The sequence below is a fragment of the Peromyscus californicus genome, unplaced genomic scaffold, assembly GCF_007827085.1.
Source record: "Peromyscus californicus insignis strain IS unplaced genomic scaffold, ASM782708v3 Scaffold_13__1_contigs__length_99412109, whole genome shotgun sequence".
Taxonomy (NCBI): domain Eukaryota; kingdom Metazoa; phylum Chordata; class Mammalia; order Rodentia; family Cricetidae; genus Peromyscus; species Peromyscus californicus.
The window spans coordinates 61,312,886-61,435,077 of record NW_026294424.1 but is presented as its reverse complement, the minus strand read 5'-3'; the positions used below and the strand labels follow the sequence as shown (position 1 = coordinate 61,435,077).

General features: G+C 41.3%; 2 protein-coding genes across 4 annotated transcripts; both read right to left on the bottom strand.

Annotated features, from left to right (window-relative positions):
- Positions 1-26,444: 26,444 nt before the first annotated feature.
- Slc30a9 (solute carrier family 30 member 9) lies at positions 26,445-81,665 on the bottom strand. 2 transcript variants are annotated; one of them, XM_052735059.1, is made up of 18 exons: positions 81,415-81,664; positions 72,405-72,569; positions 61,704-61,763; positions 59,492-59,591; positions 58,878-58,970; positions 58,463-58,545; positions 57,040-57,098; positions 49,523-49,590; positions 47,793-47,895; positions 45,599-45,654; positions 42,833-42,968; positions 40,261-40,300; positions 39,191-39,262; positions 38,654-38,761; positions 36,164-36,329; positions 32,054-32,183; positions 29,440-29,553; positions 26,445-27,748 (listed from the first exon to the last, which is right to left on the bottom strand). In XM_052735059.1, the coding sequence occupies exons 1-18, from the start codon at positions 81,518-81,520 to the stop codon at positions 27,704-27,706; spliced, it is 1,704 nt and encodes a 567-aa protein (XP_052591019.1). In that variant the 5' UTR covers positions 81,521-81,664; the 3' UTR covers positions 26,445-27,703. The 2 variants fall into 2 exon arrangements, with proteins under 2 accessions (XP_052591019.1, XP_052591020.1); XM_052735060.1 differs by lacking the exon at positions 72,405-72,569 and having other exon boundaries at positions 81,415-81,665.
- Positions 81,666-95,303: 13,638 nt separating this feature from the next.
- Positions 95,304-119,248, bottom strand: Tmem33 (transmembrane protein 33). Of its 2 annotated transcripts, XM_052735058.1 has the most exons (9): positions 119,114-119,248; positions 118,875-118,945; positions 115,817-115,911; positions 115,029-115,216; positions 111,643-111,710; positions 110,546-110,679; positions 102,793-102,876; positions 100,921-101,041; positions 95,304-100,107 (listed from the first exon to the last, which is right to left on the bottom strand). In XM_052735058.1, the coding sequence occupies exons 2-9, from the start codon at positions 118,917-118,919 to the stop codon at positions 100,102-100,104; spliced, it is 741 nt and encodes a 246-aa protein (XP_052591018.1). In that variant the 5' UTR covers positions 118,920-118,945; positions 119,114-119,248; the 3' UTR covers positions 95,304-100,101. The 2 variants fall into 2 exon arrangements, with proteins under 2 accessions (XP_052591018.1, XP_052591017.1); XM_052735057.1 differs by having other exon boundaries at positions 95,304-101,041.
- Positions 119,249-122,192: the final 2,944 nt, after the last annotated feature.

Below are 122,192 nucleotides of genomic sequence, written 5' to 3'. Positions count from 1 at the left end.
GGGGAAAACTCGGATCTGATTGAGATGGGGAGCCCAGCGGTACGGATGCCTGCTGTGTTTTCTAGTCTGTCTGTGAGTCTATGGATGAGAATGTGTGAGTGTATGCGTTTGTGTGTCTGTGTGTGGCTGCTTATCTGTCTGTGTTTGAGAATGTGTGTCTGCATGTGTGTTCGTGTATCTATGTGGGTATGCATCTGTGTATATGATAGTGTGTGTCTATGTTACATATGAGTGTTTATGTGTGTGAATGTGTGTGTCTTATGTGAGTGTGTGCCTATGTGTGAGTGTGTCTGTGTGTTTATATATGTGAACATGTGTTTATGTATGTGTCTGTCTTGTGTGGGTATGTGTCTGTATGTATCAGTGTGACTGTTTATGTGTTTGAATGTGTGTCTGTATCTATGTGTGTCTTGGTGTGTATGAATATGTCGATGTTTGTGGGTCTGTGTGAATATGTGTAAGTGTATCCCTGTGTGGGTGTGTCTATATTTGTGTGTCTGCACTCTGTGTGGTGGTATGTCTGACTGCACTGTGGTTGTGTGGTTGTGTGTCTGATTGCACTGTGTTTTGTGTGGCTGTGTGTCTGGCTGAACTCTGTGTGTGTGTGTGTGTGTGTGTGTGTGTGAGAGAGAGAGAGAGAGAGAGAGAGAGAGAGAGAGAGAGAGAGAGAGAGAGAGAGAGACTGCAGTCTGTATATCTCTTATCTCTGTGTGGTGATGTGTCTGACTGCACTCCGTGTGTGTGTGTGTGTGTGTGTGTGTGTGTGTGTGTGTGTGTGTGTGTGTGGCTGCACTGTGTGTGTCTGACTGCTTGTGTATATTTGTGTGTCTATGTCTGTGTCCAGCTGGCAGTGCAGAGGCACATTCAACTCAATCACAAACCTGAAGAATTGTGTTGATTGTGGGATTTAATGTTTTGTGCTCATTGCCTTTTGGTTTCTGATACATTTTGGGTAGATCTTTTTTCCTGCAACTACAGAAGAATGTTGCTGTGGGATGTTCTGTATGCTGTGAATGTGTTGCTCTGATTGATAAATAAATAAATCCGATTGGTTGATAAATAAAAAGCAGGTTGACCAGTAGCTGGGCAGGAAGTATAGGTGGGATAAACAGACAAGGAGAATTCTGGGAAGTGGAAGGCTGAGTCAGGAGATGCCAGCCCGCCCTCCAAGGAGCAGCATGTAATGACACACAGGTAAAGCCACGGAAAACATATAGATTAACAGAAATGGGCTGAATTTAAGTGTAGGAGCTGGTCAGTGGTAGGCCTGAGCTAATGGCCGAGCAGTTTTAGTTAATATAAGCCTCTGTGTGTTTACTTGGGTCTGAACAGCTGGGGACCGGGCAGGACACAGGAAAACTTCAATTACGGAATGTCAAAGCCCAAACTAGACACTTACTATGTGGAATATGATAGTTAAAAATTGGTAAGGATTGGGGCCTTTCCAAACCCACCTTTCTCCTTAAGGAGACATAAATGGAGGGTGGTCTCATGAGTCCCCTGAATCTATGATACTATAACTTTTCTGATAAGGACACTGGTAAAATGTAGGAAGGAAGCCATTTCTTCCAAGCATCATTAGCCTGACCAGGAAATTACACTGGAAGAAGTAGAAGTAGCAACCTTCTAATTAAAAAAAAAAAAATTACTATGATGTGGGAAAGCAAGACTCACAAAATTCCAGAACCTGCCCAAGTTCATGCGATACACTAAGCTGAACAAACGCAGAACGATTCGGCCCATCCCTGGGAGCCGGCTGACTAAATTCTTCTGAGTGTCTCCCCCCTTTTTCCTTGGGTTCCAGGAAGCCTACTGCTGCATCCCAACCACAGTTACCTTCCCTCACTTGTCTAGAGCGCTGGAACTCTCTGTCTGCCTCTCACATCTGTTCTTTGGAGTCATCTTTGCAGGTTTATTTTAATTGTGCTTTCTTAGAAGTGCATTCAAATGCTTTCTATAACCTAAGTTGTTGTAGTAGTCTGATGCCTAAACTAACCTCAGAAGTGAGATCTCTCTCCACCCCTCCCAGCTACCCACTCCCAACTCTTAAGCCACTAACACAGACATCCCCAGCTATTTCTGCAGCTTCTTCCTGTGGGTCTGTCTTGTCAATCACGATGTCGCTTTCCCACCAGGCTTCTGTACCTGTCTGTGGTGGTGAGGAGAGTCTGAGCTATTGATAAAGTAGAGTCTAGGAACCCACCTGGGAGGTGGTGGGTCTGCACCCCTGCCACTCGTGCGTACACACACACACACACACACACACACACACACACACACACACACACACACACACACCCGAGCCCTGGTTCAGGGCCTTGAGATGGAACAAGGCTTGGGCCAAATCCACGTCATCTGAGGAGCTAGAGAGGAAGCAAGTTGAGGAGGGAGAGATAGCTGTGGTTCCAGCTGTTGAGGGTCTCCAGGCTGGTTTGCTGTGGAAGTGGAAGTTAGTCTCACTTGACAAATGTTGGGAAGCTAATTCTAACTTTAGCCTTTCCCTATCTGAAAAAAAGACGCTGGGTTCTTAAAGGCTTACTCCTGTCCCCATGTTAAGAATTCTACCAGAACCTTCTCTGCACAGTGCCATTTTTTTTCACACTGGGCTTGCACCCACGGCCTCACACATACTAGGCAAATGCTCAGCCACAGTTGCTTTCCTTGGGATGTTATTCTATGGTGTTTAATTTCTTCCAGCCTTTGTCTGTAGTATAGGGAGGCATTACAGCCAAAGACGCTGGCTGCTCTAGAACATTACGATGGCATGCCCACAGTGCTGTCCAGAACGAGGGCATCAGAAAAACATGGCTAAGACGCGCCATAAGCAGAAATCCAACTAGTACACAGCAGTGTACTGTAATCATCAAGAGGAAGCAGTTTGGCTGGGCAGTGGTGGCACACGCCTTTACTCCCAGCACTCGGGAGGCAGAGGCAGGTAGATCTCTGTGAGTTTGAGGCCAGCCTGGGCTACAGAGTGAGTTCCAGGACAGCCAGAACTGTTTCACAGAGAAACCCTGTCTCCAAAAAACCGAGGGGGAAAAAAAAAAAGAGGAAGCAGTTTGCCCACCCCCCATAATCCGAAACTCTAATACAGAGACTGTTTCAAAAGTATGCCACGTCTCATTCTCAGAGAACTGCTAGTATTAAAAGGTGGTACCCCTCCACAAAAAAATACTTGCAAGGGAATGTTTTAAAGGACAATTATTGCATGCTAGGAGCATCCTTCTCATTTTGTTAGCCAGACAGGCTTGCCCATTTATATTGCAAGCAGGTACCCACTGCAGACTGCCACCACGGCTCCCTGCGTGCTCTGCGTGGCCTCTGCTCTCTCCCCTTCCTCCCTCCCCTCCCATCAGAAAAGCAGATGGATCTGTTTGAGCTTTCACTCTGGGCAGTAGTATCTGTTCTGTGAGCAGATGTCTCCACTGCCTAAGCAGTCAGAACCTAACCGGGAAAATGCTTGGGGAGACTATTTAAAATTTTAAATCAGGCCACCAAATTGTGCATGTGTGTGTGTGTGTGTGTGTGTGCGTGTGTGTGTGTGTGTGTGTGTGTGTGTGTATAAATATATATTACATCTATATAAATAGATATTACAAACAACCATACAATAATTTAATTGTTATATTATTGTTATCTTTTTCTTCTAAACGCCTGTGCAAGTGGTTACTTCCTGGCCCCGGCCCTGTGGATCCAGATGCTTATGGCCAGGAGTATGATGGACAGGATACAGGGGGAATCCTGTAACCATTCCAGAATGCACAGGAGACCTTTTAACCATCTATACTGGTCGCTGGGTTCAACCCTGAGGCCTCTGCTTGGAGAAAATCAAATGGCTCGGCAAAGGTCAGGGCTCATTGAACCAAGGACATGAGTCTTGGTGCCAGGCCTGCCTCAGTTTCTTCTCTGAATAGCCTATAGCTAATGCAAGAGTGCCTTAGTGCACACCATAGGCTGCAGTTATACTGCTTACAGCTTACTTCACAGCCTAGAAAAGGCTGGGAGAGAGGGCAGAGGGTTAATATGAATGGGGATCTGGGAAGTAGGGGGTTAATGTGGTCAAAATATATTGTATGAAATTCTCAAAGGCTTAAATAAAAATGGCATATTTAAAAAGTGACACATACTCATAGTAAAACACACAAATAAACAAACAAAACCCCTGCAGGGCTAGAGAGATGGCTCTGTGTTGAGAGCACTCGGCTGCTCTTTCGAAGGACCAGAATTCCCAGCACCAACGTCAGGCAGATCACAAAGGCCTGTAGCTCCAGATCCAGGGGATCTGATGCTCCTTTGATCTCCTCTGAGTACCTACATACGTGCTCACATACATACATACATAAATTTTTAAAAACTGTTACTTTAAAAAACAAATAGTCCCCCACCCATATTTTAGATAGAGCACCTGGAGTGTGGGTTTGTTTACTTCTCCCATGGAATCTATGGATAAAGACTGTCATGGACTGTTCCCAGCACCCACGTGGCTGCTCACAACCATCCCAAACTCCAGTTCCAGGGGATACAATGCCCTCTTCTAGCCTCTTCGAGCACCAGATATGCACATGGTAAACATAAACACATACAGGCAAAACACTTACACATAAAATATAATAAATCCATTTTATTAAGCAATTTTTTCATACATTATATTTTGGTCATATTTCCCTTCCACAGCTCTTCCCAGGTCCTCCCCGACTCCCTGCCCACCCAACTTTATGTTCTCTCTCTTTAAAAAAATCCAAAAAATCCAAAAGTAAACAAAAACTAGTAAGACCCTCCCAAAAAAATGCTCAAACATAACAAAATGAAATAAACCTGCCCCCCCAAAAAAAACCATGGAATTTGTTTTGTGTTGGCATGGGACTTACCCTGGGGTGTGGTTGATGTACCTAGTGACTCCATTGGAGACTGCTAATTTCCCCTTGCCCATCAGGTATCAATTGCGAATAATCTCTCGGTTGGGATGGAAGCCTGTATCCGCTTCACCCTCTCAGCGCTGTGACCCATCTGGACCTTTGCTGGTCTTGTGCATGTTGCCGTAGTCTCTACATTCATGAGTGCATCAGGTCTGTTGGGTCTGGAAGACACTGTGTCCTTGGCCTCTGGCTCTGACCATCTTTCTGACTCCTTCACAAGATCTTGGAGCCTTGAGGAGAGGGGTTTGATGAAGACATCCCATTTAGGACAGCGTGCTCCAAAGTCTCGCACTCTCTGCATAATGACCGTTGTGGGTCTCTGTGTTATTTCCCCTCCACGGCAAAAAAAGAGAAGCTTCTCTGATGAGGGTTGAATGATGCACTGATCCACGGGTATAACAATGTCATTAGGAGTCATTTTATTGCGGTGATCTTCTAGTACAATGGTTCTCAACCAGTGGGTCACGACCCCTTTGGGGTTGAACCACCCTTTCACAGGGATCACCTAAGACCACCAAGGACACAAATACACTGCAATTCAAAACAGTAGAACAATTACAGTTAGGAAGTAGCAACAAAAATCATTTTATAGTTGGGGGTCACCACACCATGAGGAACTGTATTAAAGAGTTGTAGCATTGGGAAGATTGAAGACCACTACTGTAGCCAGATAATAGTAGTAGGGTTTCCACTAGACCCATGATCGATCTGGTTTCAGGTTCTTCTTTACAGTGCCAGGTATGAGTTCCATCTCATGAAGAGGGCCTTAAAAGTAATCAAAAAGTGGTTGGTTGCTCTCATCAGACTTGTGCCACGATTGTCCCAGCATGTCTTGCAGGCAAGACATTGTTGTACATCACAGTGTTTGTATCTGGGTGATAGTGATGGTTACTATTCTCCTCAAGTGTCACAGTAGCTCCCAGCATCGTGAAGAATAGTCAGTAGGGAAGCTTCTAGTTTGGTACCAGCTCCACTTCTCCACAAGCGTTGTCTTCAGCAATAGAGTCTTACTATCAAGTTGTGGGGCGTAACCAATAGCCTTGGCAATAGCCTGTGATGTTTCAGGGGAAGGGCGGTCCATGGGATCTCTTTGGTCAATGACTCAACATGATGTAACTCATTCCAGGCCCTGGAGGTTTTACTTGGTGGTATGATATGTCTAACTGTGGCGTTGGGGATTGACACAACCTCATTTAAAGATGCATTATAAAGCTATAGTAATCAAAACAGTGTGGTACCAACCCTCAAAAGACAGAAAGATGAATAAATCCAGTGGGGAAAAAATCTTTTTCCAATAAAGAGTACTGCAACAATTAGACATCCAACTTGCAAAACTAAAAAAATTGTGTAAGCAGAGACCTTACAGTCTTTTGTGAAGTTAACTTAGCTGCATGGGAAACACAAAACTATAAAACTTCTAGAAGATAACAAAAATCTATGTGCTCCTGCACCTGGCAATGACTTCTTAGATACGACAACAAAGATGATTTGTAAAAGAAAGAATTGATAGCTGACTGTTAAAATGGTAAAAAGATGACTATATCACAGTCTGCAGAAAACATTTACCAATGGCAATTCAGAATATACATGGAAAGAAGATGACTCGGTTTCCAAAATGGGCCAAATACCTTTTCTGACAACTCACCCAACCTGCCACACGGCTGCAGGGATGGAGGCACAGCTTGGATGGAGGAGTGCATGCCTACCATGCACACAGCCCTGGTTCAACACAAACTGGGAGTGGTGGTGCGCACTTGTAATCCCAACACTGAGGAGATCAAGGCAGGGGGATCAGAAGTCTCAGATCAGCCTTAGCTACATCAAAAATTTAAGGCCAGCCTGGGCTACATGAGACCTTGTCACAGAACAAAGGAACCCTCTCCCCAAAGAACAGCTGAGATCCAGCACTCGGAATGTTGTTGAGGACGCAGCAATAGGAACACTCACTCACTACTGATGAGAAAGGGAGACGGTGCTGCCATTTGGTAAATCAGTGTGACATTTTCTCAGAAAACTCGACGCATCATGCAATCAGCTATCACCTTCCTTGCTAATTACCCCACTGGAGTTTTACAATTCCAGAACAACTCACACAAACGTTTCTGGCAGTTTCCATCTTTATTGCCTAAACTTGGGGCGATCCAGAATCCCTTCAGTGAACGAATGGATAAAAGCTGTGGTACATCCAAATGGAATAGGGATGAGCAAGCAAGAGTAAGCCGTGGGGTCACAAAAAGACATGGCAGGAGCTAAAATACACATGACTGGGTCAAAGAAGACCATCTTACAAGGTTCTTTAACCCCAACCATATGAGATTCTGGACAAAACAAAACTAGAGAGACAGGAAAAGCGTCAGTGGTTGTCAGGATCTGGGGGAAGGGGAGGGATGAGTAGATGGCTCACAGAGGACATTTGGGGCACTAAGATTACTACACATGGAGCTGGGATGGAGGCTGGGCCTGGGGGTGCCTGTGACCTCAGCAACTTGGGGGTCTGAGGCAGGAGGACTGCAAGGCCGAGGTCAGGTTGGGGGATATATCTTGGTGGTAAGCTGCTTGACTAGCATGGGCAGGGCCCAAGGTTCAAGCCACAGCACAAGAAAGGAAGGAAGGAAGGAAGGAAGGAAGGAAGGAAGGAAGGAAGGAAGGAAGGAAGGAAGGAAGGAAGGAAGGAAGGAATAAAGGAAGGGTGAGCTCTGCTGGATACCTGTCATTATAAATCTGTCATCATGCACAAGAGCAGACGTGAGCCCGAAAGTAAACTCGCGTTGATGTGTATTATGTCCATGTAGGTTTGTTAGTTGTGACAAGTGTTCCATTCCAGCGTGAGCCGTTGATAACGGGTTAAAGCCTTGTAAGCCGGGAGGAAAGCTAAATTGTTCTTTTCATTTAATGAACCCACAAATGCTCTAAAATAGCATTCGCACATAAACAAATAACTTTGCTCCAAGCACGCTGAAGTCTAAAGGACTGCTGCATGGCTCACCCGCACTACCATTGCCAGCTTCGGACGCGGTGGTTGCGTGCCAGCTCCGAGCCTTCCGTATGTGACAGTGCGTAGGGTCCGTAGCCGACAGGGAATTGCCCACAAGACCGTTCTCTAAACGTGGACAGAGAACAGGCAAGGGAACTTGCAGCACTTCTCTAGTGTACTTGGGGGGCAGTGTGCATGTGCGTGTGCGTGTGCGTGTGCGTGTGTGTGCGTGTGCGTGTGCGTGTGCGTGTGCGTGTGTGTGTGTGTGTGTGTGTGTGTGCGTGTGTGTGTGTAAATGGTTGTTCTGTGGCCGGCAACGCACACCTTTAACCCCTTGAAGTTTGCCCTACAATGAAGTCTGCTGCCTCACGAAGTGTGACCGTCTCACGCTGCTCTTCCACTTCCCGTCTCTGTCCTTTGTGCTGCTGTGTATTTTAATTTTCCATGTTTTTTTTTTTTTTTTTATAGGATTTTAACTCAATTTCCTTGTGGTTAAAGACCATACTTGGTGGAATTTAAACCGTGCTAATTTTATTAGAACTTGTTTTCGGTTAAGCAGATGGTCTTTATTGGCAAATATTCCGATCACCCTTCAGAAGACTGCCAATTTGGGATGGGAGTTACTGCAAACGTCAGATGAGGGTATTTGATGTTGTTATTAACGCCCTCTATACGCTCTCTGATTTTTCTGACTACTTATTTTGCTGATTGTTGCATATGGGTGTCTTGGGGGGGTTTCTCTGTTTAGACATAAATATTTAAGATTATTTTGACCTCTTGAAAAATTAACCCTTCAATCATGATGGTAATTTTTATCCCTGATAATTTTTATAAATATGTCCTTCCTTCTGATGCTACTATATGTATTCTGGCTTTTTCTTTTCCCCACTGACCCCCTACCTCAGAGGGGTCTTTTGAGACTTATGTGGCCCTGGCTGGCCTCGAACTCACTATGTAGCGGAGCTGGTGTTGAACTCTTCCTCTTTTTGTCTCCACCTTGCCAGTGCTAGATTTACACGTGTGTGCCACCGTGCCCAGACTTTCATTGTGAGTGGTGCTAGGATTGGGTGAGTTACAGCGGTTTTTATAGACTTCTGATCCACTCCGATGATCTCTGTTTCTAAGTGTTTAGACCATTTACATTTAGTGTGAATATCAATGCAGTTCCATTTAGATCTCTCACATTACCATCGGTTTTCTATCAATCCAATACCCTTCCTCCTTTTTTTCCTTCTTTCCTTCTTTCTTCCTTCCTTCCTTCCTTCCTTCCTTCCTTCCTTCCTTTCTTCCTTTTTTGTTTTGTTTTTCGAGACAGGGTTTCTCTGTGTAACAGCCCTGGCTGTCCTGGATCTCACTCTGTAGACCAAGCTGGCTTTGAACTCACAGAGATCCACCTGGCTCTGCCTCCTGAGTGCTGAGATTAAAGTCGTGCGCTGCCACCACCCCCAGATCCAATTCCCTTTTTATTTAAGGTTTCTTCCTATGTGCTTTGTTTTGGATTGTATTTTTCCTTATTTGATGCCCTTTGTAGGCTTATTAGATAAACCTCTTCTTTTCTTTTCTTCTCCCTCTTCCTCTTCCCCTCCCCCTTCTCCTTCTTCTTCTTTCTTCTTCTTTTTTTAGTAATGTCTTCATAAAGTTTATGGGTTTCCACTGGTGTGTCGTCAACTTATCCCAGTGTGCCTTCAAGCAACATTCTACATCCAAGGGCACACGTTTTCTTCAAGTAGCAGGGTGGAATCTGTCACCTGACGTGCCTCCAAGGTATGATATGAGTTGAAGTAACATTTTATTTTTGAGACAGAGTCTCATGTAGTCCAGGCTGGCCTTGAACTCGCTATATAGTTGAGGATGACCTTGAATTTATGGTCCTCCTGCCTCTACCTCCCAAGTGCTGGCTTTACAAGCATGAACCACATGCTTGCTTCATGTACAGAGCTAAAACCCAGGACTTCGTGCATGTTGGGCAAGCACTCTACCAACTGAGTTCCAGGCTCAGCCCACTGTTCATCTTTATTGACTATGAATACTCAAAATGAATCAAGATAATAAAATATTGAGATTGATTCTTTAACCAACACATTGGAACTTCTGTCGGCAGGTGTAATCTTAATTAGTCTTAATTACCTTGAAGGAATATGAACTTACTTGATTTCTTCTTTACATTGATTTATTTTTTTGGGGGGTGGGGCATCGCCGTGCCACTGCACACAGAGTGGGATCTGGGGATCAAATTCAGGTTGTCAGATCTGGTGGCAGGTGCCTTTACCCACTAAGCCATCAGTCCATGAATTCATTTTTTTTTTTTTTTCGAGACAGGGTTTCTCTGTGTAGCTTTGCGCCTTTCCTGGAACTCGCTTTGGAGACCAGGCTGGCCTCGAACTCACAGAGATCCGCCTGGCTCTGCCTCCCGAGTGCTGGGATTAAAGGCGTGCGCCACCACCGCCCGGCCATGAATTCATTTTAATAACCTTCATGGACTGAGTGGGGATGCAGCTATGAAAAGAACTAGTGAGCCACACACATAGCACACATTTTATCACAGTGTTCCTCCTTTTTAACCCAAAATAATAACCTGCTTACTCATCCACCATATTCATCAGCCTTGGATTCACTAGTTTTGGCTGCTTCCAAAAAAATCAAGTTTATCTTCAGAAGATGAAGCTACCCATCATTTCATCAAGCCTCTTTTTAAGAAGTAATGATCCCAGACACTCCCATCAAGTGTCAAGCAGGTGCTCCAAACATACTGTGAAAAGGCAGCATTGTTAGGATAAGTTTTAAACCAGCCATCGTGATACACTATTGCTACCCTCCTGCTTGGGTGGATTGGGCAAGGAGTCACAACTATGAGGCCAACATGAGCTATATATCGAATTCTAAAACAACATGGGATATGTAGCAAGGCCTTGTCTCAAAGAGACAATCATTTGATATTTAATAAAAAATACTGTCAACATTTTTTATGCTCAAACCTTGGGAACTACCTGACTTATCTCCCAAATAAAGAAGGTGAGAGTGCCTTCCCATTATGATTTGGATCTTAACTGCCCCTTTTAGGCAAAAGAAACTCTCCCGTGTTGAAGGCTTGGTCCCTGTTACATCAGTGTTCAGAGGTGGGCCCTCAGGAATGTGAATGGGTCATGTGTGTTTGACGGGTTAGGCCACTTATGGCTCACAGCTTAATGGATTTGGGGAAAGGAGGCCTTGTCCTAACAGTAACAAGAGAAGCGAGCAGTTTTGCTCACCTTGGTCTCTCCACCACCATGATATGCCTCACCCCAGGCCCCAAAGCAATGGAACCAGCTGACCATGGACTTATTACCTCTTAAATTGTGAATCAAAACCAATGTTCATTTCAGGTTGTCAGGCAGGGATACATGCCTAACACAAATTCTTCCTCAACAAGAGAAGTCACAGTGGCTTTTCTTTAGGACAATGTTTCAGTCTTACAGCCACAATCACGATCTATGTAGGACTCTTTGGATCTCTTGTAGGAGGAGGAGAGCTACTCCTGCACCTGAAGGCTGGATTGATTATCTAGACATGGGAAATCTAGGCCTCGGTACTGGAAGCACAGTGCAGGAGCCCAGAGCTCGGTGGGAACATAGACTCTCTCCGCACCTGCTAAACTTGAACATGTCCCTTTAACAGGATCGCCAAGGGGTTTCTAAAAACGGTAAAGTTGAGAAGCAAGGCGCTCTCTGGTTCTTGGAAAGACATAATTTACAATACCGGAGAACTAGCTAATGGGGATAGGAATTTTTTTCTGATAGTAATGACTGTCCTTATGAAGAAAAAGTTAATTCCAGAATTATGTCAGACTATAAACCTCCAAGAAGCCTGCAGTGAAGTTAGTTGGCCTGGAGATGGCAGCTGAGTAAACCACCCTCTAATCTGAAGACACTGCCAGTCATTCAGGGCGGTTCTGCCCGGACACCAGGCCAGGCTCCAGGACACGCACACATGTCCCAGGAGCCTCGGAGAAGGGAAGGGAGTTGGAGAGCTCCCGGAGGACCCTGGCCAGGCTCAGGCAGTGTGGGAGTTCCTCTGACTAAATAAGGTGAAAAGCAGCTGTGAATCTATTCCCTTCTGGAAGTCTAAACTTTTTCCGCTTAAGAATCAGCCCTATCTGTATCCCACGTGACTGCCTGCATAGCTTCCAATTGCTTCCCCCCCACCCCGAGTTTAACAGCCTTCTCTCCTTTCTTCCCTCCCCAAATCACCCTCAAGCTACATCTAAAATTCAATAAGAAGAATGACAATAAAAACGGGTTTAGGGTTCCTCAGATTTACTTAATATCTCTACTGAGAGTGGATGAATCACAATCCAGAAGGCCAGCAAGAAGCAATATCTTGAAGCTACACTTGAAAGGAGACAAGTTAACTATACGGAGCTAGGGTAGACACCATCAACGTTTCAAAATGGGACTGAGACTTGTTCCACCCGTTGAAATTCTCCAGATGCAGCAGATGGGTGGCCAATGGTGTACATCTGTTCGAAGGTGAGGAACAATTTCTTTTATTTAACACCAAGGAAGAGAGGTCCTGGGGGATGAAAATGCATTCCCCTATCCCCTCTAGATAGAATAAGGTTGCATTAGCCTCAGACAGGGCCAGCAAGAGAAGAGCAAACATGTCCGGTTCCAATAATACTGTTACCAGGATTAGAGATTGCTGGATGGGACTTTTCAAATCAGATGGCATTAGGCACAGATTTTCAAAGACTTTAAATAAACTTCCCTTCAGTCTCTCCTTCCCCCTTAGAACATTTGTTCCATGCTTGCCAGTGAAAGGGGTTCAAGATTAAGGCTCCTTACGCCTTAGCTTTATGACACTCCAATGTTTTTAATTATCTCAAGATGAAAAAATAACCTGTGCTTTTCTTATTAAAATTTCATTTACGAAATCTATAGATCTGAAAGTGGAAATTATCTATGCAAAAATATAATATTCAATACATTTCTTTTCAATCTTTCTTCTATTGAGATAATTTTTAATAATGTATCTGGGTTTTGTACTTTAAAAAGGAATCCTAGGCACTTTGAAAAATATTTTGTGTGTTTGTGTGTGTGTATGTATACACACATATGTGAGGGCCTGTGTAGGCCAGAAGACTGCATTGGATTCCCAGGGACAGTTATTGGGATCGTAACTCACCCAGCTTGGGTGCTATGAACCCAACCTGGATCCTCTGGAAAGCAGCAAGTGTTCTGAACTGTTGAGTCCTCTCTCTAGTCCTAAATCTTAGGCACATTTTAAAACTGAAAAGACTAATAGATATTCATGAAAGCATTTCTTGGTGTCCCATGCCAATTCCAAAACTCAGCAGTAACAACCTACATTGTGCACTGCGCCCTTGGAGTCTTTGCAAGTTTCTTTTCTTTCCCGTGTAATCCATATGTGTGCAGCGTGTTAACATGACGGAGTGGTTGTAACAGGGAGTACAAGGGCGCAGTGCACAATGTAGGTTGTTACTGCTGAGTTTTGGAATTGGCATGGGACACCAAGAAATGCTTTCATGAATATCTATTAGTCTTTTCAGTTTTAAAATGTGCCTAAGATTTAGGACTAGAGAGAGGACTCAACAGTTCAGAACACTTGCTGCTTTCCAGAGGATCCAGGTTGGGTTCATAGCACCCAAGCTGGGTGAGTTACGATCCCAATAACTGTCCCTGGGAATCCAATGCAGTCTTCTGGCCTACACAGGCCCTCACATATGTGTGTATACATACACACACACTCCCTGTTACAACCACTCCGTCATGTTAACACGCTGCACACATATGGATTACACGGGAAAGAAAAGAAACTTGCAAAGACTCCGACATAGTACTTCTCCCTCATCTGTTGGAAGTATCTCCTAAGACTCTTGCGACATCTCAAATAATCCCAACCTGTGTAAATATGCTCCCAACAGGGAAAGATTAAGAATAAAGCTGGGAGCACTCAGGAGGCAGAGCCAGGCGGATCTCTGTGAGTTCCAGGCCAGCCTGGGCTACCAAGTGAGTTCCAGGAAAGGCGCAAAGCTACACAGAGAAACCCTGTCTCGAAAAACCAAAAAAAAAAAAAAAGAATAAAGCTGGGGACGGTGTTTTGTGCCTGTAATCCTAGCTCTTGGGAGGCTGGTGAAGGATTGGACAGTGAGTTTCAGGCCAACCTGAGTGGGTATGACAGCTGTCTAATAAAACAAAAGAAGAAATACTTTGGATGTAGTCAGGAATTATGCTGGTTTGGTAAAGTGAAGGGCATAGCTTCTCCTCCAAGATCTAGGACTTCAATAGCCCTGGGGAGTTGGCTAGGTTTCCAGCACCAGGAGTGGGTTCTGTCTTGTTGAGTGGATAGTAAGGTCAATTAGAGAGCTGTTGGTTACTGCGAATACTGTACCACTATTGCACCTTTAGGCTCCCATCCTATACTGATCATCACTGTGGTTCATAGGCATCAGAGCTGGTTAGGACTATCGATTGCTGCCCTTCTTTGGAAGCTCTCATGGTGCCTTCTGGTACGGTGAAAGCTAATCCTCAGGGAATAGGCTTTTTTTTTTTTTTTAAATTTTGCAATACAATTCAGTTCTACATATCAGCCACGGATTCCCTTGTTCTCCCCCCTCCCGCCCCCCTCACCTTCCCCCCAGCCCGCTCCCCATTCCCATCTCCTCCAGGGCAAAGCCTTCCCCGCAGACTGAGATCAACCTGGTAGACTCAGTCCAGGTAGGTCCAGTCCCCTCCTCCCAGGCCAAGCCAAGCGATCCTGCATAGGCCCCCGGTTTCAAACAGCCGACTCATGCAATGAGCACAGGCCCCGGTCTCACTGCCTGGATGCCTCCCAAACAGATCAAGCCAATCAACTGTCTCACCCATTCAGAGGGCCTGATCCAGTGGGGACCCCTCAGCCATTGGTTCATAGTTCATGTGTTTCCGTTCGTTTGGCTATTTGTCCCTGTGCTTTATCCAACCTTGGTCTCAACAATTCTCGCTCATATAAACCCTCCTCATTCTCGCTAATTGGACTTCCAGAGATCCACCCGGGGCATAGCCATGGATCTCTGCATCCAGATCCCTCAGTAGTTGGATGAGGTTTCTAGCACAACAATTAGGGTGTTTGGCCATCCCATCACCAGAGTAGGTCAGTTCGGGCTGTCTCTCGACCATTGCCAGCAGTCTGTTGTGGGGTATCTTTGTGGATTTCTGTGGGCCTCTCTAGCACTTTGCTTCTTCCTATTCTCATGTGGTCTTCATTTACCATGGTCTCCTATTCCTTGTTCTCCCTCTCTGTTGTTGATCCAGCTGGGATCTCCCACTCCCCCAAGCTCTCTTTCCCTCGACCCTCGCCCTTCACTACCCCCACTCATGTCCAGGCTGTTCATGTAGATCTCATTCCATTTCTCTGTCATTGGGCGATCCCCATGTCTTTCTTGGGGTCCTGTTTTCCAGATAGCCTCCCTGGTGATGTGAGTAGCAGTCCAGTCATCTTTGTTCCACATCTAGTATCCTGCTATGAGTGAGTACATACCATGTTTGTCTTTCTGAGTCTGGGTTACCTCACTCAGGATGATTTTTTCTAGATCCATCCATTTGTCTGCAAACCTCATGATGTCATTGTTTTTCTCTGCTGAGTAGTATTCCATTGTGTATATGTACCACATTTTGTTTATCCATTCTTCAGTTGATCCGCACACCTGTGAACATATAATTTTTGACAAAGAAGCCAAAAGTGCACAATGGAAAAAAGAAAGCATCTTCAACAAATGGTACTGGCAAAACTGGATATCAACATGTAGAAGGCTGTAAATAGATCCATATCTATCACCGTGCACAAAGCTTAAGTCCAAGTGGATCAAGGACCTCAACATAAATCCAGCTACTCTGAACCTGCTAGAAGAGAAAGTGGGAAGTAGTCTTGAACGCATTGGCATAGGAAACCACTTCCTAAATAGAACACCAGTAGCACAGACACTGAGAGAAACAATCAATCAATGGGACCTCTTGAAACTGAGCAGCTTTTGTAGAGCAAAGGATACGGTCAACAAGGCAAAGCAACAGCCTACAGAATGGGAAAAGATCTTCACCAACCCTACATCTGACAGAGGACTGATATCCAGAATATATAAGGAACTCAAGAAATTAGACATCAAAATGCCCAACAGTCCAATTAAGAAATGGGCTATAGAACTAAACAGAGAATTCTCAACAGAGGAAACTCAAATGGCCAAAAGACATTTAAGGAATTGCTCAACATCCCTAATCATCAGGGAAATGCAAATCAAAACAACTCTGAGATACCACCTTATGCCTGTCAGAATGGCTAAGATCAAAAACACTGAAGACACCTTATGCTGGAGAGGATGTGGAGCTAGGGGAACTCTCCTCCACTGCTGGTGGGAATGCAAGCTTGTACAACCACTTTGGAAATCAATATGGCGCTTTCTTAGAAAATTGGGAATCCATCTCCCCCAAGATCCAGCTATACCTCTTGGGCATATACCCAAGGAATGCTCAACCACACCACAAGAGCACTTGTTCAGCTATGTTCATATCAGCATTGTTTGTAATAGCCAGAACATGGAAACAACCTAGATGCCCTTCAACTGAAGAAGGGAATAGGCTTTTAGGTCAGATCCCACTCAGGGGCCTTTGGGTTCTGTGTCTGAAGTACATGTATTTTTTTCAGACTTACCTTCCACCTCTGGGAGACAACCAAGGGTAATAGTCTGTTTGGGGAGTCTTCTGGACAATGCTGATCAACAACCCAGAAGGGGTCTTCTCATGCCTGGTGTGGGGGTTTTTATTAGACAGGAAGATTTCACTACATATGTATATACAGTTTCATATAAATTATATGTAGTTTTAGGTAGATGGATAATATGATCCCTTATGATTTTTTGAGACTTCCTTACTGTTATTTTCCCACCTCCCTCCTTATTCTGTATTTATTTTCTTCCCCCTCTCCAATCAAGGCCCCGCCTGTTTTTCCCACCTCTCCCTTCAAATTACTTGTAGCTTGCTATTCTCCTCTGTGGCTCCTCTCCCACACCTCAAAGCCCCCTTTTACTTTTCTGGTTTCTGCAGTTGCTCCAGGTTATAGACACCCATCTAAAGGCTTAGAGCTAGGAACCACAAGTAAGAGAGCATGTGAAATCTCTCTTTCTGAGTCTAGTTACCTCACTCAAGATGATCTTGCCTAGTACCATCCTTCTGCATACAAATTTCATGACTTCATTTTTAACTGAAGAGTATGTCATAATGTAGATGTACCACATTTTCATCATCCATTTCATCAGCTGAAGAACATTTAGGTTGTTTCCGTTTCCTAGCTATTGTGAATACAGTAGCAGTGAACATGTCTGAGCAAATGCATCTTTATACTCACAGATAAATGTAGTTCTCACCTGTGATGGTAATGAAAATGGCCCCCAGAGACTCATAGGGAGTGGCGCTACTAGGGGGTGTGGCCTTGTTGGAGTAGGTGTGGCCTTGTTGTAGGAAGCCTGTCACTAGGGGTGGACTCTGAGGTTTCAGAAGCCCAAGCTAGGCCCAGTATGCTACTCTCTCTTCCTGTGGATCCAGATGTAGAACTCTCAGCTACCTCTCCAGCACCATGTCTGCCTGCATGCTGCCATGATTCTGGCCATGAGGATAATGGACTGAACCTCTGAACTGTAAGCTAGCCCCAATTAAATATTTTCTAAGAGTTGCTGTGGCCATGGTGTCTCTTCACAGCAACAAAAACCCTAAGACATTACCCCTCATCAGAGAAATTTGTTATCCAATACCAAGTGACCAGCTCTAAGATTATTTACATACAAGTAACATTGTACAGACTGAACAGGTTATATTTATATATTTAGGAATATATATATATATATATGTTTGTGTGTGTGTGTATGTCAACAAAGAAAAAAGGTCATGAATTTGAGAGAACAAGGGGGGATGCGTGGAAGGGATTAGAGGGAGGAAAGGGAAGGGGAATGATGTAATTATAATTTCAAATAATAAAAGCATTATTATAAAAAAGGAAAAAAGGCTAAAAATAATAACTGGGCAGAGATACAGCTCACTGGTAGAGCGCATGCCTAACATAAGCAAGGCTCTAGGTTTAATGCCCAGGATCATGACAATAATTAATAAGAGAATTACAATGTAATTTTTTCCATTTATTTGAAAGAGAATCTCACTGGAGCACAGGCAGGCTTTAACTCATGGCAATCCCCCTGTCTCCGTGTCCTCACTATTAGTGTTATAGGTGTGAGCTGCTACACCCACCTCAACACTGCAGCTTAGTAAGCCTGCAGCCACCACTCACTCTTGTACCTTGGACCACTGTCAGGTAAACAGATCCCAACAGACCTGCCATAGTACCATAGCTATGTGATAACTGACGTGCTACCCAGTGACCGGAGAGCAGGGTTTAGACACCGGGGTCAAAGGCAACATTCACATCCTGGATGGGATGAGGCAGGACACTGATGTCATCACAAACACAGAACAGCAGATAACTTACAATCACGAACTGTCCACTTCTGGAGTTTCACATTTAATATGTTTGGTTATTTTAGGTAACAAAACCCACTGAGAAGAAATTACAGTAAGGGAGAGAAAGTGTGTCCTGTCCTATAAAGATGCTGACTTACTGAACTGCTCTCTCCACGCTGGTAAAAAGCCTCCCATTGGATCCTGTTGCTTAGTGATTGTGACGCTCACATGCAGGTAGGGTTTGTTCTAGCTGATGGTTAGAGGCTTCCGCCTGTGATGGGCTTGCTCCATGCTGTCAGCTCTGTTGTGAGGGAGAACGTGGTGGCATGGAGGAGCGAGGGAGTGGACCTCATGGCAGATGGGAGGCAGTGCCACAAGAAGGGCTGGACAAGATAAGCCCTTTAAAGGCATGGTGCAAGTGATCTGCTCCCCGCAACCGGACCCCACCTCCTAACAGCCACTTAGTTCTCATGATCTAAGCAACTCTCAGTAACACCAACTGGAGGCCATGCTTTCAATACAGAAGATTTGGGGGGGGCTAGGGTTGGGGAGCATTTTATATTCACACCCTAAATCCATGCTTCTAGAAGTGGAAAGACTAGGTCAAAGGGCATGGCTTTTTTTTAGGTACTTCATATCTACTACAAAACTATTTGCACACCCATCATCAGCATGTCAGAGGAGTGTCTTCATACAGTTTCGCCATGTGAAAACAAGTATGAATTCACTTAAAATGTTTTGGTAGGCATACTTTTACTCTATTTAATGACCTTCTACAGAGTCCCCTCCGTGTTATAGCTTGTGTCTTTTTCCTCTTCTACCCTCTAGAATCAACCATCGAGCATGAGATAGTATTCCATCTTGGTCAGAGTTACCGAGTACCTCTCATCTCCAGAGCCAGGTCTCGAGAACCTTACATTCTGGTGGAGATCAGCAAACGTACACCAGGAAGTGCTAGTCAAAAACCAGGACCCAGGAAATGCTAGTCAAAAATGAAGCAGGGAGAGATGGAGGAGATGGGAGGGGGAGAGGGCTTGCTGTTGGGTACAGGGCAACGTCTCATTGACGAGGCAGCTACAGAACAAACATTTGACGCAATCAGACAGGCAGCACAGGTGTGTGCAGACCATTTCAGGAAGTTCAAGTGAGCCAAGCACGCTTAGAAAACACGAGCAGCCGTGGAAAGCAGAGAGGAGGCCAGTCTCTGAAAGATGTTTTTGTTTCATTTTTCCATTCCTTTTTTTCTGCTGGGGGTTGGGAATCACTATTCTAGTGTTTTCTTAAAATGAGTGAACTGTTATGTTTATGAAAATCCAGGAATTTGCTTAGGAAGTGTAAGTGAATGAAGAGAAGCAAACACATGTTAATTCTTTATAGATGTTGCTCAGGATGTTCCTCTTTAAGTGGGCTGAGATTAGGATTCTAGCATCTTCTATAGTGGAGCTAGCCCGGCCATCACTGGTCTGTGGCGAGTTAACAATTACATGGCCTTAGTGGCCCCAAGAAAGCCAAAGGCCCCAGCCACATGCTGCCCTGGTTCTTAGGTGAAGGGCTGACCAGCATCAGTATTCATTGCCCTAGACTAGTAGGAAGTAGTCAGCTAATGTAGCTAGTAACACTATGATCACTCTCCTTCGAGAAGGGTCCAACTGGCACCTGTCCATCACAGCTGTTCAGTACATTTTTGACATAAGTGTTTAATGAACACAGAAAATATGCCAGTGAGATGTCTTAGCAGGTAAAAATATAGCCATGCAAACATGACAGTTCAATCCCTAGAAGGCCCAAAAAGAGCCAAACACCACCAGTGGTGGTGGTGATACACGCCTTTAATCCCAGCACTCTGGAGGCAGAGGCAGGTGGATCTCTGAGTTCAAGGCCAGCCTGAAATATAGAGTGATTTCCAGGACAGGGAGGGCTACACAGAGAAATCCTGTCTCAAAAGAGGGGGAAAAAAGACAAACATAGTGGCATCCATCTGTAATGCCAGCATTTCTACAGCAAAGTTGGAGGTGGAAACAGACTTGCCCAGAATCTCATAGCCGGAAGTACACAGTACAGCATCGGACACAAGACAGACCCTGCCAACAAGGTGGCAAGTTGTCCTCTGCCCACCACATGTGTGCCATAGCATGCTCCCCACCCCCACAAAACAAATGACAAAAGTGACTTCATTCTATACGCATGGGTGTTCCGCCTGCACATATGTCTGTACACAACATGCATGAAGTGCCTGAAGAGGCCAGAGGAGGGCACTGGATCCCCTGGAGTTATAGAAGGCTGTGAACTGCCATGTGGTTGCTGGGAATGAAACCCGGGTCCTCTGGAAGTACAGCTAGGGCTCTTAACCACTGAGCCATCTCTCCAGCCCCTAAATTAAAATGAAGAAAATGTGGTAAGAAAGTTGGATGTATTCAAGAGATTCCTCGCCTTTTCAAATGCTTACACTGGTAAGACTACTCAACCCGTTAACGCTCTCCAGACCTCAACCTGATCCATCAGAGTTCCAAGAGTGGCTGAAAGTCCATTTCTTCTAAACAGGAGTTATCCGGGCAGATGACAGCACTCACTGGACAGTAGCATGCCATTACAGGGAGAGTTCTTCCAGGCACAGACATAATTTACACATTCAAGAGTTCATTTCTTGTAAACCCGAAACTCCTTTTGCATTAGCTGGGCACATCTGCTTCAGTTTTTACCTGTGAAAGCTTTTGGTGACGTTTGCATACTCACCAAGTGCTTAGGTAGACACTGAGTAAACTCACATGAACCCTCAGAATTACATCACTTACCAGGCTGGGCAGGAAGTGTTGAGGGCTCAAGAACATATTTTAGGGCCGATTTGTTCCTGAATGTTTAGCATGATTATGAACAAGAGATGGGAGTTCAAATGCTTCATTTTCAAAACGACAAATATACTTGTACAAAATAACACTAGTTGGTATCCTTAAATGGCCCACAAGCTAATTATTTATAGCAATACAATTTTGTCAGAGCCAAGCTGGACCGTGGAGATGGATCTGTAAATGAGGCGCTCGCTTGCCTTTCAAGTGTGAGGAGGACCTGAGAGCTGATTCCCAGGGCCTCAAACAAGCTGGGCAGCCCGATGAACACCAGTAACCCCAACAGTCACGGATCTCTGGGACAAGCCGATGAGCTAGACTAGCTACAATTGGTGAGCAATGGAAGACAATGTCTTTTTCAGGACTACACACACACACACACACACACACACACACACACACACACACACACTTGTATGTGCACCTACACACATAAACTTGCACACCACACATACATACATATGGGGGGAAAGGGTGGTGTGGTTTGAGTGAGAATGGCCCCCATAGGCTGATATATTTGCACACTTAGTCCTCAGTTGGTGAACTGTTTAAGAGTTGCCTTGGTCATGGTGTCTCATCACATGCATGAACCCTAAGACAAAAAAGCCTCTAAACCCAGCTTAGCTTCTATTCTGTTGTGCAGTGGAGATAGCCAGATAGAAAAGGCATTAGGGACTACTTTACCACATTGGAAGGAACTGCCTGTGACAAGAGAAGGACAAGAAAGGCACTGTGCACTGCAGCACAGTGGCCAGTAATCACACTGGCTACAGAGCACATAAAATGTGACCAATGCAACCGAGGACTCAACTTTTAGTTGGAGCTCCTCTAAACAGAACCCTACTGTGAGTAGCTACCCTATGATGAACACAACACGCATCCTCCTGGAAATGCAGTAACTCTGTTAACACAAAACGGTGAGCTGGCTGAGCGCTTTTTATTTTTAAATTCTAGTTTTTCTTTAAAGAGATTTGCTTTCATGTGTTTGAGTGCCTGCATACATGTATGCATGATGCACTCGGGGGCCAGAAGGGGGCACCAGATCTCCCGGAAGTGGAGTTATAGATGCTTGGGAGCAACAGGTGCTCTTAAGAAGCTGAACCCTCTCCGCAGCCTTGCCGAGGACTTTGTAAGTATAAGAACCTCACTAGTATACAGAACTTGACAGCCCTGTAGACCAAAGGAAAGACAGAGTACATGTGTGAATACACACTTGAAGTACTCACAGGCCACATCAACTGCTTGTGACATCAGCTGTTCCTGAGTGAAGAAAGGATTGGGCTTGAGGACATTCCCGATCAATGCAGAACAATTACAATCACGAATGCTTTATCTATTCAAATACAATCTTATAATAATCTGTAAAACTGGGAAGAGGATATAACTGTAGCTCAGTCTAAAGGAAACATTTTTAAATTGATGCTGACTTCCATACTTTCTCGAGGTTTCTTTCCTATGGCTCAGTGACACCAGAATTAAATATAATACTATTTTCTGTGCCCTAAAGAAGACTGAAATCTCAGAAGTGGTCAGCAGATGCCTCAGTGGGTTTGCTGATGACCTCAGTTTGATTCCCAGAATGTACCCAAGTACAGAGCTGATTCCATAGTTATCTTTTTACCTCCTTACACATACATACACCAAATAATAATAATGAAGAAAATCTCAGGAAGACAGTGTAGACTGTTCTGCCCCATCCTACCTCACCACCCCCAGCACAAACTTCCCAAACAGCACAGAGTCTGAATTGAAATCCCAGCCCGACCCTTACCAGCCTAGTGGTCACAAACCATGACTGTACCTGTTCCATCGCCTATAAAAACATGAACATTAGTCTCCTTTACTGGCTCTTTGTATTAAATGTATTTATACACCTAGAGTAGTACCTGGCATGAAGCGCTCAAACTCGGCAGTCAGTAACTATTAAAATACAGATGTGTTTCACCCTTAAGTCTATTTTAGAATCCCTGTGTAAACCCTTGCAGGCACACATTCTGTATTTTTCTCCAAAGTTCTAAACTGTAATGCTCCTATTTTCAACAGGTTTTTAATTTGGAGGGAGAACTACAGCCTCTCAAAATACCAATGATACTGAGTAATTAGCTTAGTTGTTCATGAAAAAGAATAGACAGCTGGCTTCCTTTGAGAAGAGTGTAAAATCCACCCTGAGCTTCAGCAGAGGCTGGCTCTAGATTGGAGTCCTGAGCACTGAGGGTTCAGCTCTGTAGAGCACAGGTTAGCAAGCATGAGCTCTGGGTTCAGTCCCATCACCACACCCCAACAACAGCCTACCTAAATGGGAAGGAAATCTGGCTTTACCAGAGTCTACAATAGCATGTAACCAAGAGACAGAACCTTTTGGATTTCTGCTCTAGCAAACACAAGATATCCTAACCAAATACTAATATTAAATTAAATTCCATAAAACCAAGAAAACATTTATAATGTAACAAGGATAATAAATGACAAATTCTGTTAGAAGGTGTGATTGTGATTTTTTTAGGGTAAAATGTGACATCACACAGTTTAGCTCTTTAGCATATAAGATAAAGAGCATACATATTCAAAAAAACATTAATTTATTAGAGAAAAAAATCCCAAATTAAGAGGTGAATTGCTCTTAGTTCCATATCACATTAAGGAAAATAAATCCTGAGGGGCCAGGACCACCTTAATCTGTCAGTCAAGTCAGACAGAGGAAACACAATGTAATAGAAATGAAAATTTCCTCTTTCCATAAAACCAAGCCTAGGGAGGCAACTTAAAAATTGCAAATATAAAGGAGCCAGACCAATCTTCAATATATATGCTTTCCAAAGTTCCGTCTCAGAGGCAGGATGAGGGATTCAGCGGCAACAATCTCTGAATGAACACTCTACCTTCAATTCTTCGCTTCACTGACTTCTGACAGTTTGGCAAATTGGGGGTCATCGTATTTTAGAGAAATGTCACCAAGGCTTTACAAATGTGATCTGAGAAGATAATATAAACTCCAAATGCCTGTGCCATTCTCTGTAGCTTTTCTGTAGGTCTTTCTTTAGATGGTATAATTTTAGCAAAAGTATCCTCCAGCTACGAGCTAACTAAAATGGCACTGAAAAGCTGTGTAGCCCCAACCCAAACCTTACCTTTTGTTCTCTGGAAGATTTAGGGGTTGGGTATATTTGGCTACTGGAAGATGAGGATTACCTTTCTTTTGAGAAATTCTGAAAAATTTCCAATGTAATTCTAATTCAGGGGCTCCTTAGCATACATTCAGGAACCTACCTCTTGGACAATGGATGCTCCACTTAAAAAAACGTTTCTTGGGCTGCCCACAGGGTAGAAGTGCTTGCCCCACAAACCTTATGACCTGGGTTCCACCCCTGGAACCCATGTAAAATAGCTGGCTCAAGTGTGTTATCCCAACCTACTACTGAGCCACGGGAGGCAGAGGCAGGAGTCAGCCAAAGCTTGCCTGTGCAGCCCAGGGGCAGAAGTGAGAAACCCTGTTTCAGGTGGAAGCAGGACCAACTGCTGAGGAGTCCCCTGACCTCACACACATGCTGTAATGCACATGCCCCCCCCCAATACACACTATGAATAACTTCATTGTCATTTTAAAAACATTTAAACCAGGAAGTTTGTACCTCTTTCTTTAAAACTAAGGTCTAGTTTTTCCAAATTCTCACTTTTGTTTTTCTCTAATTAAATACTTATCCAAGTCTTGCTTTGGTGCATAGCATTTAAACACACACACACACACACACGTGCATCCCAGGGCATTGGGCTTAGCAGCAAGTGCTTTTACTAAGCCATCCCACTGGCCCTGGTTTACCACTGTAATTGGCTTTAGTTCAAAGAAAACAAGTAAGATCATACATTTTCTGGTTTCACATACACTTCCAGACATGTTACATCCTTTTATGTCAAATTTATATAAAAAATCTTTAAAATACCAGAACGAGAAAGACATATTTGCAAATTATCATTTAGGGTTATATTCTTAATCTAAATCAGATTTGAAAATTCAAAGAAATACGAGGAACTGGTCTTTTTGTATATGTATGTACATATGTACTTATTCATATGAGGACAGTGTATGAATATGTAAGGGGAGGGGTCAAAGGACATCCTTGGTCCTTGAGAAAGTCTCTTTGTTGATCACCTCTGACCTCTGTGCACATTAGGCTAGCCTGCCCTCGATTTTCCTTCACCTCACAGGAGCACTGGGGTCGCAGACCTGGGACCCCACACCCAGTCTTCCACAAGGTCACAGCAGGCACTTCTTCAGGGCCTAAAAATATGCTCTTTGGGGCTGGAGAGATGGCTCAGAGGTTAAGAGCACTGGCTGTTCTTCCAGAGGTCCTGAGTTCAATTCCCAGCAACCACATGGTGGCTCACAACCATCTATAATGAGATCTGGTGCCCTCTTCTGGTGTGCAAGCATACACACAGAACACTGTATACATAATAAATAAAAATCTTTAAAAAAAAAGTATAAAAAAATATGCTCTTTGGAATAACTTCTAGACATCGTTTTGAGGGGCTTGAGAAAGGATTCATTATTGTTGCCCAATTATATGGAAATTTCAAAAGAATTTTACTAAGAGGAAATTGGATACAGCTTAGCACGTTCCCATGTGGTGATGGCATGGAATGATGAATGACAAGTGTGAAAGGTAGGGAAGAGACTGAAGCCACAGAGAGTCATGACAGGTAAATACAGTGAAGAAATAAGGACCTGAAACTGTAAGAAGAGAAACAAGTTATATGTATTACTTATGCACGCTGTAAAACTGTTATGGGCTGTGGACCAAGCCCAGGCTCCTACATACCAGGCAAATACTCTACTCACGAGCTCCACTTCAGCACAACCATTTTTTCTTTAAAAAAAAAAAAAAAAAATCAATTTTATTAAATATATTTTGGGGCGGAGCATACCATGGCACACAATAGAGCAGTCAGTTCTCTCTATCCATATGTGGGTCCTGGAGCGCAGACTCAGGTTGTCAGGGTTGGTGGCAAGTACTCTTACCATGAGCTATCCCTCTGCTGGCCCCAATTTCGTATCTTCAGAGAGCCTAGGCTCTATGTAGTGAGTTCAAGGCCAGCCTGACCTCCACAGGAAGACTCTAGCTCAGAAACAAAAACAAATGGGTAATAAGCATGCTCCCTATGGTTACACAAAGCACATTATCAATTCTCACGATTTTCTGCCAAGTGTCATTTCTGGATCAAAAACTACTGTGACCAATCCTTCAATCAGAGATTTATTTTTTGTTTCCACATTACAGTTTGATGTAATTCACAAACTCCCGTCTCCGAAAGTCTGGAGACACCGAACTCACAGAGATGTTGGTGCTGTGTATCCAGCGCTCACCCGAGAGCAGCCACTGCTCACGTGAACAACGCTCGCTGCTCTCGCACATCTCGTGACCTGTTTGGGCGGTGACAGCTGCAGCTTTCCACTGAGTCTTCAGTTACCACACTGAGTATTTTTCCCTTGATACCTCCAGTCATCAGCGAGCTATTCGCTTACATAATGTGGTGCAGCTGATATGCTAGCTAAACGCTCGCCAACTTGGAGTACCGGACGTCAGATGCCCAGCTGGCCCTGACAGCACACAGACCCACAACACAAGGTTCCGTGTAAGAGATTTACTTCTCTCTCAAAGCAAAAAGGATCCCACAGTTCAGATTTACATAAGTAGTGCCTTCTTTTAAATAAATTAAAAACAAAATGCTATCCTGCCTGTAAAATTATAAATATTTCTAGTCCATTTTACAGAATGTTAAAACATTTACAAATGCATTATTTCCCAGTAAATAAACACTATGGCACTGAAGCCAGTTTAAAAAAAAGTCATACATGTAGGATTATGTCTTTAACATTACAAAAATTAAACCAAAAAAGGAAAAAAGTGAAGGAGAAAGAAGAGATTTTAGAAAATAGCAACTACTATGATCTACAGATGCAGAAAGGTCTTCACTCCATTCGGTAAGTTCTGCGCCATTTCTGGAATGACCATCTCTGGATAATGGAGTTAGGAGAACGTGCCTCTCAGTACTCGGGTCAGAACCACACAGTATACAGAAATACTCTCCCAGCAAAGACAGACCTCAAAACACAGTGACTGTTTAAAACCACACGACAAGGTTTAGCCAGAATATTCAAGATTAGAAGACTTGGATGGACTAAAAATCTTCAGTGGTAACCTAAGTTACAGGTCCATGGGGAACACTTATTTTACCATGTTAAGAAAGGAAACATGATTTCATGGTTCAATACAGACTGGCTAAAATGAGAAACTGTGGGTGATCTAAGCAGTCAATGTCCCTACAGAAGCATGAAGACATGATTAGAAGAAAGGAGTTTTAGTTCTGTGGCCTCTTCAATTGCTCAGCACATGAAATAGGCCATCCATCTTCAGGAGCACGGCTTCTGGACGGCACAGATTCCCCTACAGTGTGGAGGAAGATGTCTCAATGTCCCAAGTGACGCGTTCATCAGATCTATAGGATCTCTAGATCGACGTGCCGAACTTCAGGATTTCGTTTCTAGAAAGAAAAATATCTCCACATTACTCACAGCAAAACAACCCCCCCCCCTTTCTTTTAATTCTTTCTGATTGCCAGAGCAACTAAAAACATTTGCTACACTAGCCAGTGGAATCTATGCGTAAGAAAAAAAATTAATGTGAATATACTATGAACAGTACAGGAAGTAATCCCACCTCCCTGAGTCTGTTCATGTGTTAATACAAAGATGCTTTACAGATCTCGTATATGCCAATCATGGAAGCGCTAAAAACCGTAATGCCCCTTTTCATAGTGAAAAGAAAATCACTGCAAAACAATACCAATCAGAACTAATAAATTTCGAACACTGTTTGCTATAGTTTAGGACTCGTCCATATAGTCTAGGGCAAGCACTGTGCTAAAAGGAAGTGGAGATGGGTGTTTAAATAAGTCTGTCCTCCTCCAACACACACACACACAATTAAAGATATAGTGGATAGCGGAGCAACCCAGCTTCGGAACGGCAACTGCAATCACACAGACGTTCACTGAGATGTGCAGACTCCGGTCTGCACAAGTGCTTGTCTGAGTAGTGGCTTACACTAATTTAACCTTGTGACTTTTGCTGTGGGATTTTGTTTGTTTGTTTGAGACAGGTTTGTTTGTCTCTCCACACAGCTCTGATTATCCTGGAACTTACTATGTAGATGAGCCTGGCCTCAAACTTACAGAGATCTGCCTGTCTCTGCTGGGGATAAAGGCTTATGTCACAATGACCAACTATGTGAAAGTTCTTTACAATGACGCAATTCAAACAAACAAACAAACAAATCAATAAATGGCCTTCCTTGACCAGGAGGCTAGACTCAGGTTAGCCAGGAGACAAGTAGAATAATATTTCATGTTCTTTAATCAAAGCTATGAAGAAGCATCCGAGACTCATTGCAGAGGTGGATAAGGAAACCCAGCTATATTCTATTAAGACAGCTACAGCTTCTAATCCTTTCCACTAAAGGACTTTTGCAAAAAGGTAAAGTAACTGGAGATGGCTCAGTAGGTAAGAGCACTTGTTGCTCTTACAGAGGACCTGGGTTCAGTTCCAAGAAACCACAAAGAAGCTCACAACTGTCTGTAACTCAAGTTCCAGAGGATCTGATGCCTTCTTCTGACCTCTGCAGACACTTTTTTTTTTAAAATATAAATGTGGTACACAGATATACACACATGTAGGCAAAACACCCACACATATGAAGTAAAAAAAGTAAGCCTTTAAAAACTATGAAGCAACATTACTAGTAACACAGCTAATAGAGTATAATTCCCTCCAATTAGAAAGAAAGCACTAAATAATGTAAGGGCAGGTTAGTGCTATACTCTAGTTTTCCTACTTTCTGACTAAAGTCTGAAGTTTTCCTTTTATTTTTCTCTAGAACTTTTCAAAATATTTTCTATTTAAAGACAAAATATCTTTTACAATCTTAGATGCAGAGTGGGAAGAAGAGTGATAAAAATACTGAATTTGGAGTTGAATAAGAGGTTCACACGGTGACTCTCGACTTCACTGACTACGTCACCTAACTTCATGAACTTACCAGACCCTTGCCTGCACACTAGCAGGGTGAGATGAGTCCACACGCACACACCAGACACATTCAGCATGGTGTCCACACAGAAGAAGGACTCCCGAAGCAGCTGTCTCTATCAGAAGAGCATTTTTGACTGTGTCTTACCTTCAGCTCCTTCTCCAGCCTGTCTACCTCAGCTCCTAGAGTATCAATAATATTTTCTCCATGCTTTAGCATAAAGGCCTCTAACTGTTCAGGAGTTTTTACTTCTTGAATTTCCTATAAAGAAAATGAAAGCAGAAAACAGAATTTTAAAATTACAGTGGTACATGTACAATTTGTAGCACCATTAAGCTTAATGAAAAAAAAGAACTTTAGGCCAAGGCAATGAATCCCTTGTTTCTAAACAGCTCAGAAAGAATGCTATGCAGAGTGAGCACCACAAACTAAAGGGAAAGGCTGTTCATCAAGTACTACTAGGACAATGACCTCTTGTAACAGTAAAAGTAGCCTCTACTTCAGTCTAGTAAGTAAACAATTCAAAGTAGATGAAGCCACAAAATTTTCACAAAGTGTTTTTATGATAAAGTGATAAGAGAAGGACTTTTACGCAGGATGAGCAGCATAGAAGAACCTGGCACAGTCCTAGGGGATCTGAGCTCTGGAGGTAAGAAACGGGGAAGGAACTCAAGGTCTCTGGGTGTGGTGGAGCACACCACAATCTTTCAATTGGAGGCCATCCTGGTCTACATAGCTAGTTCCAGGCCAGCCAGCCCTACATGGCGAGACTCTGTCCTTAAGAAAAAACAAAAGAAAGACAAGGAAAGAAAAAGATGCAATAGAAACTTTGTTATCCTGGATATGAGAGAGAAATGGACACACTTTGGAAGTTAACTGGAGTTATCTATGGACGCTAAAGAGTGTATTTGGTAGTCTTCACCTACCTTAAGTTTAGCTGTCCATACCTACCCTAAGGAGACTTACACACATGACCTAGGACACACATATGAAAATGCCACCAGGCATCACCTCTTTTTCTCTCTGAGATAGGATCCATTTAGCTCAGGATGCCTCAAAATCATGATCCTCCTAACCTTCCAAGTGCTGGGATTCTAGTTTTGTGCTACCACACCTAGCTTGTAGCATCATTTCTAACAGTTTAACATGGAAAACAGGATATGCAAACCGTATCATATCATATTCATAGAATGCAACAGCAGTGACTGGAAATGATCTCAAACCATATAAACTAACAAGGCATCTCGGTCATGCTGTTATGCAGTTGTATAGTCATACAATATAAAACCATTTATATTATACATTTATACCATACACTGTGGAACATTCAACATGTAATATATTACACTAAAAACATGTAGTCTAAAACTCAGACTGGAAATTGACAGGTATCAAATTTAGCATAATAGTTAACTCTTGGGATGAAAAATGAGATTTAGCAAAAAATTAGGCTTAAACTGTTTTGTAATGATTTCTTCCAAGACCTTACACAAGCATGATACATTTTGGATGCCGCTAACTGAAAATCCACACTGTGCTGAAGTCTGCAACTCTGTGAGCATTACCATGACATCAAAAGACCTTGGGCAAGGATGGAGCTCACGTGGTGGGTGTCTGCATGAAGCCCTGGGCTCAGTCCCCAGCACACATAAACCAGGCATGACGGCACATGCCTGCACTCCTAGCACTAAGGAGGAGGAGCAGGAGCTGCAGAAGTCCCGTTATCCTGAGGTACACAGTGAGTTCACGGCCAGCCTAGGCTACACCAGACCAACCATGTCTCAAACAAACAAAATGACAATAACAAAGCCCAAACACCAGGCCTTTTGACTCTGGATTAGGAACACTCAACATATGCAAATATTAAAAAAAATGAAATGGGAAACATTCAGTTCCCTAGTATTTCTATAAAGGATACTCAACCTACACAGCAAATGTTAAGACCTGACAAAACCAAGTAGTAATATTTGTTCTGATTACTGTTGGCTTCTATAAATTGTCTCTTAAATTATAGCATTACCCTTTTATCTCTGAGGTTTTGTTCCAACAGTTCAGAAGTTTGCTGAAACCACACAGTGAAGACCCTAAATATCTTACTTTTTTTCATATACCAAAAACATACGATGATAAAGTTGAATCAATTAATTAGGCATAGTAGCTTAACAATAATAATAAAATACAACTGCAACAATATACAAGTTATGTGAACACAGCTCTCCTCTCCCCACACCAGCTCAGCTTGAGTGGCACATACAGACTGGACATGTTGGGAGACGGGATAATTCATGTCCTAGGAACCAACAAGTTGCTCAGAAAGGCAATTTAAAGCTGATTCTTATTTCTGGAATTTTCTACTTATCAGTTTTGGAGTCTGATAACTTAATCTACAGAAAATAAAACAGCAAAGTGGGCAGGTCTGCTATTGGATTCTTAATAAAAAGCAAAGATCAGATTCATGGGACTTCCTATCTATGGTTCTGAAACCTTAGACAAGCTAATCAGTCTATTGTTTAAGTTCGTCTGTATGTTAGCATGTTACTTACCCTACAGGGTTGTTGAGTCGCTTACATAAAACATGTAACAAGTATTAACATTTAAGGATTAAGTCTGTTCTTTTGGCTGTCTCCTTGGACCCATTGTAAATAAAAAGCTCTCTATCAGACTTGGGAACTAAGAAGTCCATAGACTCTAAGACTATACAGACAAAGAGTGACTTTAAAACTGTGGGCTACAGAAGAAAAGGATGAATACACAAACTTACTTGCAGCATGTGGTCAAAATCTTGCTTTTCCAAGTATGATCGTGTAACAACTCGTCCATCAAAATCAACTTCTGCCTTAAATCTGACTTTCCCTAAGCCCATATCTGTGGCTTTAACATCATGGATTGCCCTGTGATGAATAACAATGCAGGTAAGTCTGAGTGTAACACCTCCATACTCTCATGGCAGAAATTCCGGCTTCCCCAGAAACACTACAGACCACTTACCACCAAGCTCATTGCTTTCTAAGACCGACCATCTAGTTTGGTTTCTGTGCATAATGCCACACAAAAGTGTAAGTGTAATAAATACCGTTTTATAATAATTTACATACATGAGTTATGTTTGCATATTAAAAAATTACTAATTCTAAAGTGCTTTTCTAATATTATCAAGCTAATCTTATAAACCTTCCCATAGTCTATCCACTTACCAATTTCCTAACAAAAAAACAAACACCAAAGCAGAAGCTTTGTTGGTAACAGTATCTTTGAGTGTGCAAACCTCCTCCCTTCCTTTCCTTTCCTGTGACCATGAGGTTCAGCAGTGGGGGCGAGCTCCAGCACAAGTGTACTAGTGGCCTGTGTGCTGGCTGGCATGCACGGTCTGCTCACAGTCCCGTAGTTACTGATAGAACAGGGTGACGAACTACTGTGCTGACTGCTGAAGGCAATGATGAGCGAGCACAGACTCAGGCTCACTGTAGCGGAGACTGGAAGACCAACGCTGAATGAACGGCTCTGATTAAAACCCAACACAAGGTGGCGTCTGTATTTACTCAAGTGTTTTCTCAAGGTCACTCAGCCAGTGCACTGGCAGACCAGGGCTCCCCACCTCCAGGAGTCTACTGCACAGTTCAGCCACCCAGAAGGGAATGCAGATGAAGCAGCAACTGATTCTCTTCCTTCCAACCCTAACCCCAGGGAGCAAATCTTCCCTAGGGAATTGTTGAGAAGGCCTCTACCTGTGATCCACTTGTGATCAGTCTGATATGCTTTCTTTATAGAATACATAAGAGATAAAATCTTCCCTAGAGAATTGTTGAGAAAGCCTCTACCTGTGATCCACCTGTGATCAGTCCAATCTGCTTTCTTTATAGAATTTGTAAGAAATAAAGCCTCCATCCTGAAAACAGAGTTGTGCTAGAATGCCACCATAAGAAAAACTCTACGTGCTATCACAACACTGGATTCTAATTTCTGAATGATCTCGAACTTCCTGGGTCCAAGATTCGTAATCCACACAGAGAAGCTTTATCAACTCCCCGGGATGACATGAGAATAAACGACTCAATGGCTACAAAGTTATAGACACTCAAGTTAAAAATAAAATCTGTCCAGATTGGCAGATGCGATCTCATTTACTCACTTGTTTGCATTCTGTCCTCACAGCACGCTGTGATGTGTCTTTCTTTGTTTAATACTCAGGGAATGGCTAATTCTATTCTGATGTAGCTGTTCCTTATGTCCTTGCCGCTAACTGCAGATAGAAAGCTCTTTGTGTCAAGCAGCCCCTGAGATGTTCCTGCTGATCAATGGCTCCTCTATCCTGTGTGATCCCCTCTCCTCAAATGCAACCCACTTCTGGCCAAGAGAACACAGCAGAGTGATGAAATGTCATGTCCCTTATCAGGCAGGCTGTCTGTTGTGATTTTCTTGTTCACATTCACTGAGTGCCCATCAGCTTACACGTTTTGACTAAGCACACTGCCGTGTTGGAGAGGCTTAGGTGGCAAAGGATGTAGTCTTGCCAACATCAAAAAGCTCAAAAGCAGCTCCTTTCCCAGGACACAAGTCAATCAACACCTTGACTACAGCAGGGGAGCCAAATAAGCCGGGCCTGAATCCCTGACCACAGATACTATCAGATAATAAAATGTCGCCTAAACCACTAAGTTTGGGGCTAATGTCAAACTGCAATAGGTGCTAATACACTGTTAAAAACAACAACTGCAGGAGCTTCGCTGACTGACATGGGTAGTTTCTAATGCTACAATCCACATACCTTCATTCTTGCAGACAAGCCACATTTGCTTGAGTTCTTTTACTAGCTTTTACTTAGAATAATGCAAAAGTGCACCCAAATAAACAAAAAGGGACAGAAATAAAGTCGAAACAGATAAGTCAGTAACAACTGAAGACCTCAATATCTTCATTCCAGAAAAAGGTGAGATAATCAGTAGGAAGACTGAAAGTTTTAAAGGTTATAAACCAACTAACTCTACTAACATCTACAAAATACTCCCTGCCTAGCAGAGTATTTCAAATGCACACAGAATACCAACACAGACAGAATCTATGCTAGGTGAGGAGCCAAATCTTAGACATGCCCCTAAATACACACACACACACACACACACACACACACACACACACACACACACACACACACACCCCCCCAAAAGGGAAATCAGTATGTTAGAGAGACAACTGTACTGCCATGCTGATTACACTATGAAGATACGGAATCAACCTAGGAATTTATAAATAGGTGAATAAAGAAATGGTAGTATATATAAACAACGAGATATTATTTTGCAAAAGAAATCACTTGAATCATGAATGAACTTGGAGGATGTTAAGTAAAATAAGCTGGACGTGGAAAGACAAATATTCCATGTTCTCACTTATGTGTGGAAGCTAAAAATGCTAATTTCCTAAGTATGGGGAAGAATAGCAGGCTGAGAAGGAGGGGAGACGAGGGGAGATGGAGAGAGGCTGTGGTAACTACACGGATGAGTGGAATGGAAAAATTAACTCCCGGTACTCTATAGCAGTGTATGCACAGTACTTAAAAATGGCAATACATAATTGTATACTTGAAAAAACAAACACTATTTTGGGATTTCAAATGCTCTCAATCCAAAGAGATAAATGTTTAAGGCAATGAATGTATCAACTCCCAGATCTGACCATCACATGCTACAAAAATTTAGTGAAATATCATAAATATATACAATCATTATATGTTAATTAAAAATAAAAATAAACATGAAATTTTAAACAAGCAAAATGAGAAAATGCTTTGAGAGGAGAGAAAAATGCTACAGGAGAACAATGCCTGGGTGTAGAGAAAGCAGAGGCTGAGAGACAACCTCTATCTGTGACCGTCTGCACTAAAAAGTTAACAAATCAGTTGGAAAACTTATCCTATTACCTGAAGACAATGGGAACAGAGCAAACTAAACATAAGGCAACCAGAAGGACAGGAGTAATAATGATTGAAGAAGAAATGAACGAAAGGGGAGATGGGAAAACAAAGTCAGTTAAACCAAAATCCAGTTTGAAAACCAAATTGACAAACAGTTATTTTTAAATAGTGTGTGCATGTGTGGGGTGGAGACTTGTTAACATAATCAGAAACAAGATATGGCATTGTTAACCTTAAGGAAAAAACATTTCAAAGGAATCATGTACAAAACCCACATATTATACATGTAAAGGAAAGGTTTCTAGAAAACACAAACTTCCAAAGTAGCTCAATAAAAAACATCATCTGAAGTCACTTGCCCCACAGATGCCACGCCCAAGGTTTGTAACAAGAAAAAAAAATGTGTAACAGTCTATAACAAATAAGGGAATTTATAAAAAACAAAACCTGACTCATACAGAATAGCTCATGTCCAAATGGTTTTATGGACACATTTTATCAAAGATTTTTAAAAGAAATTGCTGACGGGGGCTGGAGAGATGGCTCAGTGGTTAAGAACACTGGCTATGCCGGGTGGTAGTGGCACACACCTTTAATCCCAGCACTTGAGAGGCAGAGCCAGGCAGATCTCTGTGAGTTTGAGGCTAGCGTGGTCTACAGAGCAAGATCCAGGACAGGCACTAAAATTGCACCGAGAAGCCCTGTCTCGAAAACCAACAAACAAAAAGAGGTCTGGGGGTACAGCTCCTCAGTGCAGCCCTGCCTCTCACGTGTAAAGTCCTGGGTTCAACAGTCGGCGGAGGCACCACCACCACCGCCGCCGCCGCCGCCACCACCACCACCACCACCACCACCACCACCACCACCACCACCACCACCAGCAAGGTAAAAAGTGTCTGGGCAGGAGAAGCATTTGTGCTTGTGTGAGACATCCAGAGAGCATCACTAGACAAGGCTGACCTTACAGAGGGGTCGTTCTCCAGGAGTTCAGTAAGCCGCTGTACTTGCTCTGGTTGGATGGATCGTCCTAGGAGTGCTTCTGTGTTAGTGTAGATGAGGAATGCTGAGACCACACCTAGTAAGGTGCCCACACCCAAGGAACCAAGGCTGTCATACAACGGATTGCCTGAAAGAGTCACAGAAGAAACCACAACATTTCCTATCATTCCAGTGAGCTTGAGAGAGCAGACAACCAAGATACCTGAAATTCACTCCTGGCTCCATTATTTACCACCTCCTTCAATGGCTGCTAATAGTCTTACTATTAGCCAGGGCAGGGTGGTGTATGCCTTTAACCTCTGCACTTAGGAGAGTGAGTTTGAGGCCAGCGGGGTCTATATAGAGCAGTGATTCTCAACCTTCCTAATGCTGTGACCCTTTAAAACAGTTCCTCTTGTTTTGATGACTCCCAACCATAAAATTATTTCATTGTTACTTCATAACTGTAATTTTGCTACTGTTACAAACTGTAATGTAAATATCTGTTATGTAGAATATCTGATATGTAACCCTGAGGAGTCAAGACCCATAGGTTGAGAACTGCTGATATGGGGTATTTTAGGCCAGCAAGGGATACATAGTAAGAACCTGTCTCAAAAACAAAACATACAAAAAAACCCCAAACAAACAAAACACCACTTTAGTGTTGGTGCGGCATGTGTCTGGAGGTCAGGAAACTGTCAGGAAGGACCTGGTTCTTTTCTTCCACTATGTAGGCCCCAGAGAATGAACTCAGGCCCTGAGTGCCTTTTTCTGCTGAGCTATCTCAATGGCCCTTATTTAACTTTTAACACTTTTAATAAACTTTTATTTTATTAAAAATATCAGTTATGTACTCATTTTATTAACATGTAGTCGGGTATATAACACAAAAAGCAAATATATCTCTCCTAACTGATCTACTTGTAAAGCACAATCCATTATAAGAGTTCCAATTTTGGAATTCAAAATTAAATAGTGCTCTTTAGAAATACAAAGTTAAAAGAACTGGTCATTAGCATAGCCTTTGATCCCAGCACTTAGGAGGGAGAGGCAGACAGATCTCTTCTGAGTTCAAGGCCAGCCTGGTCTACATGGCCAGGTTAGCTAGGTCACACAGTGCAACCCTCTGGAGGGGGTGTTCATTAATGACTTATAACCAAAAGCAGGTAGAGGCCAATCGATCATCAGCTGATACTTTCTGAACACTTCAGGTGACAGTTCACACCAGAGAATGCAGCAGCAGCAGCTCACCATCTGACGTGATTTTCCATAAACGAGAAAGCATGGAAGAAGTTAACCCCAAGAGAATCCGACCTCACTAGCTGAGTGAACACTCGAACAGCTCTTGTCTTAGAAAACAAAACAAGCTTTCTGTTCCAATTTACCTGTTAGCAGTCAAGACTTAGACAGCTACCAAAAGGAGCAGGGAAGAACCTGAAGAAAATTAGGCCTATGAATGCAGCAAGAGGTCATTCCTGAACTAGGAGCAAGAAGACATGTGAACAAGAGCTCCAGTGCATACATACCTACTAAAGTCTCTGCATTATCTTTTTTATTTTTTTTAAAGATTTATTTATTATGTATACAGTGCTCTGCTTGCATGAATCCCTGCAGGCCAGAAGAGGGCATCAGATCTCATTACAGATGGTTGTGAGCCACCATGTGGTTGCTGGGAATTGAACTCAGGACCTCTGGAAGAGCAGCCAGTGCTCTTAACTGCTGAGCCATCTCTCCAGCCCCTCTGCATTATCTTAATGATCCATGACATTACTACATACCAGCAGCACTGTCACAGGGGAAGGGGGTTAGAGTTCAGAGGGACCACGACTTTGACTCCCCACTACTAAGGCTTCTAATAATCTACTGTTAATGCCTTTATTTCTCATCTGGAGATAAGAAATCTAACTCAGAGAAATCTGCACACTTTTCCTGACCAAATTATTTTATCATTAGACTTTAAAGTTAGACTACAAAGTGATACATTTCACTGTGGGATTTTCATATCCATGTTATTCCATCATTCTTCATTAACCCACCCAGCCTGCCTGCTGGTCCCTCCTTCCTGCTGAGCAAAGTTCCCTTTGCTCTCATGTCACAGGAGTTCTAATACCTTCTTGCTCTCCTCTTCCTCCTTCCTAAATAGCTCTTCCTCTCAGCTAATGGTTTTCTTTCTGCTTTCAACAACACACACACACACACACACACACACACACACACACACACACACACACACACACACACACCCCGCGCGCGCGCCTAGATTCTGTGGATAAGAGAAAATATGCAGCATTTGTCTGAACTAGGCTTATTTCACTAAACATGAGAGCCAGGTCCATATAAATACACAAATAAAAAATTTAGTATGGAATTAATAGATAATAATCTATTGGCTTAAAATTGTTCAATGATATGACCAACTCTCCATATACTCGAGAATTAAGTAGTAGAAGAAAATCACGCGTAGTTTACCTGTTATAGAGGTAAGGCCCATGCAGGTGGCCGCTATTATCACTCCTAAGACAGCTGCAGTGTCCTCCAATAGTATAACATTTGTACTGGGATCCCGACTTTCCATGACTTAATCATTGCGGAAACAGACAAGAAAAGAAAACTTCTGAAATCTTAATTTGACACTATCAGAAGCTATTTCAATAAGTACTCGTTTAAAATCAATCTGTTAATTAACACAAGAATGTATGAGAGACTGTAGTTTTAAAAACCCTATTTATTATCTTAAATGCTAAGAATAACTTAGATAGTAAAATTATCTTTCCAAATTATACAGGTATATGCAGAAATGTAACAGCTCACCTAAATCAAGTCCAAATAGAAAATATCCCCATGCTCAGAAATTCTTTTTAACAGAGCTAATTTATCTTCTGAGAGCCACATACAGAAGACAGTGAGACAGTTTTTATATCACTTGTTAGTGACAGAGTAACAGCACTAAATATGTTAAGCAGGAAAAAAAAAGAAAAAAGAAACACCCGGTTCTAAACTACATACCATACTTATAAAATGATGTTCCTTTGGCCTGAGCGCTCCTGCGAAGTTCATTTATAGCAACAAGAAGTGTTGCTGAAAGAGAAATATCCTATCAGCAATGAAGAAACTTCATGTCTCCAAACTTTAAAGACGACATTTCAAAAGGTAAATAAATAAGCACAGCATGTGAACACCAGAGTTGGCAATAAGAAAAGCTCTGTTAACAGTCACCATCAAGACTCTAATTAACCATTCTAAGACAATGAATCTATTTCAAACCATACTAGCTAGCCATAATTACTACAGCAATAGCCTTTGCCAACTGAGCAGCCACTGTTGGACGGCACTCACTAAGGATCATCACTTCTGATCCTTCCAAGCTTTGGAGGTCTATCATTTAAGGAAAACCCTATACATGTTCAGTTATAACTTGCCAATCAGAAATCGTACTAATTTTAAAAATGGATGAGGAACTAAGGAGATGGTTTGGGGGTAAGACCTCTGCAATCTTAAGACTGGAGTTTGGATCTCAGCCCTCATATAACTACGAGGCATCTGGCAAACACCTGTAACTCCAGCTCTGAGGGATCTGGTGCCCTATTCTAGCCTTTGCATGCTCATAGACACGGGCACCCACACACATACACATGCACATATACCTACATATGAATAAATAGATCTTTTAAAAAGATGGAAGAAGGGAATGCCAAGTACAGAAAATAATAATCTTTCAGAGATAAATTAGGTAGTTTATGTTGGTATTAGAAACTATGTTATAATATTTTGAAGCTGCATTTCAGAAACTATTCTTATTTTAGAGACAGCTTTTTTCTGATTAACACTGCTAAAAACAAATTTAAAAAGTCAGTACCATTATGTTTTTATATTTCTAATGGTCTCATGAACACAGCCTACTCCCCTTGCCTCACCCATACAGCAACAACTACAGAACATTACAGAACCTTTCTACCTTGAAAGGCAGACAAAGCTCAGGTTCCTAACTCCACAGTACTAATACAACTTGGCAAACTCTAATGAATGGGTCATCAAACATACTAAACTGAAAATAAATCATTTTTGACAGTACATACCTCCTTCGGACACCAAAGATCCTGCTAAAATACAATATGCCTGGAAAATAAGAATTAAGACAAAACAATGAACGAAGTATTCCACTAAAGAATTACAGCTGCTCATATGTAAAATTTGTAATCTCCAATAACATTGAAATATAAGTTCTAATTCAAGCTAGATACTAAGGATCTTGTTGAGAAACAACTCAGCGGAGGAGAATAAAATATGGACAGAAGCCAGGTGGAGTCATGTACGCTTTAAATCCCGGCACTCAGGAGGCAGAGGCAGGCGGATCTCTAAGTTTGAAGCCAGCCTGGTCTATAGAGTGAGTTTTGGGAAAGCCAGGGACACAGAGAAACCCTGTTTCAATGCTCCCCCCACTCCTGAAAAAAATGTTTTAACTTAAAATACCCAAAGTCAAGGATTCTGAAGTATTGTCTATTAAAGCAAGTTTTAGTCTATTGAATCCATTATTTATAAAGTGCCTCATTCCAACAGAATCCTACTCAGTTACTCAAAGACAAAATGTGTTAGAAACGTGAAGATTTAAACACAATTAAAAACACACCCCATCACTTTCTAGCTTGAGAGACTGCTTCACCCCCGTCAAGTGATGCTATTCAAATTAGATGACGCTAGGGCTGCGAGGTGTGGCTAAACACGGTCAGAGTGGGAGAGGCAAGTTTTGTCCACTCAACTACACAACATGTACTATGGTGAAAAACCAAAACAAAGTAAGAGACTAGCCTCAAAAACGTAATTAGAGGGCTAGACATGGTGGCATTTGCCTGCAATCCCAGCACAGGGAGTGGAGGAAAAGAATGAGGCCTGAGTTCTAAAGTTCAAGGCCAGTCTGAGTGTCAAAGCAAAAATACTTTGTCTTAATAACCAAACAACAAAAATAAAAACAAGCTGAGTTTAACTGGCTTGTTATTATATAGATATGTATGGGATAACAGAAAGTTAAAATAAGACTAATTATGTGCTATTCTATGACCAAAACAACAACAACAACATGTTATAAGTTCACTCACACTCCAGAATATTCTAACACCAGAATGAACTCTATAATCTTCAGAGACCTCTTTCTAACCACCAGACCACACCTTGGTGTTACACCTAGCACTGCTGAAGACAAGCTGGAGAGAAAGGAGGCCAAAGGTGAACATTTCTGTGATAAATGTGTTGAGCTGCTGAGATTGTTCAACAGGCTTACTAAGTGCCCCAAGGAGTTTGGAGATTATAGCCAACTGTGTCTGATGCACCCGTGAACAATAATCTGCAGGCAAGGCTACTGATGGGGGCCGGAAGGAGAGAAGGGAAAAAAAGACAAACCACAGAGCCCCACAGAGAGTAACATGTCTCGTGTACAGTCGTAGCCATGGGGCTGAGTTGGAGTCTTTTGGAAATATCTAAAAGGCATTTTTGCCAAATGCCTGGAAGCTGAGTACATGAGTACTCTGTGTCTATCAGAAGCTAAGAGGGAGTATAGGACCAGTCTGTGTCTATCGGAAGCTGAGAGGGAGTACAGGACCAGTCTGTGCCTATCGGAAGCTGAGAGGGAGTACAGGACCAGTCTGTGTCTATCGGAAGCTGAGAGGGAGTATAGGACCAGTCTGTGTCTATCGGAAGCTGAGAGGGGCAGTAGACAACCAGTATGTCTATCCAAGGAGTCAGAGCATCAAAGCAGCCTATTCTCTAAGACATGCCCATGAAAGGAAGGTAGTTTAAAGACCTACAAAGGCCAGAGCAGATCAATGTTAGTACTTCCTGTTACCTACCCAGTGTTGGGCACCGCCTACTGAGCAGAAGAGCTTTGGTGTAACAAAACTGACATTGACTATCTTCCTTTCCGAGTTCCTCAGGGCAGCCCCACCCCCCCCACTCCCCACCCCACCCCACCCCACCCTCCCCACCCCCCCCCACCCCCACCCCCACCCCATCTCCCCCTAGCCTGATGGAGGCCTCAGGGGAAACACAAAACAAACAAACAAAGCTCCTTTTCATTTTGCTTTAACATTAAACGCAGTTCCATCTTTTGACAAGTGACTGCAAATTGTAATTACTGATACGAGGCTATTCCTGGCGCTAAAAGTGAATAGAGTTCTTTTTTGTTCTTCAATAGCATCTTTAAAAAATTTGTAGAATTGCCCGAGATTTTAATCAAAGAGGACGTGCTTACTAATTATACCTATAGAGATTCTACTGTTTAACATCACCAAATTAGGGGCTAGAGAAATAGCTCAGCAGTTAAGGGCACTGGACCCGGTTGGATTCCCAGCACCCCAAGGCAGCTCACAGCTTTTTAACTCCAGTCCTAAGAGAGGCAGCATCCTCTTTTGGCCTTTGCCTGCATCAGACATACATGTGCTGCACAGACATACATGTAGGCAAACACATAAAATAAGTAAAAATTATTTAAAATCACCCCATCCATGGATTCAGAAGTCATAAATACTTACGTGTAAAACAGAACCATATATAAATAACCTGTGTGACACCGCCAAGAGGCACATTATTCCTATTCTCTAATATAATACAAGAAAGTCATAGTACTTCATATATGAAAGTGGGGAAAAAGAGGATTACCCATAGAAGGGATTCCATTGGTTGAGGATGAAGCAATCCCATGATTCCATGGTACCAAGAGAGTCCTGCCCCCATCATGAAAATACCAACACCACTAATCAATGAAGAAATATAGCGCATATTTGAAAAGCCGTACCTGGAAGACAAAAAGAACATATAGTGTGGAAAACAGTATACTAACTTTCAAAATGTGTTTAATAAGTCAATGAAAATGAAAAACCACTCTTTTTTTAAAAATAAAGATTTATTTCTTTATCATGTATACAGTGTTCTGCCTGCATGTGTCCCCGCAGGCCAGAAGAGGGCACCAGATCTCATTACAGTGGTTGTGAGCCACCATGTGGTTGCTGGGAATTGAACTCGGACCTCTAGAAGACTAGCTAGTGCTCCTAACCACTGAGGCATCTCTCCAGCCTGAAAAATCATTCTTAGACTATTAAAATGGTGTAGTTTTGTATAATAAACACTGTAAGCACAAAGTTCAAATTTCATAAAACAAACAAAAAAAACCCGCACAATATACAAAGTGGGGGGGAAATGCAAGATCTTTGAAAATATATAAAAATAAAGTAATATTACTTAATTCAGGCATTTTCTCATCTCTATTTCATATAGTCTACTTTGATTTACCAGAACTACTTTATAATTACATTCCACAGATGTCAGGAAAATTAATCTTTTCTTATAATTCATTATGTGTATTTTAATTACATTTGTGCTTTGCCTGCATGTATATCTGTAGGGTTGTCAGATTCCCTGGAACAGGAGTTATAGACAGTTGTGAGCCACCATGTGGTTGCTGGGAATTGAACCCAGGTCCTCTGGGAGAACAGTCAGTGCTCCCAACCACCGAGTCATCTGTCCAGCACCAAAATTAATGTTTTAAAAATACATTAAGATATTTAACGAATAGGGCAATACTTCAATTTCCTTGGATTGCAGCTTCTAATTGAATATTGTGGTCCTGTGGTTAGTCTATGATGTTTGTTACCTGTAATTTTGCTGCTTAATACTGAACAATTTAACATGAAACTCACTGCTGGTTCTGAACAGTTTAATAAACAGCTGAACCAATAACTTCAGTTTTCTGCATGTTTTCATGGATAATTTTTGAAAATACTAATTATTCTTCTAATCATTTTTGGTCAAAATGAACCATTAATTTGTACTATTTTAAGTACCAATATAGCACTATTAGGACACTTGGAAATTATGACATACTATGAGAAGTAGACTCATTCACTCATAAAAACGTTTCCTGAGAAATGTACTCTTAAGCCTAAACAGTACTGCACTCTCTGGTAGATACACTTTCAAACAACGAATCCTAACTTGAGAGAGTTAATGGGGCTCTCTTTGTGCAAAGACGTAGTCTAGCCACAGAGAATCCTAGTTCATTGATGTGACAATGGTTTACAAATCTGACTTAGAAAACTTAATTTTTTCTAAAGTTTTCTCCAAAGTAACACCAACTATATGCCAATTTAAACCAATGATTAAGTTACACTGCTTTAATTCTATGTATTGTCAAAGCACTGTAGATTCTGTTTTTGCTTTTTTTTTCCCCCCTCCTTTGTTTTGTTTTTCAAGACAGGGTTTCTCTGTGTAACAGCCCTGGCTGTCCTGGAACTCACTCTGTAGACCAGGCTGGTCTCGAACTCAGAGATCTGCCTGCCTCTGCCTCCTGAGTGCTGGGATTAAAGTCCTGTGCCACCACGCCTGGCTTGCGCCACAGGCTCTTACTGAAAACTTGTACTATGTAGATCTGCACTGTCTACTACAGTAAGTCACTAGTCCTGTGTGGCTAGTCATATCTAAATGTCCTTAAACTAAATACTATCCAAAATTTAGTTACAGTACTGGGTACTGTTAAAATGAGCTATTGGAAATAACTTAAGACGCAATCTTCAGAACATAAAGTTTAAAACTTTTACCCTCTTAGTTAAATTTTTTTGGTGTGGAAAATCAGTAAGGAAAGCATTTTTTCAAGAGATAGTAAAACACAGTAGATGTGTAATTAACATTTGCTCTCTACACTAGAAAACTCATAATTCCAGAATATTAAAAATGTATTGTTATTATTAAAACAGTAGTACCCTGCTTTCAAGTTAAGGATAGGTATTTACAAAGCACTAAGATGGACACTTTCACAAATAAAGGTGCACTTTCTGCCTTAACATTGATCAAACTGTATTAATGAAAGTGGTTAAAATAACAATGAATATGGAGCTCAAACATTTGGGTGGCTGTTAATAGATGTAACAAAAATAAACAGCCACATCCAGTCACTGCCATACTCAAAGTAACATATTTAAAAAAAAACCACTCACAAAAAAAACCCACTCACTTCACAAATACCTAATTTTGAAATGTCATCAAAATATTTCTCAATCATAATAAAAGCATTAAAATAAAAGTAAGTATGAAGTGTGAATTTTTAAAAGGTTAATATCAAAACTTTAGATTACATAGCCAATTAAGTTCGAAATGAAATACACTTTATTTTACACAAAATAAAATAGAACTCTAAGTTTTGTTATTATCAAGTATGGAGAAGATCTCCAGGCTGGATTAGAAAACATAAAAATCGATTTCAACTCCATTTTCAAACTATGACTTGACTTTATTTTGACCTTCACACTTTAGACAATACAAAGGAAATGACTCAATCTCAATCTGATGCTATATAAAGTTCGGACTTCTCAAATTCCTTGGTTCTTATTTCAATGACTTATAGCAAATTCAAATCAGAGGTAGTGTCCTTACGGGTGAGAAGGGTCTGGTGTTTGGACAGACTTGCTGATACCCAGTGCTAGCAAACCCTATGGAAAAGAACAAACAGTAAGCAGTGATTACCAAGATGGAGAATACAATGACTAAGCCAATATGGAAGATGTAAAGGATAACAATAAAGAAATCATATATGCACATCAATGTCTAAGCAATCATAGTATGAAAAATAAATCCTAGTATAGAAAAGCAAAGACAAACCCAAGGGGATTCAAAACAACGTTTATAAGGATGAAAAACTTGAAAGATAGCTGGGCATGGAGGCATATGCTTAAACTCCTAGTACTTGAAGCAGGAGAATCAATTTTGAGTCTATCTTGGGCTACAAACTGAGACCCATCTCAAAAAACGAAACCATACCAAACTAAACCAAGACAATAACCACAAAGGAACCTAAAATTCCATCAGTAGGGAAATGCAGTGCAAATGATCAACCATAATAAATGACTTCTACAGCAGTTTAAAATAGAAAGCTAGGCTTCTGTATTGACATGGGAAAAGCTCCCAGAAGTCCTATTCGGTGAAGGGGTCTTAAATGTAGGCCAGTCTGAGCTACTATATTTCAAGGCTCTGTCACAAACAAAACAAGGAATAACCCCACTGGCATTATGATTAGAATTACATTCAATCTATAGATCGCTCTCTTATCTGCAGCAAATTCTCCCCTACTCCACTTCTCTCTCCTTTGTGGTCCTGGGGATCAAACCTCGGCCTTACATAGTCCAAGGAAGCACTCACAACTGAGCTGTGTCCCAGCCCTTCTGTAGATCTTTCTAAAACTCTCAGCAATAGTTTATAGTTTTCAGTGTCAAAGTTTTGTGCACCTTTTGCTAGATTTATTCTTAATGTTTTCGATACTAATATATACACATGTGGAACACAGATGTACATGGAGGCAGGACACTCATAAATATAAAATAATAAAAATAAATCTAAAATAAACAAACAAATAAAAAGAATCTCTTCTATAAAAGACTATAACCAAACATGTAGTAAATGATAAATTTATACTTCCTATCTCATTGTTGGTAGTTCTTAAAGCATAAAAACTTACTACAAAAAATTTACTTATATATTCATAGTGATCTATATCACATTTTAAAAATTATGGTATAGTTCCTGATCCATCCACCTCCACATGCTGGAGTAACAGGCATGTACTCCACAGCCAGCCTATTTCTGTATGCTGCTGTCCTTCATTATTATTCAAAAATTAGTTACAGAACCACTTAGGGAAACTTAAATTTTCTTTCTTTCTTTTTTTCTTTTTTGAGACAAGGTCTCTCACTATGTAGCCCTGGCTGTCCTAGATTTCACTCTGTAGACCAGGCTGGCCTCAAACTTACAGAGAGCTGCCTGCTTCTGCCTCCTGAGTGCTGGGAATAAAGGGGCAAGCACTATAATACTCACATCTCTCATATAAAATAGACAGTATTTTCAAATAACCTACTAGTATCCTCCTATATTTTAAACCACATCTCTATTACTTCTCATGCCTAATACGATATAAATAGTATAGACATTAACATTAAACTCTGTTGTTAAGTATAGTAACAGGGGTGGGGGTGGGGTTGGAGAAATGGTTCAGCCATGCTCTTGCAGAGGATCCAGCTTCCATTCCCAGCAGGAACATGGTGGCTCTGTAACTCTAAGCCCATGGGATCTGATGCCCTCTTGTGGTATTAGACATCCATAGCGTGCACAGACATATATGCAGACATAACATCCATAAAATAAGCAAATTTTAAAAATAGAAAGAAAAAAAAAAGAATAGTGATAAGGGCCAAAGTCTGTACAGTATAGAGCCACCTGCTGCCTCCCTATTGTTTGAGACAGGGTCTCTCCATGTAGCTCTGGCTGTCCCAGAACTCACTCTATAGACCAGGCTAGGTTCACACTCACAGCTCTACCTGCCCCTCCCTCCAGTGCTGGGACTAAAGGTATGCTACCATGCCCATTCCTTTTTCGTGTTTTTAATCCACAGCTGGTTGTGAGGATATGGAATTACAGATGCAGAACCCACATATACAAAGGCACTGTTCTTAAATACTCAGATTTAAAGAGCTGCATTTCCCCCAACACCAACTGCTGAGTATTTTTTAACAAATCACTTTCTGACTAAAGCCTATTAGGAAATCAGTTTAAAACTAATGAAGCATTTCCTCCTTACCTGGTTACAAGTATCAGATAATGAATGTATAGCTTCTGAGAACATACTTGCTGAACCCGTATAAATCCAGGCAAGGAATTTAAAGAAGCAGTTTAAGCCATTACTAGAGAGAAAGAAAATAATTCAGCAAATGGTTATTTATACTAGATTCTATTAAAAGTAAGTTAAAAAGAACTCCCTACAGTTCAGGTATAGATATAAAGGTATGGAATATGAAACCAGGAAGTATGTAAGAGGCAATGCCATATGTGGAGGACTTTGTCTTCCTAATACTGTATATATTATTCCCCAGGTCATCTTAAGTACTGTTAGGATTTTAAGTATCATCTGTAGACTAACAATTCACAACTCTAAATCTCTAGCCTAGATCTCCCCCAAGCTTGAGACCAATATTATACAGTAGCAATAATCTTATAAGTACATATTAAGGATTGGGTACTATGCTAATTAGTTTATATGTTACATACATTCCTCACAAGGAAGGCTATGATTATTATCCCTACTCTACTGGCAGAAAACTGATCCTGTTGACTCTCCTCATGGACATCCTTACAGACACCTCAGACTAAAAGCCAAAAATCATTTTTTTTCCTCCTGTCCTTCCCCTGCTTCTGATGTACTGGTAGAGCAATATTTACCCACTGTCCAAGCAGAAACCTGGACATCATTCCTGACAACAATTCTAAGTAATCTAATTAGATATCATCATCCTTAGTCCTTATTGGAAATTCTTTCCTCCAGTCTAGGGCCCTCCAATCCTCCAAGGATTATATATTATACATTTCCAATCTTCTCATAATTTCCAAATTGTATTTTTAAGATGTTAAAAAAAACTACTGATTTACAAAATTAATGCTTTTATATAGGTTGTCTTAGTTAGGGTTTCTATTGCCACAATGAAACACCAGGGCCAAAAAGCCAGTTGGGGAGGAACATTTCCACATCATTGTTCATCAGTGAAGGAAGTCTGGACAGGAACTCAAACAGGACAGGAACTCAAACAGGACAGGAACCTGTAGGCAGGAGCTGATGCAGAGGCCATGGGGGAGTGCGGCTTACTGGCTTGCTTCCCCTGGCTTGCTCAGCCTGCTTTCTTATAGAACCCAGGACCAACAGCCCAGGGATGGCACCATCCATCATGAGCTGGGCCCTCCCCCATTGATAGTCACTAATTGGGAAAATGCCTTCCAGCTGGATCTCCTGGAGGCATTTCCTCAATGGAGGTCCTTCCTCTGATGACTCCAGTTTGTACAAGCTGACACACAAAACCAGCCAGCACACAGCCTAAAATTAACTAGCACAATGGATAAAAGGGAAACAAAATAGGAATCAAAAAGCCAGAGAAAAGAAGGAATTTATAAAAACATTAATAAAAACATTGTTTCTTCCAAAGTTAAGTGGGAGAAAATGCAAACACAGATATACTCTTTAGCTGTGACCTGACCTGGCCTGGGGCAACACTGGCCAATGTAACTTAAAAAATGACTCTGACAAACTCCATTTAGTATTTTCAGGGAGAAACTCAGATCTACATCAAAAATATGAAAACCCCAGTACAAATGTCCATACGCTTCCCTATCACTTCACTGGCCATGACATAGCTCCACTTCCTCCTAGAATAACAAAGGCTCTGTGCTGCTGGCCACCAGGTAGGACATCTATATATTCAAGGACACACATATTAAAAGGCATATATTTCTACTTCAAAAGCCGTGTTTTCCAAAACTCACATGCAGATGGCAACCATCACCACTTTTCCGGGTCCCTTGAGGAACACTGACACAGTCCTGGAGCGAGGCTGTAGGACAGGAGCACACAAAGTCTCTCAGAGACGCACAGCAGGAAGAGCTCTGACAGGCATAACACTTAGTCCCCCCTCCCCCCCCTCTGAACGAGGCTTCCTTTCCAATTCTGTTCATCCGAATTCTCTTTAAAAGGAGTGTATAGTCTGGGCTTTGAGAGATGAATGTTAGAGAGCATACACTCTCCTTGCAGAGAAAGCAAGTTTGGTTCCCAGCACCCATGTGGGTGGATCACAACAGCCTGTAACTCTAGCTCCAGATGATCTGACAACTTCTGTCCTCTGAGGGCACCGCATCACATGTACATACCTGACAGCCGCGCCCCCCCCCACCTGACATAACACATACGTGCAATTAAATAAGATAGAGTTGAGAGTATGTAGCATTTGGGTACTTTTCCAAACTCTCAGATGCTTATTCTGTTCCTAGAGTTCCCAGCCTGCCCGCTTCTAGGACAGACCTGAAATGGCGACAGAGAAACTAGCACTGAAGTGATCAAATGTTTTGACCTGAAATTCACACTCTAAAGTTTCCCATTTCTTGAACAGCTCCTTCACTTTAAAGGAACAGCAAAGGGTAACAGGTCTGCTGCTCTGGCTTAACTGAGTGTTCGCTCAACACCAAAGACCTCCAGTGAAAATTGTTTAACTGCCTAACAGACCAACAAGTGGAGAAGCATTGAGGAGAAACAGTTCCTGTTGTTACTGAAATATATGCTTCCTTCTCGTTTCTTCTCCGTCTTTCATCTCCCCAGGAATGCTACCGCTGTCTAATGCGATCTCAGTCTAGCCTGTTCTTTTCCATACCTGGCCAAGCATCACCTTTTCTACACAAAGCTTTCTTGACCACCCAGAGTCAAGCTACTATAAATTTATTATTGTACTTTACATCTCTATTAAATTTATAGAGTTATCTTAATGTCATTTATTCACGATGCTTATTGTGTAGCTACTGTATATCTGGCACAGTTCTAGGTGCTAGGATCCTTTACTCTAATAGATGAGGCCAGAAGAAATCTGTAAAGAAATGCCTAACATCAGATAGTGAGGAGATCACAAAGAAAAGAAAACAGATAGAGTGGTAGTGGGGGGAGTATTATTTATCTACAATAGTCAGGAAAAGAGGCTTGATGACAAAGAAGCAATCATGAAAAATCTAGAAGCACGTGTGAGGAAGTTTATAGCAAGTCCAAAGACACTGGAATAGAAATGAGCTTAGCTGAAATCAAGGACAAAGTAAGGCACGTAGGGCCACTGTGCTGAAGCCCAGGAAGCAAGAGAAATGGCAGGAGTAGAGGAAGAAGGAAAGGGAGGTGGCAGAAAGGGAGGGGGCAGTAAGAGAGCGCACATAGGGCCATACACCACGGAACTTGGGAGAATACATTTTGAATTTGATGCTACTGGCAAAAAGAAACCACTGGACAATTCTAAGTAGAGATAACACAGTCTAATTTATGCTTTCAAAAGATACAGTTTATGATGTAGAGAAAAAGCAGTAGGTGGAAAAACTAACTAGAAGGGTAACCATGTAGGAGATGCTAAGAATTTAGGTTAGGCTAAGGTTTCAACAGGGACAAGGTAATAGGCAGCCATATTAGGAATCTGTTTTGGAGAAGATGACAGTGGGCCATACTAATGAATTTAAAGTATAAAAGGGCCCATAAAGAATCTAATGGGAGCTGGGAAGACGGCTCAGTGTTAAAAGTCTCACTTTGTATGCTGGCTAGTTTTATGTCTGCTACAACCTATCTGAGAGGAGAAGCCTCAACTAAGAAAATGTCTCCAGAAGACTGGGCTGCAGGCAAGACTGTAGGGCGTCTTCTTAATTAGTGACTGATGGGTGGAGAGAAGCTCATTGTAGGTGGTACCATCCCTAGGCTGGTGGTCCTGGGTTCTAGAAAAAAAGCAGGCTGCCAGATAGTGATGGTGCATGACTTTGATCCCAGCACTTGGGAGGCAGAGGCAGGTAGATCTCTGAATAATAGGCCAGCCTGGTCTACAGAGTGAGTTCCAAGACAAGACAGCCAGGGATACACAGAGAAACCATGTCTCACAAAACAAAAAAGGAAATAAAAGCAGGCTGAGCAAGCCATGATGAGCAAGCCAGTAAGCAGCACCCCTCCATGGCCTCTGCATCAGCTCCTGCCTCCAGGCTCCTGCCCTGTTTCTGCTCTGACTTCCTTCAGTAATGGACTATGGTATGGAAGTGTAAGCCAAATAAACCTTTCCTCCCCAACTTGCTTTTTGGTTATGGTGTTCTGTCACTGTCTAACACTGACTAAGACACTATGCAAGCATGAAGACCTCAATTTGGACCTCTAATAAACCATGTTCATACAATGTGCATCTGTAATACAAACACTGGGAAGCAGAGACAAAAGGGGATCCTGAGAACTTGCTGACAAATTAGTCTGGCCTAATCTGTGAGCTCTGGGTTCAGTGGGAGACCCTGTCTCAAAAACTAAGGTGGGAGAGCAATAGCGACAGATACTTGACGTCAATCTCTGGCCTCTCCATGAGTACACACATGTATATGCCACCTCTTCACTCCCAAACTAGTCTCTAATGTTGGAAGATCAGAAAACTAAGTGGAGCCCTCTGCAAAGAGGACTGAGCAAGAGAAATTAATGAAGAGCAAAGATGGTTTGGGGACCCTAGTGAGCAAGGAAGCTGCTGCTGGTGGACTTCAACCCTCCCTCCCATCTCTGGCTGCCAGAGGAGGGTTCCCTCCTTCCCCCAGCTGCTGGCCTCTGTACACATCCTTCCCTCTCTCTACTGCTCCCTGGAGGTTGTAATGTAGTAATGGAGCTAAACAAAATCTAGGGAGGATGCCTGGTATGCCTCCTAGAGTTGGCTACAACAACAAGGACGTGGGGCAGGGATGTGACAGGAGTTGAGATTGGATCTTGCTATGTGGCTTAAGCTGGCCTTGAACGTGCCATGCCTCTGTCTCCACCTCCCAAGTCCTGGAACCTACTAACATAGGGTTTAGACTCTTGAGCCATAGGTGAGAGCAATCTGTAGTACAGTTGGAGGTTTTCCTGGGACTTCACTCTTGGTAAACCACATAGCTGATGGCAACTCGGTCCCTCTTGCTGGCTACAGCAGGTCTTGAAGCGTCAGGATGTTCCTTTCGAAAAGTGCAATAATTACCAAGACAACAACTGTAACTCAAACGTGGATTTTATACATGCAATTTGGCATGGAGTGAGACTGTTTTAGTGGTAGGAAGGCAAACTGCAATTGTGTTGTCTCTGCAGTTCTGCATTTGTGCATGTCTGCTGCTGTGCTTTGTTTGCCTTGAGCTAGCTCTGGAGCCTAGAATGTAAAGGACACATAAGTACCACGTGGATAACAGCAAAAACAGGAGCTTCTACCTTAAAGGTCAGGCCTTAAAACACAGCCCAAAGCCAGCTGCCCCTGGTTTTGTGCTGAACTGCCTTTGGGGCAAGTGAAGGAACTGTCAGGGTAAATCTTGTGCACGTGGCTTCAACTTCACTCCGACTTATACGACAGAAACTCCAACATGGTCTAGATTTCCACTATCTCTTGTTCACTGAAAACTGTAGTGTGTATATTTTTATTATACTGGAAACATGTCAAATTCTTTGTGAAGAGATGGAAACAATAAAAAAAAATACAAATAGTGAAAAAATATTGCTTAAAGTAGAAAACAAAGATTTTTTTAATGGGAAGGTTGAGATAAAGGGAGAGAAATAAGACCTTTAAAATCAGACAGAATGTTCTAAGGAAAACTATTCACCAAACTCAAACCACACTGCTAAAGGATGGAGAGGAAAGAGGAAAACATGTCAGCAATAACCAGATCAGAAATAATGACAAGGCCCCAAAGGATCTACCAGGAGAATAAAAATCTGGAGAATACGAAACCACGGAGAGCTAGGATCCACAGCCCTCTTGGCAAAGAGCTTAGAAGAAACTGTTTATAAGCTCCACAATAAAAATCCACCTAAAGCCGGGCAGTGGTGGCGCACGCCTTTAATCCCAGCACTCGGGAGGCAGAGCCAGGCGGATCTCTGTGAGTTCGAGGCCAGCCTGGGCTACCAAGTGAGTTCCAGGACAGGCGTAAAGCTACACAGAGAAACCCTGTCTCGAAAAACCAAAAAAAAAAAAAAAAAAAAAAAAAATCCACCTAAAAAAAAAAAGTTAGAGAATCCCATCTTTTTAAAGATCAGAATGACAAAACAATGATAATTATTGAAGCTGGATCTCTGTATCAATTTTTTATATATGTGGAATTTTCACAATTAAGTTTGTTTTACGTTGTTACAAAGTATTGCCACCACGTCTGATGATGACCTGAGTTCCCCAGACAGTAGAAGAGAAGAACAGACTCCTGTAAACTGTCCTGACCTCCACAGAAGCACCATGGCCTATGTTTAAAGACACCTCAAATGTGAGCGAGGACTCCTGGGGCAAGCTGCATACACTACTCAAAGCAATACTGTGGCTGTGGAGCTAAACTTACTCAGGAGACAAAGGTACTTGCAAGGTTGTGAAGGACTAGCCTAAGAAATTCCAAGTCAGGATCCTAAGGAAAGGCATAAGAAAGCAGAACCAATTAAAGGGGAAATGAATTAAAGGGACATTGCAAAATTAGATTATCAGAGGGTGAGCTACTGCTCTGATGAGAGAATGCTTTTGGTAAAGCAAGGACACTGTGACTTTATCTCTTGCTGTTAAGAGTTCCCGTGAGACAAGTGTAACAGGAAAAGAGTCTGCATCCAAAATAAAAAATATAGATGGCATGTAATTCTAGCAAGCAGGACTGTCCATATGAACAGACATAAGGGGCAGATGTCACTGGCCTAAGTTATTCCACACTATAAGGAAGTCACCTTGCAACAGGAGAAATTCTAGCTCCCAAGACAGGAGAAGACTGCGACCTTCACAGCACATCTTCAGTGCTGCGTCCAGAAGGGCTCAGAGAGAAACCGGGATCCGAATGAATGGAGAGAGGGGTACTTCGAGTTAAGAGCCAACTACAGGGGTCAGCTGTGTCCAGTTCTGAGCTGTATGAAAGGGGGTCAAGTCTCAAATGTTACCCAGAGAAAAGACAATTTGCATAGGCAGCCTTTGCCCCAGTTACGCATTAACTTGGTTTGCTTTGCGAAAAAGTCTCACTCTTTAGTTGCTGCTAGCTCTAATTTGTGGTAATCTTCCTGCCTTAGCCTTCCACGTGCTGGTATCACAAGCATGAGTTATGAGACCCAGCTACAGTATTTAACTCCTTTTTTCTCTTCTTGTGAGAGAGAGTGTGTGTGTTTCTTTTGAGCATGACCTCACTATGTAGCCCTGGCTGTCCTGGAACATAAGGAGATCCTTCTGATTCTGCCTCCTGAGTACTGGAATTATATGCCACAAACCATCAGAGATACCCGCTATTAAGTTCTTAATGGGAGATCCCTCCCAGTCAAGTAGAAATGGAAAGTCTACCTGGACATAGATGGCTTTGTATCTTGAACGTTGTTTGTGACTTTGGAAAGAATCATGAGTTGAAAACTCAATTGGACTGAATTTAAAAGACAAGAGGAGGTGAGATACTCAATGAAAACTTTCTATATTTCTCCTAATACTAATTCTTTCTTGTGGAAAGGAGAGCATTTGGGAGCATGTGTAGAGAAAAGTCTATTATCTGATGATGAAAACAGAGGTACTCAATGACTGGTCCAACTTAAGGCCTACACCATGAGCCCCAAGTCTGACACTGCCTGGGTGGCCAGGAACCAGAGGCAGGACAGCCAGGAACCCAGGACAGAATCAAACACGACTGGCCAAAAAAAAAAAAAGTCAATGAAAGGATTCCTAATGATATTGTTATGCTCACAGATCGCTGCCTAGCCAAACTGTCATCAGAGGGGCATTGTCCAGCAGCTGATGGGAGCAGATGCAGAGACCCACAGCCAAACACTAGGAGAAGCCAGGGGAACCCACAGAAGATGATGAGGAAGGACCGTAGGAGACAGAGGGTTTGAGGACACCATGAGAACATGGCCCACAATCAACGAAGGCTCATAAAGGCTCACAGAGACTTCAGTGGCAAACACGGGGCCTGTACGGTATGAGCGAGGCCCTCTGCTGGTACCTTACAGTTGTGTAGCTTGGTGTTCTTGTGGGACTCCCAACAATGGGAGTCGGGGGTGGGGGTGGGGGTGGGGAGAGGCTGTCCCTGACTCTTCTGCCTGCACATGGGACCCTTTCCTCCTACTGGGTTGCCGTGTCCAGCTTACTATGAGGGCTTACGCCCAGTCTTACTGTATCTTGTTAGACCATGTTTGGGGGATATCCTGGGGAGGACCTGCTCTTTTTCTGAAGGGAAACAGAGGAGGAGTGGATCTTGGGGGAAGGAGAGGTAGGGGGAGGGACTGGGAGGAGTGAAGGGAGGGGAAACTGCAATTGTGATGTAGCATATGAGAGAAAAATAAAAGTTAAAAAAAAAGAAAAAAATGAGGTACTTTCAACAAATTAAAAATAGTCTTTGACTTACAGGACTACTTCTCTATAAACCATCGCAAATTTAAAATACCGAACACTGAAAATGCATCTAATCCATCTAACCTGACCATAACATACCTAGCCTGCCTCAAATGTGTTCAAAACTCTTACATCTGCCTAGCACTGAGTAAAATCACCTAGTACAAAGCCTATTTGAATGAAATATTGACTATAACTAACTGAATACTACATAGAAATTAAAAACAGGATAGCCATATGCTTATGATTCCACACCATCAAGTCAATAAATTACAAAGTGAACCACTTTATGTCAGGAGCCACTTGTACATCTGTTTTGTTTTTCCATGAAGTATGTAGCAGAGTTGAGAGCTGAGAGGCAAAAGGTAAGGCTGCAGGAGATTTGGGAATAGAGGGAAAGGCATACACTAAGCTATTTCACAGTAAGAGAATATACTAATGAAGTCACATGAAATGTCCACTGACTGTACAGTCAAAGAATAAAGAACAATCAAACTGGCTGTGTAATTCTCTCTTTCAAGAGATGCCTTCATGTGCAAAAGCAGAGCTGGCAGCCTCAATGCTGACTCAGAACTGGAGTAGAAGGATGAAGACAAAGGCAATTAAGGAGCTTTTATATCCATCCATAAGTCTGTGTATGTATGAATGTATATGCATATGCATGAGAGATATAAGATATGAAAGACAGAAAACCCTTCTAAAAAGTAAGCAAACAGTCTCCTTTATCTATATATGCTTAAGAATCCTAGGAAAGCCATGTCACAATTTTAATTTCAAGAAAACTAAACACAAATGAATAGACATTAATTCAGTTAATTACAGTGTGCTCAAGAAAAATGTTGGACTATGACCAAAGACTTGCTAGAATTTCTTGGATTATGATCATAGACATTTAACATTGTATTGAGTTTGTCAAATAACATGTACGCATAATTAAAACGATATCCTCACCTTTGTGTTTCCCAAGAAATCACCATATTCTCTTAATATTCTTTGGTTTCTAAACAGCCCTATAGGAATCAGAAGATAAGTTTAGGTCATATATATTCTTACTAATCAGTCTACATTAATACAACTATTTTTTTAAGACTGTGTTAAATGGTTAAGGGGGTAGCTCCATAACTAGAGTGCTTGGTTACCATGTACAGAGTTCATTACCCAGAACCATGTATGCCAGGTGTAGCACACACCTGTAATCCTAGCATTCAGGGCTGTAAACAGGAGAATCAGGAATTCTAAATTAACCTTGGCTATACAGCAAATTTGAGGCTCACTTGAGTTATGTGAGACCCTGACCATCCCCCTCATCTGAAGGAATGTATTCAGGAGGTTTCTTTCCACAGACATGGAAAAGTAGGATTACACTGGTATCTATGAAGAACAAGATGTACAAGTATATGTATATGCACGGTACCTTCCCATTTATGTTATGTTAAAACGTGTGTGTACAGGCTGCTGGAGAGATGGCCCAGCAGTTCAAAGAGCTTGCTGCTCAAGAGAACCAGAGTTTGGATCCCAGCACTATCACCCATGTTGGGGAGCTCACAAATGCCTATAATTCCAACACCAAGGGACTGGATGCCTTCTTCAGGACTCTGGGGGCACCTGCACACACATATGCATAGACTCACAAAGACATGCACACATACAAATACATAAAATAATCTTTTAAAGAGTATATATGTAAATTTTAAAATGTATTGGAAATATTCTGAAAGGAATATCTATCAATAACTGTTATCTCTAGGAAGGAATATAAAAGTATTATAGAAAAAGAAAGAAAGCACTCTATATTTCTGTATTTGTTTGGGAGTACTGGGAAATCACACTGCATTCTTTTTGAGTCATAAATACATAAACTTTTGGTATCAATAAATACATTTATATAATTGAAACCATGTAAAAAAATAAATCTTCCAGTGCCCTAAACCTAAACTCCAAAACACTAAACTCAGCTCTCTGAGAGCCTCACTGTGTCTGTAGTTGAAGGATAGTTTCTTATTTATGCCTGACTTTGATAAATACTTGCTGAATGAATGAATGAATGAATGTGGTGGCTGAATCAATACTTTCTATAACAAAGTAGTAACTATCACTTTCATAATGGTAATCTTTAAATCAGGTCCAAAGTGTTTCCAGTACTGTTCAGCAGAAACTACAAAAAGTGTTTTTTCACTTCCTCGTATCATCTTAGAAAGGTATCAAGAAAACCCAAACTGATTCTGTTTTTTAAAATAATTCCCACAGTGAAAACTGGAACTTGCTGGAGCGATCGAGTCAAACCCTGATGCACAAGCACTAGAGACTGGCCAGCTATGGGGGCACAGTTCTTTCCTAGATGTTACAAACCCAGCCTTAAATTAAAAATACTTACGTTCTCTGTATTCTATTTCTGCTTCTTTACGCAATTTTTTCTCTCTGGCAAGAGCTTCAGGGCTTCCCCAAACTTCCAAAGCTCTGTGTATACATACACGCATGGTCACCACCAAGAAGCATTTTAAAGTACTTTATTATAATTGTATTTAAATATAAATGAACTGTAACTATATAAGAAGCTTATTTTAAAAAGCACTTAAACTTCTAAGTCAAATCTAAGCAATTCAAATAAACTCATCTGCAATGTTCTTACAAATGAGGACATATTTACTTAGCTAGTACATATAAGAAGGACAAGGTGCAGATAAAAAGCAAACATCATTTTAGAAATATGTCATTTGGAAGACTGTTGAGAACGTTATTATAGCCCCAAAGGCAGCATGCACTCAGCCGTGAAGGAATCGTGCTCTTACTTTGCTTCCACATCTGACCTCAAGAACACGGTAAAGGACTCAGTATCATTGTGGGGACTTCGTCGTCTGATTTTTCGAAGTTGTTCTAAATCACTGGAGAAAGAAACGTGTTGAAACGATTCAGATAATGCCTATAGCTTATAGATTAACGACTGTGAACAATTACAGTGACCCCCATCTTGAAAGAAAGGACCTGTACAGTTCTAAACATCAGTTTGAAGACGGCATTTTTAATATTAAAAAATAGTCTGGATACAGTAAAATAATAATAATCGCTGATGAAGAACACTATAGATTACATAGAAGAACACCACATCGACTCCACTCCCACACCTATAACCCTGAACGCACGGGATCTCATCAGAAACTTCACAGTCAGGTGATAAAGAACACTACATAGACTCCACTCCCACACCTATAACCCTGAACGCACGGGATCTCATCAGAAACTTCACAGCCAGCTTGATCACTACTTGGTTGGCAGTTGCAACTCCCACATTGAGACTTGTACTATGGGTATAACCACTGGCACTTTTAAGATAGGTAAAAATCAGAATACACACGAGTATCACCACATTATTTGCAGAGTACTACATTGAAAGAAATTACTGTACCTGGATTTAAGACAGAACTCATTTATCGCTCTTACTCCAGTGATGAAATTATTCTTAGTGTATTTTGATCCATACTCACTTTTCTTAAGGACCGCTTTGACTAAACCAGAAACATAAAGAAATACATAAGTATGCACACTGAAAGTCCTACTGGAAAGTGAATACTTGTTGAATTTCACAGTTGTTATTTTTTCTTGATGTATAAGATGGTATTGAGAAAAAAGAAATGTCTCCCCCAGTATAGAAAACTAGGATGAATCATAAATCTAGCTTTTATCTCTACAGTTCATCTCTAATTGATGCTAAAATACCAACCTTTATCTAGTAGACACATTGTATCAGTACTGTTCTGTCTAATGCATTAAAACAATTTAAGTTGCTTTGGGTCTGTGTACAAATGAGATTTCAATAAAAATTACAGAATAGTTCAGTGTTTTATAAACTGTGGAGTGAAACCAGCATTCATGAACAGTCAAAACAGAAAGTAATAAAGGATACTGAATATAGAATAGGAACTTTAATAAAATGTTTTGATTCCCTTATATATAATAATCTATATGTTTTCTAGGTCATTAAGTAACATTTCTTGTTAAAAAAGCTTAAGGCCAATGGATAATTTCACACAAGAAGACTGAAGAGAACTAAGAAATACTTCTATCAATCAAAAATGGCAGAAAGTTTACAAATTATAGGAAAATATTGCCTTCTACTAAACAACTGTCTAACTGTTGGGTACCAAACTGCCAGACACAAAAATATGATACAGATTATAGTTTGTGAGTTATAAAATTATATACTATCTCTCTATATCAATAAAGCATGTAAGCAGGATGGCACATGCCTTTAATCCCAGCACTTGGGAGGCAGAGGCAGGTGGATCTGAGGCCAGCCTGGTCTACAAAGCAAGTTCCAGGACAGTCAGGACTGTTACCCAGAGAAACCCCATCTCAAAAAACAAACAAACAAAAATTCCAAAAACAACCACAACAAAAAAATAAAGCATACAGAGTAAGACTTTCTGTCACATGACGTATATAACTATACAAACATCTGAACCATATTAAGACAACAGAGTCTTGTGTTCTGCATTAAACTGTCACCTGTTCTCTCCATATCAGAGGCTCTCTCTCAATCCTAGTTTTCCATTTTACTTCCAAATTGAAAGAGCAAAATTAAATCTAAAATGACTAATTTCTGTGGGTTAAAAATAACCCCCTGAAAACAATAATACATCAGCACTAAAATTAAATGCACAATACATCTTACTAAGAACAATTCAAGAATGAAGTTTAATACAAAAGCCAAAACTTTATTAGAAGAAATATATGAAGGCATTCAGGTTACTTTCTGCCTGAATTTCAAATCTCCAAGAAACTTTCTTTCCATCATTCTAAAACCAAAAAGCTGGCTATGAGCTATCCTAGTACTAAAAGGAAAATTATAACACTCCTTAAAAGGTTTCATTCTTTAAAAAAAAAAATCCTTCAAGACAGCTAGTAACTCCTGCTGGCCTATCCCAGTCCAGATTGTGGATGACGGAGGCAGTGGTCACTGCTATGCCAGCACTATTGTTTTTAATGGAAAGAAGGTTTCACCACGTAACTTGGGACCCCGCCCCAGCCTCTGACAGGCTGCAATCACAGGCAAGGCACATGCACACAGTCCAAATGCTGATGACTCTTGATTACTTAACTATCTGCACGTGTAATCTTCAAAGACCCCCTGATGAGGAAGTTTTATTTTTTACCATCTTATGGAGAAGCAAGCGAAATGTCAGAGGGTTAAATAAGTTGCCTTGGATTAGACAGCTGGTAAGTGTGAGAGCCAAAACGGAGGCTGTTTCGTCTGACGCCACAGTGCGGCAGACTGCACAGACCTCCTGAGTTCATGAACTAACAGCCAAACTCCACCGGAATTTAAACACACTACAGCTCAAGGTATTGGCCTCTTGTTCTTTAACAACATTGCTTTTCTAAAAATAACAAAACAAACTGAAGATTTTGGTTCCTTACACTTTTAAAATATTTGTCATCAAAATGAAAAATAAACTTCAGCGTAAAGTAGCATACAAATAGGGTAAGAATGTATGGCCAATCTATTTAAATAAAAGCAAACTATAACGACGTTCTCAGAATAACAATAAAGACCTCCACATAAGTTCTGTATGTTTATATATACCCACACACTAAAACATCAAATAAAATACATTTACCTCTTACTTGGAGAGGATCTTGTTTAAGTGGAGCTTTGAGTTCTGCGCCTATATTTTCTGCTGCAAAGTTTATTAAAACAAGTTTACATTAAAGTTTTCCAATAAAACTGTGACTTATTACAATGTATAACAATGATCATATTATCACAAACTATTTGAATTCACTCTATAAAACATAAAGGTGTCAAACTTCACATAAGCTATTTATCCCCTCATTAATGAACTACAGGAGAAAAGGCATGGAATCATGTCAAGAACTAGAGACAAAGCATTCAGTAAACTCAGCATCTGCACACACGCCAAAGCCTTTCAGAAAACTGTCAAGGACTTGTTTTAAAGGGTAAGACAAAGCATTGATGTGTTCCATCTAATACTGATAGTGTAGGTGCATTTAAAATGGAAAACAAGGGCTGGGAGGTGGTGGTGCACGCCTTTAATGCCAGCACTTGGGAGGCAGAGGCAGGCAGATCTCTGTGAGTTCGAGGCCAGCCTGGTCTACAGAGCGAGATCCAGGAAAGGCGCAAAGCTACACAGAGAAACCCTGTCTCGAAAAACCAAAAAGAAAAAAAAATTCATTAAAATAAGCTTTAGAACAAACACGCATAGAAAAACAATTATGCATTACCATTAGATGTATGAAAAGGTGATTATTTCATTAACTGAATCCAAATGAAACCAAAGAATTCCAATCTACAACCATTACACTAGGGAAAACGAAAAACCACAACACCCAACTTAGGTAAAGGTGTGGAAGGATGGGAATATGGCTGCTGGTGGCAACAGGCACAAGCAACTATCAAAATTATGACCCAGTCATTCTTCCAGATCAATAGAGCTAAAAAATCCTTGCACAAGAGTAACAGAAGAGAGGACTGTGGTATTCATGGCAATACTCTGCTCTGTTTCAAAAACTGCAAACAACAAAATGCCCAGCAGCAAAAGGACAGACTATGACTGTTACATTCATTGGTCATTTTATACACAGTGGTGAGAAACATAATAATGGCTATCTTTATTTAAGCTCTCACTGTGAGCTAAATACTACTGTTGTGTCAACTTCTTTAATTCATGCAACAAACAGCCCTCACAGTATTGCTATAATTATCTCTTTGAAAATACCAACTACACCAATACACCAATAGTCAGGATAAATCTAGAAAAAATCTTAATGAAAATACAAACAAACAAAATCTCAAATACACGTAAAGCTATCGCAACAAAGTTCAAAAAACAGACTAAGTAATTTAGAATACACAAATATGCTAAGCTATTCCCTTCACCTCCCTTTTCCAAGATGTATTTGTTAATTATGTGATGTGTATGCCTACGTGAGTTCATAAACACCACACGCATGCAGGAGCCTGTGGAAGCCAGAAGAGGGCATCAGATCCCCCGGAACTGGAGGTTAGGCTGTGAAGCCATCTGATAGATACCTCAGTTCGCTTGTTTGTGTTTTTATCACACACACACACACACACACACACACACACACACACACACACACACACACCCGAGCTGAGGGCCGAACCCAGGGCCTTGCACTTGCTCTACCACTAAGCTAAATCCCCAACCCCTTGTTTGTGTTTAAACCAAAGCACTAAAGCAGCAAACTTCAGGATAACGACCTGGATACACATGGTAAGCGCTAATCAGAGATGGATGCTATCAAAAAGTTCTTTGGCCAGTTAGTGAATTCCAAGATTCTAATTTTACTTTTAACTTTAAAATAATATTACAATGTATAAATATATAACACATATATTAATATATGTATTTAAAGTTAATTTAAATTATTAAAGATACATAAAATATATAAATATAAATGCATAAATATAAAATATATTTCGCAATAAAAACTTCATTCACCCTTAAAACATTTTCTTTACTATGACTTCATTCAGTGAGAGGATTCCATATTTAATCATAGCTTCATTGTAGACAATATCTACTCAGCATTTAACTGGTGCCGTGCATTATCCAACATACTTAAGTGGCCTACTATATTTAGTTCCCACAAAATCACTTTGGCATAGGTATTATTACGAAGAAACTGAAGCAGAGAGAAGCTATATTTCCTTTTTATGAGCAAACAGGTAAAGAGGTCCTATAACTGCACAGCTGATATCTTAGACCTGGAAACTGTCAGGATCGAAACCTAAGACATTTCTATTGGTCCGATGTGCTCTGTTAATCGTTTCCTATACTGCCTTCATGTTTACAATGATATCTGATTCATAAATAGGCAGCTGTGCATTTTACAGTGAGGCAAAACGAAGGAGCTCACAGCAAATACTGAGTAATTAGCAACATGAAAGCCATGGGAACCTCCTGATGAATACTTTCTGTGGAAAAATGAGGATGGGGCAATGGAAGAGGCAAGCACAGAGAAAGAATACCATCCGGTTTTCAGTAGAAGCTGAGAGAGAACAGAATCAAGGAAGGGCTGACTGTATTTCAAGGAAGGGAAAACTGCTGGTACGTTAGAAGATAAAGCACAAGAACAAGTCTTGGGGCAGCTGACGGGGAGAGGACCAGAACACAAAGGAAGTCTGTGTTTCCACCTCTTTGCAACATGCGCACATTTAAATGATATAGCACAGCATTAAATACAACCATTTGATTGTGGTGTTTGTTCCCAGGTTACTGTCCTTTTTCTTTGCTTTTATTTTGTATTTCACATTTCCTGCCATCTGTTCTTAGAGACAATCGATTTTCCATATGTTCCTCCCATCCCACCCTCCAACTGCTGGTTTGGACTTTATAAACTTATATTTATATTCTTTAATTTAGTATACATAGAATATTTCCTGTAAATCTTTCAGCCTCTGCAAAGAATAGTCAGTATCTCCACTCTACTCTATAACAAGAAAAATCTTGCATACCACTCTAGATTAAAGTTTTAATATTAAATACCAAAAGAACATTTATTATTTCTATTATTAATACTTAATTTTATCAACATGATTTATCCATTTCTTGTTCTTTACTATCTTATCTATCATATTCTGATTCCCCTGAGTTTATTTTGCAACTTAAGAAAATGTCTAATTTAACAATGTTCTTAAGTCCGAGTGGGCTAGTTTGTAACATCCACTTTTATGCATAATAACACGCTTATTTTCACCTTTAAATCAGCATGAAATTACAGAGTAATGTTCAGTTTTCCTCTCATGATTTCAAAGCTATCACTCCCAAGGAGCATTCCCACGGTCTTCTGCATACTGCTGATATAAAATGTTTATTTCAAATGAGCAACAACTAGACTCACAGCATTCTGGTTTCTCTGTTGGGCAGCTCTTAAGTAGAACTGTTGCTTGGTCTGGTTTTCCACTCTGGTTTCTCTAGATGTCTAGATGGATTCTCTTTCTTATCCTGCTCAATAGTCCAAATGTACTTGTTGCGGGATATTCGATCACACTGTAAACCCCAAGTTTGCATTTGTGTTGATTAAATAAATCAACCTTGGTTCGGGGGTGAAGCCAGAAATAGCTACAGAGAGCCTGGAGGAGCCAGGAATATGGAGAGATGCACAGGATTAAAGGGTGGGACTTGGAGTTCAGAACTTCTTTGTAGTTTCAGAAGAGCAGAGAGAATCGTCTTTTGCTGGGTTTCTGGCCAAAAAGGAAGGTCAGCTGATTGCTTCTTGGCCTCTCTGATCTAGCAGGTTTTCACCCCAATATCTGACTCCCAAGTCTTTGTTGATAAATAGAATAGAGATTTATTAAAACCTACCTATCATAGCCATGGCAGAGCCAGGGTTGTGGGACCAGAAGTCCCTCCAGGCTATGGCCTGAGTGGCAAGTGGGTCGCTGACTGTGGGGCTGTGGGACAGCAGATGGTAATAAAGTAGACCCATGTACAGCTGCTAAACGGACAAACATCATTTGGTGCCCAATGTGGAGACCATGTATACCCACATAGGGCCTGAGAAAGCCGGAAAAAAAAAAGTCCCCAACATAGAGCTGGACATGGCTTCCTGGTAAATGCAGTCTCTAGGCAGTCACAGTGCTTGTGGTGTAGAGGCAGGAGTGGCTCCTTTAAGAGGCCCTGCTGTGCAGTCGCTGGCAAGCTACTTGGCACTAGGTAGAAAGTCTGCTGCAGTGTGGGCCCACCAATTTCCTAGAGCTGGGGCTGGTAAATGTGGCTCAGCCAATGCCTGTGGCTGTGAGGCTTGGCTCTCACAGAAGGGCAAACAGTAGCTGCAGCCCAGAACCAGTCAGGTAGTCTGCTGGACCAACCGAGGAGGATAGAGCCAGCCTTTGATGGCTTGACTCGCAGTTAGAGAAAGGCTGCAAGCATGCAAAAAGTCAGGTCCAGATGGGAAAAACAGGTACAGTATAGGCTTAAAATGTGCTTAGATGCTGAAGAAAAGAAAATAGGTATAGACAGTCATAGAAATAAAAATAGTTTAAAAATAATACAGTAAAGTCTTTAAAGAAAGAGTAAAGTGATATAAAAATAAGCCATGAAAGGATGGGATATACACTGGGTTTCTGGATCCTGCATGGTGCTTTGTTGACTTTGAATTTTTTGAATGCTGATGAGCAAAGGACAAACACTGCTGAAAGACATTGGATTGTAAAAAAACTGCTAAATTAAACCAGCCTATGAAGTCAGGAAATGTGTTGTGTTGGGGTAGAGGTTGTGTCTTTTTTCCACAGGAAATGAAAGGCTATGGATTTCTTCAAAATTAAAAAAGATCAAATTTGACTGGAGGAGACCACCTGAAAATCGTGGCTGCAGACATGAAGGAAGAAACTAAGAAAAACTCCAAGACAGGTGACACATATGTTTATCCCTCTACTATGGGAACAGCTCTGAATTGAATGAGATATGATAAATTTTGTTGGCTACAGAGTCCTCATGACTTATTATTACATGCCATCCTTTCATATGGTGTCAATGGAGATTTATATTACAGTTTGGGTATACAATCCAAGTTGACAGATGTCTTTTACCTGCTCAAACAGAAAACAGAAAATCACCTTTAGCTAATTTGTGCATACTGCACATTCCATACTTGTGTTAATATAGATATGTATGTTACCTTTATACAAAGAAGTTTATGTGTTTCCAGGAAAAAAAAAAAAAAAAGACCAGACACCAATGAAGACAAGTAGCCCAGGTGATCCATCCAGCCTCTCAGAATGCCTCTGTTGCAGTTTCTTCAAAAATCTGCATCCTGAACAACTTCAAAGTGGCTTAGATGAGATGGTCCTACCTCACAGACTACTCCAGGCAGGACTTCAGATAAGCTCTGCACTTTACCATTGCACAGAGACTGAACAACAACAACAACAACAAAAACTACAGATAGCTCTCTCAGGACCTGACCATTATCCCAGTTTTCTCAGGGGTCCCTAAAGATGCTGTTGCTCCCAAACAACAGGAAGTAATTTTAAGAACATGACGTCCACATCTCGAGAGGTAGGGTGGGTGGTTTTGGTCATTTGGTGGGTTATGGATGTTTATCATTGCTTGGGGTGGGGTTGGTTGAAAGTTGTTACTGGTCATGGTCAGGGAAAAAAATAAGCAAAGGAGGTTAGAGTCAAGGATCTCTTTCTGAAAAGAAAAAAACAGAAAACGGGAGATATAGGAATGACAGGATAAAAAGGGTAGAATCTAAACTAAAAAGCAACGACTAGTCTCATTTACATTGGTATGGATTTCTGTATACTGATAAAAAAATGTAAAGTTCTAGTCTTTGAAAGCTACTATTACAAACTATTTAGGACAATTAAGAAATGCAGGTTAGCCGGGCAGTGGTGGCGCATGCCTTTAATCCCAGCACTCGGGAGGCAGAGCCAGGCGGATCTCTGTGAGTTCGAGGCCAGCCTGGGCTACCAAGTGAGTTCCAGGAAAGGCGCAAAGCTACACAGAGAAACCCTGTCTCGAAAAACCAAAAAAAAAAAAAAAAAAAAAAAAAAAGAAATGCAGGTTAGTAGTTAGTCATCTATAACAATCAAACTTGTAGTCATGTTAGGTATGTTTTCAAAGTCAAACAGATACACTTTAGATACTTCAGAGACTTAAAGAATATGACATTTAAGATACTTTAATAACATAAGGCTTTTTATGATAGTGAAACATGTCTACTCCTGGCAGCACCAATCTACTTCAAAGATGATGATGGACACTGAAGAAACTCCATATGCAGTTTACTTTCACTGTGGCAGTTAGTCACTAGGCAAGAAACTATGCTTGCCTTGACTACTGACAGCATGCTGTCCAAACTGGACAAACAAGGACACAAAAGAGGGTGACTGCTGAACTTTGCCAAGACAGGGTAGGACGGTCTTTCAAAATTCCTGCTTCAAAGAAAAGTCTGTCAGGTATTCTAGGCCTGTAGGCCGAAGATGGATGTCCCAATGTTGCAGAGGAACCTTGTGGGACTACCCAGGCAGCCACCTGTCTCTGTCATTTCTGTAGTTTTGGAAATTCCTTGCTCTGCACTTCCTGCTTACTTGGGCAATATTATATCCATGTAACACATATGCCAACATTCCCAACTGATTCAAAGTATACTTCTAATTAAGGAATCTTGTTTTTCTCAAATTCTGAAGGCCATTTTCTCTCAAAAAAAAAATTGTAGGTGTGGGATGTCTCTGTGTGGTGTATGTGCACATTTCAATGTTACTGTTGGACAAGAATAGACATGCATCATGTGGAGGTCAGAAGACAACTTCTACCCTCTTGCTGTTTGCTACTGCAAGCTGCCCAGGAGCTTCTGGATTCACCCATCTCTACCTCCCATTGTGCTGTAGGCATGCTGGGATCAAAGGTGGTCTACTGCATCTATCTTTATGGGATTCTGGGCATCTGTACTCCAGTCCTCACACTTGATGGGAAACTGTATCCTCTGATCAATTTCCTCAGCCCTCCATTCTCTCTATGAATTACTTATTATTTTTCTGTCTTCTCTCTCTTAAATGCCTATGGAATATAAGCTAGAGCTTCAATCTGTTTTGTTTTTTTTGAGACAGCTTCTGATCTGGTACAATACAGGCTGGTCTCAGACTATAGCAATTCTGTCTAAACTAAAATTTGTCAAAAGCTTCAGAAACACCACTTTACTCCCACAATGATCATTTAACCAAAGCACATAAAGTAAGTTGCTCTCAGATGAAAACTTGTGAATATTCTCATTATGAACTGTCTAGATGTTACTATATATATAATGCTATGAAGCACAAACAAGGTTTGTAAATGGCTCAAACACATACATGAATACTTATTTTACAAACCACAACCATCTTAATAAACTCACACTACTTCCTAGTATAGAGTCTTCATAATTTCCACAAATAATCAGATATTCTATCCATGAATACCTCTAGACATTTGTTTTAAGCTCAAATTCTGGCTGTTTGCCACACATCTGCTGTCATTAGTAAAATTAAAACTAATTTTACTAAAATTCAAACCATCTGAATGCTCCTTAAAAATTTAAGGACGTCTTAGCAAGCCTCTGCTCCTTAATGAGCTGCTCCTGACTTCACCATGTGATTTGAATTATTCAAAAGTCAATCTCAAACTCTTAAGTATATAAATTATCTTTCAATCAAGCAATTAGTTGGTGTCTATCTGATAGCTAACAAGGTCTAATTTGGCCTAGGCAAATCTTGAAAAAGAGCCCAAAATAAAACTGTCAATAAACAATGTATTTCTATTATAAGATAATTAAACTCAAATTTTTATTACAGTCCTCAGAGAAAAAGGACACAAACTCACGGATGTCAATTTTAAAGATACTGTATAGTGGAACCAACATTCAATATTTTTATCTGAGTTTATGTTTACCTAAGAAAACCACTGTACAATATATTTTGCCCTTAATTATGTCATCTTATCAACTGTTTCTTCTTTTACTGTGCTTTAATAATAAGCATGCTGAATTCTGGAACTTAGAGACTCATAACACTTTCTATTCCTTCAACTATTAATATCCAATTCCTTAAAAATTTCAATCAATTAATTTTGTGTGTATATATGTGCATATATGTGAGTGCACACATGTGTGCTATGACATGTGTGTGGAGGTCAGAGGATTTACTAGAATGGCTTACAGGCTGTGTTCCATCTACTCTAACATTGGCTGTCTGTCCACCAGAAGGTTCAAGAATCCATAGTGTTTGGTCCATGCAGCTGGAAGACCAGGCTCAGCTAGTCTTCAGTATACACTGGAATCCCGAAGAAGCAGGCTCTAATGCCAGTGAAGGGATGAACTTGCTTCCTTCTTCCATGTCCTTTATATAGGCTGCCAGCAGAAGGTGTGGCCCAGATTAAAGGTGGATCTTCCCACCTCAAAAGATTTGGAGTAAAGGTATATCTTCCAGTGTCAGGCAGTGGTGGCACAGGCCTTTAATCCCAGCACTTGGGAGGCAGAGGCAGGCAGATATCCAAGTTCCAGGCCAGCCTGGTCTACAGAGTAAGTTCCAGAACAGACATGGTTATACAGACAAACCTTGTCTCAAAAAAAAAAACATACATGCATGCATAAAGGTGTATCTTCCCACCTCAAAGATCCTAATTAGAAGTGGGTCTTCCCACTTCAAATGATTTAATTATGAAAAAGTCCCTCACAGGCATGCCCAGTCATTTGGGTTTTAGTTAATTCCAAATGTAGTCAAGTTGACAACCAAGAATAGACATCACAATGGCAGACTTTGAGAGGGAAGATACTGAATTTTTTATATGAGTAAATTTTGTTGTGAGGATAAATGGAAGTCAAGGGGAAGCTCTAAAAGGAAGTGATATAATCTGGTTTTTAAAGACCATTTTGGCTATCTGGAAAACAGGTACAGAAGCAAAGAGTAGAAGCAGGTTGTTGTGGTTTGAATAAAAATGCCCCCCACAGGCTCACATATTTGAATGCTTGCCCCCCCCCAACTGATGAACTGTTTAGGAAGGATTAGGTATGGCCTTGTTGAAGAAGGTTGGAGGGGTTGGCTTTGAGGTTTCAAAGGCCCAGTCTCTCTCTCTCTCTGCCTATTGATCAGAATGTAGCTCTCAGCAACTTCTCTAGCACCATGCCTGCCTGCCACCACACTCTCCACCCTCTGAAACTGTAAGTAAGCTCCCAGTTAAATGCCTTCTTTTATGAGTTACCTTGGTCATGGTTTCTTCATAGCAATAGAACAGTAACTAAGACCCAGAGCTCCCAGGGAGACAACTGCTGCCGTAATCCAGCTAAGGAAAGAGGATGTCTCAAAGTAGACTAGCAGTTACGAACCAGTGGGCTTGCAGATTCATGGCTTTAATCAACCACTTAACTAGTCACTGTCTGTTAAGATATCCAATGGATACCTAAGGGTCAGATGTCCAAAACCAAATAATCTTAAATATCCTCTCACTTTGGAATTTCTAAAACTTCATTTTATTATTTGTGTTTGCATGTGTGTATGAGAGACAGGAGGGGCACATGCCACAGCACATGTGTAGAAGTCCAAGAATGACTTTGTACTTGGATCTTTCCTTCTAACTCTGCCTGGATTATGGGGACTGAACTTAGGTTCATGGAGCAAGTATCTTCACCTACTGAGCCATCTTGCTGGCCTGATATTTGCAATTTTAGAAATCAATGAAATCATTTACACAATTGGCATTGTTCTGTATATGACCCTCTCCTTTATTAACTCAACTACCAAGTTCTAATTAGTTCACGTACTCCTTTTAAAAAGTGTTGTTGATACAAGATGTAGCTCAATATTAGCAACTGCCTATGATGTGCAAGGCCCTGGATTAAAAACAAACAAACAATGGAGCTGGAGAGATGGCTCAGTGGTTAAGAGCATTGGCTCTCTTCCAAAAGACCCAGGTTCAACTCCTAGCACCCACATGGCAGCTTACCTGTCTCTAACTCAAGTTCACAGGGATCTGACACCCTCACACAGACATACATGCAGGCAAAACACCAATCAATGCTCATAAAATAACAAACAGAAAAAAGCCCTGTCATTCATATAGCTAAATACTTACTTGCATTACTGCTTTCAGGTTCCCTCCTTTGCAACCTGTTTGCCATTTTGCAACAAGCCAGCCTCCAAAATTTTAAAAACAAATCCAGCCTCTGCTCAGGCCTCCTCATAGATACTAACAGACACCCTACTGGGACAAGCTCTGTGAGACCGTCACCCCCCGCCCTGAGCATTTGCCAGTGGCATGACATCTCACCTGGCAAATGAGTTTACATCAAACAGGTGCCACATCTTGTTCCCCACCCAGCTCTTCCTCCTGTCTGGGAAGCAGAGAGCCTGGCTGCAGACTCTTGCTGTGAGCTCAAGGCCAGCCTGGGAAACGTAATCTTGTCTCAAAATAAAGTATATTAAAAAAAAAAAAAAAAAAAAAAGCTGATGGGTTTATGAAACACTCAGTGAATAAAAGCACTTTTTACGCACGTCTGGTGAGCCAGGTTTGATCCTTCACACTCACAGAAAGATGGAAGAAGTACCAACCTCACAAGGTTGTCCTCTTAGTTCCACATGTGCACACACACACACACACACACACACACACACACACACACGCACGCACGCACACACGCACGCGCACACATACACACACACACACACACGCACACACGCACACACGCACGCACCAGTCCAGACAGTTTTAGAAGCAAGTTCTATTATTCAAGAAGCAAATAATTTTCTACTCTTCCACTACACAGGGCATTTTAAGAAGCGCTCTGTTTACACACACCTGTTTCCTTGAGTGTTGGGACTTTCTCAGCTCTTGGAGTCTGTGATCCCTGCCCTCCTTTGTAGACATCGGTAGAGTACAACTTGACTCGACTTAGAGTACAGACATGGGGGTGACTGTTGGGAACCATGTATGTAAAGCTTCCAAATGTCATTAAATGTTTTCCTAAGAGGAAAAAAAAAATCACTTTAATTTCAAAACAACTCTCAAATATACAGTTAACAAACCAAATGCTTGACTTGAGACATTTCCTTAGTGATATAAGAATCAAATATTTCAACATTTACCTAATTTATATTGATATGGAAACTATATGCATATACATATAGTTTCCAAACGTACACACACACACACACACACACACACACACACACACAAAAACAAAATGCTCATTCAATTATTCCAAAAGGTGGTACATTGTATATAGTAGATACTCTCTCTCTTTTTTTTCTTTTTGGTTTTTCCAGACAGGGTTTCTCTGTGTAGTTTTGGTGCCTATCCTGGATTTTGCTCTGTAGACCAAGCTGGCCTCAAACTCACAGAGATCCGCCTGGCTCTGCCTCCTGAGTGATGGGCTCAAAGGTGTGCCCCACAGGCGCCCGGCCACAACAACTCTCTTATTTTGTATGCTGGCATAATGTATAGATGGCTGACTCTGGGTGAGGGATGGTCATGAGGGCTTCCTGCTCAGAATTATTCCATGTCTTTTTTCTGTGAGCTGGAATGTAGTCCTCTCATGTCATGATCAATAAATGAATCCTATTAGTAGAGAGCCCTGTTGTCTGATTTCTAATCAGATAATTCAATCACCATTTGGTGAATGCCCAGCACATGAGAACTGTAACTGAGAGAAGAACAGGAGGCATAAAGCCTGTGAGCTGCTGCACCCTGGTTGACAGTGGCTTTAGAGAGACCCCGACTGTACTGAAGAGACAGAAAAATGACCCTCTATTTCCTCTAACTCACAAGTCCAGCTTTCCAAAGAACGCAAGAACATTTCGATAAAAATTATCATTTCTAAGGTTTTATATGAAACCAAGCGTGTCACCAGAGAAAACCCAGTTTTTACACGGGTGGTGAGCACTGAGTGGGCACTGAAGAGCTGACACTTGGGTGGAGGACATAGCTCAGAGACAGGACCTTACCTTCCATCCTCAGCACCATGGTGCTGGAGGGGTACGATGTCTAATTGCTGAAAACTGAATTTCCAAAGCAATGATTTTGGGGGAAAACCCCCGATGCCAATTTATTCCTTTGTCTATCTGGTAAATCACTAAGAGTCCAATATGGTTTTGGTTATAAGCATCTACTTCTAAAAGTCGAGAAAATAACAGTAGAGGATTCCTGCACATTGAGACACACAACCTACCAAACACATCTTCACTGTGGCCACCGGTGGGTATTCTTAAGGCAGAGTAAGAAGACTAAGGAGATAGGAAGGGGAATTAAGGACATATGAGAGCATGCCACTTATCCCAACACCTGGGGAGGCAGAGGCCAGCCTGGTCTACATACCAAATTCCAGGCCAGCCAAGGCTACATGGTTAAGGGATAATGAGAAACGGGGGAGTGGAAAGAAATCCTGTACCCCGGGATCTAGTTTGCCTTTCCTGCTGACTGAGGAAAATAAATTTCAGCACAACTGGTAAAGTCAAACTTGCCTATAGTGATAATTTGTGTTTTCCTAAAAAAACATCTCAAATATGTTAAAACAACAAACTGCCTAAGCTTATTAAATTTTAGCACACTTCTTATCCCGAAAACAGCAAATCTGGGGGGGGTGGTGGTGGGGCGGGTCCAAGTAGATGAGAGGGCTCAATGGAGCAAAGTACTAAGAACCAAGCCCAGAGTGTTGTCTTCTGACCTCCACAAGTGTGCCATGACATGTGTGCTCTTCTGTCTTTTAATTTATTATCATGTATACAGTGTTCTGCCTGCATGTATGCCTGCAGGCCAGAAGAGGGCACCAGATCTCATTACAGATGGTTGTGAACCACCATGTGGTTGCTGGGAATTGAACTCAGGACCTCTGGAAGAGCAGTCAGTGCTCTTAACCTCTGAGCCATCTCTCCAGCCCCAACATGTGTGTTCTTATACCTCCAAATGCACATCAGACACAGCCACACAACAACAATAATAAATAATTCTCTAAAAAAGAAAGTCTATGACCAGTTGTCATAAACATGATTTTTCATTTCTATGTGATCAGACCCATACTGTGCCTGAGATCTCTTTTAAGCATTTTAAAACTATACAATGCCTTTTTTTTCAATTCGCATTCTTTAAATATTGAATAAACTAAGTTGTTTGTCTGAATTTCTGCCTGGCAGTTGTCCAGTGTGGGCTTTACTGACTGAACTCCCATAGTGGTATTTAACCTATCTTCTGTCCCACAAGTCAGTGTGTGTGAGATGGCCTTTTCTGAATTCAGCTGTATGTGCAGAACACCTTGGAAGTAAGTAGTGATGAAACCTCTTTGCAGCCTGGCTGTTGTGGGCTGAGACTGTTACTCAGTGGCAGAGCGCTGGACCTTGACCAGCCCAGTAAAAGGAAAAACTCACTTAATATCTAGTTGTCCCTTTATTTATGACAATGTCTACTGCTATTCAATGTTAGATACATTTATTTACTCATTAGGCAGCTTTAAGACTGTAGTAGTCCAATTTTATTACTTCTCCACTCAATCAGAATACCTTTACACAGAAAATTCCCACTCTGTGGTTATTCAGTAGTACAGCTTAAGTCTGGCTCAGTGTTTAATTCTTCCCTTTTGTGAACCAATTCTCAAAATAATAAGTGCATTGCCTAGCATGCTGCAGAGGTGGCATGGTTTTTAGCTTGTACATTTCAATATAATTCCAGATTTCAATAGGATTTGCTGTATATTTCAATCCATCTCAGTCACTGTCTTAAGTAATGCTCAAATGGTCTTATTTTGGCCAGTAGAGGTCTCTTCAAATCCTTCTAAAATACAGTTATCTTAGACAGCTCCCCTGCTAGCTGTTTGGAAACAACCTTAATTTTTTAATTTCAATAGAATGCCAGGTATTAACAGCTTTCGGTATATTTTGACACTAATACACAACTGAAAACTGCTTATAGGGCAAAACTACACAGGTCCACATCTGACTCAATAAAACTAATATAAAACCTAACACAGCAGCAGAAAATGTAATCAATCACTGTGGGATGAAGTGCTGAATATATTAATTCTTGCTGGCAGAATTATAGTAAAACATATTTCCAATCTTAACACCCTTTCTTCAAGGTGATATCTAAGATTAGTTACAAATGGAACATCAGTCTTTAGTCTGACACTGCTCTACTTGAACAGGTGGTATTGTGTTCCCCAATATATTGTGCACCATAATAAACTTGTCTGGGGTCAGAGAACAGAACAGCCACTAGACAGACACAGAGGCCAGAAAATAGTGGCACACACACCTTTAATCCTAGCATTCTGGAGGCAGAGATCCATCTGGATCTCTGTGAGTTCAAAGCCACACTGGAAACAGCCAGGCATGGTGACACACGCCTTTAATCCCAGGAAATGACGGCAGAAAGCAGAAAGGTATATAAGGCGTGAAAACCAGGAACTAGAACCTGGTTAAGCTTTTAGGCTTTTGAGCAGCATTTCAGCTGAGATCCATTTCGATGAGGACTCAGAGGCTTCCAGTCTGAGGAAACAGGATCAGCTGAGGAATTGGTGAGGTGAGGAAGCTGTGGCTGGATCTGTTTCTCTGATCTTCCAGCATTCACCCCAATACCAGCTTCAGGTTTGATTTTATTAATAAGACCTTTTCAGATTCGTGCTACAGGGTTTCTCATTGCTGCATACCCAAGGGCTGTTTTCATCTAAGTTGTAGAACTCCTGGGATCTAACCGGTTTAGTCACAACAATTGGACCTAGTGATAAGTCTCAGCTTTTATTTTACTGTTAGTGCTTCTGTGGCTCCTGATAGCCACTGCTAGTGTCCACTGCTTGCTCATCTCCAATCTAGTTTGTCACCTACTAATTTTCTTGGCTTTCACTTTGAGACTAATAATAATAATAATAATAATAATAATAATAATAATAATAATAAAAACCAACCTATTTTCTTCCCCACAAACAGACAATTCAGTTATGTATGTCACATCTGCAAAAAAAAAAAAAAAAAAGCCAACAAAAGGACATCTTGTAGTTTGGATTTGTTCCTAGCGAATTTTAGAGCTTCAGTCAGTCTCCTTACCTAAGAGACTATTTCGGTAGTTTCTTCCTTCCAAATTCTAAAGCACTGACATTAAAAACTAATTAGTAGCATGGCTGGAGAGATGGCTCAATGGTTAAGAACACTAGCTGTTCTCCCAAAGGATCGAGGTTCAATTCCGAGTACCTACATGGTAGCTCACAACCAACTGTAACTCCAGACCCAGAGGATCCAACACCTTTCTCTGGCTTCCTCAGGGACGAAGTACACATGCAGTACACAGACATACACGCATGCACACACATAAAATAATAACTTTTTAAAAATGAAGCAGTTGGGCTGGCTGACAGTTTAATCAATGAAGCACTTGCTTACAAGCATGAGGACCTGAGTTCAATCACCAGTACACACATAAAAAGCGGGACATCCGCTGGAGAGGCGGATAAACGAGGATCCCCAGGACTGTCTGCCAGTCTACTCACGTGGGGAGCTCCACGCCAGGAGAGATCCTTTCTAAAACAAACAACAACAAAACCAAGGTGGATAGTAACTGAAGAATGATAACCAAGGTTGTCCTCTGGCCTCCACACCTGTACATGTCCATCCAAGTGCACGCAATCGTGAATACACACACACTGCCAAACTCACGAGGGTTTTGGTTTTTGTTTTTTTCTGAGACAGAGTTTCTCTGTGTAAAAGCCCTAGCTATCCTGGTTCTTGCTGTGTAGACCAGACTGGCCTAGAACTCACAGAGATCCACCTACTTCTGCCTCCTGAGTGCTGGAACTAAAGGCATACGCCACCATGCCCAGCTCATTAGAAATTCTTAATAATAAAAAATCCCCTCTTACAATGTGTGTGAAAAAGGGAGACTAACTCAACATGGTTTCAATCATTAAAAATGTACTTGATAGCCAGGCGTGGTGGTATACACCTTTAATCCCAGCACTTGTAAAGGTAGAGGCAGCAGGGTCTCTGTGAGTTCTAGCCTGGTCTACATAGTAAGTTCCAGGACAGCCAGAGCCATACAGAATCCTTATCTTAAGCAAACAAACAAAAACCAGTGTACAATAAAAAGAAACTAAAAGCATAAGTATCAATAAGGTATCTGGAGCTTCATTAAGATCTAGAGAGAAGGCGCAGTGACTAGGAGCACTTCCAGAGTACCCAGGTTCAATTCCCAGTATTCACATGACAGCTAACAATCTTCTACAATTCCAATACCCTCTTCTGGCTTCCATGAGCACTGCACACATGTGATACACAGACAAACATGTAGGCCAAACACTCATACACATAAAAATTTTAAGTCAATTTATTTTTAAAAAGACCTATTGACAGCACCGTCACAATATGTGACAGTCTGTGTAACAGCAACACTCAGTAGGCCCCGGTTTCTCGCATCCTTTCCGGTAGCCAACACGGCAGGAGAACCCTGCCTACTCATCTAGCAAGGGTGTGAGCAAGACAGAGTAGCCCAGCCCAGGAGAATATGTCTGATATGGTTTGAACACTCAGCATGAAAAAAACCACCCCTCCCCCACCCCCTTTTTTTTTCCTCAAGGCAATAAGAGCACATACTGACAACTCCCTGCACTACATCTTGGATTATATCTCTACTGTCTTGTTTAATTACTTCGACATTTGTTAAGAAAAAGTAGAAACAGCCTGTAATCTCAAGACGTGGGGACAGAGACAGGAAGATCATAAGTTCCAGGTCAGCCTAGGCTAAATGTTGAGACCCTGTCTCAAAAAGATGGGGTAGGGAGTAAAATCAATAAAAACATCTAATATAATATAAATACTGTAACTACAAATAAATTTCTAATTTATTAGTACAGTAATGAACTGAATATGAGTTTCAATATGTATTTATTGAACAATGTTCACTTCTGCTGCCAATTAGTACAGAGTTCCTGCATCTCCCATAAAGATATCATATCATCAGTAAGAAAATATGAAGAGGCTGAAAAAATGGCTCAGCAGCTAAGTACTGCAAATGCCAGTAATTCAAGCTCCAAGTGATTCAACGCCCTCTGTTGCCTTCCATGTGCACTCAAGTACACATACCCACACATACGTGTGCATATACTTACACACTTACACACACACACACACACACACACACACACACAAATCTTTAGACAGAAAAAGAGAAAATTTAGCCAATGTGGGGCTGGAGAGATGGCTCAGTGGTTAAGAGCACTGGCTGTTCTTTGAGAGGTCCTGAGTTTAATTCCCAGCAACCACATGGTGGCTCACAACCATCTGTAGTGAGATCTGGCGCCCTCTTCTGGTCTGTGTACGTGATAAATAAAATAAATCCTTAAAAAAAAAAAAGAAAGAAATGCCCTCTACTTGTATGACTGGTTCTCATAGGCCTTTAAAAAAAAAAAAGAAAAAAAATTTAGCCAATGCAGGATAGGCAGTGAGCAGTAAAATCCTTTAAACATACATAACTATAATTTTTATGTCTGTAGAACATATCTGCACTTCTATTTGCATATTCTATATGCTTCAGTCATTCCCTTTGCCCATATTTGTATTATTATATATAGTAGTCTGTAAAAATTCTTTATAAATTAGAGATACTAACTATACCGTCCAATAGACATACTGAGTGTGGTTAATCCAAACTGATGGGCTGTAAGTGTGAAATACACACTGGATTCTGAAGACAACACAAACTAGAAAACAGCTCAAGTTTTTTTAAAATTATATGTCAGAATATTTTAATATACTAGCTAAAGTATATTAATCTCGTTTTACTTTTTAAAATATGGCTACCAGGGGCTGGAGGGATGGCTCAGGGATCAAGAGCACCGACTGCTCTTCCAGAGGACCCGGGTTCAATTCCTGGTACCCACATGGCAGCTCACACCTGTCTGTAACTCCAGTTCCAGGGGATCTGATACCCTCACACACACATACATATAGGCAAAACATCAATGCACATAAAATAAAATTATTTTTAAAAATATGGATAGCAAACAATGCAAAACTACATTATGTGGCTCAACTCTTGAATTCTGCCTTTTTTCTTTGCCTTCACAGAGATTTCTTCCTTTGTTCTTTTTTTGTTGTGTTGTTTTTTGAGACAGGGTTTCTCTGTGTACCCTGGCTGTCCTGAAACTCACTCTGTAGACCAGGCTTGCCTTAAACTCAGAGATCCGCCTGCCTCTGCCGGGACTAAAGGCATGTACCACCATGCCTGGTCTGTCCTCTGATTATCCTTTAGAAGCCTTAACTAGACAGGTAAGCACTTTAGAAGCAGAAACTAAAATTTATTTCTTCTGAAAGGAAATCATCTGGTTTTGGATACCGGCTCCCCCCTCCTAAAACAAAACAAAAAATGAGCTTCAAATAGTTTTTCTTGTAGCATGCATCCAACTTAAATAGCACTTTCTCCACATGATTTTTAAATTTAACCACAGTTATGCTTGCTCTCTCAAATACTGTAACAAAACTTCCACAAAGGTGACATCTTAATCTAAAAGGGTTTTAAGTGTAAAAACATGCAAATATTTTGTAGTAGTAAACATCCTAAAGAACTATGCCAAGTCACCCTCAAATGGATGAGATGGGCAATTCTTATCTGTGTTGCACTAATGAGGCCTGGTGACAGTCACAGAGTAAGAACGACAAATTACACTATCTCAACTCATTTCACTAACACTGAAAGGGCAGTGTGGACCACATTTAGCAGCCACTATATGAATTTCAGTGTAATATGCCAAAGTTTACTTGGTGTTTTAGAATAGAGTATATACAGACGATTCATTCTGTCCTTAAGACTATCAGGCATATTGCCAATAGGGGAAAACTCCAAAGCTACAGTTTGCTGTCACTAAAAAAAAAACCTCCAAAAGCCAGTGTTATTGTAATAAATTAATCTGCAGTCTTAGGAGCCAGCTTATAGATTTATTACAAATAAGATATGAATGTAGGGTGCCTTATTTGCACAGCACAGGAATCTGTTACCGTTTTTACCACTCAAGAGCCTGAACAGCAACAGCTTTCGACCTCCACTCAAGTGTTTGAAGCCTGAATGTTTGAGAAACGTTTCTGTAAACACTCTTGGCAACTTCCAAAGATCGGGGGGATCGGGTGGGCGGTGGATTTGGTCCTGTTCCCTTCCTTCTGGGCTCTGCTATGAGTCCTCTGTATCAAGCTGTGACAAGTCAAGCTATGGCAACAAGGGAGGTGAACAAGAAAAGAACTTACAGGTTTAATGCTATTTTAGAAATTCTGGAACAACTTAAGTTTGACTGCGAACGAAATGCAGAAGATCAAAACTCAATCCCCCCCGCCACCCGAGGCGGGAGATGGCTTATATACAGCTTCAGGAGACGTTTTCACCGAAAGGATTGTTCAATGAAACTGCACAGTTCTTTGGGTGTCCGGTCCCCAAACTAGGCTCATTCGACAACTGTGAGAAGCTCACACCTTAAGATCCACACGGGACATCCACTTTGATCGGGGGACATTTAAGAAAAAGGAGCTAGCACTGGAAGAAAAACAACACTCAACCTAAGCGTCAGGTAAAACCGCGGCGGCGAACTCAGGGGACCCTCCAAGCTGGTGGGACCCGCCATTTCCCACGGCTTGTTTGGGTCGCCGTGGGTCCCTGCGATCCGCGCTGAGCTCTCCGGTCCAGTCTGGGGATCCGCCTCGGGGTGTCCCCAGGCCCGCTGGCCCCCGCGGCGACTCTGCTCGCGGGGGACACCTGTGGGGACCGTGCGAGACCGGCAGGCTCCGGACTGGGGGAGGGCAAGCTGGTCAACTGCCGAGGCCAGGGGCGGCCTCGGCCGGTCACTCACCCTGGCTGCGGCCGCCGCCGGCCACTGCCCGGCCGCCACCGAGCCTGCACAGCGTCGCCCAGCTGCACCTGTGCGCCGCCACGGCGGCGGCCAAGCCCGGAAACATCCTGGCGGGGCAGAGGCCCCCACTCGGACACCGCCTCCTGCCTCCGAGCCGCCGGCCGCGCCAACTGACTCCATAGACTGGACCCCAGCGGACACGACTCTGCGCGCCGCCAACGGCGGCCTCGGCGACCCGGAAGCCGTGGCGCTGTGGCGCGACGGCGGAAGTGACGGGAAACGCCGCGCTGGGGGCGGGGCGGGGGCGGGGCGGCCCGTGGAGGGGGCGGGGCGGGGGCGGCCAGCGGTGGAGACAAGGTTTCCACGGTGTGCCTTCCCACCTGTGGTTGGCATTTGGAAGTCCGTGTCGCGTTGTTTGAGGGATAAACCGTCTGCCGAAGCGCTGCCCGACTCCGCGGGGTGGGACGAGGGAGGGGAAGGCAGGGTTTGAACCCTCGGCACCCAGGTCGCCTTGCTCCCATTACTCAACCTCAGATTCTCGGTGGTACCAGGAGTCTTCCTCTAGCTCTACCTTTTCTAGAAAACTAGAGGCGTCCGTGAAATGAAAGGTTTTACGTGTTGGTGATACTATGTGTTACACGAAGATGGAACAGTTTTGAAACCGCCTAGTCCCAGAGAGAAACTTGAACACCCTTTGCTTGTTTCAACTATTCCCATGTCAGGTTCATTTGGGTCTTGGCTTAAGCCTGAGAGACCTTTGACCATCGTAAACTATAATTAACGTGGTTATTATTCTCTACATCATTGTCCCGTATGCTTTTCTTTAAAATAACACTACTGAAGCCAGGCGTGGTGGTCACGCCTTTAATTCCAGCACCGGGGAGGCAGAGGCAGGCAGATCTCTGTGAGTTCGGAGCCAGGGTTTCTTTGTGTAACAGCCCTGGCTTGTCCTGGAACTCACTTTGTAGACCAGGCTGGTGCTGACTATTATGTCAGAAAGAAAAAAGTAGAAGTGGAAAATGATGAAGTGGCATTTCATGATTCCCATACACCATAATTTCTGCGAGGTTTTTCCATCGAAGTTCCAGCATTTACCAGACACTCTAAGATCCTGCTGGCTGTCCTTGGTTTCATCCTGTTTAGTTCTGGAACAATGATGATTCTCGTCATGAGACAAACCTGGCTGGCTATCTGGAAAATGGACTTAGATGATTCATTACAAAATAATGGGAATGGTTCCATGCTGAGGCTAAGACTACACATTTAATTTTGAGTACAGATCTGCTGGATGTGTTCTTTTCCCCTTCAGGATTGGTGGGGAAGGAGTTTACCCACCTGAACATTTTTTTTTTAAAGGTTTACACATAAAGGGACCATCAGACCACAAACAGGGTTATTGGTTTCCATTACACAACCAGTCAGAGAGAAAGTGGATCTGTAGACAAATTTTGCATGTATAGTGCACATGCAAAACTGTTCATATTGTTTCAGACCACGTTAATTCCCAGCTCCATTTTTCAGAGATGTTGAGACATTTGCCTCCATTCAGCATGAATGTGGTACAACATGAAATCAGACTCAGGCCCTCTCTCACTCCAAATATGTGTGCTGAAAACCATTATGTAAGAGGAAATGCAAAAGGTGTGTTTTGTGTGTGTTATATGCATGTGTGTACTGTATGCAGAGGCTAGAAGTTGGTACCAGGAGTCTTCCTTTAGCTCTACCTTTTCTTAAAATCGAATTTATTTGTGGGTGCACTGCATGGTGAGAACATGGTATGTCAGTTCTCTTTCCACCATGTGGGTCCCAGGGATTGAACTCAGGTCATTTCATTCATCAAGTGTGGTGACAAGTGCCTTTATCTGCTGAACCATCTTGTCAGCCCCTCTGATGTATTTTTAAGTGTTATTATTGTGCGTGTTTGCATAAGTGCGTTCATGATGGGGGGGAGCATGTGCCATTTCACACATGGGGTGGTCAAAGGACAACTTTGTGGAGTCTGTTATTTTTACCTTTATGTGGGACCTGGGTATCAAACTCAGGTCATCGGCCTTATGCAGCAAGCAGTTTTACCTGTTGAGCAATCTCCAGAGCCAAGAATGGGTTATTCTCTTGCTTTTTGACTCCAACATTGCTGAGGTTGTGTGGGGAATTTCACAGGTTTTTTTGTTTCATTAGAAAGGATCTCAATGTAGCATTTGCAAAGAGATGGAACACAGATCTATTCTGACCAGATGATAGGGAGCTTTTTTTTTTTTTTAAACTAAATTTGAGGTTGTTTTAAAGGAGGACTAAAATCACATCCCTGGAATGAAAATCTTAATGACAGCTACAGGAGCTAAAGTTTGAAAAAGGACAAGTGTAGAGAACAGGAGGTGTCTGGCTTGTGTCTCCCCAGAGTCTCGTCAAGCAGGTTAGAGCTTTCCTCACCTGATACACTGTGAACATCTTCAGACTGGGTTGTTCCCTCATCTTCTTACCCTGTGTGGTCAATGTACATTAGAGCGTGGGGTATAGGATGTGTGTAGCGATAAAGGAATGGAAAATAAAACTACACTTTCAACTCTCCTTTAATATCTAGCCCCTCATTCGGAAGGATAAAGATGAAATTTCTATGAAATCGCTCCAACTTCTACCCTAGAGAGTGAATGTTTAGCGCACTCCCTCATTTTCTGGTCAACTTCCCTTCTCAATATAAATAAATCTAGGATCCACAGTGCTCCCCACTCACTTTTCTCCTTCCTCTTCTCTCCTCTCCCCTTTCTTTTGTTCACTGGGGCTGGTTTTGAACAGGCAGGAACTCCTGACCTTAGCTCTCTGTCTGTTGGGATGATTTCAACAATATAAACACATTGCTTGTCATTTGTTCTACTTTTCCTAATCTTAATTACGTATTAATCTTAGCCATGCCCTGTCTACTTCTGAACCTAAGTAGCTCTAGAGAAATAGAAGTGAGAAGAAAATCCTGTTCCTGCCCTGATTTCTGGTTAGAAAGAAGCAGATAGTGCAGAAAGGAGGCCAGAACGTGGTCTGGTTTTGCCTCTGGAAGATGACGCCTCGGCTGTGCCTGAGAAACAGTAAACAATCCTGACCATGAATTTGGCTGCATTCCAAAAAGGAACAAATTCACTGAAGCATCACATTGCCCGTTCTTCTGCTCAACAGGAGGAAACTTTAAGAAGCCACAGACTTCCCAAAGAAGTGAGACACAGGAAAGACACTAATAAAGAGAAACAAAAGGAAAAATTTGAAATTAGATGCTAAATGCTCTTTTTAAAAGTTACAAATATGAAGTATCAAACAATTATTACTAAACTCACATGTCTTCAACAAGTGAACTGCAATCAGAGGTCAGAGTACAAAAAAGAATGATTAACTTGAACCAGAGCATCGACTTCATGTTGCTTTGGCAACTTTTGCACCCTTGCTTGTTCGGAGCGTGGACTCACATTCTTATCCCTTTCCCATGAAAATAAGGCTTTCCCTCCCTCTAGTAGTTAACTTATCTCTACCCCTAGCCAAGAAAGACCAGTCCATAATGGAAGCTATACTTCAGTCAAGATTCACAACCCTAATTCCTTTTCCATGGGAAAAAAAAAATTCCAGTTGCTAATTTACCCTTCCCCCTAGCCGAGAAATACCAGTCCACATTGCAGGCTGTGCTTCCAATTAAGGGGCTAGGCTATTAGTTGCTCGGATAAAAACAGGAGCAGTTGTCGCCCATCACCCCCACCTCATTTAGAGGGTAGGAGAAAGTGGAGGCAGATTAATTGAGGCCAGCGCAGCAGTCCCAGCAACAGACAGACATCTGAGCAGGGCTTGGAGGCCACTGCAAGGGCTCTAAGAGTGGAAGCCACTAAGCTTAAGATTTTGAGCTGAGGAAACACGTTAAGAGGATTCAGCAGGTCAATGGGTACTACATCAGAAACAAACCGCAGAAAGGAGTAGGCAAAAGTGGAAGTGTAAGGAAGCTACTGTTTCGATCTAGGTAGGAGATGGACGCATTTCCTGTTCCTGTGGTAACTGAGGCTGCTGAAAACAGTCTGTTTCTGGCTATGTCTGAAAGCATACCTGGCAATTTGGGGACAGGGCCCTTTTGAGACATTCTAATGACTTAATGCTTTTGACAGCATGTTGAGTTAATGCATTACCAGTGGTATAAAAGCTCCTCCATTAATCGTTTTACAGTTCATACTACCTGACACATGAAGCAAGATGTAGTATCAGTACTGTGCATTAACAGTTTAATAAATATTAGGGTGGGGGTGGCTCAGGGGGAAAGTGCTTGCCACACCAGTGTGAGAACCTGAGTTCAAATTCCCCAAGTCCACTTAAAAAGGTGGTTGTGGTAGGACACATCTGTAATTCTAGTATTCCAGTGGTGAGAAAGGAGGTAGAGGCCGTGAATCCTAGGACGCTCATGGACCCACAACCCTAAACACCCAGTTTCGAGTAAGGTGCAAGGCAAGGACCCACATCTAAGGTTGTCCTCTGGCCTCCACAAGGACACCACAGCATCCTTGTGTCACACACAAACTTTTATTGCCTACCATGCACATGTCATGGTAATTTAGTTACAAAATATTTTAAATAACACCAGAGTTTACCAAAATGATTGGGGTTAAAAGAGGTGGTACCAGTGCCCTAAGCACATAGGCCTGGTGGCTCATTAGAGGGGAAAGCAGTCAAGCTGCTTGGAAACTGTTAAGACAAAAAAAAGAAAAGAGGGCCTCAGAAGGAAGCCTGGTTCTTGGACTTCCCAGGACTCCTGAAGAAGGAAAGGATTAACTTTTTGAGGCCACTCTGTTGGTGGGATTTTGCTGTGGTCATCCCAGCTGACTAATTTTGTAAGGGAAAGGTGACTTAATCTATAGCAAAACAGTCTTTAGTTGGCCAATTTAACACACACACTCACACGGATGGTCAATCATAGTTTCACATTTAGGTTACAGTTTAACCACAAGGTCCACAATCACTAGTTGCTGATTTTAAGTTCTTGTCCTTACATTCCATTCAGAGCCATGAGGTCTTGGGCTCTGGAAAGCAACACGTGGTGATATGGCAGTCAGCAGAGACTCTCCGAAGAGCCCTTTCATATACAATGTGATTAAGAATAACTTATGTATCAGGTTTGAACGACTCAAAATGGGGGAAAAAATGAAATACATCAATTAGCTTGTCTATCTATTGTTAATGTTTTGATTATACTGGAGTAAACAAAACATTAAAAATTAATTTTATTAGTATTTTTATTATGTTTTATGGTGCTGGGGATGGACCCCATGACTTTTTACATAGTAATGCAAAGGACATACTACCACTGACCTATACGCCAAGTCTCTTTTTATTGTTTTGAATGTGGCTAGCAGAAAATCTAAATTTACCTACATAACTGGCACTGCATTTCTACTACATACCACCCCTAAGTCTAGGTCATCGTGAAGTATTTCCTTCCTTCAAATGCCAGCTACAATTCTTTTAAGTCATCAAAAAAGCAATCTTTCCCTGCTCCAACTGGTTGTGTGTGTGTGTGTGTGTGTGTGATGGCAGCGGTGGTGGGGGTGCGGTGGGGTGGGGGTGTTAATGTGCGTGTGTGCAAGTCCACCTGCATGTGGGGGCTATGGGAGGACAAGAGATGCTGTGCTCTATCGCTCTTCCTATTATCTCCGAGACAGGGTCTCTCACTTCCTAAAGCTACTGAGGTCCCGGCCTCGGTACATCAGTGCTAGGGTTACAGGAGCACATGGCCATGTCCAGCTTTCTATATTGAGTTCTGGGGATTTGAACTCAGGTCCTAGTGTTCACACAGCAAGCACACCTACCTGTGGAGCCATCTCCCCAGCCCTCCAACTGGTTTAACATCAACAGTGGGTAGGTTTCAAAATGTGTATGTGTAGCACAGCAGAGTAAAGTCTTCATTGGGCCTATGAAATGTATCTACTGCAATTAAGTCTTTTCTTATTTCACTGAATCCTTTTCCTCCATTACCTTAGGTATCCTTGTTTTTTAAAACCACTCTTCTATTGTATTAACCTTTAGAGATTCAATATCCCAGAAATGGGGCTGGCAAGAAAACCATATCCATCACACATACTTTAATGTTTAGGTCTTGTATTATTTTTCATGAGGAAACAGATGTTTTGAGCAATTAAATGTGTTCCCCCAAATCAGAGAGCTATATAAGATACTTACTGCTGAAATATAGGTTCCTATGATATTTTTATAATTGTATTACAGTATCATGTTTGCAAGCTTCTAAATGTAAACTTTTTGAAATTTTAGAATTTTACAACCTGAGGAGGTAAAACTGTATGTGGCCATCATTACAACTATTACCTATTACTATACAGTATCTAGAGAACTGTGGTTATTTTCTGACTGGGTTAGAAAATACAAGTACATAGGAGAGGAAATTATGTTAGATTATCCAATGAAGCAGGCTTCAGAATTGTTCTAAATTATAGATGACTGTGAGAAGGACAAAGTTTACTAAGTTCTTGTATGGAAAGCACTGTTAAATGTTGTGTTTGATTCATCTATCATCTCATAAAGTATGTGTGGCCATCAGGCCAGTTTACAGGGATACAGGCACAATGAAATTAAAATGCAACTGAAATCAGTCTGAAATTCAGACCCCTGACCATGGCCAGATCACATGTTCTTCCAATGCCAAGAGGCTTTCAATGTCTGGCAGAGAAACATAACACTTAGATACATCCTCAGCATATCACAGATATGGGGATAATTTGGAGGAGAGAGTGATGTCTTTTAATCATTTGCTGATTTTAAAGATGTTACTTCTGCAAAGAGCTCTTCCAGGTAGACACATGTGAAGTTTGGCTAAGTAACCACACTCTAGTTTCTACCTCCTGTGTAAATCTCTGGAATTGGCAGGCTAAAACAGAAGTCTTTGTACTGGAATGGGGAAAAGTTTTGAGTAGGTTCAAAGTTGAGTTTCTTTTTTATTTTTTTGCTGGAGATTGAACCCAGAGTCTTACAAATGTTTAACCCAAGTTCTGCCACTGAGCTGCATGCCCAGTCCTGAGCTTTATTTTCCTTAGTGTTGACTTAAAACTTGGGGGTCACAAAGATGAAGCAACACAGATTCATCAAGTACTCTCTTGAGGGTAGCTCCTTACAAATTGCAGGAGTCCCAGTCTCTAGAGGTAAATCAGAAATATAGTGTAAATACAGCCCTTTGTAAAAATCTTTTCACATGTAACAAATCAAGCAATCTCCAATTTTTGTCTCTACTAGCCACATTTAACGAATGAGGAAATTTAGGCCTAGAAAAACAATGAGAATGTCCAAATACTAGAATCATGATTTCTGACAGACATTTTTATTTTTGAGACAGGGTTTCACATGGTTCAGAATAGCAACAAACTTGTTATATATCTAAAATTGGTCTTGAACTCCAGATCTTCCTGCCTCCCTCTCTCAAATGTTGAGATTACTGACCTGAGCTCAGCTTTGCCCATGACTCCTGGTTTTGTGGATAGAACTTATATTTTAACATCTGGGTTGCTAAATTAGATCTACAGTGTGACTGGCAGTATTTTGGTACTTGGAGGTTGGTGCTAAGATATCAAACCCAGGGCCTTGTTTGTGCTAAGTCAACACAATACCATGTGCCAGCCCTAAAAGTTGCATCCCTTTGTGTTAAACATGTGCTCTTCTGCTCAATGCAATTTTCAAACTTCTGTGCATGTGTGTGCCCACGTGCGGAGGCCAAAGGATATCAGATGTCTTCTTCATGCTTTTTCACTGAACCTGCACTCACAGTATTTTTTTCAGCTAGGCTCGTGGCCAGTAAGCTTCAGCAATCCTCCTGCCTCCACTTTCTGAGTGCTGTGGGATGATCCTTCTGTATGCTGTGAATATCTATCAGTCTCATTGTTTAATAATAAAGCTGTTTGGCCAATAGCATGGCAGGACAAAGTTAGGCAGGATAATCAAACTGAGGACTGGGATGAAGAGGGAGGAGTCAGGAGAGACATGGGCGAGCCTGCCCAAGACGCCAGAGGACAGGTAAAGCCACAAACCACATGGCAATGCAGATTAATGGAAATGGATTGATTTAAATATAAGAGCTAGTGAGTAATAAGCCTGAGCTATTGGCCGAGCATTCTGTAATTAATAAGTTTTTATATTTATTTGGGACTGGGCGGTTGGGGCAAAAAAAACCCAAAAAACAAAAAACTCCACCTTTGTTTAGACCTGGGTTATGGGCACTGGAGACTTTACTTGCCTTTTTAAGTGGAGAGTCCAAACTCAGGTCTTCCCACTTGCGTAATAAGTACCCTCACCTAGAGCCATCTCTCTAACCCCCTTTCCATTTTCTGTCACTAAGCCGGGTAGTTGGCTAATTATTGTGTTGGGACTCCTAATCAACATCCAATAGCAAGTATTAAAAGACTGTGCAACTCTGTGCCCTGACTTACATCCATACTTGCCAGTTTACGTTTACCAAAAATGTACTGTTTTACTGTCATCAAGAGAGGGTCTCACTCTATACACCAGGCTGGCTACAAAGTCAAAGTGAGCCCCCTGCCTGTGCCTCCCAAATGCTATGATTACAAACATCTATCACCAAATCTGGAAAGACGATTATTTTAACGTTAAATCCTTTATTTAGTGGCTGAGCCCCAAATGACCCCCTTGTCGGCATTCTCCTCATCTGCAGGACTCCCCCCGTTGTTTTTGGTGAAACTGGATATGAAAATCCTACACTTGGTCCAGCAAGATGGCTCAGTAGTGGGTAAAGGCACTGCCTGCTAATCCTGACAAAGTTCGAATCCCGGGACTCACACAGTGAAAACAGAAAACCAATTCTGCAAGTTGTCATCTGACCTCCACAGATACACCATGGCACAAGCTCGTGTGCCCATTTGCATGGACGAACAGATGACGGACGGACGCACACACACACACACACACACACACACACACACACACACACACACACACACACACACCTTTTCCAAATGCCAGTCACCTTTTCAAGGAAAAATAGGCCACCACCTCCCTTGCAAAGGGAATCATAGCACTTCTAATCCTGATACTTTCCAGGTGGAGGCAGAATCCACAGCTTAAGCTTGAACTACATTAAAAAAAAAGCCAATTTCCCATTCTCATCACTTCCCCCAGGGGGCAGAGCTGCTGATGTCTCTATCCTGCTCTGAGGGCAGTAGAGGAAGAAAGGCCAAGCTCTACTTTTACTAAGACATAGCAGCATTTTCCTTTGCCTTCAACATGTTCATCTTAGTTAAGGTTTCTGTTGCTGTGATAACACAGCATGACCAAAAACAACTTGAGAAGGAAAGGTTTTATTTAAGTTTACAACTCTTAAGCCATGCTCCCATCTCTAAGGGAAGTCAAGGCAGGAGCCTGGAGGCAAGAGCTGAGAGGCTCTGCTTGTTGCCTTGCTCCTCATGGCTTGCCTAGCCTGCTTTCATTGCTAACCCAGGACACTGGCCCAAGGGGCAGCACTCCCCACATACATTATTAATCAAAAAAATGTCCTGCCTACAGTCAATCTGATAAAGGTATTTTTCTTTTTCTTTCCCCGCTTTGGTTTTTCAAGACAAGGTTTCTCTATGTAACAGCTCTGGCCGTGCCGTAACTCACTCTGTACACGAGGCTGGCCTCGAACTCTGAGAAGTGCCTGCCTTTGCCTCAGAGCTGGGATTAAAGGTGTGTGCCACCACCACCCGGCTCGAATGTGTTTTCTTGGGGTTCCTCTTCCCACCACTCTAGGTTTGTATTAAGTGGACACACAAAAAACAGCAAGCATAACTGACCCCTTGTCAACTTGACACACAAACATATCACCTTTCGACTGTAATCTTTCTTATTTGTTCCCAAGCTGTCAAGTTGACATTAGTATCACAACAAAAAACATAACTTTAAAAATCCCATAGTCTTTAAAAAATTCACACATTTAAGAAAGTTCAGTCTCTTTAAGTGCCTATAAAACCAAGAATAAGTTACATACTTCCTTATTCCAAGGGGGGAAAATCAAGGGCATGGTTACATTCAAATAAAAGCAAAACCAAGGTCCTCCACCGTTAAAGCTCAGCTTCAAACATCTGGGATGCATAATCTTCCGGGCTCCAAGGGGCTTGAACAGCTTCTTACCCCGCCATCGCCCCCCCACCGGCTCTGCTGTCCACAGCATACACTGCTTGTCTCCTGGGCTCAGGCCGCTCCACTTCACAGCTACTGCTGTCCTTGGCAGTTGTCCCATGCTCTGGCATCTCCAAAGTGCTAGAGCTTCTTGCTGCAACTGGGCTGCACCTTCACCAACAGCCTCTTGGGGGCTCTCTTCAGGGACTCTGACCTTATGACACGGTGCCAAGCCTCAACTTCTCTCTATGACCCACCCCTTCAATCCTGAGGCTTCTACTGCCACTGAGGCTGTTACCTTCACCAGTGACCTCTCATGGGGTCATGCCTCAGCTGCTCTCCAGGACCCTTTCATGCTTTCAAGACTCGTACCACCTGCTACTCTCACACATTACCAAGTTCAGCTGTTAGTACAGCTGTTAATGCCCTCTCCAGACCACAGCTTGTGTGTTGATCCTGAGGAAATACTTCATTTTACTGGTTCAATTTCTTGTCAATCAGTCTACTCATAAGCCCTAGCTGAGCAGAACCACAGCTTCTCAATTAAAAGTATCGAGTGCACCAATAGACTAGAAGGCATTCTTCTTCCCCATGGAACTTCACTGGCCAGGTCTCCATTGTCTACAATGCTCTCAATACAGCCTTCTATGTTCCCACAACAGTTCATTAAGCTCTGGGCACTCAATGGCTTTCCAGCCCAAAGCTGCACAGTCCTTCCAACAAGGACTAAAGACAATATGGCCAGGTCTGTCAAAGCAGTAGCCCACTCCTGGCACCAATTTGTCTTAGTTAGCGTTTCTATTGCTGTGAAAAAATACTATTATCAAAACAAACAAACAAAAAAAAACCTCAAGGAAGAAAAAGTTTCTCTCAGCTTACATCACACTCCAGTCACTGAGGGAACCCAAGGCAGGAACCTGGAGGCAAGACTGAAGAGGCTACGGAAGAACACTGCTTACTGCCCTGTACCTCATGGCTCGCTCTATTGGCTTTCATTTATAACCCAGGACCACCTGCTCAGGGGTGACACCACCCACAGTGGACCGGGCCACTCCCACATCAATTATTAATCAAGAAAATGCCCTGCAAGCAATCTGGAGGCGTTTTCTTTTAAAGATTTATTTATTATGTACACAGTATTCTGCCTGCATGCTGGAAGAGGGCACCAGATCTCATCGTTGATGGTTGTGAGCTACCATGTGGTTGCTGGGAATTGAACTCAGGACCTCTGGAAGAGCAGCCAGTGCTCTTAACATCTGAGCCATCTCTCCAGTCCCTGGAGGCATTTCCTTAATTGAGGTTCCTCTTCCTAGATAAGTCAGGTTTGTGTCAAGTTGACAAAAAAAAAAGCCAGAGTGCCTTATTTCTATTAACAAGCCTAAAAATATCTGTGAATTACTTAGACATTTTATACTGATCTTACAGATGCTCTTTTAAAGCTATATAATGAAAATTTCTACTGAGAAGTAATATAATGTGAAATTATTTAAACCAGGAGGGGAAAGTATATAGAGATGACAGGTCACAGGAGAGGGTTTTGAGTTCTGTGTAATAAGACTTCAGACACTTTTCACTGCATCGGTCAACATTCATGTATGTTTAAACTTTGCCCTAAGATAAACCTGTGTGTGTGTGTGTGTGTGTGTGTGTGTGTGTGTGTGTGTGTGTGTGTGTGGCGTGTGCAGTGCACACACATGGAGACCAGACACATGCCAGGTGTCCTGCTCCATTTCTCCCCACCTTATTTCCTGAGGACAGACAGGGTCACTCAGTGAAGCTGGAGCAGGCTGGTGGCTGGCAAGCTCGGAGCTCTTCCCTCATAGTGCCAAGGACACCTGCAAATGGGCAACCATGACCAGCTTTGCACATGGATTCTGGGGATTTGAACTGACAACCCCATGCTTGCAGAACAAGTGCTCTTATCCACTGAGCCATCTCCCCAACCCTAAGATAAATCCTATTAAAATAAAATTCTTATTGACACATCACCTATTCTCAAGGATTCAGTATATCACTTCTTTGAGTAGGCCCCATTCAACCAAGGAATGAGCTGATCTTGCCTTCCAAAAGTTCAGAATTATGGAACTGGATGTAGCAGCGTATGTTTTTAACCCAAGTATCCGGGATGCAGAAGCAGGCAGATCTCTATGAGTTTGAGCACCCAGCCTAGTCTACATAGTGAGTTCCAGGACAGCAAGGGCTATGTAGAGAGAGCCTCCTTCAAAAAAACAAAGTTCAGAATTGTGATATAAGAAACTCCAAACCGGGTTTGGAGAGATGGCTCAGTGGCTGGCTGTTCTTCCAGAGGCCCTGAGTTCAATTCCCAGCAACCACATGATGGCTCATAACCATCTGTAATAAGATCTGGCGCTGTCTTCTGGCAGGCAGGCATACACGCAGGCAGAACTCTGTATACATAATAAATAAATCTCAAAAAAAAAAAAAAAAAAAAAAGCCAGGTGATGGTGGCTCACGCCTTTAATCCCAGCACTCGGAGGCAGAGGCAGGTGGATCTCTGAGTCCGAGGCCAGCCTGGGCTACAGAGTGAGTTCCAGGGCAGCCAGGACTGTTACACAGAGAAACCCTGTCTCGAAAACCAAAACAAAAACAATAACAAAAAAAACACTTCAAAGATCTCACTTTTTAAAAAAACTGTATTATGAGCCAACAACATGTATGTCACCAAAATAACCTACCATCAAATCTTTAGGAAGGGGCTGGAGAGTTAGCTCAATGGTTTAGAGCACTGGCTGCTCTTCCAGAGGACCTAGGTTCAGCTCCTAGCACCCACATGATGGCTTACAACTATATGTAACTCCAGTTCCAGGGGATCTGATGCCTTCTGACCTCCACAGGCACCAGGCACCAATGTGGTGCACATACATACACGCAGGCAAAACAGTCATACATAAAGTAATAAATACAGTAGAAAATCTTTAGGAAATCATTTTTTTTTCTTCACTTTCATGTAATGTTGAAGATCAAATCCAGGGTCTCAATCGTGCTCACTAGAGAAGGGAGTGCTTTCTCACCAAGCTGTCCCCAGAGCCCCCCAAACACTCCACTTCCTGGATTACCAAACATTCTTCTGCTTTATGGATAACTCTAGTTGTCTTTGGTCTTTTCTGTAATTCTCTTGTGTGCCATTACCTGCCCTCCCCTCAGAGCTGAGTTGAGTTGGACCAATGAGCTAAAAATTCCCAACCCCATATATGGATAACTAATTAATCCACTGTTTTCCACCCATCAGAATTGCCTTCATATAAAACTGGTTTCTATAATGTGTTTTAGATCGCATTACTAAAGTGGACAAGGATTTAGATAACTGGTTTATACATGGCATTACTTAGTAAGTTCCTGCTGTTCAATCGACAGAAAATATCTACCAATTCTAGACACCTAAAAGGGAAATGTACTTCTGTTATCTGGTGTTGACTGATGACTTTGGATGCATTGTATATTGTGAGGCATTTTAAGGCTATAAATAATTCATCCACCAGGCTATCCATTTCATGAAACAAAAATGTATAGAAGCAAGCAACTGAGATATCTAATGTCCCCCCTCACCAAGTCTCAGCTCGTAATGCAGTTTTCCCATTTAACACCAGTCTTCAACATCACAGTACGTCTGTATTTGTAATGGGAGGAGGACAACAGAAGCATTCAGACTCACCTTCCTCCAACAACAGGCAATCAGGCACAAAGGAAAGCTGAATTCTAACTGTAAATGTACTTGTGCAACATAGCATTTCTAAACCTGCTTAAATCCAGAAAGACTTTTATTACACAATTTGACTTTACATCAATAAAATGTTAGGTATAACATTATAGATGGAAGAACAATTTAATTTGTATTGAAATAAATATTAGACATATGAAGCACATACAGTGAAAAAGGGTAACAAAAAATTACAGGTGGAGACAAGACTTTGCTCAACCATCAAAGAAAGCCCTTGATACTTCCAATTTCACACCATCAAATTTATCATTCTTGCTGATTTAAGCAGAACACAAAACAAATATGGATCCTAGGGCTTACTTTCACAGGTACCAGCATGGATAATTTACTACAGTGATCCAATTTGGAATCAGCAGAGACCAGTAAATCGCTGCATAAAAGAAAGAGCGAATGAGGTCCTTTTTCCTTAGTGTCAGCAGGCTATGATTATGATGTTTATTACATTTTCTTGAAAGGACTTCACATTTTCTCAAATATGCAGGAGAATGGTATTTCCCCTCTGAGCCCTGCATTAGCATTATGTGCTTTGGTCTTGAATACAGGAGAATGATGAATTTTTCAATTTATTTTATAAATCTACAGTCTGGACAGTATTGGCTTGAAGAGTATATATAACTCCCCAACCTATATAATATATTAAAAATGGATTCAGGAGAAGTTTAGTAAGAAATGCTGACATTCTGTATATACAATTTTTTAGTTCAATATCTCCTGTTATATCAAGCACCAGCAGTGATGCATTTATAAGTCAAGCAGTTTCCATGACTCTTTCTAATCTTCGCAATCCTTGTATATTTGTTCCAATATACACACATCATAAATATTACCTGCCCAAGATGTTGCTCTTTTGGTCTCAATTTACAGATACACCTAGACAAAAACTAATGTCAAAAGGAAATGTTCTTAAAGTTACACAAGAGAAGAGTAAAAGCTTGGAATTAAATGTTATGAACAACAAAGGTTAGTTTCAAAAATGCTAAGCCTATTTTTAAAATGTAGCTTTAGAAGGCTAGAAAAAAAAGGGAGGCAGAGGCAGGCGGATCCCTGAGTTTGAGGTCAGCCTGGACTATAGAGTGAGTTCCAGGACAGTCAGAGCTACACAGAGAAACCCTGTTGGGGATGCGGGTGGAGGTGGGGAAGAAGGGAGAAAGCAAGTAAGCAACAAGCTAGGAAAGAAAAAAAAATTGAAATGATTCTTGGGCCCTTCTTTCTCCTACAATAGCCAATTGTTAAGACTCTAGGAAACACAGCTATCCATCAACTTTTCCCTATAGTTTTCAAAGAAAAAGAATCCACTTCAGATACAAAGAATACTGCATTTTGTCTTGTCACCACCAACTCAAACTCAGTGTGTGTCAGTTACATGGCATGCACAACACAAAAAGGGAGACCCCAGAGAGAGCATTCACCCAAGAATGTGGCCATTCTGGATAAGCCACTTAAGTGCCACCTCAGATCACAAAAATCTCATTGATGAACTAATTACAGGATACCTTCCAAACTCCCAGCAGCTCCTTTGATATCCTTGATACCAGCTCCAAGAATGGCTTTGCAGTCAAACTATACAAGACTGTATGAGCCAGGTGGCGGTGGTGCACGCCTGTAATCCCAGCACTCAGGACTCTGTGAGTTCGAGGCCAGCCTGGTCTACAGAGCGAGATCCAGGACAGGAACCAAAACTACACAAAGAAACCCTGTCTCGAGAAAACAACAACAAAAGACTGTATGCATTAAAGAAGTGTCGAGAAACTCCAGACTTTTCAAAGGTATGCCATGCTCTAGTATACTGTTTGTCAAGCTCACCAACACACTGCCTGTGTGGAATTCCCCTGGTCCTAGGAAGGCCAGTGGTGCCAAGAAAAACCTTTACAACTACACTTGGTTTTCAAACTCAGGTAGCACTCCTGATATAATATACAAACTGTTAAGTGCTTTCATATTACTTGGAAAGTCTCAATCATAAGTTAAATTGATTCTATCTAGTGTACCTACAAATGATGGAAAAAATTAAAATTCCATCTCTCTATATAAGAAAAGATGAAAAAAGTAGCTATCATTTCTCTACATCTGGAAAGGGGAAATAATCATCTTACCATTTATGTCCTCAGGGGACTTAGGCCGAGAATGAAGAGATGACAGAGACAGCAGCACACATGTCACTCCCAACTGTGTCCAGTTTTACTAGCTCATATTGGCAGTGAATTTCTTTTGAATATTTTATATTATAAAGCAGTACTCCTAAGATGGAAGTATAGCCCAGTGGTAGAACAAGAGGCCCAGGTGTCAATCCCCAGGCCCATCTCCCAGCATGCACATAAGTACTTACCAAATACTTGTTCACTGTTCAATTACAGGGGTCACAGAATTAAAATGCCTAGTATTATGGTCAGTTAAGCACGTTCGGTAACATAGCATTTCACCAAACACAGCTGTAAAGATGGGGACTACCCAAGGAAAGAGTGACACCTACTGATTATAAACATTAACTGTCCACAGCTATTTTCCCCCCAGATGATTCATCAATCAAACTCCTCAATGTTAGCTGAGGATTTTACCATAATCTCTCAACTGAAACGTTTTTTAGAGAACTCAGTTCTATTTGTCTAGTTACATATGCATCCATTTTCCTTTCTAGGGTATTTTCTAAACTTACAAATCTAATTCAAATTTTTGTCTAGATCTTTAGATGTAGGGCTTTGCAATTTTTATTCAACAGAATCCATTAATTTTCCAGAACTTCTGGTTTGTTATCAAGCTTGCCTTGACATTCTCCGTAAGGGATACATAAGTATCTAAATTTAACTTTTACAATTAGCTTTGTTGTTTTTCTTCCAAAAGCATTTACCTTAGGGAAATTTTATTTCAAGCAAATTTAAATACAAGTTGCACTTAAGAAATTGCTCTGTGGCTTAATATTAAAATATAGCCAACTTGCCAGGCATGCCTTTAACCCCAGGACTTGGGAGGCAGAGACAGGCAGATCTCTGGGAGTTCAAGGCCAGTCTGGTCTGAGTTCTGGGACAGCCAGGACTACTCAAAGACACCCTATCTCGAGAACAAACCAAAAAAAAAAAAAAAAAAAAAAAAAAAAAAAAATCCATTCAACTCAATGAGAGATGAAGTACACAAAGGAATACAGAATGCTTGCTAGAGAACAACAGGTTTTGTATGAAGCTTCCATCTGTCCAATGGGGTTTAACAAACAACAGCACTGTTCCAGTTCCTAAAGGACTAGATATTCTGGATGATAAACCAACTTCCTTTAAACTTTAGTTATGCAGTAAGTGTTACGTTTCCCCTGCTCATCCACTTTATGCACTGTTACATTTCCTGTATTTTGATAGGCGTACATGGAAACACTAATTTCAGATTCAAGATCAGCTGACTGTACACATTCACACACAATGTGATATTTCTAACTACAACTTCATGCAAACTAGTAATCATCTAGTTTGTAAACATCTAGTAATGTTCAAATTATAAAATTTGCCTTTTCATGGGTTTGAGAATATTATTTATATTCTGCACCTTCCTTTAAGGAACAAATCTATATTTCCATTCAAGCACGGGTGTATCAGAAATAATGTAATTCTGCAGTATCATTAAAAAGGCTTAATTTATATCATTAAACATTGGAAATTACATTGTTAAAGCCAGCATGAATTAGCTCCTCTAAGGAAATATTTTGACCAATATTATAAAGATCTAAAACTCACTTATACACCTTGAAACATAAAAGGCAATCCAGGTACAAACACAGCACACACATACAACAGATAGAAAAATTGGTGAAATTCAAATAAATTTTGTACTTTAGTTAATCCAAGGTTATTATCTTACTTTGCATAAATGTCTTACTAATTAAAAGATGCTAATATAAAAATAGACAGGTAAGAGGTACATGGGAACTCTCTGTACTACTATTCTGAACCTCTTATAAATCTAAAATGTTCCAAGATTGAAAAAAAAAAGAGAGAAAATATTCAAAATAAATATTCCTTTAGCTGCCAGAACTCGATGTCACTCAAGACAATGTTTTAGAACATCTTAGAAATCAGCATGTTTACATAACGTTACAGTCACTTTATTGCTCTACAAAGTTGTATTTTTAAAACCATCAGATTACATATATAGTGATAAGGAGGCTAGGCACATACATTAAAAAAAATCAACAGGATATTATCAAGTTGCTTCTCCAACTTGGTAGATAAATATTATAAAAATGTAAAAGTAGCTGGTTAAAGCTAAGCTGTCATGTAGTATTTTCTGGAAGTCTACCCCAAGACTATCACCTTTCTATAGATTAGGAGCTTAAACAAAAAGAAAACTGATGTTACAAGCTACTAATGAATGGATCGAGAAATCCAAATTACATGCAGATAGAAGAGAACTGGGCACAAAAAAAAGACCACAACATTACATTACTCTATACTAAAATTGTGCATTGTTTTAAGTATTTCCAATCATGCAACAGTAATAAGGATCAAAATGACTTCTATAAAGGAATTGATGGAAACTCAATTAAAAGACTTGAACATATTATCCAGCCCCAATCACAGATGCATTATGCATCCAATCCCCCCAACCTCATGTATGCTTTACCAGGCTGAAACACCCATTATCCCCCTCAACTATTCCCCATTAATTACCTTACCTATAAACCTTTCCATTTAACCTTTTGAATCATATTTGCTGGATAAACATGTAATCTACAGAATAGTCTTCATTATTTCAGAACATACAAGTGTAATCACATGCTCAATCTTCAATCACATCCTTTCAAAGGCATCAGAACTGCTGCTGCAAATTTCTAGGACCTTTCAAGCCTGAGAAACCAAGAAAACTGGAGTCAAGACACTGAACTAGGTGTTTCTACACACTACAGCAACACTGATGCCTATCTGGGGACATGGTCAAAGTTACTCAGTAGGTCTCTCAAAGGAACGCTGTGTCACTACCACCTTCTAGAGTACATGGTTACAGGACCCCAAAGAGCTAATCCAAAACAGGCTTACAGCCAAGCCGTTTTCAAACACTATCAAAGCCACAGATGGACTGATGGGAATGAAAGCTTAGCAGGGCATAAAATAAATACAGAATTTCCCTTGTAATGGTGCAGGCTAAACACATCTGTCCTAGCAAAGCAGCACAAGCTGAATGTGAAATGAAACTGCAGGGGAATGTGCTTCTGTGAAAATCTCAACCAAAACTAATGAATGGAAAAAAATACTGTCTCAAAATTTACTGAATTCATCTATTACCATAATGAACTCATTCCAGACATAACTTGGGTTAATGGTTGAGGTGAAACAAAGTTCAGAATTCTTTTTAAAAGAAATAAATGTATTTCATGATGTAGGCATAGCAGCATCTAAAACAATTTAGTAACATTTATCACTAAATACAAATTTACATACCACAAACAATAATGCACAGTAAAATTTTCTCAGAAACTGTTAAAGGCTTGATTTAACATGCCAGGAAAATGATTATTTTTGCACTGAGATGCATTTACGTAAATCACGTAAACTGAACTGAGGCCGGTGTTAGACCTGTCTGTCATTTAGACCCCTATCTGAATTACCAGCTACTAATGCTATCTTCTACACACAGCTTAACTAGAGGTTAGACTACGCAACTGTTGGTGCCAGTCTGCTAATGAAGGCAATGCTCTGGAGACACAGTCTTCTCACAAACAGTGGGCAGGAGGGCTTCATTATAATGTGCTCCACAACAATCCTCAGTTCATTAAACAAGTTCCTGGAAGATAAAATAGTGGTGTTCAGAAACACAACAATAAGGCAATGAAGACAAATAATGCTGAGAAAAAAGCTGACCAAAAAGAATTTAAAGAAATAGCTGGGTGTGGTGGTGCACACCTTTAATCCCAGCACTTGCAAGGCAGAGGCAGGCAGATCTCTGAGTTCGAGGCCAGCCTGGTCTACATAGTAAGTTCCAGAACAGCCAGAGCTACACAGTGAAACCCTGTGTTGAAAAACAACAAAAATTTAAGTCAAAGATGAACCTAGAAAACACTGTAGGGAATATACAAAAGGAGAACCCATGCACAGCTATCTAGCCCTCAGGTACAAGTGCAGGAGGTAGGGAGCCTAGGATTTCAAGGCCAGCCAGGGTAGCAGGAGGATTCCCATCTCATCACAGACAACATTCTCAAAATCCAGTGTCTTTTTGAGTAGAGAAGTAAGAAAAAGCACTTTCAAAAACAATGGTTATATCTAAAAGGGATTATTTACATTTTTTTTAAGATTTATTTATTTATTATGTATACAGTATTCTGTCTGCATGTATGCCTGCAGGCCAGAAGAGGGCACCAGGATCTCGTTATAGATAGTTGTGAGCCACCATGTGGGTTCTGGGAATTGAACTCAGGACCTTTAGAAGAGCAGTCACTGCTCTTAACCTCTGAGCCATCTCTCCAGCCCTACATTTTTTTCTTTACTACTCAGTTTTCACATTTTACAGACAAATTCAATTCATCTTTAAAAAGACCCAAAAAATTACGTAACGTGCAATCCACACACCGTTTCTTTCTTTATTTTGTTTTTTTTTATTTTTGTTTTTTCAAAATAGGGTTTCTCTCTGTAGACCTGGCTGTCCTGGAACTCATGTTGTAGACTAGGCTGGCCTCAAACCCACAGAGATCCACCTGCCTCTACCGCCCAAGTGCTGGGAATGAAGGCATGTGCCACCGTACCAGGCCACACACTATTTCTTTAAATAAATAAATGTTCTCTCAGAAGTTTTCTGGACATTAGGAGTTTCAGTGCTATAATGAAGTTAATGGAGACAACACTGAACATATTCCTCAACTGCCTTAGACTCCAGAGCGCTGGGTTTGCAGATGTGTACCCCTCCCCTAGCTATGAGCTTTTTAGACTCCATGTAACAGAAGTATAGGAAGCTACGGTGCACATAAGGAGAGACTGCTATATATTGATCTGTGACTACTTTAACTATGGTCTTTGTTTCAATTAAGAAAGTCACATATTTCCTAAGCATTAGAACCTTAAAAGATGATAAAAAAACAACTCTAGCTTCAATTTCTAAAAAGAAATATAAGGTCCCCATCCTTGAATGGCTTAACCTCCAGTGTTTTTACTTAGGCTGCTGCAAAAGTGTTATGCACTCAGCAGCAATATACTTCAGATTTCAATCTTTTCTAAGGCTAGCAGTAACAGCAGACAGCTGCAGCTCCAGTAACAAGGGCCATTCCATGGAATACTGTGCTGCTAAGCTGTTTGCTGGGGCAGGTGTACTCAGTGTATTTTCCACTTAAGAGCGAATTTATCAGGATGGGAACCTGTAAATGAAGAATCAGTTTATACAACTACGTTTTCACTAACCCCAGCTAGTTTTAAAACCAACAACTTAAATTTCAAAGATATTTCTTTCTTATAAGTTCTAAACTATTAAGAAATTTCCAAGAGTTATAAATACTACATCTGCACAGTATATTAAACAAAACAGATTTAAGTTAGTCACAAGCTTACCGACAATATGGATTTCTTCTAGAGGAATAACGAAGAGTGAGAAATCTGTAGTATATAAAAGGCTGCAGCAAACTTCCTTGGCCACTGAAATAAACAAATACAAGGGCGATGAGTACATATTACAATTCATATATATATTCAAAAATAACAAGCAATTTAAAAGGAGAATATGTGTGTCTTCATCATATGGTCAGTAACAATTACCTGATCTAGGCACAAATTACTCTTAAAAAAAAAATAGAAGACTGGAAAAGAGCAAAATGCTATTACTTAAGTTTTTACAAATATATCCATATATTAAAATCTTAAATACTAAAACTCAGAAAATATTATCTTTAGAATTAGCAGAGAACTGATTTAAAAAAAGCAAGGTTTTTGTTGGTATTTTTAAAAATTATTTGTGTGTGTGTGTGTGTGTGTGTGTGTGTGTGTGTGTGTGTGTGTGTGTGTTGTTATATGTGGGCATGTGTGTGTAAAGGTCAGAGGGCAAAGTCAGATTTCTCCTTCTACCTTTCCTTGGGTTCCAGGGATCAAACTAAGGGATCAACCTGAGAGCCAGGCTTGGAAGACAAGTGTCTGTACCTGCCCAACCATCTTGTGGGCTCAATGTTTTGTTTTTTTGAAACAGAGTCTCAATATGTAACCCAGGCTGTCCTAGAACTCCTAAGCCTATCACAGCATTCTGGGAGCTAAGACTACATGTGTATACCACCATGCCCACCTGAAATTAAGTTTTAAATCTTAATAAACATCCAAGTTAAGAATGGCTTATTTTATGAGCAAATAAAAACTCAAAACTATACCAACTAAATATACTGACAGAGCCTATAGTAATTATGTTCTTGACTAAAAAACCGTAATTCTAATACCTTAAGAGGCAAGTATGTGTGTGTTTTATGAAACTCTTAAGTCCAGAATTATTTCCTACAAACTACCTGGATTAAGACACTCAAATAGTCAGGCGGTGGTGGCGCATGCCTTTAATCCCAGCAAGTGGGAGGTAGAGGCAGACAGATCTCTGTGAGTTCGAGGCCAGCCTGGGCTACAGAGTGAGTTCTAGGAAAGGTGCCAAAGCTACACAGAGAAACCCTGTCTCGAAAAACCAAAAAAGACACTCAAATAACTAAAAACAAAACAGGAATGGAGCTGTGGACATGGCTCAGTGCTAGATAGAGCATGTACCAGGCACGCACAGACTCTGGATACAAAGGAGAGCGGAAGGATGAACTAGGTATACACTGCAAGTTCAGGTAGACACAGTGAAGCAGCAGGGTTAGTAAATCATATCATATTTAGTCATTTAAAAATCTTGGCCATGAAAAATATAATGGACAGACATAGTGGAACACACTTGTAATCCCAGCCCTTGAAAGATGGAGGGAGGTGGTCATTTTTAAACATATAGTGAGTTTGAGCCAGCTTGCCTATAAGGGACTCAGTCCTAAAAAACCAAAAGGAAAAAAACAAAGAAAAACTCACAGAGTAACTTTGAAAAAAAGCAGAATGTGAGGCAGAGAGATGGTTCAGCAGGTAAGGTGCTGGATGCCAAGCATGATGACCTGAGACAGAACCCTGGAACCCACATGATGGAAGGAGAGAACTGACACCCAAGAAATTGTCCTATGACCTATACATGTGCTCACATACATACAAAGAAATAATGCATTAAAAAATTATTTTTAAAGACAGGTTTAATGGCTTTAAAGAATGCCTTGGGAAGCTGAGGCAGGAGAATCTCTGTGAGTTCCAAGACAGCCACAACTACATAATGAGATCCTGATGTAGAAAACATAAACAACAAAATCTTTTTTAAAAAAGAGCTTAGTATTTTTAACCCTTTCTTCTAATTTGTACAATACTTTCATAATAAAAATAATTTACATGATTATAAACTTATTACTTAATGTGACATTTTGCCCAACAAATAATCTAACAAAATTTTAACAATCTAAACAAATATTTAGGGGCTGGAGAGATGGCTCAGAGGTTAAGAGCACTGACTGCTCTTCCAGAGGTCCTGAGTTCAATTCCCAGCAACCACATGGTGGCTCACAACCATCCGTAATGAGATCTGGTGCCCTCTTCTGACCTGCAGTCAAACATGCTGTATACATAATAAATAAATAAATCTTTAAAAAAAACCAAATATTTAACAGTGAAAATATAGAAAACGTTCACTGAAAACCCAGTTTCCCACCATCCAAGTTAGCCCCTGATGAAATTTACAAAACACTCCCCTTAATCTATCCTTCTACACACAAGTGTAGAACAAAATGACTAACACTAACACAGTGCTCATCATGTAATAGCTCACTATTACTAGTGTTACAGTGTAACACTACTATGAATGTGAGACAAAACAGCATGTACCTGTCCTTGCACATACCCAAAAAATACAAATGAGGAACACCATATTTGTTGTTAACCAACTTTAACTTCTATTAACATATAATATGAATATAACATGCAAACTATCCAGTTCCTTTTACAACTTCAAGCATTCGATCTTATGTTCCTACCATGACTACCAAGCCTCCCTCGTCTGAATGCTTAGGGTGGCTCTAGGACACAATAAGAAATAAAGCTATAGCTGAGGGTGTAGCTTGGCAGTTTCTGCTTACCATGCAAAACTTCCTGTAAGCACCTGAGGATTTTGTTTTGAGGACTAAACCCCCTCAAAACAAACAAAAACCACCACAGGGTGCTTATGTCTCAGCATCCTAGTACTCAAAAAGTAGAAGTGGGAGGACTGCCTCAAGATGAGCCCGGACTACAAAGCAAGACCTTGTCTCAAAAATCTAAAACATGGAGGGGAGGGAGGAAAGTAGGGAAGCAGAAAGGGAGGGAGAGGGGAAGAGAGGAACTGAAGAAAATGTAAGAAAAGAAGCAGAGAAGTAAACAAACTTCTAATGACCATCTGTCTTTGCACATCTGTGCATGCATATGTAAGATAAAGTCAAGAATGTAGGTTTATCATTCAGTACAGAGCTCTAAGTAATACAGCCTCTACTAATCAGATAGTGCATCTGCCATGAAGGGAGCATAGAAAGACTAGTGAGAGCACGATTATTTTAATTTTATAGTTTGGGTTATATTTAAGTTACACACTTAAAGTATTAAGTATTCTATATACAATATACTATTGCACATGGAAGGTTGAGGACATAGCTCAGTGGTAGAACACTTGCCTAGCATGTGTCGAAGCTGTGGGCTTGATCCCCAAAGACAAAATAAATAAACTTCATAAAATGATTTTAATTCATTAAATTAAAATTATATGAAAAACATTAAATACAAAACCAGAAAAATCTCCCTTGTTTATGCAAAAAAAAATAATATTAAAAAGCAGCTTACAGATTCATCCATCAGAAGAACAATTATGAAAATAAGAAAAAAAAAGTAGCCAGCACTGATGAGGATGTAGAAAAAAAAGTATGCATGAGTGGTGGCAATGTAAAGTAGTACAAACATTATGGAAAACGGGAATGAACAAATAATGTAACCACCTCACGATCCAACTATTCCTCTTCTAAGCAAGTATCCAAAAGAAATGAGATCAGTATTATCAATGAGATCTATGCACTCCATGTTTACTTCATCACTACTCACAACAGCCAAAATATGGAATCAACTGGAAGTATCTACCAGCAGAGGAATGCATAAAGACATGTGCTACATATTCCCAAGTATACACACACGGTTGAATGCTAACCAGTCTTAAAAGGACGAGACACTATCATTTACAGTGGGAAGATAATGGACGGAACTGGAAATGACAAGCGTGGGGCTGGAGGAAGGACTCAATAGTTAGAAGCAGTTGCTACTCTTGTACAACATGGAGGTCTGGCTTCTAAAGCCAAACGGCAGCTCACCACTATCCCTAAGTCCAGTTCCAGGGCCTCTCCTGGCCTCTGTGGGCACCGGGCATGCACACAGTACACATGCATGCAGGCTGAACAATCACATACATAAAAGTACATAAACCTGAGATAGAAAAATTAAACACTCACTCAAATGCAGTTGCTAGCAAAGCTGTTTCAAGGAAGAGTAAAACAGTAATCAGCAGAAGCTAGGAGCAAGAGGAATACAGACAAGCTGAGTGTTGAGCTGCACAGACTAGGGAGATGACTTGGTAGCTAAAGTGCCTGCTGCACATGCATGAGAACAGGAGTTCACAGGCCAGGGGCTTACTAAGTAGCCAGAGCAGGCAAAGGGTGAACTCCCAGTTCAGTGAGAGTCTGGAGAGTGATAATGGAAGACAACTAATGTCAACCTCTGGTATCTACACACACACACACACACACACACACACACACACGTTCATTAAAGAAATAAATTCTAGTGAAAAAATTATCTTTAAATGTATTTCTGATAAACTCTACTCTTGAAAATTAAGATAACAACATTGTCCACAGTGTTAAATAATGTCTTAATGAGCTCAATTGAGTTAAGGATCAATAAAGTAAAAATCTGCTATAATTCTAAAATTAGGTTCCATGTTAGTATGCTAAACTTTAGGGTGTAAGCTTTAGAGGTGAATAATTTACAAACACAGCTGCATCAAATCCTATAATCAACATTTAGGAAATGGATTTTCACTATTTATCTATTTCAATTACTACTTTGTTTCAGTGCTAGAGGTTAAACACAAAGCCTTACATATGCTAGGCAATATTTCCTTTTAAATGAGAAAAATTCAAGGCCCAGAAACAAGTTAAAAGTCTTATCAACTGCAGTCCAGGTCCAGAAAACCTATTTAACACATTTTCATAGCTAGGTATGGTGGTGCACACCTTTGATCCCAGTAGGGAGGAAGAGGCAGGTAGATCTCAGTGAGTGCAAGGACAGCCCGGTCTACAGAGTGAGTTCCAGGATGCCAGGGCTACACAGAGAAATCCTGTCTGGAAAAACCAAAACAAGAAAAAAGAAAAAGAAACTCAGGAAGAGGAGGATGCAGGACTGGAAATCCAAGGCCAGCCTAGGCAATTTAGTGAGACCTTGTTTCAAAATAAGGGGAAAAAAAAGTAAAATTGGACTGAGGGTAGTACAGTTCAACAGCAGAGTGCTTACTAAGAAGTGCCAGGACCTGAGTTCAATCCTTAGTACAGGAAAGAAAAAACTAAAAATAAAACCAACTGTCAGGCATATAAAAACTTCATTGATCAGTCAACAAAGACTAAAAAGTATAAAGTTTTATACTCAGTAACAATAACTTGTACAAATGAACAATACTTGTACAAATGAACAAAATTATGAAAAACAAGTATATAAACTTTTTTCCTAGACAAGAGTCTTACTATGCAGCCTAAGCTGGCCTAGAACTTAAAATCTCTTGTGTTAGTTTTCCCAATGCTGGGATTACAGGCCAGGGCCTGGACAAACACATAGACTTTTTAAAGAACATTTTGACATGGTCTAGTAAACACAAAGTGCACTTAAACACAGAAAAATTAATTCTGATATCTATGTTAAAGAAACCATTGTTGGTATACAGATATAAGCAAACTAAGAAAGGTGTCTACTGCATCAATATTTGGAAAACTAAAAATGTAAAACACCAGGGTAATAAAATGGAACATACTAATTCAACAGAACAATGAATAACCATTAAAAGAAACAAACGGGAGCTGGAGAGATGGCTCAGTGGTTAAGAACACTAGTTGCTCTTCCAGAGGTCCTGAGTTCAATTCCTAGCACCCCACATGGTGGCTCACAACCATCTATAATAGGATCTGATGCCCTCTTCTAGTATGCAAGTATATATGTACAGCACGCATACATAAACTATAAATAAAATTAAAAAAAAAGAAACAAACATTAACTCTAAAAATTCATGCATTATGGCAACTCAGTAAATATAATAAGCAAATAAAGCTATACCCACAAACTATACTTTCTACAGATATGTTTCTCTCTCTCTCCCTCACTTTTTTTTTTTTTCAACACAGGGTTTCTCTGTGTAGCCCTGGCTATCCTGGAATTCACTCAGCAGACCAGGCTGGCCTCGAACTCACAAAGATCCACCTGCCTCTGTCTCTCAAGTGCTGGGATTTAAGGCAGGCACCACCTCGACCAGCTATGTATTTTCTAAATGGATTACAAATGGACACATATCAAACTGCTTACTCTGGAACAGAGAACACAGAACCACAACTAGAATTCATTATAAACAGTTCTTTTAGAAGGGAAGTGTATCCAACCTGGAGCCTGTGAGGCCACATGAGGCACAACACAGCTAAAAATCCAGTCCAACATAAAATAGTAACCTTATTTAAAATATTGTGGAAGGTTTTTTTCCTTTGCTCGATCATGAACTTCACTGATGACAACACAGCCCAGAGAAGCCAATAGATTAGATACCCCTATTAGCTTATCTATAAAACTAAAATTTAAAAGCAAGCTTCCAGGTAGATATGTACATGATTAAAATCAAATGCAAAATTACCAAAGGAGAGACTAACACTGCTGTGATAGTCTACCTCTCAAAAGAAGTCTTCTCTATTATTTCCAGATTACCAACAAAATATGGAAACAACTGTAGGCAATTGTTACTGTAAGCCTAGACTTTGAAAATGTCTCCTTATACCACCTCAAAAAAGGCAAGAATGAGCTGAATTAGACTTCAAGACGGTGCTGGCTAGTTCTATGTCAGCTGACACACACTATAGTAATCTGAGGGAACCGTAGTTGAGAAAATGCCTCCAAAGATCGAGCTGCAGGCAAGCCTGTAGGGTATTTTTTTAATTAGTGATCAATGCGGGAAGTTCACTGTGGGTGGAGCCACCCTGGACTGGTGGTCCAGGGTTCTATGAGAAAGCAGGCTGAGCAAGCCAGAAGGAGCAAGCCAGTAAGCAGCACCCCTCCATGGCCTCTACATCAGCTCCTGCCTCTAGGTTCCTACCATGTTGGAGTTTCTGCCCTGACTTGGTTTGATGATGAACTGGGATATGGACTTATAAGCCAAATGATTCCTTTCCTCCCCAGGTTGCTTTAGTCATGGTGTTTTATCACAGCAATAGTAACCCTCACTAAGACAAAAGACTCTCCTATATGTAGCATTTTTAAAATTAATTTTCAAAAATTAAAAATTAATCTCCAAGGGTTAAATGATGTTTCACAGGTGTAAAGACAAATTTCCTGTCCCAGAGCTATTCATGGATGCTGGGGAAAGAGGAGTCCCTGTCTTCAGTTCTACACTCACTGATGAGCCCACCAGGCTCCAATGGATAGTCCCACACCCTGGTCACACAGACAGCCCTGATTTAACACAGTGGATAACAAAAAAATATACTATAGGAAAAGGACTTGTAAGAAGGAATAGGGATTGGAAAGGATAAAAGGAAAATAAGTGGGTGGGGAGAATAACTACATGCACTACATACATGTATTAAATTGTCAACAAATAAATTTAATTAATAATCAAAAAAGACATCTAAGCGTGGGGAGCTTCTAGGGAAGAAAGATTTCAACAAGAGAAAAGAGAAGGTGAGAGAGGAATAGGGCCATGAGAAGGTAAAAATGACCACCACTCAATATGCACATGCATGAAAATGTCAAAGAAAAAGCATTTCCAAAGCCTGTTAAAGCATTTGCGCCTGGTTTTTCCCATGGTGCGATGCTTCTACCAGAGCATCTGGAGTGCTCTACCTGAGGGTACAGGCTGCACTTGCTCTGATTCGAGCAGGATGCAATCTGAGCGACTACCCTTCTGTTCACCTGTCAATCTTCCGAACAAGCGTGTCTGACCTCTCACCTAAAGAGCATAAAGACTGTGGCAGGCATCAAGAGGATCTCATTGCAAGCGATGAACTTCAGGACGTTTTGTTGGTTAGCACTTAACTTATCCAAGACGGACCTCAGCAGAGGTAAACTATTTGAACCCTTCGCCTAAAACAAAAGGAGACAAGCATTAGAACTAACACGGCACCTTTAATAACTCACTAATCACCCTAACACCAAACTATGTGGGTGCTCAGGACGTCTCTTTAGAATGGCACCACGTACCTCCCAAGTGCTGGGATTAAAGGTGTGTACCATCACAGGAAGGAGAGGCAGGTAGATCTCTGTGAATTCAAGGCCTGCTTGGCTTACATGGAGACGTCTCAAAAAAATAAAGTAAAAGCCAGGCGGTGGTGGCGCACGCCTTTAATCCCAGCACTTGGGAGGCAAAGCCAGGCGGATCTCTGTGAGTTCGAGGCCAGCCTGGGCTACCAAGTGAGCCCCAGGAAAGGCACAAAGCTACACAGAGAAACCCTGTCTCGAAAAACAAAAAAAATAATAATAATAAATAAATAAAGTAAAACAAGACAACACCCTCCCCGCCAAAAAACATATAAAACAAAAAACCTTACACTGGTATGGTTATACTCAGGCAGTAAGCCAGTGACAGACAGGAGATCTCTGCCAGCTCATCAAACTTAGAGTAATAGGATTTTGGTTTGGTTTTCGAGACAGGGTTTCTCTGTGTAACAGCCCTGGCTGTCCCAGAACTCGCTCTATAGACCAGGTTAGCCTTGAATTCAGAGATCTAGCTGCATCTGCCTCCTGAGTGTTGGGATTAAAGGCATGTGCCACCAGCACTCGAAAGTTACATGTTTTTAAATGAAGATGTGCATTTCAAACTTCAGGGAACTGGAAGAAAATTTTAAGAACAATCCTTTCTACAAAAGCGTCTACAAAAGACCAAAAGATGCTGTTTTATAACACTTTAACAATATAATCTTTAAATTTAAAAATTTCAAATCACTAAAAAAATTTCTAACAAGTTTGTGGGGAAAAAAATGTCTGAAACTCCAAGTCAAACTAACTATGGACAATGTAAAAGGCAAAGAAACAAACAGTCTTACTTACATCAAGGACCTTCTTAGTGTATGTGGCAGCATGAAGCAAAGAAAATAACAAGACTGGGAATATACTCACTGGAGAAGCGGTTAAGGAAAGCTTTGAAGTCACTGAGCACTGTAAGCCCATGCCCACGGCTATGTGCAAAGCAGAGCTAGGCAACACCTGACAGGGAGTTTGGTGGGATGGCTTTTCTTTCATAGCCAGACTTTGAATCAAATGAAGTTCTACCTCATAGGAAGAAGTAAACTTCCTCACTTTCTAAATCTTACCATCCATCTGGGAAGTCAAAAACATTTCTAATAAAGCACCACAAATATCTGCTAAGCAAAGCTAAAATGTAAGCCACCCAAATGATTGAATATAGTTTTCACCCCACATTGGCCATTTTGTTTCTTTAGGATTTATTTATTATTTTTAGTTATGTGTTTGTACCTGCACGAGTTAATGTTCACCATACACACACACACATGCAAGTGCCCTTGGAGGTCAGTGGGACTGGATCCTTTGGAACTGTAATTACAGACAGTTGTGTGTTGCCTGATGTGGGGCTGGGAACCAAACCTAGATCCTCTGCAAGGACAATATGAGCGCTAAGAGCCATCTCTCCAGCGCACTAATTTGGTCTTAAACACAGAAAATCTTCTACAGTGCCTTTACACGAGTCGACATTGTAGACAAAGGTGTCAAAGTAATGTGCTTAAATTCCATTACTTTGAGGAAATATACCTGAGTGCTTTTTTTTTTAACATTTTGAATTTGTAAAAATTCATACTGAATTTGTAAAAAAAGACTATAAATTTCAGCTTACATAAAATCTACCATAGAGGCCGGGCGGTGATGGCGCACGCCTTTAATCCCAGCACTCGGGAGGCAGAGCCAGGCGGATCTCTGTGAGTTCGAGGCCAGCCTGGGCTACCAAGTGAGTTCCAGGAAAGGCACAAAGCTACACAGAGAAACCCTGTCTTGAAAAACCAAAAAAAAAAAAAAAAAAAAAATCTACCATAGGTCTTATTGGCTTTAAATTTTCATATTAAGTCCAATATTTACCTACCTTACACTAGGTAAATACACAATTTTCATCCAATTTTTCTTTTTTCTTTTTCAAGATAGGGTTTCTCTATGTAGCCCTGGCTGTCCTGGAACTCACTCTGTAGACCTGGTTGGCTTTGAACTCACAGAGATCTGCCTGCCTCTGCTTCCCTGGGATTGAAGACGTGCACCATTACCATCCAGCTCAATTTTTCAAAAGAAAGAAAACAGAAATGGATCCACTCCAATTTTTGCCAGGTTAATAATAAAAAACTTGTCAAGTATTTACATGAATGACTGACTATCAATGATGAATGGCATAAACACTAGCCTTAAAATGTTAGTGATAGTAACATCAGCACTAGAAATGAATCGCTATTTTTCTGTACTAGGTAAAGGTATGGCATATCGGGAAATGCTAACTGCTAATAATTTGCATATCAAATTCGTTATCACCTTGACTCACTCAATCCAGTCAGTGAGCAGCTATGCCCCACACATTAGAAGAATCTAAACAGAAACATGCATCCTCCTCTGCAGCCTAAGCTGGCCTCAAACTCTCATTCCTCCTTGCCACAGCTTCCCAGGTGCTGGAATTCCAGGTATACACATGTCTGGCTCCAATTGAAGACTTTTTAATGAATCAGACTCCTTTAAAACTTGAAACTTAGAAACTTCTCATTTTTAAGGCCTATGTGAAACTCTGCTAAAGCTTAAAAAAAATCAACTTAAACTGTGACACCCCCAGACTTGGAGTCTGATTCAGTAACAGAGGCAGTGCCAAAGTATAACCTTCAACAGGAGTCAAGATATCTGGGCTCCAGTTCTGGTTTTCACAAACCTCATTCTCCTAGGCCAAAGTTCATCCTCTGTCAAATGACCACACAGACACCACGGAGCCTTGAATGAGTATTTATCTCCTCTAATTGTCTTCAGTTCACATATCCTTAAGCGATTCATCTTAGCTTTTGTGTCACTTTATTTTTCCAACTTTTGGTTTGGAGACAGGGTCTCACAGAAGCCCAGGCTAGCCTTGACTTCCTACTCTCACTTTCCAAGTGACGAGATTACAGGTGTGTGATTACATGCCTGGTTCAATGTCACTTTTAAATTATTTAGAAAGACACGGAGTGAAAAGGCTACTATTTTATTAAGTGCCAGTCACTGACAGAATAAGGACAATATATCACATTAAGAACAAAGGAATCCCTGCACTTGGGAGGCAGATCTCTGTGAGTTCAAGGCTAGCTTGGTCAACAAAGCGTAGTTCCAGGACAGCCAGGGCTACTACACAGAGAAACTTTGTCTCGGAAAAACAAAACAAAACAAAACAAACAAACAAACAAACAAACAAACAGAGCAAAGGCCCAAATACATTTGTAGTATTCCTTTGGGCCACCTTTGCATATACCCTAATTCCCAATTTCTTTAGGAATTAGATTAGCACTTACTATTGATGGTCTTGTCACTGCTCACTACTTCTCTTCCCCAACTCCTAAGAATTAACCTGCTGAGTCAACTTGCTAGCCTGGTTTTGCTCTTTGAGACAAAGTCACACTACGTAATCTTGGCTGACCTGAAACTAGCTATGTAAACCAGGCTGGCTTTAACCCTCCTGTGCCTCCCACTGCTATGATTACAGGCTTATCACACTTGGCTCTTGTCCTTACTTTCTATTTTACGTTATAGCAAATTATTTTCACAAGATTAATTTTTTTTGTTCCTAGGTCACTGGTAGCTGGGGTAGCCAAAAACTTTTTTTCAAGTAACAAATTTGTAGGGCTAGAGAGATGGCTGTGGGTTAAGAACACTGGCTGCTTTTACAAAGGACCTAAATTTATTTCCTATCACCCACCCAGTGGCTCACAACTGCCTACAACTTCAGTTGCAGGGTTTCAACACCCTCTTCTGATCTCCACAGGCATCAAGCACACATGTTGTACATACATACACACAGGCAAAACCCTCATACATGTAAATGTGCGTGTTTTTGAAAAATTTGCATATTCCCACCAAGATATGGAATTGAAATATGAATATGAAATATGAAATAAAGATTTAAATACTAAATTCATGTATAACCTTGTGCTTTGAATGTTAATTGTTAAATACCTGCTAGGCTTACAAGGCAAGAATATTGAGAGACTAAGCTTAAATTCCCAAAACAGCTCTACAGAGTTTAGATTTCAAATTTTGGGGACAGAAATTTGATATTAATACATCTCCACATAAATGACAGACTAAAAGCCAAACAAACAAGCTTTCTGAAACATCATTACTGTATCCTTCCAATAGAAAAACAATCAAGACATCTCCTACATGCTTAGCTGGCAATTTCACTGTCCTGAGTATGAAAAGGATACTTGTAACGGGGTAGGAATTGACGAAAATGAGTGAATACAGCAGGTAGTGACAGCTGTCCTCTAACAAGGCCTGAGCCAGGAATGCTCTGCTTAACTGGAAGTGTGGTAATCTCTGATGCAGCCTCAGAGCACTGGTGAGAGCATTTGCCAGCAAAGCACGCTGGTAAAAGCTTGCTGCTTCATGCAACCTGAAAATTACCAGAGGAAAAGTTATCATGAGACATCAACAACTACCAGGGCTCTTCTTCCTTTGTGAATTGCATCATAATTGCACAACACCTAAATCATTTAATTGTCAATAGAAAATAAATTACACGAATGTACTCCACATTCTGGGAAACATCACTTCAAATACATATCTAACTGTATAATATAAAGCATTCACTCTATCAAGTTAAAAAAGTAAGAACTGCAAAAACCATGACTGTCAATGAGCAGTCAAACCACAATAAAGCATCCCCCAATTGGTATTACCAGATCACTGTTGATTTTAATGGGGTTTGTGTTCATTAGTTCTATGCCATTTACATTTTAACAATTCTTTTTTTTTTTTTTTTTTTTTTTTTTTTGGTTTTTCGAGACAGGGTTTCTCTGTGTAGCTTTGCGCCTTTCCTGGAACTCACTTGGTAGCCCAGGCTGGCCTTGAACTCACAGAGATCCGCCTGGCTCTGCCTCCCGAGTGCTGGGATTAAAGGCGTGCGCCACCACCGCCCGGCATTTTAACAATTCTTAAAGCTAAAAAGCATTTCACACATGCCGACTTGAGTCAGAAACATGGTAATACGTACCCAAGAAGAGGCAGGACAAACAAAGCGGAGCAGTACACTGTGAACAAGCGAGAAAGCCACATTGCTGTGTCCAGTTTATTGGTCATCATGAATTGCTAGATTTGAAAAGAAAAATATTATGGTAAACTAAGTCCTAATTATGTTAAGGACAATTTATGCACTTTTATTCCTATGAAGGCTATTTTAAGAACCAGCTTATAACATTTGCTTTCTAGATTATTAAGTGGAAACTCATGGTACTTAACTGCTTCTTCACATATATGCTGTGGAAGGTATAAGAAGCACTTTCAGAAAAAAATCAGGACAGTAATTCAACTATACAAAATTTTCTGTGCTATTTCAATATTTACAATAATGGCTCTATCTATTTTAAAACAACATTAAATAAGAACTAATGGCCCTCAAGAGAACTATAATGTCTATTCTTAGAAAAATCGCAAACCCAAATAGGCCCCAGAACTGAGTAAGGCATCAAATAATAGGTTTGGATTAAATAAACCATTACAAAGAGAGAGGTAAAATCATTGCAGGAATTAGTGCTGAAGTCATCAGTCTATAGACTATCTGTCATGGACATGCAGAAGGGCACTCAAAACATGCCTGTCAAGTATGAAATGGTACCTGCTTCTCAGATCATATGACTCTCTGCAATCCACTACAGGCACAAGCTTTACCCTATTATCCGTGGACCTAGATTAAGCTTATCATGAAAGCAAGAACTTAAAATCTGCTTTATCACTTACATGGACCTCATATTCATTTCTAAAGAGGCTTTTATATTTTTAACTACAATGTTCAAAAATAGTTAATACCAAGATACAAACATATGTGGGTATATAAACAGAAGTCTCATAATACATATCCTCATTATATGTGACGGAATTTTTTTCTTCTAGTTGGTACTTCCAATAAACTGATTTTTAAAACACATTCATGCATCTATCCGATGTTTTTAAATACTACTTTTAAGCAATTTCATTCTGGTTTTCTGCATGTGTAAAATTTTTTTTTAGGAAAAATACAAGTATATTTAAAATTCAAGGGCATTATTACATGCCTTTTAATTACATACTAGCAACATCAAGAATATAAAACATGCTGCTAGCCTATTCTATTGAGATCTAGCTATTATACTGTGATGCCTCTAAACCTAACTGATTATAGCAGCAGTCAAATGCAAGGCTGACTCTAGCTTACTATGCTCAGTTTCTTTAGAGCATTCTCTTTAAAACCCATTTGATGGGCCATCAAGACAGTCCAGCCCAGGCTGCCAAGACTGACGACTGGAATTTGAACCCTGAGACCACCATGGAAGCCGAGAACTGACTATCGTAGGTTTTCCTCTGATCTCTATACATTCCACCCAACAAAATAAGTATCTGTGTAGGGTTTTCACTCGTCAGGAAGTCACTGAATCATCCTTTTCAGACATCTTTTTTAAAGATTCATTTTTATTACTTTTAATTATGTGTTATGTGTATGTGAATACATCTGTGTGGTGTATACAGTGACCTATGGAGACCAGAAGATCCCCTGGAGCCAGAGTTACAGGGGCTTGTGAGCAACTGGTAGGTGCTGAGAACTGAACGAGGGTCCTCTGAAAAAGCGGCATTCACTTTTAAACACTGAGCCCATCTTTCCAGTCCCTTATCCGGGTCTTCTTGATGTAGGTACGTTCTATTACACAATACAGCAGCTTAAAAGGCACATGGTGGTTTAAGTTTTTAAGTGTGAACTGCCTAATATATACAGTTCCAACCCCCCCCAAATTATTTTAATGAATCTTTGGATTGAACACTTGAGGGCAAATTATTCACACAGTCCCAAAGTATTAAGATAGACAACTTTTTTTTCTTTTTTTCTTTTTTTTTTTTTTTTTTTTTGGTTTTTTGAGACAGGGTTTCTCTGTGTAGCTTTGTGCCTTTCCTGGATCTCGCTCTGTAGACCAGGCTGGCCTCGAACTCACAAAGATCCACCTGCCTCTGCCTCCTGAGATTAAACTCCTGAGATTAAAGGCGTGCGCCACCACCGCCCGTCTAAGATAGACAACTTTTTAATTATAAAGGGGAAAACTGTATTTTTGCAATGGTGAACCGGTTGAGGTATCACCTTAAACATCACACCTGAATTCCCCAAACAGAGTCAACATAAAATGGTTCTTGTCTTGAGGACACAATCAGTCATGTAACTCCAGTTTCTGGATCACTCTGCAAAACAGGTCTAGACACTGCAACTACCTGTGTCTTCAAAACCCAAAGAGGAACTTCCGTTGATTGAGAGTCTCGAGGTAAGACTAATACATACAGTGGCTGAACTCTAAGGAGGGGAGGTGCCAATGGACGATGAAGGAAATCCGAACATGAACTACGTATTAGGTTACCATCAGCGTTAACCTTCCCAAATGGAGTGAAGAGGCGAACACTACTTAGCATTTGTGGGTTAGCAAGAATGTCAAACGGGTCAGCAAAATAGGTGTGTGTATACGGAGGTGCTGTCAAATGTTTTTAAAAAAAAAATCAAAAATTCAGTTTAAGGACTAAATGACAAGATGTCTCGGACAGAGCAGTACAACAACACTTTTCAGTTATCAAGTTTACAAAAGGGTAGTAGGCGTCCCCCTAGTAGACGACCAACTGAAGAAGAAAACACACCGCTCTCTCCTTTTCGGAATTTCTTAAAAAGGCTTAAAGGAGGTACAAAGGGCACTACTACGCGCCCCACGAGGCGTGCGGGTGGCAGCCTCTGCCTCAGATGGCACCTTCAACCTTGGGACCGGAGACAACCGGAGACTGAGCTGCGGGAAGGCGCGGGGAGGCTGCGGGAAGGCGCGGGGAGGCCCCGTGTCCCCGCAGACAGGCCGACGGCCACCTGCTCCAACGCCGGCCTGCAGCGTCGCTTTGGAAACAAACCTGGAGCTCCTCTCTGGGCCCCCGCCACTCCCTCACCCCAGCCCCGCAGGCAGCGGCTTCTAGAACGCTCCGGCCCCTCTCCCAACACTTCCTGCTCCTCGCCAACTCCCGCGGATGGAGCCGGGAGGGAGACCAGGCCGCTCACTCACCACAGCGCCCGCCCCTTGGGGGCCGTTCGGGGTCGTATCCGCCATGGGAGACACGCAGGGAGCCCGGGACGCTGAGACGGCAGAGAAAAAGAAGAGCAAAAAACGTCAGTGCTGGGGCGACGACCCTCCGACCCGCTTCCAGAGCCCGCCGGAACGGAACCCCAAGCCCCCGGAGCAACGGGGCCTCCCGGCCCCCTGCAGCACACGGCCCCGGAGCCCCCACGGCACCCGGGTGCTACCTGTCCCACTCGGTCCAGACCGACGCTGTCTTTTTAGAAAGACCCAAGCGAAGGCAGAGCTTCCGAATGAGGCCCTAAAGGGCCCGACCAACGCCGCCGGCTCCCGGGGTTGCAAAACCGGAAGTGCCCCTTTCGTTTCCGTGTGAGGGAGGTGGGGACGTTGAGGGTCACCGGGAGTTGTTTCCAGAGGCATGACGGGAAATGCAGTTTTTCTTCTTGTTTTGGTTCCACCTGCCCTAGTGGCCAATTGGCCTAGAGATCTAAGAAGTGAAACCGGTGAAGCAATTTTTGTCTTATCCAGGACTCAGTCGATTCTCCTTGCCGGCTTCCAAACCTCAAAAATCTACTTCCGTATACGGAAGCTTCCGAAATATGTATGATCCTTCCAGACAGGGATTCACTAACCCCTATGATTTAGTTTCTTTCAAGCTCTTGTGAAATCTGCTAGGTGACAGGCATTACGCTTGGCATGGAGAATATGAACATAACCTGAGAGACAACAGAGTAAATGGAAATCACAGCAAAAACTTGTATAAAATACGGGCATAAGCTGAGTTAATCGGGGGTGGAGGGAGTTTCCTGGAAAAGATCATTCTGACCCTAAATCTTGAAGGAAAAGGAAAACTTGGTTGAAAGGGGAAGGAGATTCCAAATAACGGAAAAGAGCATGTAAAGTAACAGAATAGTCAGAAGACAGTTTGGTGTGAACTGAAGGAATGTGAATGGATCTGGGGGATGAAAGATTGGCAGTACTGAGAGGCAGGATGTGCTAACAGAAAAACATTACTAGCGGAGGGGGTGTCAGAAGGGGTTGGAAGGGGAGAAATGATGGAATAATATTTTAATTAAAAATACATTTTTAAAAAGGCATCTGAACTTAACCCCGCAATCCAGAGAGCCACACTACACAGTTTAAGCAGAAGTGTGACATCATCAGGCTTAGAAAGTTCATGGGGAGGCCATTGCACGCAATTAGGGAGAGACGTGAAGAAATCCTGGACTGTGGTGATGGCGTGGGAGAAGAGAAAGAGAAAGATGACTTGAACGTGGCTGCCACAGTTTGGTGACTGGCTAGATAAAGGTATGCAGGGGAAGGGCAGTCATCTGCTGGGACCTAGAGAAGAGGCGGAAGGAAAAATGAGAAAAAGATTGAGAATAAAGCATGGAGGGACTGAGGAGGGGCGCAGACTAAAGATCTAGAGAACAAGTCAGACCCCAACTGGGAAACCGTGCATCTCTGTGCTCCTACTCTCTCAGAAGTGTAGTCATCTTCATGACGCATAGGTGCCCAGGGGCTAGTCAGCTGCTGCCTAGGAGTCAAAGGTGCTCTGTAGAAATGGAAGCTTTGTTGGCCAATAGCCACATTCAGATCCCCAGAATCTCCAGCGTAGGTTACCTGTCCTTCCAGCTCAGCTAACATGTTATCTTCTCTTCACTGCTCATGTATCATTTTCCCCACAGTTTATATTGATCATGGTCAAGTACTTGTTTTGAACTATTTGTTTAACCTGCCTCTCTCACCCTGTGTGTGTGTGTGTGTGTGTGTGTGTGTGTGTGTGTGTGTGTGTGTGTGTATACACATGCACTCATGCATGTCTTGGTTCACTCAGGGTATTAAAACAAACACAACAGACTGAGTACTTTAAACAACATGACTTCTTTTTCCTCACAGTTCTGAATGCCAAGAAATCCTAAATCGTTTTATCAGCAGGGTAGATTTCATTCTAAGACTTAGTTTTGCTGACTGAATCAGTGATCTTATTAATCTTAGTAGCTGAATTTGGTTTCCCTCTGCCTCTTCTGCAGTCTCAGATTTCCTGAATATAAACTGAAAAGAACCCTGGCTATTGGCTTATGGTGTACTAAAAAAGCTTTTAAGAAGGAATAGTATTTGAACAGACAAAAATTGTGCTGGTTTGAATGAAAATGATCACTATAAGGCTCAGGTACTTGAACCCTTGGTCCCCGGTTGGTGGACCTGTTTGGGGGAGGCTTAGGGGGTGTGGTCTTGTTGGAGGAAGTTTGTCACTGGAGATGGACTCTGAGAGTTTAAAGACTCATGCCATTCCCAGTTACTCTCTTCTCTCTCTCTCTGTGCTTCCTGCTGTGGCTCAAGATGTGACTTCTCAGCTTGCTATTCCAATAGCTGCCACGGCCTCCACTTCCCTGCCATGATGGACTCTCATTCCTCTAGAAGCAGAAACCCAAGTCAGCTCTTCTCTAAGTTCCCTTGCTCATCACACCAGAAAAGTAACTAGTACAGAAGTAGATAGCAATGCGAAGTCTGATTTACAATCAAGTTATCCCTTCAGCCTTCCCACTCTTAGAAATAGCCAGATTTTCTCCTTCTGTTCTTGTCTCCTCTTAGAATATGAAAATCTCAAAAGCAAATGATGTCTATTTCTAAATCCTTCCTCAAGCTTCAAACAAACTGTGAGAGCTGATGTTATTATAATACAGTTTCAGGCCTTTTGGGGATAGTAGAAAAAACTAAGTCCACAGTCAGAGCTGAAACTGCTCTGCTAAGATACCAAAACAAAGATTTTGCCAAGAGAGTGTTCTCATCCTTATCCTTGATATTTCCCTCTCTCTCTCTTCCACCCTGCTCCAACTTCAAAAAGTATTTTAATCACATTTATTTATGAGTCAGGGCAGGCAGACCATGGCATGTGCTTGGAGGCCAGAGGACAACTTGCAAGAGTTGGTGATCTACCATGTGAATCCCAGGTTCAGACTCTGGTAATGTGATGGTTAACATTACATTTAAGTTTTTAATTACTATGTTTAATATATATAGATATAGGTATAGATATATTGTGATATATGTGTGTGTGTGTGTGTGTGTGTGTGTCACAAAATGCCTTAGCATGTAACCCCCCAGCTTGTACAGCTATAACCTGTCAGCCCATTCCCCTTTTTTCCCAGATGTTGAAAACTATTCTTAAGTTGACCGAACTGGTAAAATTTGCTGTTCTTGCAAGATAATAGGTCATAAGACTAACGGCTATTTCTGCTCTTGTATAATCAAACTCTGCTCAAAAAGATGACTAGTACGACTGCATGACATGCATGTTAAAAT

What these genes read in the sequence shown, in the direction of transcription:
- Slc30a9 (XM_052735059.1), bottom strand. Translation starts at nt 81,520, where the DNA reads ATGTTTCCGGGCTTGGCCGCCGCCGTGGCGGCGCACAGGTGCAGCTGG. An exon ending in AGAAATAGAATACAGAGAAC is followed by an intron (nt 57,099 to 58,462) that starts GTAAGTATTTTT and finishes TGATTCCTATAG; the next exon opens with GGCTGTTTAGAAACCAAAGA. An exon ending in ATTTTGACCACATGCTGCAA is followed by an intron (nt 29,554 to 32,053) that starts GTAAGTTTGTGT and finishes TTTTCTTTATAG; the next exon opens with GAAATTCAAGAAGTAAAAAC.
- Tmem33 (XM_052735057.1), bottom strand. Translation starts at nt 118,919, where the DNA reads ATGGCGGATACGACCCCGAACGGCCCCCAAGGGGCGGGCGCTGTG. An exon ending in CCCAAGGGGCGGGCGCTGTG is followed by an intron (nt 115,912 to 118,874) that starts GTGAGTGAGCGG and finishes TTTCAAATCTAG; the next exon opens with CAATTCATGATGACCAATAA. An exon ending in AGAAGAAATCCATATTGTCG is followed by an intron (nt 101,042 to 102,792) that starts GTAAGCTTGTGA and finishes TTTATCTTCCAG; the next exon opens with GAACTTGTTTAATGAACTGA.